Source organism: Euprymna scolopes, chromosome 36 (genome assembly GCF_053919585.1).
Source record: "Euprymna scolopes isolate OS-2025 chromosome 36, ASM5391958v1, whole genome shotgun sequence".
In the NCBI taxonomy this organism is placed as follows: Eukaryota; Metazoa; Mollusca; class Cephalopoda; order Sepiida; family Sepiolidae; genus Euprymna; species Euprymna scolopes.
The window spans coordinates 61,804,550-61,948,728 of record NC_136517.1 but is presented as its reverse complement, the minus strand read 5'-3'; the positions used below and the strand labels follow the sequence as shown (position 1 = coordinate 61,948,728).

The window sequence follows — 144,179 nt, the reverse complement described above, 5'->3', positions numbered from 1 at the left end:
CATATCTATGTATTTAAATTCTACAACTCAACAAAATATATAAATTTGTGTTTTTTTATGTGACACAAAGCTCCAAAAATCACTTGATACTAACGGTTTCATGCATGAAGTGGATTTTAGCAATTGTCAGACAATTTAATTTCTAATTTGATGCAATAAAAAGATAAATGCTGGCAGTTTGTGTGATAAGAAAAAAAATCCTTTATATAGTTCAGATCAATGATCATTTTGTCTTGACTTTTGGAGAGATTATTAAGTGGGCCAATATGCTTTGAATTATCCCAGAAACGTGTGCTTTGTGATTTTGCTCTGAAATTGACATTAAATCATGATGTTATACAACTCTATTTGCCATTTTTTTTTTTTATATTTGTATATGGGTTTAAAATGGCATTTAAATTAAGTTTCAAAAGTAAGAAGCCTTACACTCTGGATCATACATGTTTCAAAGAATACTTTATTTAGACTGGCACAAGGCAAAAAAAGTATTTCGTCAATCTATTTTTAACCAGTTGAATCTCTTAAAAAATTTTTTAAAAAGCCTCCAAAATCAAGCCAGTAAACACTAAAAATATATATAGATAGTTGCAAGAGTTTTTTTTAGACAGCTTTTAGATAAATCATTTATAGAATTTAAACATATTTTTGTCTATCAAGTTTGTCATGATTTGTTCTGTTGATTTTACTGGATAATATTTTAAAGTGAATTCATGTCTCTTCCAAAATTATGGATGTTCAAAAAATGATCTATAATCATTCATTCTTAAAAGAATTGGAATATAGATACTGTTTAATAAAGACATGTCTGCCAAAGTAAAAAGAAAATAAAGATTAACAAGTGAAAGTTAAAAACAAATATCCTCTGTACCATATATATATATATATATCAGTAGATCCAGGTTGGGGTGAATAAATATTGGATGATCTTTAAGTCCTTAGCAGGGTATATTCAAGTAGAGAGCTTAATGTAAAGTATGAAGAGTGCTATTGATATGCAGAAACTAAAAACAAAAAGTGTTTAAATAATGGTCTATTTCAAATGCATTAACTGGCTTCTTCAGATATATTTGATAGAAAAAATTAATTGTGAAAAAGATAAACTGTCTTTCCTAAGCAGATATTTAATTCTTTTTTCTTTAACTTCTGAGAGGAGAGTAAGTCTTTTTTTTTTCTTTTTTTTTTTTACCAACTTCATTAATTTTCTGATTATCTGCTGAGCCGACTCTATGAATGTCTTTTGAACCTGGTCTGATTCAGTTGCTTGATGATTGTAAAAGTCAACTTTTAGCATGAACCTTTTCTTAGCAAATTACTGCTGTTGCAATCTAAATTGTTGGACCACTGGAGACTGCGGTGTAATTTTTATATACACATACTCACTCATACACACACACACACACACTAATAATCCAGTTTGCTTTTGAGGCTTCTTGTTGAAATGTGTGTGTGTTGGTAATAGTTTTTCATCATTTCTATGTGTGTGTGTGTGGGTGTATATATATATATATATATATATATATATATATATATAATTTTCTTTTTTCTTCACCAAAAAGAATGTACACATAATTTCACACTTTCTTATCTCACGAATTCCTGCTTTTGCATGCTTCTTTATAATTGGAGAGAAGAATTGGCTGGTTTTGCAGATGACTCACCTCTAACTTTGATTCTCTTAAAAATAACTCTTTTTCCTAAATTAGTTTTTTATTTTTATTATCTCTTTTTCCGGAGTTGAATAGAAAACAAAACTCTATACCAAGATCAAACAATTTTTTCTTGAGTAAAAATTTCATCCAACGGTTTTGTATTAGAATATTCCTATAATCTTGTGTCTTCGCTTGCACCAAACATCCATAAACACTAGTGGCAAAATTTTACTATATCTTGTCATTTGCCCCAAAGTACTGTTAGGGGAAAGTATGAATTCTCATTTTCTCTGCAGCCTTTCATAAAATGGCAATTTGTCTTAGGTTGTACACAACAGATGTTATGTTTTTCCATTATATAATACAAATAGTGTTGATATGCCATAATACAATCTAACCTAGCCTCCAATGTTGTTGCTTTTAAGTTTGTTTGTTTATAAACCATTAAAATAATTAAAAAGCAATACATGAAATTGCATTAACAAAAAAAAAAGAATTATTCAAGGAACATTATCACTATGACTTATAATCATCCAACAAGAACATTGTATAAAACAAGTAAAAAGACCACAAAACTTAGGCTAACAATACCGCAAACTATAATAAAGCAATTGTACCTACAATTATTCTTGGACAAAAATATTTTTCCATCTTAATAAAAAAATCAAATCTCAAATAATACTTTCAGACTCGGAACCCAAACACAAAAACATGCATGAATGAAAAGAATAAACAAAATTCAAATAAAAAAATTGAAACATTTTTTTTTACCAATCTCATCTAATTGTAACTTTTTTATGCATCCATTGATTTTATTCAAACACAGAAATCTTTTTAAAGCAACAAATAGCCAATATATAACCAATCAATATAATCAAGTTGCTCTGGATATCATATACTGTTCAACATCAGAAAGGATCCATCTAAAATTTAGCTTGTGTAAATGTTTACTGTATAATTATTGATCATTCTTAATATTTTCCCTAATACGTTTTTCTGCATGTGCTTAAGTAGTTATATCATTGCCTTTTTTTAACTTACTTTTAAATTAAGACTTTTAAAAAGCATTTTTTTTTTTTAAGTTAAATGATTACAAATAAATTACCTTTTTCTAAGATTCCTCTTGATTTTTATTTAATGATTTTTTAAAAACATATTTCTATTTTTTAATAAGGAATTGTCTTTCATGAAATTCCATTTAAAAAGAAAAACATCTTTTAATTAGTATTTCCTTAACCTTGTGTAGCTTGTACCTGTCAAATTAATAAGTTTAACACAGGCAAGTAATTATAACCTAAGACATTTAAATACTCCGAATAAACTTATTAAAAGTTATATAAGATGAAATATATGACAGTTAATCAATATTATTAAAAACTAGCTCTACCACCTGGAATAAATGGAAAAAAAATAAAAATAAAAAAACTGATTTTATGAAGGAATAAAAATTAATTTTTGGTGACTTTGTTTTTTGAAGAACTCAAAGGATAGGATTAAGTTTAAATGCACACAATAATTTCCTTTTTTAATCTGTTTTTGGTGAGTAAGGAAAATAAATAGAATAAAAGATACTCTACTCTAAGTTTTCTTAGCTGGAATAAACATTTTCAGAAAAAGACGAAAGCAAAATATTTGCTTCAATAACATAGTGAAAGAAAAAGCAAAAAATTCGGATTGAGTATCCATATACAAGACCTATTTGGGTGTCACTTGAACATCTAACAAGATAACTTTATTATTATACATTGGATATAAAAACAATATTTTAATTACCACATAATCTTTAACAGCTAATATAGCAAACTTTCAGCCAATGAAACCTTCTTTAGGTCATCAGGTGTTAAGTGATATAAACCAAATTTCTGAATAATAATAAAATAAGAGATCACATAATGTTACAGATTGGATAGCATGAAATCATATTATGGTCGAACGGTTAGATTCCCTCCACAGAACTGTCCTGTTGGGGCAGAGGTACATGGCTGTTTGAATAAAGTTGTATGATCTTTTACAGTAACAAGAGGTAAAATATTTTAAAGAACTGGACCAAAGTGTAGTAACTGTGCTCATATTTGGTTGTTTCTTTGCTGTCTCTCAAAACCGTGTGTATGCTGAAGAGATGAAGACTATTTTAAATGAACCTAACCTTTTGAAAGGTGCTTAACCCCTTGCATTAATTTGACCTTCCTTGTGTCACAGCTTACCTGAGATAGGAATAGATACTGAATGGCTTCAGCACATACACACACAAAACACACACACACACACACGAAAGACAGGTTACTGTGATCTAACATTTGTTATGAAACCAAAATGAGGACACTAATTTGCATATCCATAATCATTTAAACCGATTTGAAACTTGTCTGATAAGCAAAACATTGATTTTATTTATGCAGATGGTTAATATGTATAATTCTTATTTTCATTTGTTAGAAATCCAACAGTGCTCAATTATTTAATACTAAGAGTGTAATATTTATTTATAGTATTACAGAAGTTCAAATCAACATGATATCTTAGGTTTCAAACTGGGAATAGTTTTTCATCTAAATCCACTCTTCCAGCTTGAAGCCTATATATTCATCTGCACTTCCATAACATATAATGGCTGAAAAAAAGAACTCCCAGATCCATACTTTAATAATTACCACTTGGAAACTAGCTTGCTGAGTCAAGACAACAATTAAGCAAATAACGAAAAGAGAAAATTTTATCAGACATGTACCTGTCATATACATATATGTCTGTTCGTAACCAATAACCTAAAAAAACTACTGAACCGATTGCAATAGCATTTTTATCTAATCAAAGTGTTTTTATATATTTAAGATTAAACAATATTACAATATTAAAAGAAAATTGTTTTTTCAAAATCGTTTCTATTTGTCAAAAGGTGATCATTTTGAACGCGACAAAAATTGTTTTTGTTTTTTTTGTCATTAGTTTCTCAGTGATTGTTTTACTATTTCGTTTTATACTAATATGGTTTATTCTTATAACTATCATATAATAATAAAAAAATTTGTTACAAAAATAAAGCAGAAATTGTTACGGTAGGTCGTTTTTATTTTTTTTTAATTTTGCTATATTTTTTTTTTCTGGTGATTTTTATTATATTTACATGTTTTCTTCAGTATTTTCCTTAAGTAGCATTGTTACGCTTTGATAATCAGTGACGCTCCGCAAAAGCTGGCGGTTAATGTCATGTTTCAAGCTAAGCTGAACAGCCAGTTAGTTACGTCTAGTTCAAATTCTACACAAATACCGGTCGGGTTTTAATGTGCGGAAAATCCAGCTCCTAAACAAGAGATACTCTGGATAGTAACAAAAAATTAATATTGCCTCAGTCTGCAAGGATTTCTCCTCCACTGATCGAGGACAAAAACAGTGAAGTGTAATTCACCTGTTTCTTTTCCTCTCTCTTTCTCTCTATCCATCTCTTTCTCTCTCTTTTCCTCTCTCTCTATTACCCTCTTCATATCTCTTTGAGCCCCTTTCTCTCTCTTACTCCCCTATATCTCGCTCCCCCTCTCTCTATATATATCTTGCTACTCCTCTCTCTTTTCTCTCCTTTCCTGTCTCTCTCTGTCTCTATCTCTCAATCCCTCTATCTCTCAATCCCTCTATCTCTCAATCCCTCTATCTCTCAATCCCTCTATCTCTCAATCCCTCTATCTCTCAATCCCTCTATCTCTCAATCCCTCTATCTCTCAATCCCTCTATCTCTCAATCCCTCTATCTATCTGTCTTTCTCTCTTACTCTATTTTCCTCTCTTGCTCTATTTACCTTTTTATCTTTTTTCTATCTTCCTCTCTATCTATTCCTCTCTAATCCCTTATCCTATTTTAGTCACCTAATTTACTTACTGCGAATAAGGCATTGTCACAACATAGCTAAATCTGTTTTAGTCACCTAAATTACTTTATTTGAAAATTACTGCTAATTAGAACAGCACCAGGAGGAACTGGTAAAACCTTTCTAATTAAACTGATTTTGGCACATCACATCACAAAATAACATAGCCTTAGCTCTTGCTTCATGCAGAATAGCTGTGATCTTACTACCAGGTGGAAAAACTGCTCATTCTGCTTTGAAATTACTATTAAAGATTCAATTTTTCCAAACATCCAGCATGGAGAAAGTATTGCAGAAATGCAAACTTATTGTTTGGGATGAATGCACAATGGCACACAAAAAATCACTTGAGGCTCTTGATCAATCCTTGCAAGATTTGCGTGGCAATGTCGGACCATTTGGGAATGCAGTAATATTGCTTGCAAGAGATTTCAGACAAACATTACCTGTAATTCCTCAATCAACACTAGCAGATGAAATAAATGTTTGCCTCAAATATTCTACTTTTTGGCGCCATGTGAAGATATTATACTTAACTCAAAGTATGCATGTCCAGTTGCAGAACGCTCGATCCACAGAAATTTTCACATCAATTGTGGAAAATTTGGAACAGAAAAGTGTCGGCTGATCTAAGTTAAGGGCGAATATCATTGCCTTATAACTTATGCAATTTAGTTGCATCAAAAAGAGTTGGTAAAAAAAGTTTTTTTCAGATATTCAAATAAGAATTCCAGTTGACTGAGTGAACGAGCTATTCTTGCAGCTCAAAACAAAGATGTCCATGAACTTAATGATTTTATTCAGATTAAAATTCCAAGTGAGGTAGTCACATACAAGTCCGTCAACACTATATTGGAAGCAGATGAAGTGGTTAATTATCCAACAGAATGTTTGAATTCACTAGACTTGCCAGGGATACCACTATGTACTGTAATTGAAAATTGCCGTACCAATTATGTTGCAAAATATAAACCACATAGACAACATCATAGAAGCAACAATCTTGACAGGACCTTTCAAAGATGAAGATGTCTTCATTCTATGTATTTCTATAATTCCACCGAATACATCATTTCATTTTAGGAAATTGCAATTCTTAATTCGATTGCTGCTTGCAATAACAATCAACAAAGCTCAAGGACAATCTTTACAATTGTGTGGCTTACATCTACACACTGATTGTTTCTCACATGACAATTTATGTTGCATGTTCAAGAGTCAGCAAACCAGAAAATCGTATACTGGGAAAGTAAGCATATAAGAAACATGCATTTTCTCATTTTGGGATATTTTCCATTTCACCAAAATGGGGCACAGCAACACTTGGCAGAGTAGTGTGTACGGCTAGTGTGTGTGTGTGTGTGTGTGTGTGTGTGTGTATATATATATATACACACACACAAACTGTGTGTGCAAAATCAAACTTCAATACAAGGTGTTGATGGCAACAAAAAGTGTATTTCATTTTATGTTAAAATTGTTTCAATGTCCAGTTTGACAATTTCAAGCATTATATCGTTTGAAAATTTTCAAAAACCAGCATTTCTTCAGACTTTATGAATAAACACACTTTTGGCAATGTAGCATTTTTTTGAATAGAAAGAAAAAAGAGGGGGGGGGTCCCTAATGGGAAAAAACATGCGAGAAACATTTACCTTGGTTTTGGTTACGGAAAAGCCCATTTAATATAAGTATGCAGTATATTAATGCTCAATTATGAAATGTAATAATTTTGTAGCTTAATCCTTAGTCAGCTTTTTTTGGCTTAAAGCCTATTGGTATATGAAAATTTACTGAATTACACAAACTCAGTATATTACATATATATATATATATAAAGATGTGCAAAAGTGACACTTTCATGGGTATGTTTTGATTATTTGGTATCAAAATTACCATCTCCTATATGTATATACACATGTACTAACTAACCTGATCTGGTACTGCCCAGGAATATCAGCATAAATTTGTCCATGAAGCTGTGAAAAAATTATTAGTTATTCAAATTAGTTATAAGTTATTATACAGTAATAAAGTAATAATATATTTGATTGAATAGTGCAAGTATTAAAATTTTTATTCAAAGAGAAAATATACTTATAAATAATTTCGCTTACACTGATTCTATCAAAGTCAAGTCTTGGTTGTGAGGAAACCAACAGTTTATATGTTGGCATTATCTGTAGAGATGCCTAGAAATCATTAATGCTAATTTAGTTTGAATTTTTACATTAAAAGCTCAAAACGTAATGTTTATGTCTCTTAGATTTTCAGGGGTTTTTTTTTTTGTCATTATTTAAAATTAACTCCATTGTAATCTTCATTGCCAGAATAATTATTGTGAGGGAAGAAACTGAAGCGAACATTATTTATGACTAAAGTGCTCAATACAAACTAGAGTTTTATAAACATAGAATTTTAAATGGCAATATGAATTCCACAATAACACATGACTCAGTAACTCCTGGGCCTGATATCTAGACGGCACCATAAATAAATATCCATGGTAGATTCAAATTTTCACACTAGAACTTGCCCCCATACTTACAAAACTGTTTAAGCGTTGCCTTAAGGAGAAGTACTTTCCAACACCCTGGAAAAACTCATCAGTATTCCCTGTATTTAAGAATTCAGGTGAAAAGTCATCTCCCTCTCAGTATAGACCAATAAGTCTCCTGTGTGTCATGAGTAAGTTGTTGGAATCCATATTAAATAAAGAAGTAGTCAACCACCTCAACAGAAACAACCTTCTTAGTGACATGCAATATGGTTTCCACTCTGCAAGATCTACAGCAGATGTGCTAACCGTTATATCACACAGGATTAGTGAATCTCTTGACATATCGAAGAAGGCCTTCGATAAGGTATGGCATAAGGGCCTACTTCACAATATTTCCAGCTACGGTATTACTGGAAATGTTTTCTCAATCATTAAATCATTTCTCTCCGATAGGTTCATAAGAGTAGTGGTTGATGGGCAGAAATCAGAGGCCCACAGTATTAATGCTGGAGTCCCCCAGGGTCCATCCTGGGCCCAATTCTCTTCCTGATTTACATCAATGATCTCGCAAAACACATACTTAAATCATTCGTTGACATCTATGCTGATGGCACAACCATCTATGGCAACACATCAAAGGCTGTAAATGACAAAGTTCTCTCTAATTCTCTCTCCTCTGATCTCGAGCATGTGGTACAATGGGGGAAGAGGTGGCTGGTCACTTTAAATGCATCCAAAACCAAGCTTCTATCTTTACATCATCAACGCTCTGATCCCCATCTGGCATCAATTGAAATGGATGGCTCTCATCTTGGACAAGCTTCTGGGTTTGACCTTTACTCCTGATCTGAAATTGAACACGTACATCAAATCTGTTGCCAGGGACGCTGGGAAAATGGTGGGATCCTTCTACCGCTCCAGAAGATATGTCACTAATGATGCAATTCTCTATCTGTATAAAAGCCAAGTACGTCCAAGGATGGAGTACTGCTGCCACATCTGGGCAGGAGCTGCTAAAAACAGCCTATCCTGCCTTGACAAAGTACAAAATAGACTTTGTGGTTTAGTGGGGGATGCCCTTTTCTCTTCCTTGCAACCTCTCTCCCACAGAAGAGACGTTGCAAGCCTGTCTTTGTTTTATCGCTATTTCCATGGCAGGTGCTCGTCTGAGCTCCAATCCCTTGTCCCCCCTCGCCAATCTTTCACGAGAAACACCCATCTGGCTGAAACTACTGTCAATAATTTTCCCCATTCTTTATCTGTGCCTAAATCTAAACGTAGATTCCATGAGCAAAGCTTCTTTCTTAGAACTGCACGCCAGTGGAACTCTCTGCCGCTTGCCTGTTTCCCACCTGACTACAACTTGGACGTCTTCAAGTCCAACATAAACAAACTCCTGACAACCCCCCCCCCTTAAGTAAGACACTCTATCAAAACCCCCAATACTAATGATTACTACAACACTATCTCATTGATTACTGTACATGCAATAACCCTTATCCCTGAGTGGCCTTCGGGCCTTGATAAGTGGTGACCCCCATGTAAAAAAAAAAAAAAAACTTGCCATATGAATGGTTGGTACTTAATATTACTATGCTTCAATTGGCAAGTGTCAAAATTTGAATTCAATTGGATTCATAAGTTTACAAATTATGTGAAGCTACTGTTAAAATTTTTGAAAATGACGGAAAAATCTGAGTTTTGTGTATTGATAAAGCATTGTTTTCTGAATACTGTTTACACAAAAAACAAACTTGACAAGTGTTATTCAAGCTCTGCGCTATCGGAAATAATGGTTAAGAAGGGTCATACTGACTTTAAATGTGGTCCTAAAGATACAAATGATGCTGAATACCCAAGTTGGCCAAATTTGGCAGTTGTCCAATCATTGTGTATTAAAAACAATGTTAATTCAGTGTTTACTGCAACAAAAAATAAATTTATGTATCGGTGGATATGACACAATGAATGAAACGTTGATCCACCACTTCCTCCCAGAGTTAAATCAACAGCTGTGTCGACAGCAACAGGTGTCAAAAGTGACCAAAAATGCAAATATTTGCAGGCAAGGTTTTGGCCTTTTGTGTTTTGGAATGCACAAGCTATTTTGTTCATCTGTTGTTTTAAAAAAGAACTATCAATATTATTCAGCATTGTTGGTGCATTTAAACGAAGACATTGTCAAAAAACAAATACAACTGAAGAAGCAAAATGCGTTTTTTTTACTAAAGACAATGCATCTTATTGTTAGCAGATCCCAACAATAATAAAACTACATGAATTGTTTCCACACGATTCTTTAGATCTGACCCTTAGAATGTTCCAAAGAAAGAAATTTGTCTCCAAGAAATAATATTGGAACCCGAGGTGTACTTTAATGTCAAACACAAATCATTCTACAAAAAAAGGCATTAAATTGTTAAAGGAACATTGGAATCGGTGTATCAGCTTAGGAGACTATATCAAGGAATAAAGTCGAATTTTTCAAAAAAAAAAGTTTTTTTATTGATTAGGCCCGGGATTTATTAAGTGGTGTGTTATTTCCATCTGCAATTTCCTTAGACCACTGAATTAATTCTCCTGTTGTCACATTTTATTTTTAAAACTAACCATTTCTCCTTCATCTTTTTATTCTTATTTCTAGTTTATTTTTTTAAACGAGAATATACAACAGTTTTTGGGGTCTTTCTTTTTTTTTTTTTTTTTTTTTTTTTCAATATAAAGTAAGGGTTGGGTCTTTTTTATATATACTAAGTAATCATCAAGGCCAAAAGCCATTTGAGGATATGAGTTAATGATAAGGAAAAAAATCAGTTGTCTGAGGCAATCAGATCGAAATATGTTATGTGGACATTTAAAATTCGGCATTTTCTTTAAACAGGTTTTGTTTAATAAGTCTAACAAGGATGTCTTCAGTCTTTTTTTTTTTCTTTCTTTGTGTTATATTCTCCAAAAATGTTTTTTTATCTTTCCAATGCCATTCCAAATTGTTTTTTACTCATTTAATTTTGATTCATGTAATCACTTTTGGCTGTTCTTGGCCATTTTTAAGGAATAATTTATATACTATTTAAAAGTTATGATGCTTTGGGAATTTTTCTCTAAAATGTGATTGGTTGACAAAAGGAGGAATAGGTAGAGTATACATTACTAAGGCAGTTTTTAAGATGGTAATGTGCGAGTCTAAATCTTGCGTAATTCTAAAAGATTTATTTTTAACTGAATTCGTGTTCGATAAATTTAAAAAAATTAGCATAACAAAAAACGCATAATATAAATACATTTTTAAACTAAGTGACCTTTTTTCTAGATATAAAAGATATTTGCATTAGTTCATAGCAAATCATAATTTCTAACGTTTTGTGAATAAAAGCAATACACAAAATACATTCATAGTTGCATACTCTCTTATGCAAATACTAAGTAACATATTTTTTCTACAAAATTTCCCAAATAATTTTTTTGCATTAGCTCTAAAGTTGTAGAAGCTAGATAAAGATGGAAATCGACATACTCGGGTACTGTACCAACACCGTTCAAGAAGCAAGTATAAACTCTTAGTAATGATATCACTATTTGTAATATGATATCACTATATTGTTCAGCAATATTGATTGTAATATCCTTGTGACTTTAGTTCTTAAATACATGGTCATTTTTTAATGCTGTATTGTTATTGGCAATTCTAATTTTATTCAGAGCTTTAACAGTTGCAAATTTTCTTTGATCAATTGGAAAGGGAAAGTCAATACTCATGAGAGCATTAGATCAATAGAATTCTTTGTCAATCTTATTCCATAAAAAAAATATATATAATGATAATTATAGAAATAAGTCTAACAATGAAAAAACAAAAAAAGAACAATTACCCCCCCCCCAAGGTTTTCTCAAAATAACTGATTTGAAAAATTCAAATTGATTTCTATATATTTAGTTAATTTGGTTATCTCGAGAACATCTTCAAATAAAGACAAAATGTGATTAAAATATAAACAATTTTCGTTTGTTTTCCTTTTTTATTTTATATATATATATATATTTATATAAATTTAAAAACCAAGACCTAATTACTCAATGTTTTGTCCAACTGTTTCGTGGGCTTTTTCAAGAGCAAAGAAAATAGGTAAAAATGGTCATGCACCATTTTTACCTATTTTTTTGCTCTTGAAAAAGCCCACAGAACAAGTGAAATGTTGAGTCATTGGATCTTGCTTTTTTTTTTTTTTTTTTAAATTTATATCGTTGGATCTGTTTTATCCATTTATTATCATATATATATATATATATATATATATATATATATATATATATATATAAGTAATACAAACTTTTTGTGAGTTGTACATTATAGCTTGGTTACTACAACCTCAATATTTAATTCTGTGTTGCCATAATCAATTGAAGCAGATCAGACTATGTTCTTGAAAAAAGTATTTCAAATCAATTTTATTAAAAACTATGAAGTTAAAATGTGCAAATATAAATTAAAAACCATTGGATATGAAATTGCTAGTTACCATGGAAATGTCATCCAAAATACAAACTGTAAACTGATCAAATTAAAAATAATTTTTTCAAATTTTTACTTTTTTTAAATATTTTTTTCATTTTTCTATTCATTTTTCATATTTTTATTTTTTCTATTAAAATCTTTTCTTTTTTTTTTCTAATTCTGCATTGTAATAATTTGTTTGATCTTTATTTCTCTATTTTACTCTGAAAATTTGAACAAAGTATTTTATAATTACTTTTCAGCTGGTCTCAAATTCAGCAAAGTGTGATGTTCAGTCAAGTTCCTGTCTTCGTACTGATCGTCCTAGCTACAGTAGCGTAAGACTTAACTGCCCTCTTTCCTTCATCTCAGCCCCTCCTCCTCTCTTTTTCTCTTGTTCATGTTTGATTGAACAAAATTATTTAGAGATGTTTTGTTTTCTGTCACACACACACACACACTCTCTCTCTCTCTCTCTCTCTCTATTTGTACATTTGTCCTTTCATATTTTTTACAAAAAGCATGCTTTTTTTATTTTTTTTGTCTTAAGAAAATTTTAAGAAAAAAATTTAAAATGAAATAACTCTGTACAGACTATTGTTAACTTTCGACCTTGAAGAAAACTGTTTGACTCTGCAGATGAGATGTCTTCTATAATGTGAAGAGTTTCAATACAAAACATAATAAATGGTGTTTAAAAATAAAATGACCCAAAAGATTTTCAGTTCATCATTCTCCCACCCTCAAAACCTTTTTAATTTTTTTATATATGATATATGCCTACTTTTTTACATTCTAAATTAAAATGCTTTTGTTTAGTCTAATTTCTCAACTTGAATAAACTGAATTTATCTCGTCTTGCATTCAAACTCTTCATATTTATAGAATATCCAGGTTTTTTAAAGAAAAATTGACCAGAGTGCTCAATTAGCGGTTCATCCAATTTACTCAAAAAGGTACAGTAAGGCGTTAGAAATAAACCTGCAAAAGTTTCTGAATTTCAAGAAAGTGAAGAAAAACAGGATGCTATTTTTCAGTGCTGAACTTGGAAGCCTTCCAAATTCTGTTGTTCGACACTGAGTAAACAAGGTTCATTTCTAACCTTTTTACTGTACATTTTTAAATAAACACACTCGCATGCATATTTTTATATATACATATATATATATATATGCGTATATATATATATATGATAAATCAACATAAATAAATGTTATTGGTTGTTTTCTTTATGTATGTTTCGTGCTTCATGCAATCTTCTGATCAGAATAAATCTTTATTTTCCAACAACCTTCGTTATTGATTGTTGATGTAATTCTATCAAAATTCTGTTTATAGACTGTTGTGATGTGATTAAAAACAAATAATTTGATGAAAACGATCACAATCTAGATCAACAATATTAAATGATTTGTTAATAATTTACAAGAAGAAGAATTACTATAAAATGAGGTTCCATCTGATGCTGAGTCAACGTCATAAGTGTCATCTATTGAATTTTCTTGTTTTGCTGTCATCTGATCAGTTGCAGGGGCAGATAATCTTAGCTGATCAATAAAATTTGGCAAGAGAATTTTCTCCCTTTTTAAATATTAAAAAATTTAAAGTATTATTAGTATATACATCCACTTTTCATGAACAGTGACTAAATCGCATGAAGGTGAGAAATTATTTAAATATTATTTAACCGGAAAGAAAAAGTTTAAACAAAATTATTTTGAACATATTTTTGTCAGAAGCTGAAGCATACATAAGTTACTTGTATCTGTGACCAAACTTACCTGCTGTAAATTTCCATTTGTCTTTTATTTTTGAAATTAACATTTTCTAAATATTGAACCGATTTTATGAATCGTCAGTGGGAAAAAAAATTCTATTTGTGATTTGCAATTTCTTGTGTTCAAATCAACTTGAACATTCGTTGGGTTTGTCGGATGAAATTAAATGTAGTTATAAGTTGTCAACTGTTTGCAGTAATATTAATCCTGGAATTAATAGTTGACTTCAGTTGACAATTAAATTTTTTTTTAAATCTATCAAGACACATAGTGATTATGTTTGCTTGAATTATTAAAAAACTAAATTCACAGAAAAAAGAAAGAAGATAAATATCTTTAAAAAAAAAAAAAAAGTTATATTGCAGATGTTAAAAGTATGAGAGAATTTGTCAATGTTTAGATGTTTTTATTTTTCATAAAAGTGACCACCCCTCTATGTTTGAAAAAAAAAACAAAAAACAACTAAACATCTTTCACATATTGATTTAAACCTTCCACTCTGATAAAGACCATCTGTGTGTATACATTTATAATACACACACACACACACACAGATGGTTTTGACAAGAAATAGATTTATTTTTATATAACATATATAAAAACAAATCTATTTCTTTCTTATCAAAGTTGTGTGTGTGTGTGTGTGTGTGTGTGTGTGTGTGTAATATATATATATATATATATATATATATATATATATATATATATATATGATTCTGTTGTACAAGTAAAAGACATGCCAAATGGAACCATTTTAAGTGTTTAAGGAAAGGGAGAAAACAGCAAATAAGACAACTCTTGCTAGAAAGGAATCGTTCACGCTCAATAGAAAATCAACATATTTGTGTTTTTTGTTTTCTTTATATAATCAGAAATGATTATATATGAACAATCAAATTACTCACATAATTCTATGATTTTTATCTGAATATTAGTGCAAACTCTGTCATAGCGTACATATAATTTTTTCTTCTTTTCAGCATTTTTCATATAATACACCAAAAGACGTCTTCTTGTTACAATGAAGATATGTTCCTAATGATATTGTAACTTAACTTTCAATGTATGTCGGAACACCTCTAAATGAACACTTATGCCACCATAAAGTTTGGGAGAAAGGGAAAACAGAAACAACACAACACAGTGTCTAAAGAACCTAAATGGCATGATATAACATAATGTCCAAGGAACTTGTAGAACCCACAAGCGAAATATAAACAGTGTATGAGCCCTGGTGCAATTCTGTGACAACAAAGTCTCTTCACAAAGCAAACTAATTCTCGTGTAGCATCGTAGATCAAAATTGTCTCCTCCTTTCATATGACTAGGATACCAGTTGAGGTTGAGGAAATGTCCTCGACAGTCACTTTCACAGATTGCACCATATTGATATTAATAGCTTTTTTTTTTGTCTATCACTGTGGTATTCTGTTCAGCTAGAAGGTTCACCCTCCCAGGCCTTATCTTCCACTTTGAGAAAGAGTTGGCTTTTAACTGTCTGAAGTGCCCTCACCATGGAATGCTGACAGGGCTACTCAGATAATTTCAAAAGGGGTCAGAGTGCATTTCCTCTCATGTGCTGGCTTAATTTTACCATATTCCAGTCTTGTGACACCTCTTGCTGCAAGGGAAGGACGAAAAATACCAAGATTGTCATAACATGAGTTGCCCATGTAAGCAGATGGTATACATACGTCTGTATATACAAGGTGTTTTTTAAAAGCAATTATCTTGAAGACTTACTAAGCCTAGCTCAATGAAATTGAAACTATAGGTCCAACCAATTTCATAAATGTTCGGTATTTGACATGTCGCACATTAAGTCTGTAGTTAAACTCTTTCCAAGCATGCTATAGCAAATCCCCAGTAATATTATCCAGTGCAGAAGTGATTCTCTGCTAGAGTTCATCAATGTTAGAATATAGAGGCGGACAGAGTCGAGTTCATTCTGAAACTGAACAAAACATTAAAGTTAAATTCTTTTTTTCTATGAAAATTCTGTGAAAATTCAAGTTTTTCTGTAACATTTTTTAATAACAAAATAAGTCTTTGTACACACACACACACATATATATATATACACACACACACACACACACACACACACACACACATATATATACACACACATATATATACACACACATATATATACACACACATATATATACACACACACACACATATATATACACACACACACACACATATATATACACACACACACACATACATATATATATACACACACACATATATATATATATATATACACACACACACATTGTATATGTGATTTCTTATTGTCACTTCTTTTCATCATTACTGTTCCATCTGCGGTTGCTATACAATTAGCTTCCTTTTCATGCAGAAAGTAATACAAAGAGATGCTCGCTTAGAGTTCTCCCCAAGGTGGAGAGAACCCAACCAATTATTTACTTATTTATTTAACCTTCGAAATTATCTGAAATGAGTGACATAGAGACAGTGACATCAAAGTAACATCTCACACTTAGCAATTATCAAAGTTTGCACGGCTTCCACAGAGAGACTGATTTCGAAACCTTTGTTTCTCTCAGCTCTAAAAACGTGATGTAATTCATCATATAACTCTGTTTTGTCCTGTTGTTCCCTATCTCAACTTTAGGTCACTTATTTCTGGGAATGATTCTCTTTTGCAGATATGTGTTATGTACTCAGTATGATCCTTGTCAAAATTCACACTAGCTAACTTAATCGCAATTGACATAGGGTCCTTACTATGTAACATTTCAATAAGAATTGACAAAATTATTGATCTGTGAAATGATGCTAAATTTTGCGGATACATTCAAAATTATGAAGTTAGTGTCTATCTGATCAAATTCTACTTAATATTAAAATTGGTCACCCACTCTGGCGATGAAATCATGCAGCCATGTTTAAAGCATATCAAATCTGTGAGCTTGATTTAGGCACCAACGTTGTGGACAAAGGTATGAACCTCACATTCGCCCCTTTTCACTTCCCAGATTTAGTGAAAAATAAGAGTTTGTTATTAACGTATCATTTCTGATCATTATTATTTTCGGTATTGTGTGACATATGTAAAGTATTATGTAACAAATGTTAATGTCATGAAACTGACAAATGTAGATTTTACTTTCCATTTTTAATTTCTTGAATTAAAAGAAAATGGTTGTTTTAAGTGTTACAATGTAAATACTGTCTGAAAAATTTCTTCATCTCAGAAATACAGGGTGTCCTAAAATTGTAAACACTCTTTGAATCATGTTTCGGAATTTTTGAGATGAGGATTGATTTTTTTGGATTATTCTGGTTATTATTCTCATCTTGATTATAAGTCTTGCAATGTTTTTGCTGATGTAACCTTTGACTTTCTTCAGATGCAGCTTGACAAACTTTGGAACCTTTACAGGATTTAGAACTGAACCTTTTATTTAATTTACAGGAGTAGATTGTTGTGAGAATAACATCCAAGATGAAAATAGTCATCTGGATAATCTTTATTTATATATATATATATATATATATATATAAATATATATATATATCGTTCAATTTATTGATTTTTGACATGTGAAAGAGATTGATCCAAGGAAAAGAATACACTATCAAAGATTTTAACAGTAAAGTTCACAAAAAAAATAATACATAGAACTTTTGATGAAGGTAGAGGTTACTTGGGGTAATTTCAGAATTTTAATAGAATGAACCTTAACTTATTTTGCTCGGAACTTTTTATAGCATGAAGAAATGGATCTACAGATGTCCTACAACATATTCTCCAATACTCATTCAGATTCTTCTTCAATTGCTACTCTTATTTCAGCAATTGTTTCAGGTTTTCAACTGTGAAGATCAGAAACCGTAGCCACAAGCAAACTTCTAAGAGTGTCAAATATGGTAATCTAGGTTGGAATTCAGTTCTCTAATCCATCTGCTGCGACTGGCTTCATCCAGATAAGCTATCACATCACAGTGAAGATGGCGCATCATGCATACACATTGTTTTGGGGATGGCCTGTATTGTTGTTAAAGTTTTTCACCTGGACGATTCTTGAAACAAAATTTTACGATTAATTTAAGTTTTGATTTTTTTGTTTGCAGCATCCAAATATATTTGTATCTTAAAAATTTATTTTTTATTAAAGATTTTTTTTTTGCTTTGTTTTGTTTTTAAATAACAAAAATAAATATTGACTGTATTCATTTTTTTATGTTTATTTTGAAAGAAAAAAGAAACTGGAACATTTATTTCTCCTGGATCCAATTTTCACTTGTGGATTGTCTGCTTGAAAAAGATTTTTTTTAAAACTGCATGATATTCCAATTTTAATTGCAAATTCTTTGAAATGCCTTTTTTGAGATATTTCATTCTAAATATATTTGTATGTATATTTATATATAAATGAACAAAGCTGTATATAAAAATGAAAAGACTAAAAAAAACAATGTTTATACAAACTGTGTTCATTTTCTTATTCAATTATTTTTTTTTTTTTTACTTCTGCTTTGTTGATTGAAGTATCTTCAAGATGTCTTTTTAATATGAATCATCGGTGAGGGTTTGCTTGTTTTAGATTTTTCAGTATCATGCTTACTCAACCAATGAAACTGCCCTACACGTACACACCTTGAAAGCAACACACTACATAAAGAAATGACACATGAAGAATTGCATTATTTGCACTACTATTCTTGTTGTTATTCTTGCTACGTGTTGGGCAGTGTAACCTCTGACCTATAAGTGTGTTTTGTTGAACTTGATAATTCCAAAAATCCTTACACGTTCCAAAATTTGACAAGACCCTCTTGGAGAAGATCAGATGTTATATCAACTGAAACATGAAAACGACTTCCAAAGTGAAAACAGTTACAAATTATCCTCATCTCAAAAACTCTGAAACACTGAGAAGATTGTTAAACTATTCCGTGTTAAATTAACGCTTATTATATTTAACTTACATTCTAATGAGAACCAAAATTCCTCCAAGTTTGGATCATTATTCCACTTCCACGTCATTTATTGAATCATTAACGCTTGATAAAGACCTTGATTTTTAAGAAAAACTTAGAAATAATAGTTTTAGAAATAAAAATTAAAAACTAAAATAACATAGATTTGTTGCAGCTGGTCAGTCGGGAGGCAGCGAACAGGGGCGCCAATCAACTGTGCAAGTACAAGATAGACACAGAGGCAAAAAGATAATGGCAATTGCAAAAGAAGAATGAGAGATGCTGATATTCGTTTAAGTACGATGGATGCCGTGTTTTATTAACCAAGTAAAACCAAAGTGGTAAATTTGTAGGGACGAGAATGTTATCAGTCTGAGTGAGACAGGATCCATCACCGGAAACTGGCAGCTGGATGTCAGCTGACTCTGGAACAGGCAGCTGGACATTAAAAGACACTGGATGTTCGTGTGCACTGGTAGCTGGACGACAGTGGGTACTGAGACGGGCAGCTGGTTGTCAGTTGTGCTGGTACAGACACTGGATGTCAGTGGGCATTGGAACAGACAACCAGATGACTGTGTGTACTGGAACAGAGCAACTGGACAGCAACAGGCACTAGAATGGATAACCGGACGTTGGTGGGTCCTGGAACCAGGTAATTGGATGTCAGTAGGCACTGGAATAGGTCAGCTGGACGTTAACACTGGAACAGGTAGCTGGATGGGCTCTGGAACGAGTAGCCGGACATCAACAGCAGACACAGGAACGGGGAGCTGCAGGAATAAGTCGGTGTTATCTGGTTGTAGAGGGTAATCCCAGAAGGCAGGCAGTATTGATTGTGTTCATGTTAAGTTCAGCTTGAAGTACAAAGTCTGCTATTAGTGTTTATTTGGGAAAAGTTTTATGGGTTTTTTTCCTCTCATTTGCAGTTAAGATGAAAAAAAGTCGTCATCATGCTCATGATGTGCTGGTCACATGGTTGTCTCTGTCATTGTTTGTTTTTTAAGTGGAAGCAGTGATCTGATACACACTGCCACAGAAAACTGTGATAATGCAAAGATAGGAGCACCAGATGAACTGAAAATCTGTGAAAAATAAAGTAATAAACAGACAGTAAACAATTTTTTTTCTTGATGGTTCATTTTCAGTCAATAGTGTTACACGGTGTTGTAGTTCTGATATTTCAAGGAATTTACTAACTTTTCAAAGTGTGCTTGTTTGAGAGCATCATGGATATCGTGTATAATGTGTAACACAAAGGTCATTCCAAAAGTAAAACTTTTTTTTTTTTTTACTCGGAAAGTTGAAAAGCTACAAAGACCATAAAAATGAGCAATCTTTTCTGCTCTAGAATTTATTTTGTGACATAATTACCACCATTCTCAGTGCACTTTTGCCAGGAATTCAATGACACATCTCTGCTTCTGATGCACATCCATAACAGGGGATGCTTTCTTAGTCTCAAACCGTCAATATCTGCAACAGAGAGATTAAACTTTCAGGTCATGAATGCATAAGTTCGGTCATCATAACAATGTAATTTGCAATCCTCTCTGATCTATTTGGGCAGAAAAAAAAAAATCAGAGATAATACTTTTGGAATGCCACTCTATATATATATATATATATATATATATATACATATATATATTGAGCTGAAAAATAAATTTTAAATGGTAAGGCAAACCTATCTGAATAAAAGCTCTACCCGATTAAAAGGAACAAACAATAGAATAGATTAAGAAGATAAAGAGTTAAATTACATAAGAAATTTATTACATTATTAGATCAATAAAGGTTACAGTAAAAGGAATACGGACGAACCTCTAGGCTATGACATTTCAAAGCTAAATGCTTCTCGTCAGAAGAGGAGAAAAACAGCCTTATACAAATGTAAAGGTAAAAAGACAACACCAGCTTTGTAAACATTCAGATTAGAAATAGAAAATGTTTTACATTAGAATTGGAAATTTTTGTTTTATAGAGGTGGTGGAATAATATGATGGGGATAAAAATAGAATAGACAAAAAAAAAACAAAGGTAAAAAAATATTTTTTAAATATGTATAAGAAAGTAAAGTGATAAGAAAAAGGTTTTTAAGTGTATAAAAATATTTTTTAAAATTCAAAAAAATAAAAATATTTTTTAAAATTCCAAAAAAATAAAAATATTTTTTAATTACAATAAAGTCCTAATAAAAAAATTTAATTATAAAATATAAAGCAAAACAAAAAAGTGTGGAAAAAGAAAAAATAAGTTCAAATGTACATCAGGAAATTAGATATACGCCAGGATAAAATGAAACAAAAGTTAATAATTCACATGCAAAATAATCCAGAAGAAAGATTTCAATGTTTATAATGAATGTGTAAAGGCACTGACGAAGTAGTTCAAATCTGGGTTCTTGAATAAGGAAATCCTTACGGAAGAAATGTGTATCTGTGCTTGTTATGCATAAAATGTATATTCATGCATATCAAAATGATTTCAAAGCAATGCAGTATTAGTCCAAAAAGGTTTACACACAATGCAGATATTAGGGTGTCAAGTTCAATAGAGAAGTGTAGTAAAAATCAAGTTAAAATCAAGTTAAAGCCCTTCTATAATTAAAAAAAAAATAAATCTGTTCAATTTAAAATTATAGAAAAACTCACAGTATGTGTTAATAAGATAGGGTAAAATTCAAGAAATAGGTCTGGTGTGAACCAGAAAACTGAATGAGCAACGGGCAGTCGTGTATAATAAAGGTGAAATGAAATGAGAGAAAACTTATAAAAATTTAAAGTTAAAAATTTAGAGATCAATATATATATATATATATATATATATATATTATAAGGAAAAATTAAAAGCCAAGAACAATGCGAGATTTTTTTTTTTTTTATATAGAGTAAAATTAAATGCAAACAAAAGAAATAAAGTTCTTTTTTTTTTTTTTTTTTTTCACACAAATTTTAACTCTAAACAACAGTAATTTTTTTTTTCTGTTGTATTCAATGGTGATATATTTATATCACCATTGAATACAACAGAAAAAAAAATTACTGTTGTTTAGAGTTAAAATTTGTGTGAAAAAAAAAAAAAAAAAAGAACTTTATTTCTTTTGTTTGCATTTAATTTTACTCTATATAAAAAAAAAAAAAATCTCGCATTGTTCTTGGCTTTTAATTTTTCCTTATAATTTTCTTCAACAATGCTTCAAGCAAACTACAACCTACTTATATATATATATATATGAATTCTAGAGATAAACATAAAAAATCAAAGGAAAGGAAGATCTTAGAAAAGACATGGTTTGCTAAGAGTTTGTGGAAGAGGGGGAAGATATATAAATGCAAAGCAGAGAAGAGAGAGTAAACATAGTGAGAAGCAAACCGGAAATAGAAAATCAAAAGAGAGACATATCAGACTAATATGCAGATAGGTATTTCGTGCACATGCATATAAACGTTGCTCAATATGCACTGGTTATTTGCCCTTGCTGTGACTTCTGATTGGTCCAACAGGTGACGTCTTTACTTCCTGTTGCACATTCACTCTACCCACTTCTGTTATCTACCCATTTCTGTTATCTACCTATTTCTCCCTCTTTTTGTCTGATAAATGTAGATAGATGCAACTTTCCATACGCCTCTACAGGCGTACTTTCGTTTTAAGGTAAGACGATACGATGTATATACTAACAAACTTTTGTGTACACTAGACACACATACGCAATGAACATACATACAAAATGATCATACCACAAACATATACAAATATACACCCATGCACATACGCATGTACACAAAAACATGCTCTTATTGTTCCTTCTTATCTTATTCGTTAATAAATATTCCTTTTACGTATTCTAACTCGGCTTTAACGTTCTCTTTTTTGATGTCATTCCTTTTAAATGTACCTTAGTCTTTTGGTTGTATCATTTCGATGTCAGAGCCGATGTAACAGTCTCTACAAATTGTTGAACACGTCCACTACAAAATGGTGTCATCGTTATCTACAAATGGTGACCCTTGACTGCGACTTTGTTTATATTTTCTTACAGATAGCATGGGGCATTTTAACAAGCAAAATGGCAAACACATCAACAATAATAATTTTCTTTACTTGCTAACTTCAACTTATGTCTGAAATGTCAGGATTTATTTATAATTTCGCTCTGATGATGAAGTGCAAATATTCTATCACATGCATTTTAGCTACGTGTCATAAACTTTAAGCTTTTTCTTCATGGTTTAAATATTTGTTTTCTGGCATGTGTGCATTAGTAAAAAAAAAATTTTTTTTAAATAAATAAAAATATTCCAGCTTTCTATATTGTCATGGAGAACGATTAGCAACAAGCCCATCGAAAACTTCTAATAGTGACTCTCACCATTAATATGGAATAGAACAAGACAACCTATGTATACTGATAAAGACACCCACACAACTCAAAAGAATAGAGTAAAACGGCACATTATTTTTTTTTTTCAATCTCTGGGTATGCACGTGAAAAGAAATGATAATCTGCCATGTGCATCGGCATACGCAACTCGTGTTATTTCGTGCACAACACGTCATCTCAACAACACCGAGTTTTTGACTTCATATCGATGTTAAAAAGAAAGTCAAGCTCAGCAACAACTTACAACATATCAACCCTTTCCAGCAACAAACATAAGAAAACTCACAAGGGCATTCGCCAAACACAGTAAATTCCTGGAATTCACAATTACCTCAACGACAGAAGTTACCCCAGACAACATGAATTAAGCTGAAAAATGGACAAAACTCAATCCTAGGCGTTCAATGATCCAACCGACCCACTAAGTACACCAATCATTTGAACTTCGGTGCTTTCAATAGAACGGAATTATTTACTGGGACTCGCAACCATACATGCCTAATCTCAACAACGTATTTTCTCAGAATGAAATAATTTCTTCGCAGACTCACTTGTGACAGTATGTAAACTAACTTTGATCAACTGTGCAGACCACTTGCACATGCTTCCTAGACTCGGCAACACAATGCGTCTACAACCACAAATCTCTCACACAATTCACAACAGCTGTTCTGTGACCTTTCCACACAGTTACACAGACTTCGAACTCTCTTTGTTGATATATTTTCCTGTCGCAACCTCTTTTCTCTGGCTATCTGGCAGGGAGTATTATGGACAGATGCTTCTCAGACTGATATGCAGATAGGTATCTTGTGCACATACACACACATAAACGCTACTCAATATGCACCGGTTATTTGCCCTCATCGTGATTTCTGATTTGTCCAACCTGTGGCATCTCTACTTCCTATCATGCATTCACTATCCACTTCCGGTATCTATTTCTCCCTCTTTTCGTCTAAACTGTTGATGTAGATAGATGCAACTTTCCGTATGCCTAGACGGGCACATTTTCATTTTAAGGAAAGATGATAGGATGTATACACTAGCGAAATTTTGGGTTCACTAGACACGCATATACAAGACATACCGCAAACATTACAAATATTAAGGCATGCTGACACATGTATACCAAAACACGTTCTTATTTTTCCTTCTTAGTTCATTAATAAATATTTCTTGTACATATTGTAACTCAGCTTTAACAGCTCTCCTTTAAATGTGCTTCTCTTAATGTTGTCATTCCCTTTTATTTGGCGTCTTACGAACACAAGATCTAATATTATGATCTAATATGGATCGGTGATGAACATCTCTTCTCAACATGCTTACCACCCTTTCACAAATCGACCAACAGTCTATGCTACAATGTTAATACCAATCTCTACATGCTACAGACGGAAAAATGTAGGTGAGGTGAAAAAGAACAGTTAGCAAGGGTGAGGTTTAAAGTGAGAAAGACCATGATATTGTCTGGAACAATACAACATATGAATAAATAACAAGAAAAAAATAAAAAAGATATATATATATATATGCAAAAGACATTTACCAGAAGAAGGAACCTTCGTATATATGAACCCTCCATTTTTTTATATATTGATGATACATATTCTTAAGATTATTAGAAAGTATATACTCTTGAGGTATATATTTCAATAATATTTCGAATTGCAATGAATATGAAAGTGAATTTCTGCCTTCAAAGCATGTAGACCATTAGTTATCATTCCAAAAGGCAAAAGATGAAATTAATTTGCACTCATAAGATTTTATTAGATATTTTTTTAAGCAGACACTTTCATTTTCATTATCTTACTTTTTAGCATTCAATGAAACATGTGTAAGATGTAATATAAAAGTTCGGATGTTTGTCTAAAAAAAAATAATATATGTGTGTGAATTCATTCCATCTTTTGACTTTTGTAATTGGCCCAGTAGAAAAAGTGGAACTGAAATACTAATTCCTATTAATTTTTTAATTTTTTTTTTATTACATTTTCACCCCAAACAAGGCACATTGCCACTTTGGTGTAGGGGAGCTACTATCAGGGGAAGTGTAGTATCTGTTCTTCAGATGCTGCACTTCCATTTCTTGTTCTCTTTCGGTGAAGGAGAAATCCTTCACGGCTGAGACAATTTTTATTTTTGTACCTTTTCTCCACGTTAAAAAACGACCCTGGTGTCTAACTCTGTCCCGTGGGGAGGCATTGTAAATAGGTACTATGTAGGGATTTGGGCAGCAAGATGTTGGTTCACGTTGCACTTGAACTTATGCATGTCAGTACAGTTGGGGAAGCAGTGACCTGGAATGGAATTCCAAAGTCTAGCAGTACTGGGGAAGAAACTACTGGAGTAGAAATATCTTTTACATCTAGGGATCTCTACAGTGTGGGGGTGGGATTTTGCAGCTTGTCGGGTCTGTCGAGGGTGTTCACGTCGTGGGGGCACAAGTGCTTGCAGTTCATCAGAGCATTCACCATTAAAATACTTGTAGAACAGGCAGAGGGATGCAACGTTTCGTCGATGGGACAGAGGCTGAAGCTTAGATGCCAGTTTAGGGCCTATCAGATTTGCGACTCTCTTTTGAACCCTGTAAAGGAGCGAGAGACTAGTAGCCGATGCACCAGCCCAAATATGACAGCAATACTCCATACATGGGCGAATGGTGGCCTTGTAGAGGTACACGATACTTTCTTACTTAATCTTTAACTCTGCTTTAAACAGATACCATTATTACTTCGTTCATTGCATCTTTTTATAACAAAGATCCAAAATTTCAGCTAGATCAGCTCAGTAGTTTCCGATAAAAAAAATGGATGGACAGACAAACAAAAAGAAATATTTATGTCATCCACAGACACTGCTTCGCTATATCACAGATCTTCAGTGTGACTAGACAGGTAAATTCTTGAAACCATGATTAAACCATGTAGCTGACAGTTGATGCTTCCATCCATTTGGTCATGAGTTATGGGTAAGTGAAATCTTGATGTTTATATAAGCACTGTCTTTACTGAAGTGTGTTCCATTCGTTTTTAAAAAGAGCTTTGCATTATAATGGTAGTTGGTTATTTAAATCTATAAAAAACATAGTTCTCTGTTCCGTCTGCCTGCTTCCCACTGGACTACAACTTGGATGTCTTCAAGTCCAACGTTAACAAATTCCTAATGAACCGCCCCCTTAAGTAAACACTTCATCAAATCTCCACACTAACGTAATGTACTTGCAATAACCCTTATCCCTGAGTGGCTTCTGGGCCTTGATAAGTGGTGATCACTGTGTAAAAAAAAAAAAGAAAAAAAAAGTGATATCTGTATGTATGTCTGTCCTCACATCGGCTGTCAATGATACACATCGAAACAATGTTGTATTTGGAATTAGCTACTAAAGATGTCAAACCTCGTTTTAAATGATTAAAAAAATTTTTTGTTTTTTTCTTATAACTAACAAATCTGTTAGTTCAAAGATTAGTTTGGTAATCAATTTCTAAAAGCCATCCAATGCATGCTAGCATGTAAAACGGATGTTGAACCAATCATGATCATGATCATCATTGGTTTCATCATCATTGGTTTAAAACCCAATTGAATACTCCATCAAACTCGTTGCATAGATTCTGAAACAAACACTTGAACATAAAGAAACATGTTTTATTATATCATGAAACTGCAGCCAAATGTTAAAGCTAAATATATTTTATTATCTCTTGTTATGAAAGTAGGATTTAGTGTTGCAGGACACATAATTAGTGAATAATTTTATATTTAATGTAGCAACAATATTAAAAAACATAAAAAAGGCAGATGAATTGTACTTTAGCCATATGTAACCCCTAAAGGGCCGGGACAGATGCACAGGCTTGAAAGAAAGGTGTAACTGGCTCCAATCCCTGTGGCATCACCTTTTGTCTCCATCCAGTGGTGGGATTTGTCCCTGTCGCCGTGGTTCGCTTACTTGTCTCCAATCTTGGTCCAGCTTCCAAAACGTCAACAGAGCCGATCTGAAAACAGACTGCACTTTCACGCAACGGTGTTTCCCAAACAAAACAAAAGAAGTCAAGGATTAACTTTTTTTTCATAACATAAAATAATTGCATTAAATGTGACAAATAGTATGTACACAAGGCGTTAGTCACTTGCACAAATTTCAGGAGCTGGCATTCGTTCGCTAACAGAGTTCTTCGTTTGTTACCGTCGGTTTACACTTGAGAAAAAGATCAACTTAGAAAAAAAAAAACAGAGGCATATCTCAACCAGGTTGCAATGGGAGGGGGATCTCTGAAGACATGTGGCAGTGTGTGTCTTCTGCTTCAGATGTCTCCATTATATTGGAATTGGTTGGTTGTAACTCTGCCTTCTCGATACAGGTCCCAAATAGTCACCAGCCAACCCTTTCGCTGGGTCCAGTAGTGTTCCGCTTCCTAAGGGTGGGGAAAGGTCCAAGTATTTCCCACCGAACTCTGAACGCCCTGATGCAGAAGAAAAATAAGAAATAAAAAACAACCTTTCAAATTATCAAAGAGAAAAAAGAAGGGGTTTTGGTTTTAAGGAGCTCCCTTCCTCTTCTCCTTATTTGAATATGTCAGCAGCCACAAAACTGAATTACTATTTCAATAAAAGCAATAAATATCCATGCCCCGTGGGTGGTGACTCTTATGACTTACTAACAGCTGTCATATTCCTTAAAGTCAAATTTTATGAGACCCAGTCTATCTTGCAATAAACATTTTCTCTTTTGTCATTCATTTATCATCCATCCTGGAATGCTTTTCCCAAAGGGCTTCACAGTCGACAACTTGCCTTGATTCTCTGGAGGTCTCTCAATTAAAACAGAGGTGCCAAAGTTTCACTGCTTGGGAAATATATATTTATGGTTTCTACTTAAACCCTTCAACTATTCATCTTTTGAGGGGGGGGGGGGAGAATCATTTTGATTATCTGTTAAGAACCCAGATTCCTTTTCTTCCCTCATCATCATCATCATCATCATCCTGTTAGATTCAATAATACAAAATCTCCTGAATTTGTGTTAAAAGGACCACCCAAAAGAGGAGCTGCCTCTCAAACCACCAACAAGATTCTCCATCATTGCTTGGTGCCCCGTCAGGTCATAAATAGAAGGCATTCACTTAGAGATAGAGTCTCAATAAAAGTACTGGAGCCCATCACTTCACTACTGGTTTGGCATCAAGATGGAGCATCCGGCCTCCAATGATTTTTGCCTCAATTAATGAAGTTTCTTTGAAAGTAAATTTGTCAATCTTTAAATTTTGGAAGCTTATGCGGAAGATGTGGTGAGATTGTAAGAATCAGTCAGAATGATTGTGGAAATGAATGCAAGACATAAGTTGCATTGGATTGAAGATGAAAAGAGTGTGGGTGGTGTTGGTATTTTATTTCAAACAAATGATAAAGATAAAGTGATTGCAATGATTAGTTGCAATCAGGAATTGGAAAGATTGCAACTTTTAGAGTATGGGAATCAAAAAAGTTTAAGCCTAATTTCTGATTTAAAAAGCTGTTCTGTTTAATTTTTTTTTTTTTTCAAACTTGATTTTCCATTGCTCATATTAATGATAAAATGATAAATATTTATAGAAAGAAATACTAGAAGACTATTCAGATAAATGTTTGTCGTCTTTAAACAAAAATTTATGTACCAAACAACTTTAGATAAAAATGGCACAGTAAAAATATCATTGATAAAAATGGCACAGGTAAAATGGCAAGAATGGATTAAAAATGGCACAAATGAATTATTATATTATAGAAGCAAATTTCACAATAAGTTTATCACATCACTCTTTCCAATCAATTATGAAAAAATGGTTTGAAAAAAATGATTTGAAAAAATGGTTCAAAAAAATGGTTTGAAAAAATCATTCGAAAAAATGATTTGAAAAAATGGTTTGAAAAAATGATTTTAAAAAATGGTAAAAAAAGATCAATTCGTGTCATGCATGGTCTCAGCTCCAAGTGTATACCTTTCTTTTATGGAAATATTACATTGGTTTTTATAGTAATCCAAAATTAAAAAAAAACAAAACAAGAACTCCATAAGTAAATATTTACAAATCTGAAAGAATTGGAATTGGTAATTGTATTGGAACCGGGAAAAATATTGGAATCTTCCAATTACTAAAAGTTAATCCTGTAAGTGATCAAATCATACTGTTGATGTTTGGTGAGGAAGTTTTCACAGTAACATGTTTATGCACTACAATGTTGTTTGAGTGAAGATGAGAAAGATGAGTTTCATTACATTTTTTATTGAAGTAACTAGTAAGGTTGAAGAGGAGGACGACATTGCTGTGGAGATTTGAAAGGTTATGTTGGAAAGACAATAGTTTTGACAGTGTTCATGATCAAAATGAATATCGTAATACGAATCCAAAAAGAGAAAGAATTTTAGAATTTGGCCTTGCCATGGACATGTTGTTCATATTTACTTCACCATGAGGGCAGCTTGAGGAAAAAATTTAGTAAAATTTTCAGTTGAAGGATGGTACAAGATTATGAAAGGATTGAGGACTTATATGATTAATTCACGGAACGACTCGATAGATATTTATTGACTTGAAACAACTTGAACGACTCAGTAGATATTTATTGACTTGAAACACATATGCTGTACTGTGTAGAAAAACAAGGGAATACTGCTGAGTCTGTTCATGTCTATTTTTGTACCCAGACAGTGTACTTGTACAGAGTAAAGGAGGAGCTGACTTTCCCCACTTACTTGTGTCCAACCTTGCTGGAGTGGGAAACAAGCAAATAACCAGCTGATACATGGAGGGCACAAGAGATAACAAAAACCGTGATAATCTATGTATATACTTTATGGTAAGATATTCAAATTTAAGATAATCTATGTATATACTTTATGATAAGATATTTAAATTTAAGATAATCTATGTATATACTTTATGGTAAGATATTCAAATTTAAGATAATCTATGTATATACGTTATGATAAGATATTCAAATTTAAGATAATCTATGTATATACTTTATGATAAGATATTTAAATTTAAGATAATCTATGTATATACTTTATGGTAAGATATTCAAATTTAAGATAATCTATGTATATACTTTATGATAAGATATTCAAATTTAAGATAATCTATGTATATACTTTATGATAAGATATTTAAATTTAAGATAATCTATGTATATACTTTATGGTAAGATATTCAAATTTAAGATAATCTATGTATATACTTTATGGTAAGATATTCAAATTTAAGATAATCTATGTATATACTTTATGATAAGATATTTAAATTTAAGATAATCTATGTATATACTTTATGATAAGATATTCAAATTTAAGATAATCTATGTATATACTTTATGATAAGATATTCAAATTTAAGATAATCTATGTATATACTTTATGGTAAGATATTCAAATTTAAGATAATCTATGTATATACTTTATGGTAAGATATTCAAATTTAAGATAATCTATGTATATACTTTATGATAAGATATTCAAATTTAAGATAATCTATGTATATACTTTATGATAAGATATTCAAATTTAAGATAATCTATGTATATACTTTATGATAAGATATTCAAATTTAAGATAATCTATGTATATACTTTATGATAAGATATTCAAATTTAAGATAATCTATGTATATACTTTAAGATAAGATATTCAAATTTAAGATAATCTATGTATATACTTTATGGTAAGATATTCAAATTTAAGATAATCTATGTATATACTTTATGGTAAGATATTCAAATTTAAGATAATCTATGTATATACTTTATGATAAGATATTCAAATTTAAGATAATCTATGTATATACTTTATGATAAGATATTCAAATTTAAGATAATCTATGTATATACTTTATGATAAGATATTTAAATTTAAGATAATCTATGTATATACTTTATGGTAAGATATTCAAATTTAAGATAATCTATGTATATACTTTATGATAAGATATTCAAATTTAAGATAATCTATGTATATACTTTATGGTAAGATATTCAAATTTAAGATAATCTATGTATATACTTTATGGTAAGATATTTAAATTTAAGATAATCTATGTATATACTTTATGGTAAGATATTCAAATTTAAGATAATCTATGTATATACTTTATGGTAAGATATTCAAATTTAAGAAAATCTATGTATATACTTTCTGATAAGATATTTAAATTTAAGATAATCTATGTATATACTTTATGATAAGATATTTAAATTTAAGATAATCTATGTATATACTTTAAGATATGATATTCAAATTTAAGATAATCTATGTATATACTTTATGGTAAGATATTCAAATTTAAGATAATCTATGTATATACTTTATGGTAAGATATTCAAATTTAAGATAATCTATGTATATACTTTATGATAAGGTATTCAAATTTAAGATAATCTATGTATATACTTTAAGATAAGATATTCAAATTTAAGATAATCTATGTATATACTTTATGGTAAGATATTCAAATTTAAGATAATCTATGTATATACTTTATGGTAAGATATTCAAATTTAAGATCATCTATGTATATACTTTATGATAAGATATTCAAATTTAAGATAATCTATGTATATACTTTATGATAAGATATTCAAATTTAAGATAATCTATGTATATACTTTATGATAAGATATTCAAATTTAAGATAATCTATGTATATACTTTATGGTAACATATTCAAATTTAAGATAATCTATGTATATACTTTATGGTAAGATATTCAAATTTAAGATAATCTATGTATATACTTTATGATAAGATATTCAAATTTAAGATAATCTATGTATATACTTTATGGTAAGATATTCAAATTTAAGATAATCTATGTATATACTTTATGGTAAGATATTTAAATTTAAGATAATCTATGTATATACTTTATGGTAAGATATTCAAATTTAAGATAATCTATGTATATACTTTATGGTAAGATATTCAAATTTAAGAAAATCTATGTATATACTTTCTGATAAGATATTTAAATTTAAGATAATCTATGTATATACTTTATGATAAGATATTTAAATTTAAGATAATCTATGTATATACTTTAAGATATGATATTCAAATTTAAGATAATCTATGTATATACTTTATGGTAAGATATTCAAATTTAAGATAATCTATGTATATACTTTATGGTAAGATATTCAAATTTAAGATAATCTATGTATATACTTTATGATAAGGTATTCAAATTTAAGATAATCTATGTATATACTTTAAGATAAGATATTCAAATTTAAGATAATCTATGTATATACTTTATGGTAAGATATTCAAATTTAAGATAATCTATGTATATACTTTATGGTAAGATATTCAAATTTAAGATCATCTATGTATATACTTTATGATAAGATATTCAAATTTAAGATAATCTATGTATATACTTTATGATAAGATATTCAAATTTAAGATAATCTATGTATATACTTTATGATAAGATATTCAAATTTAAGATAATCTATGTATATACTTTATGGTAACATATTCAAATTTAAGATAATCTATGTATATACTTTATGGTAAGATATTCAAATTTAAGATAATCTATGTATATACTTTATGATAAGATATTCAAATTTAAGATAATCTATGTATATACTTTATGGTAAGTTATTCAAATTTAAGATAATCTATGTATATACTTTATGGTAAGATATTCAAATTTAAGATAATCTATGTATATACTTTATGATAAGATATTCAAATTTAAGATAATCTATGTATGTACTTTATAATAAGATATTTAAATTTAAGATAATCTATGTATATACTTTATGATAAGATATTCAAATTTAAGATAATCTATGTATATACTTTATGATAAGATATTCAAATTTAAGATAATCTATGTATATACTTTATGGTAAGATATTCAAATTTAAGATAATCTATGTATATACTTTATGGTAAGATATTTAAATTTAAGATAATCTATGTATATACTTTATGGTAACATATTCAAATTTAAGATAATCTATGTATATACTTTATGGTAAGATATTCAAATTTAAGATAATCTATGTATATACTTTATGATAAGATATTCAAATTTAAGATAATCTATGTATATACTTTATGGTAAGTTATTCAAATTTAAGATAATCTATGTATATACTTTATGGTAAGATATTCAAATTTAAGATAATCTATGTATATACTTTATGATAAGATATTCAAATTTAAGATAATCTATGTATGTACTTTATAATAAGATATTTAAATTTAAGATAATCTATGTATATACTTTATGATAAGATATTCAAATTTAAGATAATCTATGTATATACTTTATGATAAGATATTCAAATTTAAGATAATCTATGTATATACTTTATGGTAAGATATTCAAATTTAAGATAATCTATGTATATACTTTATGATAAGATATTCAAATTTAAGATAATCTATGTATATACTTTATGGTAAGATATTCAAATTTAAGATAATCTATGTATATACTTTATGGTAAGATATTCAAATTTAAGATAATCTATGTATATACTTTATGATAAGATATTCAAATTTAAGATAATCTATGTATATACTTTATGATAAGATATTCAAATTTAAGATAATCTATGTATATACTTTATGATAAGATATTCAAATTTAAGATAATCTATGTATATACTTTATGATAAGATATTTAAATTTAAGATAATCTATGTATATACTTTATGGTAAGATATTCAAATTTAAGATAATCTATGTATATACTTTATGATAAGATATTCAAATTTAAGATAATCTATGTATATACTTTATGGTAAGATATTCAAATTTAAGATAATCTATGTATATACTTTATGGTAAGATATTTAAATTTAAGATAATCTATGTATATACTTTATGGTAAGATATTCAAATTTAAGATAATCTATGTATATACTTTATGGTAAGATATTCAAATTTAAGAAAATCTATGTATATACTTTCTGATAAGATATTTAAATTTAAGATAATCTATGTATATACTTTATGATAAGATATTTAAATTTAAGATAATCTATGTATATACTTTAAGATATGATATTCAAATTTAAGATAATCTATGTATATACTTTATGGTAAGATATTCAAATTTAAGATAATCTATGTATATACTTTATGGTAAGATATTCAAATTTAAGATAATCTATGTATATACTTTATGATAAGGTATTCAAATTTAAGATAATCTATGTATATACTTTAAGATAAGATATTCAAATTTAAGATAATCTATGTATATACTTTATGGTAAGATATTCAAATTTAAGATAATCTATGTATATACTTTATGGTAAGATATTCAAATTTAAGATCATCTATGTATATACTTTATGATAAGATATTCAAATTTAAGATAATCTATGTATATACTTTATGATAAGATATTCAAATTTAAGATAATCTATGTATATACTTTATGATAAGATATTCAAATTTAAGATAATCTATGTATATACTTTATGGTAACATATTCAAATTTAAGATAATCTATGTATATACTTTATGGTAAGATATTCAAATTTAAGATAATCTATGTATATACTTTATGATAAGATATTCAAATTTAAGATAATCTATGTATATACTTTATGGTAAGATATTCAAATTTAAGATAATCTATGTATATACTTTATGGTAAGATATTTAAATTTAAGATAATCTATGTATATACTTTATGGTAAGATATTCAAATTTAAGATAATCTATGTATATACTTTATGGTAAGATATTCAAATTTAAGAAAATCTATGTATATACTTTCTGATAAGATATTTAAATTTAAGATAATCTATGTATATACTTTATGATAAGATATTTAAATTTAAGATAATCTATGTATATACTTTAAGATATGATATTCAAATTTAAGATAATCTATGTATATACTTTATGGTAAGATATTCAAATTTAAGATAATCTATGTATATACTTTATGGTAAGATATTCAAATTTAAGATAATCTATGTATATACTTTATGATAAGGTATTCAAATTTAAGATAATCTATGTATATACTTTAAGATAAGATATTCAAATTTAAGATAATCTATGTATATACTTTATGGTAAGATATTCAAATTTAAGATAATCTATGTATATACTTTATGGTAAGATATTCAAATTTAAGATCATCTATGTATATACTTTATGATAAGATATTCAAATTTAAGATAATCTATGTATATACTTTATGATAAGATATTCAAATTTAAGATAATCTATGTATATACTTTATGATAAGATATTCAAATTTAAGATAATCTATGTATATACTTTATGGTAACATATTCAAATTTAAGATAATCTATGTATATACTTTATGGTAAGATATTCAAATTTAAGATAATCTATGTATATACTTTATGATAAGATATTCAAATTTAAGATAATCTATGTATATACTTTATGGTAAGTTATTCAAATTTAAGATAATCTATGTATATACTTTATGGTAAGATATTCAAATTTAAGATAATCTATGTATATACTTTATGATAAGATATTCAAATTTAAGATAATCTATGTATGTACTTTATAATAAGATATTTAAATTTAAGATAATCTATGTATATACTTTATGATAAGATATTCAAATTTAAGATAATCTATGTATATACTTTATGATAAGATATTCAAATTTAAGATAATCTATGTATATACTTTATGGTAAGATATTCAAATTTAAGATAATCTATGTATATACTTTATGGTAAGATATTTAAATTTAAGATAATCTATGTATATACTTTATGGTAACATATTCAAATTTAAGATAATCTATGTATATACTTTATGGTAAGATATTCAAATTTAAGATAATCTATGTATATACTTTATGATAAGATATTCAAATTTAAGATAATCTATGTATATACTTTATGGTAAGTTATTCAAATTTAAGATAATCTATGTATATACTTTATGGTAAGATATTCAAATTTAAGATAATCTATGTATATACTTTATGATAAGATATTCAAATTTAAGATAATCTATGTATGTACTTTATAATAAGATATTTAAATTTAAGATAATCTATGTATATACTTTATGATAAGATATTCAAATTTAAGATAATCTATGTATATACTTTATGATAAGATATTCAAATTTAAGATAATCTATGTATATACTTTATGGTAAGATATTCAAATTTAAGATAATCTATGTATATACTTTATGGTAAGATATTTAAATTTAAGATAATCTATGTATATACTTTATGGTAAGATATTCAAATTTAAGATAATCTATGTATATACTTTATGGTAAGATATTCAAATTTAAGATAATCTATGTATATACTTTATGATAAGATATTTAAATTTAAGATAATCTATGTATATACTTTATGATAAGATATTTAAATTTAAGATAATCTATGTATATACTTTAAGATAAGTTATTCAAATTTAAGATAATCTATGTATATACTTTATGGTAAGATATTCAAATTTAAGATAATCTATGTATATACTTTATGGTAAGATATTCAAATTTAAGATAATCTATGTATATACTTTATGATAAGATATTCAAATTTAAGATAATCTATGTATATACTTTATGATAAGATATTCAAATTTAAGATAATCTATGTATATACTTTATGATAAGATATTCAAATTTAAGATAATCTATGTATATACTTTATGATAAGATATTCAAATTTAAGATAATCTATGTATATACTTTATGATAAGATATTCAAATTTAAGATAATCTATGTATATACTTTATGATAAGATATTCAAATTTAAGATAATCTATGTATATACTTTATGATAAGATATTCAAATTTAAGATAATCTATGTATATACTTTATGATAAGATATTCAAATTTAAGATAATCTATGTATATACTTTATGATAAGATATTCAAATTTAAGATAATCTATGTATATACTTTATGATAAGATATTTAAATTTAAGATAATCTATGTATATACTTTATGATAAGATATTCAAATTTAAGATAATCTATGTATATACTCTATGATAAGATATTTAAATTTAAGATAATCTATGTATATACTTTATGATAAGATATTTAAATTTAAGATAATCTATGTATATACTTTATGATAAGATATTTAAATGTAAGATAATCTATGTATATACAGCAAAGTTGTATGTGTTGTGACATTACAGTTAAATGGTTGATATGGAGCCAAACTAACCACAAATTTGGAATCAGCGACCTTTGATCCGATGGTCTTATTGATGTCAGCAGCTCTTAGACCTTTTATCAAAATTAAAAAAGTATGTAAAAATCACATTAAAAAGAAAGGCTCCCAATTTTTTCCCAGTTTAATATTTTCTTTTATTAGTTGACTGAAAATTTAAAATAATCAGAATTTTTTTGCTACCATTTATCCATTTTTTTTTTAATTAAAAGTTGAATCAAAATATTTGACAGATGTTTACCAATACGTTTTTCTTTTAACAAAATTTTCTTTGTCTAAAATAATTATAAATTTAAAATAATGTCTTTGCAAAGAATTGAAACATGTTTAATTTTGTATCCGTGTGCCGAACTGGGAACCTGCTAAAGCTTACAGTGGTATAATGCAGAATGAAAAGTATTATGCTCGGCATCTACATGACAGTAAAAGAAACATCTGGATCAGACAGCAAACTAGAATAAACAACATACTCACTTCCATACGAATGGCTTAACATAGACAACAGGTGAAAATCTTGAGTGACAGAATCGATTCCCAGGTAATGGAAAAGACCAAGAGGAAGGCTAGAAATTCAATGGCAATATGACCTTGACAACCAACTAGGTCCCACTTGCTTATGCTTAGCCAGGGATAAAACAAGATGAAAAGAAACTAGGGAGTGATATCTCCTCTAAGAGTGATAAATAAAGATAATGAGCACATATACACAGTTTAAGTAGTTTAAAGATATAAACTATTCTTGTTAGCTTGGTGGCTCTATAAAGTGTTTGTCTTCAATTCAATTATTTTACATTCGAATCTCAAACTATACAATTTTTTTTTTTTTTTTTTTTTGGGAGGGGGATGCTGTAGTCTTCCAGTTATTTCCTAGCTGATATTGATCATCATCTGATTTATTTTTTATTAGCGGGGTTACCCGGTATTGCCCGGTTGTGGAGAGGTAGTGTAGTAAGGAACCCCGGTAGGCAGTCAGGGTGGAGAGAATGGTTAAAAAAGAAGTGTTAATAGCAGGGGTGTGGAGAGGGAAATCAAAACAACGGTAGGCAGCCCGGGTGGAGAGAGGTGTTAAAAAAAAAAGTGGTTGTAGGCAGGCTTGAACCGGTAACACGAAGGAGGAAAAGAAAGTGAAAAAAAAAAAAAAACTAATGTCTTAGCTGATGCGTCTATCATGAAACCAGAAGTCGCGAGTGTTGGAATTAAGGGCAGTCAATCCAACGGATTGATGACTTGAGAAAATGTTGAGGAGAAAACCGACCTCTCCTTGTAGAAAACTGTTGAGGGTGAACGAATTAATGTTTTTTTCCAATTTTTCTATATTTGGCGACCAAGAGACTGAGCTTTAAAATGATACCAATTTTGTCACGTTCTGATGCTTCTGTCAAAAGTTTTTGCGAGATATAAACACACACACATTTTGCCTTTTATATATTAGACTAGCAGGGGTGGCCAGCATTGCCCATGTGCTTGGAGGTGTTGATAAAAAAAAGTGGTAGTAGGCAGGCAGGCTCGAACCCATGAAGCGAAGGCAGAAAAGAAAGTGAAAGAAAACCTGACATTTTACAGCTACGCCATGACGTGACAGAAAGTGTAAAGCATTCAAATTTAACAATGTCAATCGAAAATGTTGACTTGCAGAAATGGATAGTTAAGTGATTGAGTTCATGCAGGCACAGAAGCTGATTGCCTTTCTGGATGTCCGTGACAGGAAAGCCAGGCGCTGCTGCCTTTGCTTCGATTAGTTTTGCTTTTATACGAAAAAGACAAACAAACATTCGAAAGGACGGGAACTCAGATGTTATCATCTTGGAAGTATAAGGAAAGTTCTCCATGATAGTAAACTTGTCGAGAACCTCAGCGAAAGAAGCCTTTCTTGGACATTACAAAAACGCTTGCGGCTATTTTGCCTTTTATATGTGTAGATTATTTATTATTTATTATTATTATTTATTATCATTATTATTATTTATTATTAAAAATCGATGAAAAATATTTAATAGATATTTTTAATGTCTAATCTTACCTATAAAATAAAATAAAACTTGATAAAAATAAAACCCTGCATAGACAAGTACTTCAGCCTGTAATAATAATAAGCTGAAATATAATGAAAAATCATTGAGTGCAGAAACCAACTCACATAACTAGTTAAAACCACATAATCACAGCTAAGCTGAAAGAGACTAACAATGCATAAACATAACAGGAAAGGCGGAAAGTACATTACACGAAACCAATAGAACTGAAACAACTAGAGAAAATAAGAAATATCGCACAATCTGACACACCCTCTTTGTAAATAAAAATATGATTGTACCAGTATCAGTTGGTGTCACAGATAATGATCATGAAAAGTCAAGGAGGATGAAAAAACCAAGGAGGAAAAGCACCATCCAGACTTCAACTGAAAAGACATGGCGTGTATGAGAATTTTGAAGAAGTCAATTTCAAGATAAAGTCAATGGTTGTTATTGCAAAGAATTCAACGGTAAACGATGTTGCAATAAAGAAAAATGATCTGCAATGGTGATAAAAAGCAGTGAAAAGTATTGAAAATCTGGAGAGACTTATCTCTCAGGTTCCAGAGGATGCCAGCTGTTGTTGCCAGTGAGCGATCACTGGGAATAACGCACATGCAAAGTGCAACAAACCATTTAAAAAGAATGAAAGTATTGCATCTGTTGAAGCATCTTATATGTAGGGGAGAATGTATGAAGCAAAGGATTATTGTGTGGATATCCACCTTTCTGCATTTTTTGCAGCATATGAAGACAAAAATGACATTTATTTACCATGTTTTTCTTAGACTTTGAAATAAAATGTTTGTAAAATGTTGTTCTAACAGTCAATTTTAGCAATTACATTACTCGGTTTATTCTTAAATTTTATTACTCATTCGAAAAATAAGTTAAAACAATTCTTTATTAATGACTAGCAAGGGGTACCCGGCGTTGCCCGGGTGTTTGGAGGTGTGTGGGGGTGTTAAAAAAAAAAAGTAAATATGAGGATCTAACCCGAACCGTTGAGGCAAAGTTGTAAATTAAAGTGTGAAAAAAAATGTGCGCCGTTAACCATTGCCCCACCGCAAGATGCTAACGGAAACACGTTTGAATTTATTTAATTACTTTGATTTGGCAAGTGCCCGTTTTAATGAGTTAATGAGGTCAAGTTTGACTGCGGGATTTTTATTTTCCCAAGATGTTATGGGAAAAAGACTAACCCACACGCGGCGAGCGACAAATGTTGAATATTTATCTTCCCGAAATCGAGCAAATTAAATAGACAGGCGAGCTTCGTTGTTAACTGTGAGATATTACGATTTATATGTGATATAAAAAGTTTTAAAAAGTTGTGAAGCGAGCAACCGCTTCTCTGAAAAAAGCCTTTTGTAGACACACAGAAAAAGCGAACACACATACATACATACATACATTTTCGCTTTTATATTTATAGAAGACTAGCGGGGGTACCCGGCGTTGCCCGGGTGTTTGTAGGTGTGTGTGGTGTTAAATAAAAAAGAACCCGGGGGGGGGGGGTAGGATCGAACCTGAAGCCCTGAGGCGAAGTTTGAAAATAAAATCGGCCAGCCAGAATGAGTTAGTGAAAGATGTTTGAATTTATTTAAGTAAGAATCAAATTAACAGGTGCGCGGCCAGAAGTCGTCGAGCGTTACGACGACAATGATGACGACGACGACGATGACGTAGGTTTGTTTGTTATAAGCAAAGTAAAAAAAGAAAACAACGTTAACACTTAAGCGGGAAAAAAAAAACACAAAAAAACTAACGTAAGGCAAACGAACGATGAAAACAGAAAACGAACATGTGAAAAATGGCTTAAATAAGCCTGTTTCGATATTAAAATTTAAAAATCGGTGGCTACCTGGGTGTTTTTGAGTGTCACTAAGAATAAGCAGAGTAAAAAAAACAGAAAAACAAACGTTACGTGAAAAATGGCTTAAATAACACTGATTCAATATTTAAATTTAAAAATCGAAAAAAAAAACATCTCACACCACGATTCGAACCTAAAACATTTAGATAATGAACCAATGCCTTAACCAACTGAGCTAAAGCGACGTACATGAAATTTGTTCGGTTTTTCAACTATTTAAAGTAAATCAGGTCACGACGTCATCTGATGCATGCGTAGAATTGGTCATTGTCACGAGAGGACCGTTTTTGTTGACCCCCCCCCCCACTGTCAAAATTTGTCGATTTCGGGGGTGAAAAAGTTAACGTTTTTGGCCAATTTTTTAATATTTTTCGAGCAAAGGATGGAGCTTCGATGTGATACTGAGTTTGTGAATTTTCATCGCGTCTGTCAAAAGTCTTTAGCAGACATCTAAACATACACACAAACATACATACATACATACATAGATTTTCACTTTTATATATATATAGACTAGCAAAGGGTACCTTTTGTAGACATACAGAAAAAGCGAACACACATACATACATTTTCGCTTTTATATTTATAGATTAAATCGAATTCAAATTTGAAAGAAAATGATTATTTACTAATGAAAGTTATGAACTTTTTTATTATTTCAACATTTTGTCCACCATTACTTTTTCAAAGTAATTGTTAGTAGAAATAATACCATTTTCGAAGTTATTTTCTCTTAGTGATCCGGGATCTCAATATTTTTTTCAATTCATTTTTATTTTCAAGATTAAAAAAAAAATTCTTACACTGATGTTTACGTATTCATGTGTATAAGGTAAATATTATAAATTTACATTAAAAATTTTCCTGCAAATTGTTATTGAAATCACATGAAATATTCTTTGCAATTATATTCTTATTTATTTTTTTTTGTGAAAATACTGAATAAACAATACTTAATTCAATGATAATATTGTTAGTTTGATAAATTATTATTTTTTTTTTTTCAAGTTAAATTGATTTCATTAACAGAGACTTAAGGAGCTTTTTTGCGGGGAGGGGAATTGTTAATATCTATGATGCTTTATTTTTTTGTACTTAACACTATAATTTTAGTAAATGTATTTTTTGTTTACATAAAATAATAAATTTTCACTAAGATTTAAAAAAAGAATAATGAATTCATTATAATCTGTGATCATTAATCAATAACGAAAGTTTAATTAATTGATTTCCTGAATTTTGATGAATTTTTAAGGGAAAAGTCAAAATGTTTATATATTTTAGGAGTGGCCATTGATTTTGCATACCTACTCAATTTTGGGGTAAAAGTAATCCGTAGTATTATCATGATGATTATGGGGTTGTTGGTTCGGGTTTAGGTTCTTCCAAGTCCCAAAACTACCGACCAGCTTTAATAATTACTAAACGTACAACAAGTATAAACGACAAGAATTTATTCACAAACATGAAAACATGACAACACTGCAATTCAGAACATTAAGGTAAAAAGATTACTCACTTCAATAGTGGGGTTTACAGGAGGAGTGAGGACTGTATTCTAGAGTTGTACTCTGCCTCTCCAACATTGTCTTTTAGGAGAACTTTTTGCGTCCGTGCCTCATGTGTACGGACTCTCCTCTTCTTTTTTTAAGGGACCTAACTCCCTACCCTACAACGGTAATCCGGTGCTCTTATTTATTCCCTACAGTACTCCCCCCCAAAACATTGAGTATCTGAAATAAATGGGCAACATTTTTAATTTTATTTAAACCGTCACAAAATTTTAAAAATGTGCTGGCCATCTGACATGTCTACCTGACCGTGTCTTTTTCTTTTCTACTTTCTGAAGCGTCATATCAACCGGCATGGCATTTGGGGGTGATACTTTCAGATATGTCTCTTCCAGTGCTGCGGGTTTTAACCTGTCTACCGAAATGTTTTGTTCCTCATTCTTGATAAGCACCTTGAAAAACTTATTTTGTCTCTCCACAACCTTAAAGGGGCCACGATACGGCGGTTGCAGGGAATGCCTCCTTTCCGTATCACGGATAAAGACGTGCGTGCAAGTCTCTAAACTCTTAGGTACATATGGGACCATGTTCCTATTCGAGCCTGAGGGAGAATATGCCATCTTGGCCATTTTTGTTGTTAGCCGGTCGACAAATGCTGTCATGTCCATAACTTTTTTTGGTGCTTCAAAAAAATATTGTGCTGGCAACCGCAATGTGGTTCCATATAGAGCCTCCGCTGCTGAAACTCCATATCTCTTTTCACCGTTGTCCGCAGTCCCAACAATATTAGTGGCAGATGTTCTAACCACCTTGTATTGTCCGTAAGCTGTGCCCGTAAGGAGGCTTTCAGACTGCGATGTAGTCGCTCGACCATGCCGTTTGCCTGGGGGTGATAAGCCGTGGTGTGTATACTCTTGGTGCCCAAAAGTTTTGCAAGTTTATGAAAAAGGTCTGACTCAAACTGTCGACCTCTGTCTGATGTAACATTTTGTGGTACACCGAATCTGGCCGGTATTTGGTGATATGCTCGAATTAAATCCGGTTGTTTTGAGCCACTGCTGTCACGTCCTGGACATGTGGTACTGGGTATCTCTCTGGTTTAGTGACTGCATTCAGTGCTCTGTAGTCCCCACATGCCCGCCATGTGTTAACACCTTTGTTGACAAGATGAAGAGGTGAAGCCCATTCGCTTTTTGAAGGGCGAACTATGCCTAACTTCATCATTTGCTGAAATTCAGCCTTGGCCGCTGTTACCTTTTCTGGTGCTAAGCGCCTAGCTTTGCTATGAACGGGCAGACCATTTGTTTCGATATAGTGTGTGGTGGAGTGTGGCAAAACGTCCCTATGGAAAGAAGGCACTGAAATTGAAGGGTATTCCTTCAAGAGACTCAGAAAATCGTTATCCTGGTTTGCATGTGCCACTGCTGGACACAATGGAGTACCAGTCCTAACTACCCCACATGCTGTGAGATGCGTTTCTGGATCTTTCAGACACTGGCCTGTTATATCCACCACCAAACGGAACGCCTGTAAAAAATCGGTACCTAAAATAGCACTGTCTACATCCGCCACTATAAAAATGTGGGTAAATGTTCTATGCAGGCCTAAATTAAGGTCCATACACTTCTCCCCATATGTGTGTATTAACAAGCCATTCACAGCTCGTAATGTGAATTTACAGGGAGGGGATTTCTTGTCGACTGCAGTCGCAGGAATGAGAGACACCTGTGCCCCGCTGTCCACCAAAAAGGACGTACCTGAGTTTTTGTCCACCACATACAATAGGCGGCCTGAACGAGATGCACCGACAGTTGATGCCGCATTCTTCTGTTGGTTTAAGCTTTTCCCGAACTCTTGTAACTACACAGTGGGATACAGGAATTTGCCTTCTCCCCAAATCTCTTGTGCTTCCAGCAAATGGTCCTATCCTGCCTCCATTTTCTGGAGTGGCTGCGCCCCCCCCCCCCCGCCTTTGCTTATTCTCGAGGGTAAGTTTCGCGATGTCCTCCGCCATTTTGTTCATGCGAGCTTCCAATCTGGCCTGTCCCTCCATTAGTTTGGAGAGTAGTTTGTCTTTCTCCGATGTCTGAACGCCAGCCACCGTTGACGACCGTGTGGACATTATATCGGCAATATGGTCGGCTATCTCAGCCACTCGTTCCACTGGCATAGATTCATCTTGTGCAGCTATTACCACCTTATACTCGGTTGGTATGCGCTGTAGGAAGATGTGTTTGACAATATTATTGTCCATTGTCCCTTCAGCCAACTTCTGCAGGCGCTTTAGAAACTGTGACGGCGTGCTATCCCCCATCGTTTCCTGTTCTAATAATTGTGAGATTCGCCTGTGTGCTGAAACTGACACAGCAGTTGTCACTCTTTCTCGTAAGGTGTCATATGGTTTCTCCGTGGGAGGAGATATAATTAGGTCTCTCACCTCGACGATAACATCCTGAGGTAATATAGTCGCCACATGGCAAAACTTTTCAGTCTGTCCTGATATCGTTTTCTGCCGAAAATATAAATCTAGCTGTGCGAAAAACAAAGCAGGGTCATTCCGTACATCCGTTGGAATCAGACTGAATGTGGGCGACGCCATTTAACATTTATTTATGATTTTTATTATTATTATTATTTATTTTTATCTTATTTATTTATTTATTTATAGCGACAGTTAGCTAGATGATACTGTATAGTAGTAATAGTAGGGACAGAGCAAGAGGAAGACGAAGTGTGACGTAGTGTTCACATCAGCCAATCACGAGACTGGCGCCGCATGCAAATTGAAGAAGACGCGGTCGACCATATTTGTTGTGCGAGAAAAATGTGAATATCCCGATGAAAGGGTAATGATACTTGTATAAAATAAATCTCGGCACAAAAACGTAACTAGTCATTATTTTTTATTTTTTTATTTTTAACTTACGTATCTAAATGTTTTGTTTATTTATTTTTAACTACTCTGACGCCGGGATTCATGTTATGGATTATTTTTATTTAAAAATAAACTTTAATTTCACACATTTTCCTTTTGTTATTAAAACATAAAAAAAAACGTTGCTTTGCGTATTCTATGTTGCTAGTTGGGATCACCACTGTTGGTTCAGGTTTAGGTTCTTCCAAGTCCCAAAACTACCGACCAGCTTTAATAATTACTAAACGTACAACAAGTATAAACGACAAGAATTTATTAACAAACATGAAAACATGACAACACTGCAATTCAGAACATTAAGGTAAAAAGATTACTCACTTCAATAGTGGGGTTTACGAGAGGAGTGAGGACCGTATTCTAGAGTTGTACTCTGCCTGTCCAACATTTTCTTTTAGGAGAAGAACTTTTTGCGTCCGTGCCTCATGTGAACGGACTCTCCTCTTCTTTTTTCAAGGGATCTCACTCCTTTCTCTACACCGGTAATCCAGTGCTCTTATTTATTCCCCTACAGGGTGTTGCCGGCTGGGGAGGGGGGGGGATATTATAAAAGCTATTATTTAATCTAAAAAAGAAATAAAAAACAAAAAGTATTCAACATTTGCCCCTTTGGCAATAGAAAACACCATTCATCTGGATGTATGCTCCCACCCTTCCTTGAAAAAATTTACTACAGATTTAACTGAACTGGGGTGGCATATATCTCACCTTATCACCCCTCCCCTTCCCAAATATTTCTTGCTTCCCATTGATAGTTGGGAAGAACAAGTTTTAGGGTTTAGAATGCTTTTAGGGCACAACCGAATAAAATAAATAATTCCATACAAGCTTCTAGAATGACAAACGCAACAACTTCATAAAAGGTAACACAGAACAAGTTTATTAAGGAGAATGTGATATGATCCTGGTCAAAAGCTGAACTTCGGCCACCTGGTGCTATCACGGTAGTTATTCCAGTGGAATCGTTGATACCTTTAGAAATAACACTGAGGTGGAGAGAGAGAGAGAGAGAGAGAGAGAGAGAGAGAGAGAGAGAGAGTGAAGAAAAGAGAGTCCGTTCTGTTTCGTGTCTATCTCAGTAAGGATGAGTTATTATTCCTCAAACCAGATGCTGGCCGAATTCCTTAGGGGATAGGAAGGATCAATGCGCCGTACCCCTGATTGGTCAGTATATGGCCAAATAGCACAGGGGAGGAGAGGCATTGATTCGTTAAAAGAAAAAAAATTCCATTTGTTTCTGCTACAAAGTCTTTTTGTATAATACTATTCACTTTATTTTTATTTTTTATTTATTTATTTTTTTAATTCTTTTGTATAATACTATTCACTTTATTTTTTATTTTTTATTTATTTATTTTTTTAATTCTTTTGTATAATACTATTCACTTTATTTTTTATTTATTTATTTTTTAAATTCTTTTGTATAATACTATTCACTTTATTTTTTATTTTTTATTTATTTATTTTTTAATTCTTTTGTATAATACTATTCACTTTATTTTTTATTTTTTATTTATTTATTTTTTTAATTCTTTTCTCTAACTAAACATTACTTGACACTCTAAATTCTAATAACTAATTCTACTGTATTCTGTAAGATTAATTCTCCGGAAAACTAACAATCTGCTCTACTCCCTAAGCTGCCACTAACACTCATACATTACACACGCCTTTGGAGGGAGGTCTTTAACTCTCAGCCCTTAACCTTCGCATGCTGACCGATTGGAAGTCCTTATTACTAAACATCTATACCTTTCTATTTCTAAGGCATGCATTAGTTTATTCTTAATCAGGTAGATACCTACTAGCTATAGTCTGTACTTAGATTTACAGATATCTACATTACATAGCAATAGCTGTCTCTTCCTTAGTTTTGCAATGATAAATACAAAAACTGAACCGATACTCTCTAATGCAAAACAAGGATTTCTATGCATACAGATTTATGATTTGGGACCAAAAGGATAACAATGACCAGAATAATAATAATAATAATAATAATAATAATAATAATAATAATGATAATAATAATAATAATAATAATAATAATAATGATGGTGATAATAATAATAATAATAATAATAATAATAACAATAACAACAACAATAGAAATATTCACTACAATCATTTACATCGGTTTCAAGACCTTTTCAATCAGTATGCTACTGACATGTGTGCTACAATGGAATCAAAACGCCTATGCTACATCAGAAATAATCAGGCAAAATCGCGTTGCGACAGCTACATACATTTGGGGGATGGTTTTAACAGAGATGCAGATCCAAACAATCTAGGCAAGCTTTGTATTCTGCCCTCCACATTTACTGGTGGACCCCACTATATGCACGAAAGGACTCAGGATGTAATGACAATTGTGAGGCACTAGGCCTGCTTTGTTTTAACTTTTACTTGTAACCCAACTTGGAAGGAAACCCAGGTTGAACTTTTCAAGGGGCAAGCAACAACAAACCGTCATGATATCTTAGCAAGAGTATTTCTCTTGAAACTTAATAAATTGATGGATTTGATAAAACTAGGTGAGATTTTTGAACCAGTCCGAGGAAACATGTATACAATCGAATGGCAGAAAAGAGGTCTTCCTCATGCTCATATTCTAATTTGAGTTGTGAATAATATAAGTTCGAATGACATTGATAAAATCATCTCTGCAGAACTACCAGATCCGTTTGTTGACAGGGATTTATAGAACAGTAATGGCGCATATGATTCATGGACCATGCAGCCCTGGCTTTAAAAGAGACTTATTGTGTATTAAAGACAACAGGATATGCACAAAAAGGTATCCTCGCCAGTTTATTAGTGAGACACAGACTGATAGTAATTGTACAGACGACGAAGACCCAAAGATGGTGGCTTCACTGCAACAGTAAGAGATTACTGTCCATTTCTTATGAGCACCTTATGAGCCCACATAAATGTCGAATTTTGTGCTTCTGTTCAATGTATCAAATATGTTTGTAAATACGGCGATAAGGGTTCTGATGCTGCCTCCTTTAGTCTCCAGAACGACAATACAAGTGACAAAGTCATACAATATCAGGTAGGGCATTACATTAGCAGTAGTGAGGCATTTTGGCGAATATTTGGATTCCCTATCCATTATAGGCATCCAATAATTCAACATCTGGACATTCATCTTGAAAATGGACAGCGAGTGTACAACACTGTGACAATCACACAAAATATAGTACAAGCACCTAGACAGACAACTTTGACTGCTTTCTTCAGACTGTGTGAAAGCAATGACTTCGCCAAAACTTTAATCTATTCTGAAATTCCTTCATACTACACATGGAATAAGAAACATTGGATTCGCAGAACTATCGGTAGACAAGTTGAAGGTGCTGAAGGTATTAAATGGAATGATTGCCTGAGACGTGTCTATACTGTACCTCCAAATCAACATGAATGTTTCTACCTCGGAATTCTGCTTCATGAAGTTCAAGTGTTGCATAGGAGGCATTCATATTGATGAGGGGAAGACATAGAAGAGAGAAGGAGAAAGACATTTATACATTTTATTGTCTGTGGACTCTTATTACATATATTGTAGAGAGGAGAGAGGAGAGAGGAGGTGATCAGTTCTTATACACAGGGAAGAGGGAAAAGTCATTGCTTATGATAGAGAAGGGGACACATGTCTTAGATGAGTTATACACAAAGTTCATTATAAAGATGCTTGGGAACAAGTTCATATAAATATGCTGATTTCACATTACCTTTAATTTGGTAGAAAGATGACACAAAATGGCAGTTACAAAATATGATGTGTTCTTTTATTACATTCGACCAGTCGCAATGATGGTGACATCCAGGAATTCAAAGTTGACTATATGATTAAAACTTCCTCCCTCGCTTCCAAAGGGAGACCCTCCTCTGATTCGATCCGGACTCAACTCTGGACTCCATCTCTCTTAGTCTAACTCTGTCTTTGACTCTAGCTCCTATATTGAGAATTCATTTCTGCCATGACGTCATATGCATGTCTAAAAACGTGATCGACCCACGTGGCCTGAACATGCGTGGTTTGCGCATGTCTGCAGACAAGAATTCTTACTAATCTATTTTTCGACCTAACTTATTTTTCAACATATTTAAATTTGCTATTGTTCGTTCTTCTAACTGACCTTATTTTAATTCAGTTTTCATAAAAAAAGAATTGAACAATCAAAATTCCTTTTACTCAAACATATCTACTATTTTATATTAAATTGAACAATGCGAAATTCTACATTCCATTTCTGACCCTATTTCTGAACCTTGCTTACAAAGTTCGAATCTCAGTCTATCTAATCTCATTTTTACTTATTTAATGTTTTTCTTAATTACAAGAAAAGGGGACCTTTTCTTGTAACACAAGCTTTGAAGATCTTTGTAAATTCGGTAATCGAGTTTGGCCTACCTACAGGGAAGCCTGTATGGCTCAAGGTTTACTTGAGGATGACACTCGCTGGGAAGCCACATTAGCTGAAACTGCTGCCTCATATTCAGCTCGGAGACTTTGCAAACTATTTGTTAAGTTATTACATTTCTGCAGTGTTGGAAACGCATTTAACTTGTGGTTGAAATTCAGAAATAGCCTTTCCGAAGACTTTTTGCATCAAGCTCAAGTACGCCTTCCAGAGATTCAACTTGATTATTGTGATGAGTTTTACAATAGGGCGTTAATAGATATAGAGAACAGACTTATTCTTACAGGCGGAAAAAATTTGCAATCATATCAGGTACGTGTGTGCCTAAAATCGTCCTATTTATGGAGACAAATAAAAGCCCTTCAGTTAACAACTAACATGCGTGTTAAACTTAATGAAGATGGAGTAATGGAAAAGTTTTCCCAGAACCTTCTGACACTTGGCCACAGAAAAGTTCCCGCAGATTCCACTGGCCACATCAAAATTAACAATATATGTAGCCTTGTCAATACTCTCGACGATCTTATAACATCTGTTTTCCCAAATCTGATTGACAATTTTTGCAATCACGATTGGCTCTGTGAAAGAGCTATATTGGCACCCATAAATTCAATTGTCAGAGCAATTAATCGAGATATGCTAGACAGTTTTCCTGGGATGATTAAAATGTTTAAATCAATCAACGCAAATATGGATCCACTTGACAATGTTAAATTCCCTCTTGAATTTCTTAATAGTCTTGATATTTCTAATCTTCCCGCTCCTGTTTTGGCCCTCAAGGTGGAATGTCCTGTAATTCTCCTAAGAAATATAACACCACCGAAATTGTTTAATGGTACTAGACTTGTTGTCAATAGAATGTCCAAAAATATCATTGACGCTACAATAATTACTGGATGTGGAGAAGGAGAGGATGTCTTGATACCTAAGGTGACATTGACTACATCAGGAAGAGAAGCGCCCTACGTGTTCAGAAGAATACAGTTTCCTCTTCGGATTGCATTTGCAATGTCAATGAATAAATCTCAAGGGCAGACATTGTCTGTGGCTGAAATGCACTTGAAAGAATCTCTTGAAGCTAAATAAACATTAAAATTTCTCTTGAAGCTAAATAAACATTAAAATAAAGATGCCGATAACAAAAATCGAACTGGAAAAAAAAAGAAAGAAAATTGAACAGCTTAAATTACAAAATTAAGATTGCAAAATATACCAAACTATATTCATATATTGGGCTACATATCTAAATAGATTTTGAGCGGAAATTTGGCAACCAACGGGTCAAAGTTTAACGATTTGACGTTTTAGAACTCTACCACACTCCTCCATCAATTTTGACTCTAACAACTTGACATTTCATGTGTAGGTTACTTGGACTTGAATTGAAGTTTTTAATTTCCGTCGTGCCCCAAAAAAACTAATGTTAAAGTGTCACAATTAGGGTCAAAATTTACCATATTTGACCTTTGCTTTCTCTACCAAACTACAGGGTCTAATCACTTGAAATTTGACAATTTTAGGCCTAAATACTTGAAGTTTTAGATATAAATTACTATGATCTGGGTCAAACTTTTTCATTTGTTTTGATCCCAAAAAAGATAATGGCTAAAGGGTCAAAACTGCGGTCAAATTTCCGAAGATTTGATACTTTTGCGATCTCTACTAAACAAATATTGTGTCCAAACAAATGAAATCTCAAATAAGATTAATTGGACCAGGACCAAACTTTATATTTTGGTTTGAGCTCGAAAAAATAAATGTTAAGAGGTCAAAATTAGGGTCAAAGTTCAAAAATATTTTACATTTGTAGTCTCTACCAAACTACTCGGTATAAACACTTTGACATAAAGCATAGTCTTAATGAGGTCAATCTTTTTAGTTTTGGGACCGAACATTTGGCTGCCAAGGGGTCAAAGTTTGTAGATTTGACCTTTATGGTCTCTACTAAACTATTCTGCCAATTTTGTGCCTAAAATATTATTTTAACTTGCAGTGTATTCAGACATTGTGCTCACTATCTAATTAGATTTGGGGTGGAAATTTCGCAGCCAAGGGGTCAAAGTTCAAAGATTTGACCTTTTAGAACTATACCACACTCCTTCACCAATTTTGGGTCTAAACAGTTGAAATTTTAGATGTGGGGTTTTTTGAACCTGGGTCAAACCTTTTCATTTGCTTTGAGCACAAAAAAATAACTGCTAAGAGAAAAAATGGTGTCAAAGTTTAAAATATTTCATTTTTACGTTTTCTACCAAATTACTATGCCAATTTGGAGTGTAAAGCCTCAAAATTTGAGATACAGGGTAATCAGATGTGAGGAAAAATTTTTTTATTGGCTTTGACCCAGAAAATTAACTCCTAAAGGGTCCAGACCATCACCTGGGCAACGTCGGGTCGATATGCTAGTATTAAATATTTACAAAACTTTTAAGGATTAAAAAAAAAACTTTTTCTATTTACACAAAACTTTTTATGTAAGTAACAGAACGAACGTAAATTTAACAAAATATATTTGAATAAATGGGTGTCTTTCCGAGTGCGTTTTTAAAATATATTTACAGAACTTTTTAATAAAACTAATAATAATTATAATAAAAATTTAAAAAAATAAAAAGAATAAACTATATTAATTACAAAACATTAGAAACAGAGAATTTCGGACGCTAAACTTGTATTTAATTTGCCCTTGTGGAAAAGTAAGCAAATAGAAAGTTCTTTGTTTTTTTCTAAATAAAAATGAAAATTATGAAAAGATTTGTATCTTGTGATACTACACTTCATCTTTATAAAAATAAAAGTTCTAAAAGATATGTGAATAAAATATATTTTTTAAATCTTGATTGTTTATCGTGTGAGAAATTCCACATGCGGCAGCCATCTTTTCTTATTCTCTGCCCACGCATTAGTGGTCAGCTGTTATTGGTTTAAATTTGAATGTGTCAGGTGATTTGATTTGGCGCGCTTTTTGTAGCTTGCTTTCCTTTTCAGAAACTGGGCAACAGGATAGACTTATCCCAGCAGTTCTCTCTCGAGGGAGCCAATCCAATTCCTTCATAGACACCAAACAGTTGGTGAACAAAGGTTACAACTCTACAAGCAGAGACAACTTATATTGCTGTATTTATCCTAATTGAGGATGACATTCAAGAACTGTTCTGCCTGTTTATTTACCAATTATTGAATCTTATCTCAATTCATCTTAAGTTCCATGGGGCTCACATATATGCCTGATTATAGGCGCCATCATTCCCGCCGAGTTTACCATGAAGTATTCATGGATCCTTCCAAAGAAACAACGAACTAAATTCCAACAATAGGAATTCAAACTAAAGGCTCCATACGTATGGGAGCAAATCGGGCCACCGTTTTGCAAAAGGACTATACCAGAACCGAAGAACTTTCATTGCTGTTTTTTGTGAATAATTTTTGTGTTTGAAAAGGTATGGCTTTTGTTTGTGGAATTCATTTGCTTCTGCAGGAAATTGAGATGTGTGAGAAAGAAATTTCTTAGAATACTTGTTGCTGATACTTGTGATTTTATGATGCTTAAAAATTACCTCAGTCTAGAAGGATTTCTCGTTCACTGACCGCATACATACATCACACTTTAAATAAATATTGAATTGTATTAAAAACTCACAAAGAAAGATAAAAATAAAAAACACACACACTGTACATAAAAATTAATCTTGGTCACAAAAATCCGAACAAGTCAGTTATTTTATATTTACTTCTACCATTGTTCATATATAATAATTTTATTTAAATATTTTTAAAATTATGTATTTTTTAATTGACATCATCCGAAATTCTCAGTTATAACGTCGGTTTATTTATTTAGTATTATTTTACAACCTGACCCAGTGTAGTATAAACACCCCCGACAACCCCATGTTAAGAACGACTTTCGGAATAAATACTCCCCCCCCCCACCAACGTACCCATATTAAGAACGACTTTTGAGGTTGGAGGTTTTATTCTGAAAGCTGTTCTTAACATAGGGAGGTTGGAGTGTTTACGCTGGGGCACGTCGTAAAAATTTACCATTTATTTATTTATTTCAGTATTTTTATTAAAAAGTTTTATAAATATATTTAAAAAAAACGCACTCAGAAAGACACCCATTTATTTAAATATATTTTGTTAAATTACATTCGCTTTGTTTCCTTACATTAAAAAGTTTTGTGTAAATAGAAAAAAATTTTGTTTTTTTTAATCCTTAAAAGTTTTGTAAATATTTAATATTAAAAAACATGTTTTGTAAATATATGTTTTTTCTTTTATATCTTAAAAAGTTTTGTAAATATATTTTTAAAAAATCTTGCTTGCGGACATTCGACCATTTGACGTGTTTACAAGCAATCAACAGCAATGTCAAAGTCGAACAACCGGTGTCACTTGAAATGTGTGCTAGTATTAGTCTTCTGCTACGGGGTATCTAATCTTTACTTGATCACATTTTTATTAAAATAAATCTAAAGAAAAATTGAGATAAATTATCTCCCTTACTTTGCCATCCTAAAGTAAAAAAAAAAAAAACACAAACAAAAAACTTTGCAGTTTTTAGGTTTTTTTTGTTTTTTTTTTACATAGGCATTACCACTTATCAACGCCAAGAGGCCACTCAAGGATAAGGGTTAAAGAGTGTACAGTAGACAGCGGACAATATAGTAATCATTAGTAATGAAAATTTGGTCAATTTGATAACTCATATAGAGCGGCTCATCAAGAACTTATTTACGTTAGACTTGAACACAACCATATTGTAGTCAGCCGGAAAGCAGGAAAACGGAAGACAATTCCACAGGCGTGCAGTTCTAAGAAAGAAGCTTTGTTCATGGAATCTACGTTTAGGTTTAGGCACAGATAAAGAGTGGGGGAAATTATTGATAGTGTTTACAGCTAGGCGAGTGTTTCTTGTGAAAGTTTGGCGAGGGGGGACCATAGATTGAAGCTCAGTCGAACACCTTCCATGAAAATAATGATACATCAGAGACAAACTCGCAACATCTCTTCTGTGAGATAGAGGTTGCAAGGAAGAGGCTACAAAGTCTATTTTGAACTCTATCAAGGCAGGACAAGTCCTTTCTAGCAGCTCCTGCCCAGATGTGGCAACAATATTCCATCCTTGGACGTACCTGGCTCTTATATAGATAGAGAATAGCATCAGCAGTGAGATATTTACCGGATCGATAGAAAGATCCCACCATTTTTCCAGCGGCCTTGGCAACAGATTTGATGTATGTGTTCCATTTAAGATCAGGAGTAATGGTCAAGCCCAGAAGTTTGTCAAAACTTGAGGCCTCCTGAAGACGAGAGCCATTCATTTCAATTGATGCCAGATGTGGATCAGAATGTTGATGATGTAAAGAGAGAAGCTTGGTTTTAGATGCATTAAAAGTAACCAGCCACTCCTTTCCCCATTGTACTACGTGCTCAAGATCAGAGGAGAGAGAATTGGAGAGAACTTGGTCATTTACTGTCTTAGATGTGCTACCATAAATGGTAGTGTCGTCAGCATAAATGTCTACAAATGATGTAAGAATGTGATTTGGAAGATCATTAATGTAGATCAGGAAAAGAATTGGGCCCAGGATGGACCCCTGAGGGACACCGGCATTAATACTGTGAGCTTCTGATTTTTGCCCCTCAACTACTACTCTTATGAACCTATCAGAAAGAAATGATTTAATAATTGAGAAGATATTTCCAGCTATACCATAGCTAGAGATCTTATGAAGTAAACCTTTATGCCATACCCTATCAAAGGCCTTAGATATGTCAAGAGCAATTGCCCTAGAAAGGTGGCCTCCGTCGAGAGATTTGCTAATCCTATGAGATATAACTGTAAGCACATCTGCTGTAGATCTAGCAGAACGGAAACCATATTGAGTGTCACTAAGAAGGTTATTTTTGTTGAGATGGTTGATTACTTCTGTATTTAACACAGATTCCAACAACTTACTCATGACACACAGGAGACTTATTGGCCTGTACTGAGAGGGGGATGAGCGATCACCTGAATTCTTAAATACAGGGCATACTGATGAAATTTTCCAGGGAGATGGGAAACTATTCTCCTTAAGACATCGTTTAAACAGTTTTGTAAGTATGGGCGCTAGTTCAGGTTGAAGTTTTTTGAGTACTATAATTGGAATACCGTCAGGGCCAGTTGCTTTACTGGAATCAAAGTTTTTGATTAGCTTGGCAACATCACGTACAGATATACGTAAGGAGCACTGAAATAAGTAGTTTTCAAATAATTTATTTATAATAAATAATTGTATTTCACACGAAAATAGGTTGTATTGAATTTTCAGCTGTAAGATGGCTGCCACTGAAGCAACATTATATTAACCAAATTAGTTCGAGTGTTGTTACAATTTGGTTTAATTAATGAATTTAATGACTAAACAATTTTTTGGTAATTAAATTTATTAATTGAATCAAATTGTTATAAAACTAGAAGTAATTTGATTAAGATAATGTTGTTTTGATGGCAGCCACTTTAAAGCTGAAAAGTTCAAGATGACCATCTAATTTATTAAACAGAAATTGGGATATATTACAAATCAAAAAATGTCCAACGTCAATAATATTTCAGGAATGTAAAAAAAAAAAAAAAAAAAAAAAAAAAAAAAAAAAACTGTAGATGTGTGTATGTGTCTCTATGTGTAAATATTAAAGCAGTAAACTCTTAAACTTCTGATAAGATAACATTGAAAGAAATAGTAATCGTACAGCAAAGATGGTTTTAGTAAGTTGAAATGCATTAACGCATTTGTATGCATATTATCTGTGCATGCGCTATTCTGAATAAAAACAATTATATTTTGGACTAATCAGAAAACTTTCTGAATTATTTGAAATGGTCTTTCTGGGAACTACTTAGATTTTTCTTCAATAAATCAGTAGAAACCCAGTTGAACCTAGTCTATGGATTGGTGTCGCTGGGTGCCCCACTCTGGGCGCTCATCTCTGTAATCTTTCTCTCTCTCTCTCTCTCTCTCTCTCTCTCTCTCTCACTCATTCACACACACACACACACACACACACACACACACACACACACAACTCATTGACAATGTTGTCTGTCAATCTATAAAACATTATTCATTGAAATCACTGAAATATTTTACTAACATAAAAACAAAAGAACATTGACTCTTAAAAACAATTTTCAATGAGTTATGATTTATAAAAATGAGCAGATAAGTTTTGAATACAATTTTCCTGATCCTTAAAACTCATGGCTCTTAATTAATCGATCCAGACTTCTTCTAATTTCTCAGCTAATGAGCCCTTGTTTTACAAGAACTCTAAAAATATTCACGAACATTCTATTTTTTTATTGCTTCCATTTTAACCATATATAAATTATCTCTTTTGTGAATATATGCGATGCCTTCTTAACTCATTATTTTGTTTTGTTTACCGTATAACATATTTCTCGTTTTTCTCACATTTGATTATAAAACCTGCAAATCTTTTTCTCTGAAAATATTTCTTTTGATTTGGCTCATCCTAAAAATGCTTCTCCCATTACAAAACACCCTAAAGTAATTTTTTATTTTCTTCTGATTTCTGCCCTAAAGTAATACCTCAAAACTAGCATGAACAAATCCCTAAAAATCAATGGTTTATAACAAGTAAATTTTTTAGATAGATGAATAACGCGTACAGAAATATGTTGGCAAGTTGAAATGCAAAAATATTAATTTTAACTTGTTGACATCCAATTTTGTACGCACTGCTGTGGTGCTGTGCTGCTCACAATGCGCCGCAGCCGCCGCACTCCGCAGCAGCTAACAGGATCCACAAATTCAAAGGTAGCTTGAAATGGTTTAATTTCAAATCTTTTTTGTTATTTGTCGATAGCTGAAACGGTAGATATCGTGGTTGGAGCACAAAATGTTTTGATTTCGATTCTAGCTGATGGCATCCAAGTCATTTTTTTTACAACTTTGAAATCTGTACAATATATTAGGTACAATAGAGAAGTGACAATGCTTTGCTTTTGCAATAGTCGTCATCGTTTAATGGGAGATAACTTTATTTTACTAAGCGATTACTTCAAGTTTTCATATAAGTGGAACATCCCTGTCCCGTCTGCAATTAGCGTCCCAAATTATCGGATGAACATTTGAAAGGATCGTTTAGTAAAATTGAGTTATCTCCCATGAACTAATGAAGACGATTGCAAGCTTCCGACAGTTAACTAATAAAGTTTTTTCATGTTTTTGTATTTTTTAAAAAGTTTCATAAAGGGAAGATAACTCTATATTTAATTTTGATTGTTGTCGCCAGTGGGCGTTGCTCGTCTGTTAAACGGTGTTCCGGATAAGAAAAACAAAACAAAAAACCCAAAAAAACTCGCAAGTCAAAATCGAAGACACCATCGAAAAACAACTTTGCGTTTACTTATGCGTTTATGGAGATTTTGTAATATTCGGAAGTGATAGCATATCATGTACATCTCGGAGATCTTCATTACGACGACGCAAGGGGATGTCCTCATCGACAAACAATGTATCCTTTTATTTTGTTTGTCTTATATTTTAAAGCCTAAAATTACTTTTGTGTCAGCTGAGATTCCTTTAAATTTAAATCATGTGTCTGTGTTTTTCGCTGCTACGTGACTTACACGTTATTATTTTATTTACTATTAATCGATTAGTGATTGAAATATATTTTTAAAAAAATGCAAGGAACGTTTGTAGATTACCCCTATCCTTGAGATTCTATTTTTCAGGCGATTACATGTGAACACTAAAAAAACTTGGTGAAATGGAAAAAATAAATAAATAAAATAAAAAAACAGTAAATTTTTAGGACGTGCCCCTGCCCCACCCAGCGTATTATAAACACCCCAACCACCCATGTTAAGAACGGCTTTCGGAATAACATTCCTCAACCTCGAAAGCCGTTCTAAACATGGGGAGGTTGGGGGTGTTTATTCCGAAAGCCGTTCTTAACATGGGGTGGTTGGAGTGTTTATACTACGCTGGGGGGCATGTTTTAAAAAATACCAAGAAAACAATTATTTTAAGATTTAAAGTCGGATATCAGTTTCGTATATAAATATGATTCTCCCACTTCCTGTCCATTTTATTTTATTTATTTTAAGCATTTAACTAGATTTTTTTATGGAGGCACTTTTGGTGCTTATAGCGCGGGGATCTTAAATTCGAGCTTCGTTTGGGAAAAGTTCACATGTGGTACTCAGACTCAGCTGACGGTTAGCAGTGTCAGAAATCGCCATTAAAAATTCGTGGTAAACACTGGAATATTTAGACTTACTGTCTTTCGAAGCTTATAACTACTTGAAAAATGTAATTCAAACCTTAATTATTTTTTTTTTTGGTATTATTATACAAACACCGTGACAGCGTTAGGGTTAGGATTAGGGTTAGGGGTAGGGTTTAGGGTTAGGTTTAGGGTTAGGGTTAGGGGTAGGGTTAATTCGCTGTCACGGTGTTTGTATAGTTTTACCTTTTTTTTTAATTAAAGGAGCAAAGACCAGAAAAAAGAAATAAATAATAAAAAAATAACAGGTTTAATAGCAAATTATGCCATTTTTTTTTTTAAATCGGTTTTCTTTAAAAAAGATTTAAAGAAAATCAACGAAATTTTACTTACTTCGATTATAAAAAATATATATAAATTCCAAAAAATCACTTACCTATAAAATACTATTCAATGAGTACTTCCATTGTTCATTGTTAAGAATTTATCCATATTTTATACTTATATTCCATGTCCTTTTTAAATAAAATACTTTTTTAAACAAGGATTACAAAAAAACGCGAACTCAAATGTTTTTCACTGTTCAAATAAAGGGAGACAAATTTCTGATTTACTTCGCGTTTATCTTCCAGTGGCTTCAAAGGGCCACAATTAATGTCTCTTTCTATTGCGGGCTGTAAACCAAAATTAGTATTTTGAGGCCTTCTTAGGTGAAAAATGAACACATTCACTTATAAGTTTTTGCAGTTAAACAAAAAAACCCACTATACCGATTTTTATTTGTTTTTATTCTCTTAATGAAATACATGAGTTTTTGATTAATATATTTTTTTTTTAATATCTAAAAAAAGAAAACATTGAATGAAATAGAAAAAATAGTCGTAAGAGTCTAATATTTGCTTGACAATCTAAGCATAACATAAGATTCCACATGGTTTTTAAAAAAAAAAGGTTTTACACGTTGGACTTTACAGGTAAATTTCCAAAAAACATTTCTTTTTTTTTGTTTTTAATTAGAATATTTTATTTATTGATCTTCAGTTTGTGATAGATAAAACTTTGGTGAGTAAATTAATTATTTAAATTTTAATAGGCATTTCAAAATGGGAGGGTGAATTTAAATAAAAACGTTTGTCTAAAATATTATATTTGGTTCATTGGAAAGAGCATAACATTTTACATTGATCCTGAAAATATCGTAAAAATTGAACCAATAGAAAAATTTTGATAAATTTTTAAATTTTAAAAATTGAAAAATATTTAACTCATAAAATTCAATTGATTTCATTACGTAAAAAAATTGCTGCATGAAGGCGCGCCGGTACTTTGTAAACAATGTTTTTTTAAAAAATAAAAAATAATATTTCTATTATTTTTTAAACAACTTTAATAATTTATTTTGGAAGTATATTCCATAAAGAAAATAAACAACCCACTTAAAAAAGAGAAATTACGAGTTTTTTTATATTTTATTCGCAGTTTCATGTTAGGGGTGTCAAAAATTCCCCCCAAATTCTGATACACCTAGCCGGCAGAAAATTAATCTTTGTATGTAATTTGATTTTCTTGAGTAACAAAAAAAAACTACTTGATTAAATTACGTGATTTTTTTTGTGCTATTTTTAAATAGGTACTTTTACAGATAAGTCAAGATATCAAAAAATAAAAATATCGAAAAAAAAGTTATATTGTACGTATCCGTTATGGAATGAAGTCCTCCAAAAAAAAAATTTCACTTAATTTGATCGAGTAGTTTTTTTTTTTTTTTTTTACAGTGGAAAAACAATTTGCTATAATATCGATCAAAACGTAAGCATGTTTGGATTTTTAGGAGGAAAAGCTAGTATTTAAGATGGGGAGGGGGCTGTCACCGCTTTAGACTGAGTTATCTCCCCATGGCGTGTTAATCCAAACATGGCTGTTTCGAGCGCGCTGTCAAAAAATCAAAAAACTTGTTTTTCCGCTGTAAAAAAAACAAAAAAAAAATACTTGATCAAATTAAGTGAATTTTTTTTTTTTTTTCAGAGAACTTCAGTCCGAAATGGATACATACAATATAACCTTTTTTTTTTTTTTCTCGATATTTTCATTTTTTAATGTCTTGATTAAACTGTACAAGTACCATTTTAAATAGTATTTTCAAGTTAAATTCAAGTTTTACAATATCTTTTCTTTATGAAATTGTTAGGTGGAAGTGTCAAAAATTCTCCAACACCAAAGATAGTGGATAAATCAGGGTTTGATCTGGTATAACGGTTGCAAAATTTTCCACGATCGCAGCTGCAGCTCTGTTAGGAGTCAAGAAACACATGACTATAAATCAAAGCCCGTGCGTCTGAACTCTAATATTGGTAACAAAATAATGTTCACTTGAAGTATCCATCATTAGAACACTGCTGCCTCAATGGAAGCAATCCTTTAAATAACCAGTAACTGTCGTACATATGCAATTATTTCCAGCAGATATAAGTTAGAATTAAAACGTCAATAGGTTTGCACAGTCCAAAGTGAACCCAACCCTCCTCTGATCTTCAACCTCCTCAAGTCAAGTGAGTTGTTTAACTAATTTTTCTCATAAACGTACAGAATAATTACAAAACACCTTTCCCTCCCCGTGTTAAGAATGGCTTTCAGTCAATGTTTGTTTTAACTGTAACACAACGATAACCATTTTAGTTTGTGTTGTGTTTTTAGGTGTTATCGAGGCAGCTGAAAATAAATCTGGTATTTAAACCCGTCGCAAATTTACCGTTTTCATGGTATTCATTCCCGAACCTTAGGACTATTTAGCAATATTTCACCGCCTTTCTTACTGAAATGTATGTTCGCACATGCATGTAGTCACATGACATTTCACAAGGCGCATGAATACATCTTAAATTACAAGAAATACTTTTCATAAAATAAAAAAAATTTGATAGTAAAAGTAATGCTGTCAGAATAGAAAATAGTTCTTAAAAGAATTCTTTTTTAAAGTAAAAATACATTTTTTTTTAGTATTTTCAAATTAAATTCAACACCAGTAGATAAAGGTATATCACACGAAACCGTTTGAAGGGACGAAGAGACTTTATTCTCAAGTGTACAAAACATAACTCAAAACAAAACTGAAAACGTAAACACAAAATGGAAGAGGCAGACGACAACTGAAATAACACCGTCATGCTGAGTTATCTCCTTTGACTGATATGTGATCATAATTCAATACTGGCATGACACCTTTTTTTTTCTTCTTTTCTCTTATCTTGAGATAATGACTCATAGAGCCGGTCACAAAGGGTTAGTAACATAGTCTTTCAGGTCGGATTGTTTCGTCCTACGTGTGTGTGTGGGGGGGGGGCGAGCATGTCTTTGTCTATCGAGCGTCAATGAGATGGGGTGTATTGTGTCTGTTCCATGGGAGGAGTTGACTGGAATCTTCCCCTCAGTCACAATAGAGGGCTGGCTGGTTGGTTGACTGCTTAGCAGTAATCCATTGTCGTTGGTTACACTGCTAATCGTCTTAGGGATGGTGGGATTGGTAAGCAAGGCCAGGTTGCTATCATCCTTGTCACTGTCATCTGGATGTTCAAGACTAATCCTCGGGTTTTTACCTGGATGAGAAGGGACCCAGAAGCAATCATCTTTGTGGACCTTGTATGTACTAGGCCTTAACTGGGAGTCAGCAAATTTTTTAATGTACATCCACTCATCTTGCTTGGATAAAACTATGCATCGTTCACGTCCTTTATTTTTTGACAGGTCATTGTGAAGGTACACAATGTCTCTGACATTCACCTCCATACAAGGCCTATGTGAGCGCTTGGGAGTTTTAGACCGCTCACTGTAAACACGGTTGGCCTTGCGCCTACAATGCTGCTTGTTTATAAGATCCATATCATTGAAGTGGATGCGTAAACTGGTCCCTGTGATACAAGATTTCTCTGGGGGATAATCTGAGTGATCCAAACGTCCAACGTGCAACATGCTACAGAGAGCAAGAGTGTAAAGATCTGCAAACCAGCTGGGTCCAACTTGAGGAGTTCTCGCTGGACATCTTGGATGGCCTTTTTAGCTACAGGATTACGATTGACGTTTTTAGGGTTACCTATCTCTATTGAGATATGGTGAGTGAGCAGAAACTCATAATTTTTAAGGGATTTGAAGCTGTGGACAGAGTCTTTCCTTACGACAGCAGGTGGATTAATGATGGATCTGATGGGAAAACAGGTCTTTAGAGTAGCCTCCCGCAATGTGCCCTTTTGCTCATTTGGAATAAGGAGTACCACGGTATAAGTGCTGACGTACTCCCGTAAGACAAAAATCAGTTGTCTATTTCTCTTGATGATATTAGCAGCAAACCTAAGCCGAGTGCATTCGGGTGTCTTCACAGAACTGAGAAAAAACTACGAGTGGGGAACTACTCAATGAAGCACACTGGTGACATGAGGATATGCACGGCTTCGGCTAGGTCCAAGGAAATACCGGCTCACTATCTGTGACATCTGGTATTTGGTTGGGTGTCCCAGCTTCATATGCAGCATCGTCAGTAAAGCATGTAGGGCATGTTGCGGGACAATAATTGCATCCGTTGTGGGAGAAGAGGATCCTTTCGACAAACAACTACAAGGCCATCCTGGGCTAATGTGGTGGTCTGAAGATATCTTTTCACATCCTTAATGCTATTAAGTCACTTTGATGGGAAAGTTCCCTGCATCAGGTGTGCCTGTGTTCGTCTAAGGTCTGTGCACTCATTTTGAATTTCTTTCCATGTGGGACAGCTGGTATATGGGAGGTTTGATGATCCCTTAATTATCTCCACAAGGGAAGTGCTAAACACGGCGACCTTCTCCTGCACCCGTAAGAAGGAACAGACCTGACATGTTACCTGCACTTAGGAGTATTACGGCTGGCAAATCAGAAGGCAAGTTCACTCTGTCTGCCAGATGTTGGACGAAAGCCTGGAAATGGCAGACAGTTGACAGGAATGATGTTAATCTGGGGCTGGTTGAGAACTGGCCTCAGAAGAGCGTCTCATACGTCTGAACACAGGGTTTGCTATCGGTGAAGACAGCGTCGGGTTATGTCTTGACTGAATCAGATATGGGCCAAAATGTTTGATCGCTGCAGCAATAGCCAATGCCTTAACTTCACATGGTAACCAGGTGGGTTGATGGCTGTGTAATCTCACATACAAATGACCACAGAGCAGTAGTCTCCCTCCTCTGTCTGCATACATCAGGGCACCAATATTGTGTTTTCTGACAGAAGTGTCAGTCACGATCCACAACTGGTCAGCAGGATGGGGTACATGAATAGTTTTTGCTGAAGTCAGGTATTGCCTCACATAAGTTGTCAGACCAGTTTACAGCATCCTGTGACTCTTTTCCTACAGTGGCTTCATCTAAAGAGCTAAGAAAGTGGGAACAGTTAGGAATAACATGGTTTAGAACCTTGTAGGCTCCTATGAATGATCATAGACCCTTCACAGTCTTGGGAGGTTAACAGGAGCTAAGTGTAGCGATACGGTGGGACCCAGCTGACAAGGATCCCTATGACTATATCCATCCAAGGATGGTTGTTTACTAAGGACATATTATGGTTTTGCTGGCAGATAGTCTTAAATTAGTCAAAGATAGAGTTGCGAGGACTCTACACCAAACTGATAATAGATCTTTGATGCTGTTCTCTCCACCGTAAAGATCATCAGCAAGCTTTGCCACATATCCTTCCATCAGTAAGTCGCCTAGTACTCTTCACATTAGTTCCTCCAGAGTTGTTTCTGATCCTGGCATACCCATTGCACATCTTGTATAGACACGCATGCCTCTGAAAGGGGTCATGACATCACAATATTTCATGGATTCTTTTGCCAAGGGATCTGATAGAAGGCACTAGTGAGGTTGGTTTTGATAATCCATGGCCACAGACCTATCTTCCTTAGAGTTGAGTCAATGTTTGGCATGGTAGATGACTGAGGCTTCGCATATCTTCCAATACTGGAAAATGCAGTAACCAGGCAATGTCCTTGATAAGGCTTTTTAACAAGGAAAGACTCACATACTCCACTGCTACTCTGATATCTTCTGAATGGGAAAATACACCAATGTATATTGAACTTAAGCTGCAGTTTTCAGAGTCTGTTTTTATTGTATAGGGGAAGTCGGCCTTGAAGCTGGGGCGGCTGAGTAGGACCCATGTTAATGGAAGCCTTGAAGTGACCAAAAGAGCCGCTATATTCAGGTAGGTCCTCTCTGAAAACGTCATAAAACTTGGAATTAAGCTGTTGAAATTTCAGCTTCTCTGCAGAGGATAACATGTCATCTGGGTTGATGATCACACGGAAAGCGATATTGTCATGCTGTTTGCTTGAGATTGGGTAGATACTCGGCATGCCAGAAGATGTTGGAATGAATGTGGATATAGCGCGAAAAATGTGTTGTGACCTCCGTATTTGTTGTGGTTCATTTGTTGACAAGACACACTTTTTCTCCTACACTCCTTATGATTATGGGTAGTGGCCAAGGTTTAACTGATACTATGCGGCTTGAATCCCAACGAGGCTCAATAGCAAATATGTCACCCTTATCATCGGTCATGGAGAGTTCCAAGTACTCGCCAGGCCACACTGTGGTTTGTTGGGGTGGGGCACATAAAACCTGAGCACGTTTGACCAGTCTTGTGTCGGGAGGGGATGTAGTAGAGCCATACCTGAATTGTGTGTCGCCAATCCATATCTCAAACCTAGTGGGTCTCAGTGACAGGTCATTACTGTGCATGAATAGGACACCGACAAGTATCTCAGCATCAAGATCCTTAATAACCAGGCCTTCAAAGAAGCACATTGTGTCCCCTCTCTCCAGACTAAGCTTGGTTTCTCCTACCACATTGAGGGGGGAGGATCAGTCTGCTTGTTTGGCAGACTGGGAAGATTTTGTGATTTTAGCGCCGAGGCGCTTGGCTGTTGAGTGTCGAATCATATTCCCAGTGGCATCATTGTCCACAACAATCCGTACCAGATGATGATTTAAGAACATGTTGATGTAGGGGGAGTGTTCAATTTCCACTTGCCGTGAGGTGGTCATATTTTCGTTGTCTATATGTAAATTACTTAAGGTCTCTGGACAATCAGGTTCCTCATTGTCAAAGATGTGAAGGATCTGGCGAGCCTTGGTCATATATCTACGGTCTGATTCAGGAAGGTAGATGCATTCACTCAAAAATGGTTTGTGTTGGGTCTCTTAGCTTGATTACACAGTGGACAAGTCTTCTTTGGTTGCAGCTTCCTAGTATATCGAAGTGGAATAGAAAATGTCCGGCTCACAGACGCCTCATTTCCTAACTCCTCAGGTAGAGAATCCAATGTCAGGGAGATCTCAGGCTTGATTGATGGCAATGTGCGCGATTTCAACTCCGTCCCATAATGTTGCTTGACTAATTTAGGGAGGGCTGGATGAAGTAGGTGCAACCAAGTGAGGACTATTAGATTCTTTAATGCAGGGGTGATTTCTTCGTCTTCTGTGGGAAATCTGTCATGATGGCGTATATTGGTGTCAGTGTTTAGTAAGGAGTCGTCAATGAACTATATGCGAAACTCTTCTGTGTATTCTTGGAGATTATTTTGATTGGTTTTTGTTCTTTCCATTACCATAAGCATTTTTTGAAAATGTGAATAACTGTTTTTAGACTTTAACGCATATCGAAGATCGGTTTGACTTGCCTGTCGATGCGAAAGCGGTTTTCTTGAACAAATTGAGAAATGTGGGAAGTGATCATCTCCTGCCATACTTTGTAAGTATCTACATTTTCACATTTCAATTAAATCACTGGTGCATGAGTGCAGTTGCATCGGGAGTGGGAAGGGGGTTTATTAGTTAATGTGTAGTGATACTATGTTCGATTCTTCGATCCCAGCAGATTATTAAGATGACAGCTTCACATGTAGCCAGTTGGAATTTCATCATCTGGATGGCACGTGGAAACAATTCATTTTCTATCTTTTTCTCTCTCACTGTTGTCTTTTTCTTTTGTTTTCATGGAAATTGCTCCAGACCAGTTATAAAGCCACTTGATCTAAGGAGCTGACAAGAAAGATGATTATCGCAAATAAACTATTCTTCTTTGATAACAGTGATTTTAAATGTTATTCTTCATTTTACGATAAAAATCAATCTGTATTTATTTGTGTGTACGCATATATATATATATATATATATATATATATATATACTAGCAGTACATCCTAGCTTTGCTCAGGCACTATGTACTATTCATAACTTTATGTGCATATATATATATATATATATATATATATATATATACATATATATGTGTATTAAAAAGTTTGACTCATGTCCAGGTAACTTACATCTAAAATTTCAAGTGTTTAGACCCAAAATTGGCAGAGGAGTTTGGTAGAGTCTGTAAAGGTCAACTCTATCAACTTTGACCTCTTGGCAGTCAAATTTTTGCCCACAGAGACATTTCCTATTTTTTCCTTTCTATCTATACAGATTGATACATTATTTATTTTTTCTTTCTAGTTTGTTTTCTGTTTTCATCAATTCAAATGTTATTTTATATGAATATGAGCATGAAGTTAATTTTTCTTTTTTACATAATTTTTGACATATGATATACACTTGTCTATACTAATTTATACATTCTTTTCTTAAAATTTTCCAGTTTCTTTCTCTATTTCTCCTTTTTTTTAACTTCATTAATTTGATGCTATCTATTATATAAACCTGAATATTAGTGTAAACATTGGCAGAGAATAATTTATTTTCTCTCATTTTTGACTGAAAGTATACACTCATTAATAAAAAAAACAGCATAAAATAACTTTCAGGGATTTTATTGTATACATCGTCCTCCAACCATCCCCCATAAGAAAAGTATTATCACAAAACTGAACAATCTCCCATATTCCAGAAAGAAAGAAAACAGATTTGATCAATTTATACATCACGGCTCACTCCAAACTTCCTGTGTGGTGCAACTTTGGACTTAATAACTAATTTTCTAATGGAATTTTCCATTCTCTGCTAAACTTTCGAGTTTGGAGAAAATGTGAAAGCATGGTGTGGGATCAGTGATAAATGTTTGGTGAGGAGGTGGGTGGGGGTAGTTACTTATTAGACTGAAAGTTTTTGGTAGTGTGAAACTCCGGGCCATGCAAAGAAAGGGAGAGATAAGAATGGGACAGGAAAAGGAAAGAGAAAAGGAAGAAAAAGCAGGACACTGGCATTGGGTTATCCAGTGGTCAGTTCTTCATATTATTTGGATTCTTCAGGCAATTGTCCTCATTTTGAGTGTTATTTTCATGTTTCGGTTGATGTATAATCTCTGACAGTTTTCAAGTGTATTTTGTCGAACTCCAGAATTTTTCTGTAAAATTCTGCATGGAATTTCAAACAGATTCCTTTATTCAATCTACAAGTGTTGCATATCCCCGTCCATGACAGGGTAGACGTCCTAAGTAATTCGCAATTGTATTTATGCCATTGCACTGAGGATTGAACTTCTAGAAGAGTGTAACTTACAACTGAATTCTACCAAGTACTCTACCAACTACATCACAGATTCTTGCGGAAATGTTGTGAGAATGATATTCAAGATGAGAACAATAGTCCAAAGAATCCAAATAATATGAATAATCAATCGTTATCTCCAAAATTCAGAAACATAGTAGTCAGTTCTTATTTGTTTAGGATTCTGTTGACAATGATTGGAGCTATAGCATTCCTTAATTGGAATTCATTTTTAAGATGAGCATTATATATATTAATTTATTTTTATTTCGAACTATTATTCTCATCTTTATTAGTTGTTGTTTTTCATCTTTATTAAATAAAAATAAATTAATATATATAATGCTCATCTCAAAAATGAATTCCAATTAAGGAATAATATATATACCAATTGGTATGGATCCGACTATGGAAGATCATATAATAAAATAAACGTGGATTTATAAGATCAAAGAATCCAATCTTGATCGCCCTTCGGGGCGCAGTTGATAGAGACTTTGAATCTCTACGGTTCCAGATGGACATTGTCTGAAGATAGCGGTTTCAATCCTACCCAAAGACGGCGAGAGGTTTACTTGGCCAAAACGTGGTAAGACGACAACAACTACAGATGGCAGTGATTACTGAGAATGCAGTTAGGAGATTCGAAGTTCCTATCCGTCACGGTTACCACCTGACGAAGGCCAGAGGAATAGTTGGCCGAAACGTCGTGAAAAACAAAAACCAATAAAGATGAAAAGCAACAACTAATAAAGATGAGAATAATAGTCCAAAATAAAAATAAATTAATATGATTGGAGATATTTGAAAGAAATTGGATCTTTGTACAATGCTTTGTTTTTTAGTTGTGAGATGAGGCTGCATTCAGTAAGACGTCTAAATCTTGCATCGTGTCTGTGTGTTTGATGATTGCAGATTTCAATATACTCTGCCTCCTCTCTAAAAAGTTTAATATGCCATAAAACATAGACTAAGCTATGTGATTGTTTGATCCAGATTTCTATGCTGCTTTCGTGGTATTTTATTCAAGAATAATGAATATATTAATGTATTAATGTGTTTTATTGATTTGTTCGTTCACACATTGTGCTTAAGTTAGTTTAAATAGCAATGCACAGCCGACAGTATTAAATGGCAACTAACAACAAATATATTAGGAAAGAGAAGGGTTAACAGATTAATTTATACATTGATATATGGGAATGGGAGCATGTTATATCAGTAGGGCTATGACAACGGAATATTATTATCATTGTTTTGAGTCTTGAGTAGACACAGTTAATTAACCAAGAACCACATCACTCTATTATAAAAGCATATAAGATATCAACTTGAGAATCAAAACAATGAAAAGCATATGCTGTTGTCCTAGCCCTATATATCAGTTCAGAGAGAGAGAGAGAGAGAGAGAGGGGGGGGGAACATGATCCTTCTCTCTATTCTCTCTGGTATGAAATATTTAATGAAATTGAAAATTGTATTTTAAGATCAAAGAGAAATGGGATAGGCAAGATAGTGCAATATTAATGATCGGTTGAGGATTAAAAAATAGTTTATTTTGAGAAAAAAAAATGTTATTTTCCAAATTGAAGTGCAACCCTGGGATACACAGGGTGTTTACTACATATTTTTACATGTGTGCATCAAGGATGCAGGAAACGTACTTAGCAGTATCTCTGTGCATTGTTTATCTTTAAAATTAGATTCAATATTATTTTTATGAATTTTTTTTTAGAAGAGGATTAATAATTAATGAAGATAATCTATATTATTTTGATTACTATTCTCATCCTGGTTCTTTGTTTTTTCATTTATTGACCATCACTTTTCCTTTGTTTAGGGAGTCGAATCTTTTCTGATAGTTTGTAAGCTCACTCTCCCGTTCTTATGATTCAACACTTTCCAAATTTCCCTCTTTGCAGTTTCATTACTTGCTTCAAAATTTTCCTTGGCGAGACAACCTTTCTATTTTTTTAAAAAATATCCAGGAGGTCAAACACTCTCAACATTTCAACCGCTGTAACCAGGGTTGCGGAATCAGATGTTAAAAGTTTGACTCCAACTTCTAGAATTCCTAGGACTGTCGACTCAGAGTCCGACTCCGATTCCTTGACCCTATGTGAAAATCTATTCTGCAGATCCATATACCAGCCTCCCACACCTATTCAGCATTTTATAATTACTTTTCATGTATATCATTTATTATGTTTAACATTCACTTGTATGATAAATATACTCACATATAAACTCAACCAGATTTATAGAATAAGTTAAGATAACAAAGGGATAAATTTTATAATTAAATTTTATTATGCTATCAGTTCAAAATAGAATACAATATTTAGGGATAGGGAAACCTCTTTAGGCCATGGCATTTTGAAGCCAAACGCTTCTCATCAGAAGAGGGGGATAAAGACATACAGAGAATAATATTTGAAAAGATAATATTGCCTTTATGGAATGAGGATCAAAGAAAAAACAGAAAAAGCTATAAAGGGCTATAGTAGCATGGATTGCTTATTATTGATTTAGGCCCATTTTTTTTTTTTGGAAAAGATTGTACTTCCAGATTGATCTTGAACTAATTCAATTGCCAAATTCCATTTGATTTAGAGATTGCCAAATTCCATTTGATTTAGAGATTGCCAAATTCGATTTGATTCAGGGATTGGATAACTTTTGGATTACAATCCAATTGTTATCAATGTAATCCACAGTGATCTCACTCAAAGACAGAATTTTCATTGATCCTGTGTGACATCACAACCAAAACAAAAACAGTTGTCCAGACAAGATCTGCAGTGATCCAATGGACCAAAATATGTTGATGAAGTAGAAGCATTGCAGTACAGTACAAAATATAATATATCTCCAAAAATAAAAGCAAAACTATACAAAAACTGCTAAATTGTGCAACTGGTAAAACCAAACAGGAAAACCATGTAAAAAAAAAAAAAAAAATTTATTGGACTTAAAGAGTCAGAGTCAGATAAAAATTTCCGACTCCAACTCCTCTTAGAAATCCGACTCCAACTCTGACTCCAGCTAAAATCTCTGACTCCAACTCCGCAACCCTGGATGTAACCTTTCACCTTAATAAACACTTTATTTAATCAATGGGTTGATTGTTCTCATTTTGTCAACCTCTATGATAAAATAATCATTTGATAACAAGTCTACCTGAACTAATTCAAATTTTTAGTATTATTCAGACTACTATTCTCGTCTTGGTTATTGTATACACAATGTTTCAACAATCTAACCTTTGATTTTTCGACCTTGGTAACCTTCTAGTTGACCTTGGGAACTTAAATAAAATTTCTAACTAAACCTTTTATTTAATTTGTATGGGGTTGATGAAATGAGTACACTCTATTCTTGTAAAGTGTTCACTTGAAAATTCCATAAAATTTCTCAAGTTCAGCAAGAAAGTCCCAAATTTTAAAAAGATGCACCTAAAGAAGGTTTGAGTTTACATCAGTGAAACTTTGTGCAAATAACAACCAAGATAGTAGTCCGAATAATCCAAATTGATATTAAATGTTTCTTTTTCTTTCAGGTTGAGGATGATTTAACTTATTGTCATATAAAACGCAATGGACTCTATGTCATGGTGGTGACTTCTTGTGAAATATCTCCAATCTTTCTGGTGGAATTTCTAACAAGGTTGGAAAAATATTTTTATTTTGATTCTAATTATTTAATTTATTTTCGACTTTAAATGTTAATTCCAGATTAGATGTGTTTGATACACAGGTCACATGATAGTTCAGACATGTCATCTCCTGAGAGCCATGTGGGTCGATTTGTGTTGTTAAAAATGTCACACATGACTAATTGAATTCCCTATTCACTTACTTCTCTAAAAGGACAGATTTAGACACTTTGATCGATTTTTTTTTCTCTTAATGTGGGGTGAAAATCCAACTACCTCAAAAGGAGGACTCTAGATTGAGATAAAAATTAAAATTGTCTCTGCTTAAAAGGATTGTTCCTTCACTGATTGTGGACAAAAAAGATGAAGTGTAGTATCAGAACAGATATCAGAACACTTTGCTCCTAGCTAAAAGGCCAGAAGCAAATGAGTGTGTCAATAAAAATTTCAATTTATTTTTTACAAAAATATTCCTTGAAAAAAATAAAAAGTTTTTGTTGAATGTTACCAATTAATATTTTTTGGATAATTTAAATTCTTTAGAAATGAATCAGAATTTGAGAAGCATTTGTTTAAAGAGTTTGAAAGCATAAAAATGCATTGGTTCTTGTCCAGAATTACCTCTATATTAAAAAAAAAAAATAAATAAAAAAATCCGTACCTATGATGGGACAAAAATATCATATTTCAAAAATCACAAATTGATCTAGTAGTTTTATTTTTAACTGAAAAAAAAAAAAATCAAAATTAATTATTTTCAATCCCCATCATGAAGAAAGAAGAGCAGATAACTCCACAATAATTTAAGCTTGCAAGATCAGCCTTATGGTTTTATAAATCCAATTTTGTGTTCTTATTTGGTCTTCCATTGTCAGATCCGTACCGAATAGTATTTTTTTCTTTTTAGAATCTTTTGAGATAAGGCTTCATAGTTGTTGTTCCACACACTACTATGAAAATAAACAACTATAAAAATAAGGACTTGAATGCCTACTAGACAATATTTTTGAGTGTATAAGGTCTCTCTGTAAAGGAGTTTGTCAGGACAACCTGGCATGAGGATACTTTTCTTTACAAGTAAACTCTAACCAAATATTCAAAATCATATTTTGTATTCAAAGCCTAAATAAGATTTCCTAGGCATGGTTAACCCAGACAGACTTCTATGAGGAATGGTGCACCTTCTCCAAGATGTTACCTCAAGTAGCAACACAAATCTGGATACTTCACCAGATTAGAAGAATTCTTGTCATGGAATCCAATGAAACTACAAAGAAAGATATATTATAACATATTAAAATGTTCAATTGGGGAAAATTGTTCTCTACTAAGTCGGTGTTTAAGAGGTAAAGAACTTCAATGATATATTCGAATATCTATCTCCGATAAAGATCAAGTGATAGCCCCTAGGAAAGGGCTCGTTGATTTTTAAGTGAAACTGGCATTAGACAGGCTATTTCCCTAGAAGAGTTCGTAATTAAAGGATACTCTAACTTCTAAATCTGACCCCCAAGATCGCCATGGGCATGGAATATGTGCCTATATTAGGGATAACTTTCCATGTGGTAGGGACATCTCCAGGGAAGATCCTAACTTACCCTATATGTGCTTCCGGGTTGCTTTAGCTCACACTACGGCATTTATATTTACTCTCTATCGCCCCCATAACAGCGGAGTTACTATCTTTCAAAGCATATCTGAGAAAATTGACCAAGTCCTATCTGCTTATCCTTCAGCTAACATTCACGTATGTGGTGACTTCAATGTTCACAACGTCGAATGGTTGACCCACTCTAACAAAACCGATGATGAGGGGAGGTTCTGTCATGATTTCTCCATTGCCTATGACCTCACTCAGATTGTTCAGGAACCCACCTGTGTGCCCGACAATGACGGCCAGTATGTGAGCCTACTAGACCTTTTTCTCACAACTTGCCCTGAACTATGTTCAGTTTCTGTTCTGTCGCCTCTTGAATCTTCCGACCACTCTGTTGTATCAATTGAGGTAAAAATGAAATGTAATAAGTCCCCAGACGTACCTCTCCATCGTACAGTATATTGATACACTAAGGCTGACTGGGATAGCTTCCGTACATTTATATCTGATCTACCTCTGCATTCCATGTTTAAGAAGGAGGTTTCCTCTATAATATTAGACCTGACGGAATGGTTAATTGTAGGTATTGACCGTTTCATACCCTCAAAAAAGTTTCAGCAAAAACCTAACAGCCAGCCATGGTTCTCTCCAGAATGTGCTGCTGCCATTGCGCACAGAAATCACTTTTTCCACTGTTTCCAATGTAATAGATGTATGAAAACTAAAGCCGCTTTCAGGACTGCCAGCAGCCATTGTAAGAAAGTAATAAAGAATGCAAGAGAGTTGTATGCTCAATCTGTTAAGTCCAAAGTAGCTGAGCAGCGGCTTGGTTCCCACCAGTTTTAGCAAATAGCAAACAGAATCCTGAACAGAAGCGTGTGCTCCATCCCAACTATTATCAATGGACCTGAGGTAATCTCGTCAGCATCAGACAAAGCCAAACTCTTTGTCAAGAACTTTGCAGCTAATTCTACCCTTTGCGATCAAGGCCGCCAACCCCCAATATTTCTTCCTGTATCAGAAAACACGCTATGTGATATACGTATATCTGTACGTGATGTTGCCAAGCTAATCAAAAACCTTGATTCCAGTAAAGCAACTGGCCCTGACGGTATTCCAATTATAGTACTCAAAAAACTTCCACCTGAACTAGCGCCCATACTTACAAAACTGTTTAAACGTTGTCTTAAGGAGAATAGTTTCCCATCTCCCTGGAAAATTTCATCAGTATGCCCTGTATTTAAGAATTCAGGTGATCGCTCATCCCCCTCTCAGTACAGGCCAATAAGTCTCCTGTGTGTCATGAGTAAGTTGCTGGAAGCTGTGTTAAATACAGAAGTAATCAACCATCTCAACAAAAATAACCTTAGTGACACTCAATATGGTTTCCGTTTTGCTAGATCTACAGCAGATGTGCTTACAGTTATATCTCATAGGATTAGCAAATCTCTCGACGGAGGCAACCTTTCTAGGGCAATTGCTCTTGACATATCTAAGGCCTTTGATAGGGTATGGCATAAAAGTTTACTTCATAAGATCTCTAGCTATGGTATTGCTGGAAATGTCTTCTCAATTATTAAATCATTTCTTTCTGATAGGTTCATAAGAGTAGTAGTTGAGGGGCAAAAATCAGAAGCTCACAGTATTAATGCCGGTGTCCCTCAGGGGTCCATTCTGGGCCCAACTCTTTTCCTGATCTACATTAATGATCTTCCAAATCACATCCTTACATCATTTGTAGACATCTATGCTGACGACACTACCATTTATGGTAGCACATCTAAGACAGTAAACGACCAAGTTCTCTCCAATTCTCTCTCCTCTGATCTTGAGCACGTAGTACAATGGGGTAAGGAGTGGCTGGTTACTTTTAATGCATCTAAAACCAAGCTTCTCTCTTTACATCATCAACATTCTGATCCACATCTGGTATCAATTGAAATGAATGGCTCTCGTCTTCAGGAGGCCTCAAGTTTTGACAAGCTTCTTGGCTTGACCATTACTCCTGATCTTAAATGGAACACGTACATCAAATCTGTTGCCAAGGCCGCTGGAAAAATGGTGGGATCTTTCTATCGATCCGATAGATATCTCACTGCTGATGCTATTCTCTATCTATATAAGAGCCAGGTACGTCCAAGGATGGAATACTGTTGCCACATCTGGGCAGGAGCTGCTAGAAAGGACTTGTCCTGCCTTGATAGAGTTCAAAATAGACTTCGTAGCCTCGTAGGAGATGTCCTTTTCTCTTCCTTGCAACCTCTATCTCACAGAAGAGATGTTGCGAGTTTGTCTCTGATGTATCGTTATTTTCATGGAAAGTGTTTGACTGAGCTTCAATCTATGGTCCCCCCTCGCCAAACTTTCACAAGAAAAACTCGTCTAGCTGTAAACACTATCAATAATTTCCCCCACTCTTTATCTGTGCCTAAACCTAAACGTAGATTCCATGAACAAAGCTTCTTTCTTAGAACTGCACGCCTGTGGAATTGTCTTCCGTTTTCCTGCTTTCCGGCTGACTATAATATGGTTGTGTTCAAGTCTAACGTAAATAAGTTTTTGATGAGCCGTTCCATATAAGTTATCAAATTTACCAAATTTTCATTACTAATGATTACTATATTGTCCAATTTCTACTGTACACTCTTTAACCCTTATCCTTGAGTGGCCTCTTGGCCTTGATAATGTGGTAATACCTATGTAAAAAAAAAAAAAAGAAAAAAAACAAGAACTTTGACTGAAAAAGAAATAATTATCATTAGAACATTCATCCTATAATTAGTTTTTATTTATTCGCCAATTAACATTGTTTTTTTTGGGGTTTTTTTTACCTATTTTTTTTATTTACCTATTTTTTTATGTACCTATTTTTACCTATTTTTTTATTTACCTATTTTTTTTTTATTTACCTATTTATTATCTGATGATTTTAAAAATATTTTCCGTATCTTTTGTTTTTTTTTCTAGATTTTTTCATATTTGCAAAGATTTTTGTGGTGTAGTGACCGAAGATGCCATCCGAGCAAATATCCTGCTGATTTATGAAATTCTGAATGAAATTGTTGTAAGTAAATGAGCAAACCTTTGACAAAAATTGTTTTAAAATTATTTAAAACTAGTTGTGCCTAATCGGCGTTGCCCAGGTGTAAAAGAAATGACTAAATTATTTACAAAGAAACAAACATTAACAATGATATTAAATTATTTTTTGAAATAGGAATTTTTAAAAAGCTTGTTTTAGTACTTGACGCTAATCAATTAATTGTAAGCAACAGATAATAATGTAGATGCAAGAAACATACACGCTTGAAGTTCCATAATGTAATTTATTTATGCTAGCAAGAAGATCCGATGTTGCCCGGGATTGAATGAGGATCAGTGATTGTTCCACGTTTTCAATACTTTTATTGCCATTGAAGTCACTGAAATGGACCATTTTTAATCAAAGTGATTGTTTGCTCTAGTTGTGGACACACCATGGTGGACTGAGAGGAAGCATCATATGCCTCTCTGCAGTGACTTAGTCCACAATACACTGTAATCTACATTGCATTGTGGAGAATCTACTGTTGATTTTATAAAATTATTTTTATATAATAGCTTTAATTAAAGTTTAAAATGCAAAAGTCAATTATTATGCTTCAATTGTGTTCTAAACCTACTTTATATGCCAGACCCTTTTGCTTATGCGGTGATAAAACTTCTCAAATTCACTTGATGTTAGGCTGTGTAAGAGTGTTAACTTTGGTCAAAATCGGGCTGTCCCTTCTTTCATCAGATTTTTTTGAGTTTCAATACTTATCGGAGGCATTCCAATACAAAACCTATCTAAGAATACGCCCAGACACATAAAATACATTTGTGTGAAATTTTTAAAAATCAGCCCAGCCATTTTGGAGTCGATAGGAACGAACTCACATTCAAAATGCCTTTATATATAAGCAGAGATAAAGATACATTGATTTAAAAAAAAAAAAGAAGCTTTTTAAGAGGGACAACTTGGTATAATTATCATCACTCCCCTTTAATCTGTTTTGGTGAGTAATAGAAACTGTCCCCATTCTGTTTTCTGATCTGGAATAAGTATTTTCAGAAAACACTAAATAAAATATATTCATGCCAATAACATGATGACAGGAAAAAAATGTAGAGGACGAATAATTATTGTTTGGATTTTTGTTTGAAAAATTAAGCTTCTTTAGTTTTCTTAGCCAGAATAAGTATTTTTCAGAAAAACTTATCGCAAAATAAATATATTTGTATCAATAATATAGTGGAAAGTAAAACAGTTGGATTTGTAAACAGTTGTTATATTCATTGCTTTCCGAAACCCTAAACTAAAGACTTCACTGGAACTTGTATCATTTTATTTTTATTTTATTTTATACTAGCAGGGGTGCCTGGCGTTGCTCAGGTGTTTGGAGGTGTATGCTGTGCAAAAAAAGCAAAAAAACAAAAAAATGGTTAATTTTTTTAAACTTTGACCCCTATTATGACCCCTTAAAATTTATAGTTTCGGGCTCAAATCACTTTATTAAGTTAGATCCAGGTTCAAGGGACCTATATCTAAAATTTCAAGTGTCTAGACCCAAAATTGTCGGAGGAGTTTGGTAGAGTTCTTAAAGGTCAAATCGTTGAAATTTGACCCCTTAACAGCCAAATTTCTGGCTGACACCCGTCACATCGATTTTCCCAAATCTCAGTATCCGGTATTTCAAATTTCGAGTCTATAGACTAAAAATTGACAGAGTTATTGCATAGGGAAATGTACACAGACACACAGACAGACAGACACGTTCACTTTTATAGATATATAGATTATTTTTTTTTTTTACTTTTGAACACTTTATTTTAACATTTTTCAAATCTCACTTTCTTCACTGTCAGATCGTTTTATTTTATATTTTTATTGTTTTATCTATTTATATATGTATTTCTGTATCTCCTATTTACTGTTTTTATCTCCTTTCCTTTTTTTTTTGATTTTCTCTTCTATCTTCCCTATTTTTTCTTTCTTCTTTTATTATTGTCTCTTCTCTAATGATCCCAATTATTTCATAGTGGCCTATATATATATATAATATATATAAAAATAAGAATTACAGTTAAGTTTACCAAAATGATCCAAGATGGCAAAACTAAAGTAAATTATAAATATTAAAGAATTAATATTTATAAAGTAATCTCACCCAGATGTAAAAGCTTGATAAAACCAAATAGGAGATAAAGCTTATAATAAGAACAAGTAGTTAATAAAACATGTTAAAAAACACTTTGAAAAAGAGTTCAAAACATATTTAATTTTTAAAAAGAAGCACAAAATAAGTGGATAGTCCTTAAGCCGCGGACTTTCGAAGAAATATTTTCCTTCTCATCAGAGGGTAGGATTTAGCAAAATGTGGGATCGGACTTTGCTTGCAAAAGTATTAAATGAAACTACAAGTAAGTAATAGATCTTACTTGATAACAAAAAGTGAAGCAGAGGGAATAGGGTTAATAAAAAAGTGATTTCATCCTTTTGTTTTATTTTACTTCAGTCGAAGTTCTCAGAAATCAATGGATAGTCTTGTGAAGGGTAAAATCCAAAGATGTAGAAGCCAAGAAAGTTAGTTAAATTTCCATTCGCACAAGTAAAATCCAAGGGAACCGTGTAATTGGAAGATGATCCAAAGTAATCCAAAAGGCAGAAATCCATGGAATAATTCACAAATAGGTACAAGCTTCTAACGGGCATTTGAACTTTTAGATGACGTTGATTCGTTCTAGTGGTTTGAGGATAGGGGAGGCAGTGTTTTTTACAACTAGGTTTTGGGTTTTAAATTTTTTTATAATACATAATAAATCTAAGGTTATTTTTGTCAGTGGGGGAAACGTATCTATGAATAATATTTTTATGGCCTTTACTAACAATTTAAATCCTGGTTGCAGTAAAACGTTAATTGTATTGGAATTTTGATGTTTATGGGTGTTATTATTTGTGGTTGTGTTTTTTTAAGTTCCAGAGCATTGATTTTATTTGCTGGTTGACTATGTAGTTTGGAAATCCGTTATTGATGAGGACTTGTTTGATATTTTTTAGTTTGAGTAGTAATATATTTTTGTCCGAGGAGATTAGGTTGGCACGATAAGGGTTTCTGATTATGGCTATCTTATATTGGCGAAAGCATTCGCTCTTAAAATTTAGGAGGCAGGAGTTAAAACTCGTAAATTTTTTGTAGTTGGAGGTGATGATGGTGTTGCTAGATGTCAATTAGGATGTCAATGAAAGGAATTTTATTATTAACATTCATTTCTATTGTGAATTTAAGTATAGAGTTATCTTGAAAAAGGTCCTTCAGTCTTACTGTTTGTTTGTTGTTATCGGCTAGGATGAGAATATCATCAACATACCGTATATACATAGAGGGTTTGCTGGTGTAATTAAATTTCTCGTTTTCAAGGTCACTCATGTAGAACTCACTAAATAGCAGACTGAGGATGGAACCCATTGAGACTCCCTCTATATTCCATTTATAGTCATAAAAGGGTACCTCAGTAGTACAAACTAATAATTTTTTAAGTATTCTTTTGTCGATTTTAAGGGGAGGGAGAGACAGGTTGTTGTATATTTTGTTAAGGATTATGTCAGTGCTTCTTTTACAGAATATTTGTGAACAGACTTTTTATGTCGAGGGAGGCGATGACTATATATATATATTTTTACCTACATATAATCTACCCTTCCGATTTACCCTTACATGTCATACCTACTTTTAATTACTATTTACCATATTATTCCATTCCTTCATTCTCATTTCATTTCTCAATGTCATTAAACCAGTTTTTTTCTATTTTTCTATATTTGCATTTATAATTCTGGCCTTTCTCTTTTAATCAGAAGCATCTAGTCTAGCTTCCGAAATGCCATGGTCTAAAGAGGTTTTTTACTTAATTTTCCCCTTAACTTTTCTTTAATGTTCTGATAATATAAAAAAGTTATCTTCTCTTCTCTATATAAATAAAATGAACTCATTTTTTCCCGTGTGAGTTTGACCTTAATAGGATTAAAAATCACGACATTACATTCAAATGTAATGTCCCCACACTTCAGCACAGGATCTAAGGTGTGCTATAGGCCTACTACCCTTACAGTTCCTTGATATTCGTACATTTCTATATTTTTTCCGGCGAGAGTTCACTGCTTCAATCAGTTAGAATCAATGGAAGTTGTAAAATCTTTTTTCTCTATTTGATTCATACTCCACCCGCGACCACTTAACACCACTGCAGATATGTCCACAGGGGAATATACGAGGTTTGAGTTCTTAGTTGCTTAAATATATGCATCGGCATTTTTCCGTCGGGTGAAACGCGACTTTACATTCCAGTTATTCTGTGGGTTACTTGTGCCATTTTATTAATTTCTTCTTTTTTCCCCTTTTTTTCCTCCTTTTATATTTTTTATTTTTTTTGTAGGAGGGGGGGGGGTTGCGATCCGAAGGATTACTTAAACAAAATTAACTAACATTGGATTCCAGTTTTTACATGAAACTTTAACGGTCAGCCGCCAGCGTTCTTCAAATCTTGCACCGATTAGGCGTTTTAATATTTTATTTACTGTCTTTATACTTCTATTATGTTTGCACTGATTTCATATGTGATACTAGGGGGGGGAGCTGACTTCCTATTTTCGGATTAGTTACTTATTTATTTCTATACATTGCATTTCTGAGAGTTTCATTATCACAATTACTACTATGCTATCAATATTGGAATCAGACGACATTCAAATTGATTAACAGTAACAACAAAGAAAACAATACAAAAAATAAACCAAAACAAACCAACATTAAAAAAAATAAAAAACACAGTCAGTTTTCTGGTTTTATTTATTCATTTTTTTTTTCTTTTTTCATTGAAACAAAGAAAAATAAATAAATAAAATCTAATAAACATATTTTCATTATACACGGTAAGTTTTATTTTTTTAAATTTTGTTTTTCTATTAAAAAAAAACCCCAAAATTAGATTTAAATAAACATATTTGCATTTTACGCAGTAACTTTTTGGGGATTTTTCTTTATTTTTCCTTTGGTATTCTTTCACGTTCATTTTGTTTTTTGTTCCTTTCAATTTTACGTGTCATATATTAGCTAAACCAGGGCTGAGAGCATCTATAAATATAAAAGCTAAAATGTGTGTGTGTGGATGTGTGTGTGGGTGTTCCTTCACCCTAAACTCGGCCTCCTCCTGCTACTACGACAATGACGTCATGTTTGACCTAGAAAACGTTGACGTTAGTTTGAACCACCTGCAAGTGTTTTTAAAGGTTTAATTTTATCCGTTCTCAATTGTATGTCTCTTTGGCGTAGGGGTAACGTGTCAGGCATTTTTTTTCCGCCTTAGCCTCAATGTTTTGGGTTCGAGCCTGTCTTTCTACCTAAACTTTTTTTCTCTTTTACACCTTTTATTTTTTTTATTTATTTTTTTTTTTTTTACATTTGTTCGCGGTTTTGCTTTGTTTTGGTTTTTCTAATTCTTTATAACATCATGTTTTTTTTTATAATATCAAAACAGGGTCCCACCCTACATACACACCTCCATACACCCAGGCAATGCTGGGTACCCCCCCCCCGCTACTATATAATATACTAGTAATATACTAACTATATATGTACTATAATATTTATTATATACAATTGTTTTTTCAAATACAGTATCTTATTGATTAAGGATACAATGATCTTTAATTAAAATGTTTTAATTTTTATCCATTTTAGTCTAACTTTTTATCCATTTTAGTCTAACTAGAAAATTTTCTTTACAAATTTGCACAAAGTTATGTTCCTCTCGTCTTTATATGTTGTTTACTTTACACTGTCCATTTCTGTCATTCCAAGCATGGATTGTACTAATTAGATCCGACTTTTTGTAATTTCTCTCCGAAAATTTATTTCAGGAATTTGGATACATCCAACTGGCAACTACAGACAAAATCAAACCGTACATCCAGTCTGATCCGATTTTGGTTCTGGGTAATCGTTCTCCAGCAGAGGAGATAGCATCAAGATTGGTAAGATGGACCATTTTAGAAGAATCACATTTATTAATTATTTGTAGAAAAAAGGTTCTTATCCAGAATTCCCCCATATTAAAAAGAAAACAAAAATAAAGAAACATCTTTATGATGTAAGTACTTGTGATAAAGCAAAAATAGCATATTCCAAAACTTACATAAATTGACCAATTTAAAATATTATTTTGATAAAGAAAATTATTTTTAAGTGATTACTGGGAATTCATAGACATTTCAACAAAAATCTTGCAAGTTTAAATTATTATTCAGTTATCTCCTATGTTTTCTTGAGACTTTTCAAACTGATGAGCGAAATGGTTGCTCCTTGGATACTTATAAAATTTGATTTAAAAATAAACCTACTTGATCATTTTATGTGATTTTTGGAATATGATACTTTCATTTTGTCTTGGCACAACTCATAAATATGGTCCCATATGTCACATTCTGATTGAAATTGAAACTAAAAACAATCAACAGATTGACTGCTTCTATCCATCCAGCGTGGCCGCAGCCGAGATTAATCTCACTACACGAGTTTGTAGTGCAATTTAAACCTTGTCGGTAGCTGAATACTTGATGCTTTGCCAGGGCTATCACGGGTATTTTTTATTGTGACGCCATCACTAGATCGGGTGCCTACCACGGCTTAAAAGAGTCCCATCTACCCTTGAGAAAAGGATAGACCACACCAGTTTCTCAACGTGGTATTTTACCTCGTGTTACATACAGCGTCTCGCCTTCGCAAATGGTCACTCATCTGGTACTGGCCAGGCTCAACATGTTTTTTTTTAATGTAAATAAATAATGTCTAAATTTCAAGATAGTTCATCAGAACGTATTTTAATTTCTAAACATGTTTTCAACACTAAAATGCATGTTTACACTTTTGTTTTAAAAATTTTAAAAATAAATAATTAACAATTAAGAGTGATATTGCTTGAATGATTTTCAATTGTGTAAGCGATGTTTTTGAAATGCCACATTCTATAGTTTTGCTTATGCATTAATTGCATTTATTGAATTTTAAAGTGTATTTTTTATACTTTTTTATATCACAAAAAAATAATTAGCAAATGTGTGGCATTTGGTTGTTCTAGTGAATATAATATGAACAGTAAAAAAATCTTATTTTATTTCCTTTTTGGAAAATCCAATTTTATTGAAAAATGAAAAAAATCTGTTAATCAAAATAATTGGTTCCCTAGAAAAAAAATCAGTTTTTTTCCATCAAACATTTCGAGGATAAACATCTTTAGAAAGGAAAAAGAAACAAATTGAAATTTATAATGAATACCAATAATACATTAAGAACAAATAATAAAATCATTTCTTTTGCCAACTCAAACAGATTTTAGAAAACTCCCAAAGCAACAGCTGAGATTGAAAAAGATGAATTACAAGATTTTCTTCCAATTGTCACTATAACGGATTTACCCTATTGACTGTGAAATGTTGTCCCTCTGATTTTGAATTAAAAAAACATGGAGATTATATTCTAATTTCTAGGATAGGCCTTAAATAACTTTTGGTAAATGTTACCTTACACTACAACAGAATACTGATCACTAATTTGATTTTTAGGGGTATTCGAGGTCACTGACAATGAATGAGAAAAAGCTATGCCTCGAGATGAATTTTGCCAACCACCTTCCCCACCACATAAAATTCTTTAAAAACAAAAAATCATAAAAATGACCAAAGAAAAAAAAATTTAAATCAAACAATTTTTCATATTTCCTGAAAAAAAATCATAAAAATTGTCCCCTAAAAAATTAACAAATCTACCACAAAAAAAAGGAAATCTTTCATATTTTTTTTTATAATCCCCCCTCCCCCCGTTTAAAATAAATGGAAAATTAGCAGAGATTTACATTTGCTGTTTTTTTATTTTGGTACTTATGCAGGGAAGTTACTGTATTGAAATAATAACACTATTATTTAGAAACCCTTCTTAACATAAAGAGGGGAGGGTGTTTTGTAACTATTCTGTACTTTCACCTAACAATTTAATAAACAAATATATAACAATTAAATTTAGCTTGAAAATACTATTAAAAAATTAGCACGGTAACTTCTCTGCATAAGCACTATTTTTGTTTGTATTAGTGTTAAAAAAAATTAATCCGAAAAACAAGTAAATAAAACATTGAAATAAATATTCATAATTGGAAATTTTATATGTAATATAATTCAGTGGATTTATTTTTTACAAAATTACAAAAAATAATTTAGTAGATTTATTTTTTACAAAATTACAAAAAATAATTCAGTAGATTTATTTTTTACAAAATTACAAAAATATAATTCAGTAGATTTATTTTTTACAAAATTACAAAAAATAATTCCGTAGATTTATATTTTACAAAATTACAAAAAATAATTCCGTAGATTTATTTTTTACAAAATTACAAAAAATAATTCAGTAGATTTATTTTTTACGAAATAACAAAAAATAATTCCGTAGATTTATTTTTTACAAAATTACAAAAAATAATTCAGTAGATTTATTTTTTACAAAATTACAAAAAATAATTCAGTAGATTTATTTTTTACAAAATTACAAAAATATAATTCAGTAGATTTATTTTTTACAAAATTACAAAAAATAATTCAGTAGATTTATTTTTTACAAAATTACAAAAAGATAATTCAGTAGATTTATTTTTTACAAAATTACAAAAAATAATTCAGTAGATTTATTTTTTACAAAATTACAAAAATATAATTCAGTAGATTTATTTTTTACAAAATTACAAAAAATAATTTAGTAGATTTATTTTTTACAAAATTACAAAAAATAATTCCGTAGATTTATTTTTTACAAAATTACAAAAAATAATTCAGTAGATTTATTTTTTACAAAATTACAAAAAGATAATTCAGTAGATTTATTTTTTACAAAATTACAAAAAATAATTCAGTAGATTTATTTTTTACAAAATTACAAAAAATAATTTAGTAGATTTATTTTTTACAAAATTACAAAAAGATAATTCAGTAGATTTATTTTTTACAAAATTACAAAAAATAATTCCGTAGATTTATTTTTTACAAAATTACAAAAATATAATTCAGTAGATTTATTTTTTACAAAATTACAAAAAATAATTTAGTAGATTTATTTTTTACAAAATTACAAAAAATAATTCCGTAGATTTATTTTTTACAAAATTACAAAAAGATAATTCAGTAGATTTATTTTTTACAAAATTACAAAAAATAATTCAGTAGATTTATTTTTTACAAAATTACAAAAAATAATTCAGTAGATTTATTTTTTACAAAATTACAAAAAATAATTCCGTAGATTTATTTTTTACAAAATTACAAAAAACAATTCCGTAGATTTATTTTTTACAAAATTACAAAAAATAATTCAGTAGATTTATTTTTTACAAAATTACAAAAAATAATTCCGTAGATTTATTTTTTACAAAATTACAAAAAATAATTCCGTAGATTTATTTTTTACAAAATTACAAAAAATAATTCAGTAGATTTATTTTTTACAAAATTACAAAAAATAATTCAGTAGATTTATTTTTTATAAAATATCATAGATGCTATTGGTCTAACATTCTCTATTTTGGATTTTAATTGAAAGCAAGATAGATAAGTCAGTTTGTCATTCTGAATTAGTTACAAGAACTGTTCCACATTAAAACATGCAATAAAACTTTATAATTCAATACAGGACTTTACGTTGTGAGTGAAACGGTCGCATTTGCGAGTGATTTTTTTCCAAGTGATGACACTAGAAATAATAAAACGCTTAAACGCTTATCTTTTGGCGATTGTGTTTTTTTTTTTTTTTTTCACCAACAAAATTCCAAAGCTCATTACTGAGGGAAAAATGTCTTTTCAACCTTTATTTGTTTTTTAATAAAACGAGCGAAGTCAAATTATTTAAACAAAAGTTTGAACAGAATAATATAAGCTTTTTTTTTTAACTGAAGCTGATTATAAAACATCTGAAGTAATTTGGATGTTTGTACTTTCAAATCTTAACATTATATTCAGTGCATATTTAGAATTACACTTATTTTTTTAAATCTTTATGATGTATGTACTTGTCATGGAATGAAGATGTCATATTCTTAAAATCATATGAATTTTCAATTTGGCTAGTAAATGAAAATATTTAGTTGTCAAAGGTCAACTGAAGATAAATTTGCAATAAATTCTTTTACTCGTCATTATTTTTCTATTGGATCATTTCATTCCGTAATTTTTGGAATTTATATTAATTTTGCCATGATACGTATGTAACAGTGTTTTCATCTGAAATGCATTTGATTGAAGTCTCATTACACTGCAGAAACACCAATTTTAGTCCTTGTTAAATTTTTTTGTCTATATTTTGTGTGCTTTTACTTGTACAATGTTTAATGGATTTTATTTGCCAGTTTGGAATTGAAACAAGAGTGGCTCCAAGTTCTGCGTCAAGTAAACCTGTTGTTCGAACTGCTGCTGAACAGGTAAGAGACTTACATTCACATCATCCATTATAGATATTAAGATTTTGGTTCTTGTCCAGAATTCCATCTATAAAAAAAAAAAGAAAGAAAATCATCTGCTAGATTTTGAAGACCATTTATAACTCTGTCATGGCAAGATAGGGAGCTCTGATCAGCTCCTGGCCAGATATGGCATAGTACTCCATTTTAGTGTTTTTTGTATCTGACTCTTATACAGGTAGAGAATTGCAGGAGTGAAATACCTTCTGGAGTGATAAAATGACACAACATTTTTCCATCGACCTTGGCAACAAATTTGATGTAAAGTTTTCCATTTTCAGTCAGGGGTGAAGGTCAGTCCTAGAAGCTTGTCAAAGCATGTTGCTTCTTTGAGACGAGAACCATTCATATCAATTGTGACAACGTGGTGATCAGAGCGTTTATGGTGAAAAGATAGAAGCTTGGTTTTGGAAATATTAAAATTAATCAACCATCTTTTGCCACATTGCACTGTATGCGCAAGGTCGGAGTAGAGAGATTCATAGATATCTTGATCGTTGGTCGTGTCATCTTCATATATGTTGAAGAATCAGATATCGTCGTGTCATCTTCATACATGTTGAGGAATGAGATGTCGTGTCATCTTCATATATGTTGAGGAATGAACATGGATTTGAAAGATATAAAAACTTAAAGCATAAAACCTTTTTCTAAAGTCATTGAATTTTGTAGTAAATAACTCCAAAAGTCTTGATAAAGTAAATAACTAAACCAATTCTTATATAATTTTTCTCCATGCAACGCATGTCCTCAACACTTACAGGTCAAGTTTCACAGTAATACATGATCACACTGTGTACACGTGCTTGATAGACTGTACGTTTGATTTACAGTGGTAATATTCTGTTGATTACTAATGGCAGAAATTTCCTGAAATTTTTCCATCCACTCCTAATTCTTGCTATGGCACCAGCACCTTGCTATGCTCCAATAGTATCAGAAAATTTAGAAATATTTATATTTTATAAAAAATAAAAATTGTTTTGGATTGTTTAATGGTAAGAATATTATTCTGTATCAATTTGAGTTTACATGTTTACGATCTGTTTGCATTTGGAAAGATGGGACATGTTTACGATCTGTTTGCATTTGGAAAGATGGGACATATTTACAATATGTTTGCATTTGGAAAGATGGGACATATTTACAATATGTTTGCATTTGGAAAGATGGGACATATTTACAATATGTTTGCATTTGGAAAGATGGGACATGTTAGTGGTAGCAGATTCAGTGTTGTGCTAAATTAGTTCCTTTAAGAGGTTAGCATAAGTAGAATTGTTGAATTTCTATTTGGTCCCATTTATTTAAAAAATTATTTTTTTTTGATGAAAATTCAATTAAAATGGTTTGTGCATTTTTTAAATATTTTTGAAGGTTTTATCTTTTCATTTTTTTGTCTTACAGGAAAACCGTAAGAATGAAATCTTTGTGGATGTCATCGAAAAAATGGTTGCTGTTGTTAACTCTGAAGTGAGTTGTTTCATTTTGTTTTTTGTTCGGAAATGTTGTGTATCCTCTTCATTTACAAAAACTATTTGTGGTTACTTTAATTTCATAAACTGTAACGTATCTTTAATTTCATAAACTGTAACGTATCTTTAATTTCATAAACTGTAACGTATCTTTAATTTCATAAACTGTAACGTATCTTTAATTTCATAAACTGTAACGTATCTTTAATTTCATAAACTGTAACGTATCTTTAATTTCATAAACTGTAACGTATCTTTAATTTCATAAACTGTAACGTATTTTTAATTTCATAAACTGTAACGTATCTTTAATTTCATAAACTGTAACATATCTTTAATTTCATAAACTGTAACATATCTTTAATTTCATAAACTGTAACGTATCTTTAATTTCATAAACTGTAACGTATCTTTAATTTCATAAACTGTAACGTATCTTTAATTTCATAAACTGTAACGTATCTTTAATTTCATAAACTGTAACGTATCTTTAATTTCATAAACTGTAACGTATCTGTATGTTTTTAATCATTTAGACGACTGTTCTCACCTTGAGTATTATTTTTACAGCACTTCAGACGATGTAACCTCCGACCATTCTTCAAGTGTATCTTGTTGAATGCAGTAATCTTTTTGCCGAACTTAGGAATCTGCACGGAATCTTGAACAGAACCCTGGCAGTTGAAGGTTTAATACTAACTGCAGATGATAGTAAGATTATAATTGCTAATTACTTTGAACTGACGGTATAAAAGCATGCTACTCTCATGAATTAAATAAAGGGTTCTGTTCAAACTTTTGTACACATTCCCAAGTTTGACAGAAAGACTCCTGAGTTTGACAAGATACATCTGAAGAAAGTTGGATATTACATCGACTGAAATGTTGTGAGAACAACACTTAAGATGAGAACAGTAATTTAAATAATTAAAATCATGTATCATTAATTCTCATGTGACGGACGTTTCTGTTAAGAAAACTTTCTTGCATAACTAAAATTAAAACTCTTTACTTCTATATTATTCTTAGAGATATATTGAAGTAAAATGACCTATTATTTTTCTTTATAATTTACATATGTTTTTATGGTGTGTATTAATGAAAACACTACATGAATTAACTACAAAAACGAGCCACTCTGTGCTCACAGAGATATTAAAAACTATTAGAGAGTGGGTGAATTAACGTAGAAGGGGGCAAGAGAAATACACAGATAGCTAAGAGAGAGAGAAAAATGGATGACTTATTTAGTTAGTTATAAATTACAGCTAAGTAGAGCAATTAAAACAGATTATTTTTCAAACATTCTCAATCCAAAAAGCGAGATGTATTTTAGAATGTATTCTGTTTTATTAGTTTATAAAGGAAATAAAGCCTTAGAAGTTAAGTTTGTGTATATGTTTATATATTTGTATGTATAGCATCCATTCCTAAACTAATTATAACTTTTATAACTAATTATAAATTAAAAAAAAAACAGCTGCTAAGTGTAAAGGGGTTATAATGTAGGCTATATTTAGTTTAATTATGTTCTATGCAAAAGGAGTAAAAAAAACGAGGTGGAAGCTCTTTGAGAAAATTCAGATGCTTTCAATTTTTATGAAATTTTAACAATAGTTATTACATATCAATAAATAAATATTCTCCAAATTTCAGTTTCTTTGGATTATTTTAAAGGGCTTTTCAGGAAGCATAATATGGACACAACCTCCCGTTTGAAAAATTCAAATAGATTTGCATTGAATTTGATCCATAGTTATTAGACATCAATTAAGCAAGATTCCCTGAATTTTAATTTCTTCTTAAAATGGTTTAAGCCTTAAATTGTAGAAATTTTCTAGAATCAAAATAATTTAGTGAATATTGATCAAAATTGGAATGAGGTTTAGTATATCTTGATTTTAAGAGAAACTGTGAACACACACACACCAGAAGATGAGGAGTCTACTGTGTAGAGAGTAATGGGTTAATTTTTGGGAATTTTTTTTTAATGGGTTGATTTTAATGGGGAGGAGACAATTTTTGGCCCTTTGAGGCTCAGACTTTGTTAATGGGGCTTGTGTCTTAGTTTATTCAAACAAAAATTCAGCACTGTAAGCCTGCCATTCATCTACATAGACGAGTACCATTTATAAACTAAAAAATATTGGTCTTGCTTGATTCTTCATTGTAATGTTAACTGGATCAACAGACGGCCTTTGACTGGAATCATCTTCAGACACCGTTTCAACATTTAAGGTAGAACAAAACAATGTGCAACACAATTGTAAAATATATGAGAAATCTTAACTATTTTATTTCTATACATAAATATGTTACAATATTTTACAATGTTTTAAAAAACAATCAAAAACAACTAATACTTAAACTTTTTTAATTATTAGACTGAGCTAGCTACCTAGATGGTCCTAACTAGTGCTGAAGGAGAGGCCCTCCCCCCTTCTCTCATTTACAAAGAGCCAAAACATATGTCTCCTTATGCCACAGTTGCCAGGAACGAAAGTGGGTCCCTTTTTTTTCTGTATCGCTCTGCACACGACCAATCACCCCCTCCCCCCAGCTATGACGGAGGGTGGTGGGAAACGACGATGACCATTGGTACGAGCAAATAGTACCACATGCAACATCTTTAACCTTGTAAATCTCACACTGTCTGCTAAACTCTAGTATGGTTTATATTATTGCAGGGTTGCATCTCTATGCTTGTTTTCAAGTGTTTCCATGGAATCTGTTCTGATCAACTTACCGCACAATGAAAATACCGCTGATTGACGAAAGCTAGAAGTAAAATCCCACCCTTTCATTGTAAAAACACGTAGATGCTGGAAAACTTTCTATTCTTATAGCTTCATTTTTTTTTTTTTTTTTTAACAGTTTACCTTTGCACTTCATCGTACAGTATATCGATACACTAAGGCTGACTGGGATAGCTTCCGTACATTTATATCTGATCTACCTCTGCATTCCATGTTTAAAAAGGATGTGTCCTCTATAGTATTAGACCTAACTGAATGGTTAATTGTAGGTATTGACCATTTCATACCCTCTAAAAAGTTTCAGCAAAAACCTAACAGCCAGCCATGGTTCTCTCCAGAATGTGCTGCTGCCATTGCGCACAGAAATCACTTTTTCCACTGCTTCAAACGTAATAGATGTATGGAAACTAAAGCCGTTTTCAGGACTGCCAGCAACCATTGTAAGAAAGTAATAAGGAACGCAAGAGAGTTGTATGCTCAATCTGTTAAGTCCAAAGTAGCTGAGCAGCGGCTTGGTTCCCACCAGTTTTGGCAAATAGCAAACAGAATCCTGAACAGAAGCGTGTGCTCCATCCCAACTATTATCAATGGACCTGAGGTAATCTCGTCAGCATCAGACAAAGCCAAACTCTTTGTCAAGAACTTTGCAGCTAATTCTACCCTTTGCGACCAAGACCGCCAACCCCCAATATTTCCTCCTGTATCAGAAAACACGCTATGTGATATACGTATATCTGTACGTGATGTTGCCAAGCTAATCAAAAACCTTGATTCCAGTAAAGCAACTGGCCCTGATGGTATTCCAATTATAGTACTCAAAAAACTTCAACCTGAACTAGCGCCCATACTTACAAAACTGTTTAAACGTTGTCTTAAGGAGAATAGTTTCCCATCTCCCTGGAAAATCTCATCAGTATGCCCTGTATTTAAGAATTCAGGTGATCGCTCATCCCCCTCTCAGTACAGGCCAATAAGTCTCCTGTGCGTCATGAGTAAGTTGCTAGAATCTGTGTTAAATACAGAAGTAATCAAACATCTCAACAAAAATAACCTTCTTAGTGACACTCAATATGGTTTCCGTTCTGCTAGATCTACAGCAGATGTCCTTACAGTTATATCGCATAGGATTAGCAAATCTCTCGACGGTGGCAATCTTTCTAGGGCAATTGCTCTTGACATATCTAAAGCCTTTGATAGGGTATGGCATAAAGGTTTACTTCATAAGATCGCTAGCTATGGTATAGCTGGAAAAGTCTTCTCAATTATTAAATCATTTCTTTCTGATAGGTTCATAAGAGTAGTAGTTGAGGGGCAAAAATCAGAAGCTCACAGTATTAATGCCGGTGTCCCTCAGGGATCCATCCTGGGCCCAACTCTTTTCCTGATCTACATTAATGATCTTCCAAATCATATCCTTACATCATTTGTAGACATTTATGCTGACGACACTACCATTTATGGTACCACATCTAAGACAGTAAACGAGCAAGTACTCTCCAATTCTCTCTCCTCTGATCTTGAGCATGTAGTACAATGGGGAAAGGAGTGGCTGGTTACTTTTAATGCATCTAAAACCAAGCTTCTCTCTTTACATCATCAACATTTTAATCCACATTTGTCATCAATTGAAATGAATGGCTCTCGTCTTCAGGAGGCCTCAAGTTTTGACAAGCTTCTGGGCTTGACCATTACTCCTGATCTTAAATGGAACACGTATATCAAATCTGTTGCCAAGGCCGCTGGAAAAATGGTGGGATCTTTCTATCGATCCAGTAGATATCTCACTGCTGATGCTATTCTCTATCTATATAAGAGCCAGGTACGTCCAAGGATGGAATACTGTTGCCACATCTGGGCAGGAGCTGCTAGAAAGGACTTGTCCTGCCTTGATAGAGTTCAAAATAGACTTCGTAGCCTCGTAGGAGATGTCCTTTTCTCCTCCTTACAACCTCTATCTCACAGAAGAGATGTTGCGAGTTTGTCTCTGATGTATCGTTATTTTCATGGAAAGTGTTCAACTGAGCTTCAATCTATGGTCCCCCCTCGCCAAACTTTCACAAGAAACACTCGTCTAGCTGTAAACACTATCAATAATTTCCCCCACTCTTTATCTGTGCCTAAACCTAAACATAGATTCCATGAACAAAGCTTCTTTCTTAGAACTGCACGCCTGTGGAATTGTCTTCCGTTTTCCTGCTTTCCGGCTGACTACAATATGGTTGTGTTCAAGTCTAAGGTAAATAAGTTCTTGATGAGCCGTTCCATATAAGTTATTAAATTTACCAAATTTTCATTACTAATGATTACTATATTGACCAACTTCTACTGTACACTCTTTAACCCTTATCCTTGAGTGGCCTCTGGGCCTTGATAATGTGGTGATGCCTTTGTAAAAAAAAAAAAAAAAAAAAAAAAAAAATTTCTTCTCTGCTACCTATTTCCCTAACTGCACCAGCATGCAAAAATTTAAATGTAAACAAACGTTTTGCTGCATAACTTGATACTTAGGTTTCCTTCCTATAAATCTGGCTTTTATCACAGTACCCCCTTACAATATGCTTTGTTTGAAGTGAATAAAAATAGAAAAAAATGTATAACTAAGTATAATAAAAGATAAAGAATGGAGACTAACAGGTTTGTTGAGCTAAGTAATGTGCTCGCGTGTGTGAAATAGTTTCAGTTATACATAGCGCATTGTTCTCATATCTGGGCTGGTGTACCAACCATTAGTCTCCCTCTCTTGGACAGGGTTCAAAAAATATTCTCTGGTTTAATAGGTCCCACACTGTTTACCAAGATCCAGCTACTGTCGCATCATCACTGCATTGTTACAGCTCTTGGCTTGTTTTACAAGTACTTCAATGGAATGTGCTGTGAAAAACTTGCTGCTCAGCAGCATTCTCGACATAAATACACCAAACCAACAATCAGCTCAATCTAATCCCTTCACTGCAGAGGTTTACAGATGCCGCAAAAATTTCAACTCTAATAATTTCTTTCTTTCAACTATTATCCTTTGGAATTCTCTCCCTGTTCCTTGTTTATGTGACTGCACTAATATGCAGAAATTTAAATGTAATGTGAACAATCATATCTGTATAACTCCTCTCTTAGGATGCCCCTCTATGGGTATGGCTCCTAATTCATGCCAGCCCTTACATCTGCCTTGTTTGGAGTGATTGAAAGTCCAAATTAAAAAAAATGTAGCTTTTAATATTTAGATTTTTTTAGTAAAACTTAAATAATTGGATATTTTTTGTTTTAAAATGTGTTCTTGCAGGGAGTAGTTTCTCGTATGAATGTCACAGGAAACATCAATGTCAAGAGTTTTCTTAATGGAAACCCTGTGATCAAATTGGCTCTCAACGAAGACCTTACCCTCAGAGAAAATAGCCAAGCAAAAGGTGAGCGGAAAATTCAAAAATGAGATTTCAAATCTCATTTATCGATTTGTGGATTTTCATTTTCCCAGCCGCATTATTATAACTATCTTATCTATAAAATTAAATTGGTTAATTTTTAAAGTCAAACCCAAATAGCATTTAAGCTGACAAATCAAACTTTGCTTCTGATTAGCTAATTTTCATTTGTTGTTATTGTTGTATTGTGTTATATAAGTTAAGTTTTTTTTCTCGCTCTGACAAATTAAAAATTATTAAAACGGACATCTTAATATACTCAGTCATGGATGTGCGAGTGACTTGATGAATGTTAACTAATTTGCACATTCCTTTGAAAAACGCGCGTTAATTAATTGCTTATTCATTTTTTATGTTTTCTTATTAGATGATTCGTTTAATTTAAGTATTACACTTAAATTTATTTGTCCATAGTTCCTACATAGTGCATAATTGCCTAGTATTCAGGATGAAAACGTTCTAGAACACTAACATGTTTTTATATATAATAATAGTTTCATGAGAATAGCTTGAAAAAAAAATAAATGGTGGCGAAATTACCGAATTTCTTGAAATGTTGAGATCCGTAATTTAGCCCACTTTTTCCAAAGAAAAAATGTCCATGAAAAGGCCTAAATTTTGGCACTTAAAATTCTCATAACTTTTGAACTACTGATGGTATTTGCATAATTCAAACGGTTTTAAGCATCTTTTACATAGCTTTTTTCATGCAAGTTGATAAAATAACAATTATGTAAAAAAAAAAATCAACTTGTAATGCTGATATATATAAAACCAAAACAACAAGGAGAAAGATAACAATCATATTTTTATTTTTTCAAATATTACAGTTGTTTAGACATCAACGAGATAATTTTAGCTTTATTTATTTTATTCCTTGCTTTTTTATTTGTTTCATTTGTTTCTCGTTTTTAAATTATTTATTTACTTGCTTATTTATAAAATATATGTCCATATAGTCAAATTTAAATAAATGTGGTATAGTGAGAATTATATTTTCCATTCTACCAGTGTCTGAAATTTCGATGGTTGTCACTCTTTCATTTCAGTTGTTTATCTTTTACTCATTACTAGAATATAAATATATTTTATAAGTTTATATTCTTCATTATAGAGATAAGTTTTCCAGAATATGTACATGCAAACAGATACATAATAGCATATATAGAAGGCTTTGGGAATGAAATGTTCCCTCAATATAGACAAATGTATTCTGGAAAAGCTATAATTTATGTTACACCAGTGAAAGTTACACCGGTGTAACGTAAAATATTCCTCTGTAAAAATTCTTTTTCATCTATAAGAGAAGAAAGACTATTTTTACGATTTTTTCGATTTTCAATACTTATTAGATGAATTTCTGTATAAAACATCTAAAAACACTGTCAGAAATATAAATTATCTTTGTGTGAAATTCAGAAAAGATAAGTTTTAAAGTGGCTGAGCCTATGAGGAAGGAACTCTTACACACCCACAAAGTGACTTTTATATAATAGTAGATATATATATATATAGTTTTAATTAGTTTAATGCAAGAGTGCTCAATACCGAAGTAGGACAAAATATACTTTTTATTTGTTTTACATAAGCATTAATATGTTTCTACACATTTATGAGCATGTTTCGGTCAGTCAGTTACAAGTAACTACAGACCTCTTCAGCCGATATTGCTTACACAAAAGTTTAGTCCATAATGAAAATTTTACGGGTGTTTACAAGCACAAAATTTATCAGAAGGTCGCATCATATGGCATTCAAAAAAAAATATATATATATATTTAATAAATAATATTCGTGAAAAAGAAAGAAGACAAAGAAAAAAAGAGGGAAAGAGGGAGAATAAGAAGTGTATATCAAAATAGAGAAATGAAACAGCAAGAAAAAAGGAAGAAATAAAAAAAGGAAAGAGTACAAATAATAATAATATTAATAAAAATATACATAATATATAAGATAATAAAATCATTTATAATAAAAAATAAAATAATACTCATAATAATAGAAAAATATTAAACTATAAGATTTAAAATTACCTCAATAAAAACCTTTAAATTTGTATATAGAAAAAAAAACAAAACAAAAAGCAAAACAAAAATATAAACATACCTCAAAATGGCATAGGTTGTCATGTAGACCAGAAGTAAAACAGACAGTTTTAAATATAAGCATTTAGTTAAACAAAATTTTCATATACACTTTTTATTCTCCCCTCCTTTCTTTTCTTCATCTTCTTTCTTTTTTTTTTCACAAATATTAAATGCCATTATCTTTTTTATTTTGAATGCCATGTGATGTGACCTCCTGATAAATTTAGTGCTTGTAAATTGATGTAAAATTTTCATTACTGACTTAACTTTTGTGTGAGCAATATCACCTGAAAAGCTCTCTAGTTACTTGTAACTGGCTGACCGAAACATCTTCAGTATGGTGTGTTTAAAAATTTTGCTGGGCACATGAAATAAATTATTAATTGTAATTGATATCGTGATTTGAGTTTTTTCTATATTACTTTTTCAAAATTGCTCTGTAATTATATTGAGCTCTTTAATCGAGGTTCCCTGAAAAGTACCGTACATCCAACCAAGATCTATCAAGCTATGATCATTTTCTTTTGTGTTACTCTACAGATTTTGATAACCATGTCACGATGGAGCAGTGCAGCTTCCATCAATGTGTACGCAAAGAAGATTTTAATGATTCACGATGTTTAGTTCTACATCCGCCAGTCGGAGAGGTAAGGCACTTTCATTCCTTTATTTTTATCTCTAGTTTTCATTTTTTTTCGGTTTAAGTAGAAGAAATTTGTCTATGTTTTTACATAATTTCACCTTTTTGTTAATACTAGCAGGGGTACCCAGCGTTGCCCGGGTGTTTAGAGGTGTGCATGTTGGGGGGGGGGGACATATATATATAAAAAAAATGTTAAAACTTTTTTGCAAAAAAACGTTGCCCGGGTGTTTGTGTTGAGTGGGGGTGGGGTAGGGGTGGGGGCTTAAAAAAAACAAACAGTTTTGGTAAGTAGTTAGGATCGAACCCAAAGCCTTGAGGCGAAGGTGAAAAATAAAGTGTGCAAAAACCCTGACACGTTACCCGCTTGGCCAACAAAGAGCAACTGAAACACGTTTGAATTTATTTATTCAAGTATTAAAAACAGAATTGACATGTGCCCGCAATAAAAGTTAAGTCTGCTGCTTCCATTTGACCTCATTAATGAGGTCAAATAGAAGGAGTGGACTTAACTTTTGCTGCGGAGCAGCTTTTGGGTTTGTTTACCCAACTTTGGCTGGTTGTTTCCTCAAGATGTTGGGGGGGGGGACCAGCTTCCCATGGTACAGATTGAATAGCAACTGTCTGATATAAGGAGTTTGGCCCCACATTGATCAAAGCTGATTGCTTCTGGACGTTCCCTGGTGCGATTGCTGGGAAGAGCGCCTTAGCTTTGAATTAGTTTCGGTTTTATACAAAAAAGCTGAACAAACACAAGATGGGCTGAAATAGCAATAATTTTGTAAAAATCGACGTAAATAAATCTAGACGCAACGCGCGTTCGCAAATCGTACATATTATGATCTAGGGGCTATATAAACAGTTCTAAGCGATAATAACCCCCGCCCGGGACCATCGGCGAAAAAATCCATTTCAAGACATACAAAAATGCGCGTATGCATTTGCCTTTTCTATATATAGATTATAGATGGGATTCAAGATTGAAGAAACATGCAGAATTTCTATCCACTGCAGTTGATGTAGTTGATTTTAGTTTACAATATATATATATATAACATGAATAGGTTAGATAAAGTAATTAAGAATAGGAAACTAGATCTAATATTTGTAACATTTTATTTCTCCTAAGATTAAGGGAGGTGGTGTTTGATCAACACTGCTGGGGAGCCATGATGTAATATGCTGCTTTGTTTTTAAACCCCCAAAATAGTGTTTCATGGTAAACAACTGATGATCCCTTAAAAAATAAATTATTACTGGTACTATAGTGAATTCGAGAGAGCAAGTTTATGGAGTGATTGTAGGTGATTGAATGACTTACTAACTAAATGGTTTTCTAACAAATGATAATTAAATTTTTTTTTTTTTTTTTGTGTGTATAGTTTTAAAGGTTAAAAACTTCCAAGATTATATATATATATATATATATATATATATATATATGATGAAAATAATGGAAATAGTATTCCGACAAAATAGAGAAATAAAAAGGAACAAACCGTATTATGTGTTCATCAACGTTTCGTCTTTATTTGGAAGTCTTGAAATAAAGACGGAGCGTTCATGAACACATAATACGGTTTGTTCCTTTTTATTTCTCTCTCTCTGTCTCTCTCTCTCTCTCTCTCTCTATATATATATATATATATATATATAATAACATAAAACTCAACTATATTTTCATTGAATAGCGCAAATATAAAACTTTGAATGCTTCATTTGCATAACTATTTTTAAACAGTTCATAATAAAATTGTTTGGTGTTATTCATTTATAATGCTGTTGCTTTATTTCTTCCGTATATATATATATATATATATATATATATATATATATATATATATATATATATATATATATACAATAGTTTTATCAATATTGATGATACTTAAAGTGAGTAACAAGGGATAAATTATTAAACTTTTCTTAAAATATTTGCTGATTACTGTTCAGGGTAGATAATTTAAATGAAACGAAGTACAAAAAAGATATATACGAGGCATAAGTAAATGTTCAGAAAAAGAAGTTGACTAAACCCCTATCTGTTTTCTCTCTCTTTCTCTAGTTATCAACATCACATAGAGAAGGGGGAGAGAAAGTAACATTGCTCCTTTCAATTAGTGACCAATAAAACATTATCTTATTGTTCTAAATTGTTTTAAAACCCAATAAAAAATTGTAAGTTAAAAAAAAAAATAGAGAACACAGACATCACTGCTTACATGAATTGATTTCCTTTCTTTTCATTTCTTGACAGTGTCTTATTAAAGATAAATAAATTTGTATCAAAATTACCAAAATGCTAAATGTTAGTTCATATGGATAATATATATATTATTACTATAACTAATGCGAAACAACTAATTATACTTAAGAAACTTCACAAAAAAATTACCAATTAATATTCCCTTAGGATTTCTTCTAATCAACTATCTAAACTTAACCATAATATCAAATTTTTTGCTTTTAACATAGATTCCTATTACCAGTATATAAAAAACTACATTATTGAATAAGACCCTAATTATTACTAGAAATAACTCTGACTTAACTTCAAGTGAAATTGATTTAATTCTGTTGGCCAAGAAATTCATAATACATTTTGATTGTAAATGCTGGAATAGAAAGGATATCCCTTAAAGGATAAAGAAAGGATAGAAAGGATATCCCTTAAAGGATAAAGAAAGGATAGAAAGGATATCCCTTACTATGTTAATGTTTTGATGGGTTTGACTGACTCTGCACAGATTACTGAGCTTGTGTGTTAGTTTTTTACCAAATAAGATCTATCTATATTTCAAGGATGACATTGAATTGGAAGGTGGCATTTATAGGGATAAATAACACTCTCTTAATCATCAAATCTATTAATAGTGTATAAAAAAAAAAAAAAAAAGATTGCATGATCTTCTTGAAAACTTTGGATTACATTTGACATAATTAGAAAAGTAGTAAATTTCATAGATCTAATTAATAGAGATAAGACATGGGAAGGGGAGAAAACTTGTAGTCTGGCCTGACCAATGAGAAAATTTTGTACTTGGTAAACTGTGGGTCAACAATTTTAAGTAAAACATCTGAGCAAATTGTTATGTTTGAAATCTTGGAATAATGTGTCTCAACTGACTTTACATATCTAAAAGTAAGAATGTGTGTATGTGTATAAGGACACTTCTCAACCTATATACTCAAGAAATTTTTGATATACAGACCTGAAATTTTGTATACAAGGTATTCAGACATGTGAAAAACTTTTGAATCAGTATTCATTCAGAAAAAAGGGCTGTTAGGAGGTCAAAATTGAAAACTTAGTACTTGGAGGTCATCGAATTTTTATCTGTTTATCAACTGTCTCATGAGGTTTGAAAACATTTTTTGAAGATCTTGGCAAGCGGGTCTAATGGTTGACTCACTGTCTTTACATTTTGGTTCAATCTCAGCTGGAGTATTTTCTTTTTTACTTACAACAATTGAACATTTTTAAAAGAAAAACATAAAACATGTCTCAGTTTCTGTTTTTTTTACTTCATTTTTTTTTTAAAGAAATTTAACGCTACATCCAATACTGGGCAAAGCCAGGTACATCTTCTAGTGTATATATATATATATATATATATATATATATATATATATATATATATATATATATATATATAAACTCAAATGACCTTGTAACGAGTAATGTAACCCACTTTCCGGTTTACGACATCCAGTTGTGCATGCACGCATAAATATTAACCCATAACAACGTAAACAAATAAACACAAATCGCTTCTTTTGCAAATTTTGACCTGCGCACTGAAATATTAACGTTATTATTTCAAAATTATTATTTAACATGGGAAGAGTGGGGGTGTTTTGCAACTATTCTTTATTACAACTATACTGTCGTTATTTTCTTACAACTAAACAACTTTAACCCATTGACAAACATGAGAACAATTGTAGTAAAACCAAGACTACTACTACTACTACTACTACTCTCTATCCGTCCCTTTTCCTTCCTTCCTTTTTTTTAATTTTTTTGTTTACATTTCTAGATACAAAATAGCTGTGTGAGAACGGTGAATTTGTTGACACGTTTACTAATCTGTTTCAATATTAGTTTTATTTTATTTTATTTATTTAGGTTTTATTTTTTTGCTTCAGGTTTTATTAATTATTTTTTTTTAGATTTTAAGTTTCTATAACTTGGTTGAAGGATTCCAGTATGGGTTTTTCATTCTTATATTTCTCATCGGTAGGTTCATGTGCGTTTTTGCTGCTAAATGACTTTTGTCAGCGTTTGATTCGTAGGAAAATCATGTTTAATTTTCGATTTTTGAGTGATTATTTGGAAAAATAGGTAACTTTACACGAAAAGGGAGGATTTCTTTTTCATGTTTGAGTGATCCGTCCATGATTTTTCATTTTAATGTACTTTCATAGAAATGTTTTTGTTATGTCAAAAAAAAAACTATTTTCTTTACGTCACAAGTGTCACACTCATGCATGAATTCCATAGCTAATATAACATACTGACCCAACGGGTCATGGGTAGTCTAGTATATATATATATATATATATATATATATATATTAGTAGTTTTGAGAGAAATTCTTGGCCCAAAGACGTAACAATAACAGAAACATGTATGCACATATGAAGCCATCAATATTTGTATAATGGAAATTCTTTTAACTTTCTTGAAGTTTTACATTTGGATTTTACCGTCACTGGATTTTTTATCTTCCACCAGACTATCCATTCGTGTGTAATCACCTTTTTCTTTACCATATTTCCTCTGCTTAACTTTTTTTGTTTTCAAGTAAGATCTTTGACTTACTTGTTGTTTCATCAAATACTTTTGCATGCAAAATCCAATCCCGCATTTTGCTAATTCCTACCCTCTGATGAGAAGGAAAGTATTTCTTCGAAACTCTGCAGATTAAGGACTATCCATTTATCTAGTGTTTCCTTTTCAGATTAAATATGTTTTTAACTCATTTCAAAGTGTTTTTTAACATATTTTATTAACTGTTTGCTCTTTATATATATATATATATATATATATATATATAAACTTTTAGGTTATTAAACATACAAACCTCAAATTTGGTAAAAAGGATTCTCCTGGAGAAGTTTTATATTTATTTGTTTTTCTCAAGTCCTGAAAGTATCATTTAAACACTGTAACGCATATCAAAGAAAATTTAAAATTGGTAATTATGCAGAATTAAACAGATTTTCATCATTTTAAATTGTGGGTTCATGTCTTCTTTTAAAAGCATTATTGCATTAATGACCACAACAAATCTAATACAAAAGTTGTTTTTTTTTTTAATAGACAAATTGTAGAAATGATTAACGGTACAGAAATATACTGTGTAAAAAGGTGTTCAATGAAAGTCAAAGTTGTTTAAAACAATCACAAAAATAAATACACATTAAAATCATTTGTTCGATGCGACTTTCCTTTTTTATTATTTTCAGTTTTCCGCTATGACATACAGACTTGCATCTGACCCGCCTCTGAAACCTCCTTTCCGACTCCAGGTCTACGAAAGAGAACTAGAAACAGCGTATGTAATTTTGTTCTTTTATTATTATTTAACATTCTTTTCTAGTTAATAAATTTTTATAAACCATTGAATATTTCATCCGACTGTTAACTCAAGGTAAAAATAGAAGAAATCCATATCGACTATCGGGTTGGCAACTATGTTCCCAACGCTTTTTAATTTTTTTTTTCCTTCAGGAATCAATTGTGTTTTCAAACTCTGGAATCTATTTTTCTCAGAATTCTATTTTGGAATTGTTTTGTAATCTTTTTTCTTGAGTTATGTTAAATTCTATTTATTTCGGATCATTAAAATATAGTGACAAGAAAAATGAAGATTTACAACATTTTATTTTTTTGCTTTTATTTGTTTTATTTTTACTTTATTTCATTCTGGATTGCCATTTCCATTTATTTAACTTTTGTCTATGTTGTTAAGGACAATAAAAATTAATTTGATTAAATTCCTTTCAGAAAATACTTTGACCAGATCAAAATTATTTTCATATGAAGATCATTTTCAACTCTGTATATCTCAATACAATGTTACTTAACTTTATCCAATCTGACAGCAAACTTAAATTAAAACTCCATGTTTTTTTATCAGCAGCAAATTAAATTAATTCTAATAATAATAATAAATTCGTTCATTTATTACATAAAAGTTAAATATTGGGTTAGCAACTAAGCTCTCAATATTCTTTATTTGATTTTTTTTTATTTTTTTTAAATTTTGAAATCTACTTTTTTACAAATTTTATCTTGGAATCATTTTATTTTTCGAGTTAAATTTAATTTCTATTTATTTTCAAATCATTAAAATGGAATGTTAAGAAAAAAATTGTTTGTTTTGCTTTTTTTTTGTTAGTTAATTCATACCAACAAGGTATTGAAAATTTTGTTAAATGTAACCAAGAAGAGAGAATACATTGATTAATTAGTTATTTTTTTAATTTGAAAAAACATGAAAACCCAATATTTGCTATTTAAAAAAATTAAAAAATCAACTTTTCTTCACCCCAAATGAAGCATATTTGGTGATGACTAAGATCATGCCAAATAATATTGGATTCTTCAAACTTAGTTTTCAATTTCCTGTAGTTTGAGTTGATGTTTTAATTTTTTGTGAAATGAGGACTATTTTGATTTAAAAAAAATCTTCAAATTTGATTAGAAATAGCAAGGAACATAATATTAACATATGTAAAGATTTCATGAATATTAATATATTATTATATATTAATATTCATGAAATCTTTAAATCAGTAAAAAAAAACCCAAAGAAATATAGAAATATATTAAAAATAAAACATTACTTTGAATTATTTTTTAATTTAAATTAAGAGGATAAAATCAACATAAAAATATTGCAACATATTAATATTTTACTAAATGTAACTGTCTTTGATATTTTACTAAATGTAACTGTTTTCGATATTTTACTAAATGTAACTGTTTTCGATAACTTAAAAAGTGAGTTAAAATTATTTAAACTTTAATCAATCATAAAAAATAAAAAAACATTTTGCTAAATTATAAGCATAACTTCATGAGCATAAAAAATTAATTTACATTTAACTAAAAACTAATATATGAGTTTAAACTGGTTTTGCCTGCGGAAATATGTATGTGGAGATGCAGTATTTAATCAGTGTAAGAAGAAATCATATTCGATTGAATGCCTGTTTTATACATGTTGGCATATGTGTAACGTAGCGCAAACACGCATATGCGAAATGATGTCACTAGTATGGAAAAATAAAGACTTTAAAAGGGAGATCATATTAGAGATGTGAAGAACGTTCAAGATCACGTTAGAAGCATGAATGACGTTTGAGAAGACGATTATGTGAGGGACATCACAGCGGTAACAAGAGAATGAGGAAATAAATGTCGTACAACAAAAAAAGTGAGTTCTTTTCCATTCTTTGTCCACTTTGCAACTGTGTTGGTTCACAGACACTGTTACATGTATTGGACGACTTTTAGAAATAGAGTTCCAAATTAGCCTATTTCTGATTAGATCTTTATTTTTCCATGATTTTAACATCCATTTTCTTCAAATTTGATCAAACTTTCTTGTTCTACACACATATGTTCTCCCTATACTTTTCAGATTTAATCTTCTACTTAGGTCATCAGATCTAAGCCTGCCTTTAAGATTGTCTTAAAATCTAAGATCAAAAACTTAAATTTTTTCTTATATTTAATCTGATTAACATTTTCATTTTAATAAGTAATGTCATATATTTGGAGGAGATCCTTCTTCTCAGTCTTGTTTTCAGTTTATCTACTGTAAAGCAAAGACAAAATAGAAAATTTAAAAAAAAAAAAGAAGGAAATTGTGACATATCCTTACAGAAATTGTGAATTTTAGCCAATTTTTAATCTCTATATATTTGATGTTTTCTGTGAAGTAAAACATTTTAAAAGTACTCTACAATTATTTTTACTTGTTTTCGAGCTATCTAATGTAAAATAAAGAAAAAATATTAAATTTTTAAAAAATTGGAAATTGCGACATATTGGGACCTTTTTAATCTCTATTTGATGCTTTCTTTAAAGTGAAACATTGTAAAAGTATATACAACTATTTTGACGTTTAAAAAAAATGATTCTATTATTATGAAGATAATTGGAAAATGAAAACAATATTCTTTTCGTTGTTACAAAGAATTGGAATATTTTTATGAAACTTTAAGGAAATCAAAATACAATAAACCCCGATCATAAGTTAAGTTTCATGAATAAATATTTATTTTTTGAATAACAAACAACTGATAGCAAACACATTTTTTTCTTTCTATAATTTTTTGGTTCAAATCAAGGTAAATAATTTTTTTTTTCCATACAATAAACTATCGATAACAAATGTTTTCGTTGGTTGCTGCAATTTCATTGGCTCAGTGCTTTCTTACCTTTCAGCATTTTATGTAAACTGCTCAGAAAATTCCGACGATAGCACAATCCTAATTTTGCATAAATGCGAAAATTTCTTATGTAAGAAAGATCTTGATTTGCAATTTTCTTTTTCAGTTCCAGTGACACAAGCCTCTCCCTCCAAGTACACAGCAACATTCCCGAAAACACTGAAGCAGTAAATGTCATTCTAAGAATACCAGTTCCTGGAACCGTCACTGGGTAAGTGTTGCTTGGAATTCCAAGATTCTTGTTTTTGCCAGTGCTACCTTGAAAGTGTTATTTCAAAGCTTTCTTTCTTCTGAACTAGTTTCTCTACCAAGGCTTTAGAGTCTAGTCTATTATTTCGCTCATAGCTAGTGATGGTGTAGTCGGGTTAATATATTTTGATTCCTGTCTAGAATTTTCCCTATAGTATAAAATATAAATAAAAATAAATCTGTATGATGTATGTATCCATGATGAAACAAAAATATCTTATTCCAAAAATCACGTAAATTGATCAAGTAGTTTTATTTTTAACCAAGAAAATCAAATTTTCTGAGTAACAGAAGAGTGATATATTATTTTATTATTGGAGATGAGTAATTTGTGTATTTATTTGTGACGAAGGCCAGAGGAATAGTAGGCTGAAACATTGTAAAACAACAATTACGAAGATGCGGATAATAGTCTGCAAATAAATAAATATAGAAGAGTGGTTGTCTTATCTGCCATTTTGAAAACAATTTAAAACAAATAGTAAAGTAATTTCTTTATAAAAATGTAACTACTTGATCAATTTACATAATTTTTGGAATATGATATTTTCATTTTGTCATAGATATGTACATTATACAGATTTTTCTTGTTTTTTAATATAGAGACAGTTCTAGAAAAGAACTAATTTGTTTTGTTTTTTAATTTGACTGAATTATCTTCTTTTATTTTGGCAGACATTTATGATTTTGAGTTCAATATAATAATCCCAAAAAGTAAATAAAAAATTAAATTTTCTTTGCGTATTTTCCTTTTTTGTGCCTTCATTTAAAATCACTTTTTCCTTGTTCAGGTGTTAAACGTTTTCAAAAATTTTGCATGGTTAAGCGGGTCAGCTGTTTCGAAATTCCACTGTGTGATCTTGTCTAATTACTTGCTTCCACATTTTGCTTGGCCATCTAACCTTCCTGCAATTTAAGATTTTCATGCTTCTGCAACAGGATGAACATGTTACACAGTCATACGTGCATAATTCGTCTTTATAATAACCTCGGCAGATGTAGTACTTTCAGCAAACCTAATGCATTGTTTTTTGCTTGTTTTTTTTTTTCCAACAGTGTTTTATGGCTTTTTTGTTTTCTTTGATATTCAGAATCAGTCAACAATTACATGGACCGGACCAGCTTGTAGAATTTAAGACTTCCAACAAACAAATTGTGTGGAAAATCAAGAAATTTCCAGGATCCTCTTTCTTGACAGCAAATATTCGAGTGAGTAAATTTTTTTCCAATAAATTTACAAACATACATACATTAATCTCTCTCTCGCTCTCTCTCTCTCTCTCTATATATATATATATATGTATATATATATATATATATATGTATATATATATATATATATATATATATATATATGTATATATATATAACTTTGGACCTTGCTTGCTTTCTTGCTTGCATCTTGTCTTCGATGATCAGGCAATTCCATCTTTTAAAAAAGGGATGGCAGGTGAATATATATGTATGTATATATATATATATATATATATATATATATATATATATATATATATATATATGTATGTATATGTATGGTCATCCACATACAGTACTGTTTCGTTGTATTCGTTGTGTCACAGCCGAGGATTGAACCTACAACCATCGCGTTGATAGTCGGCAGTTCTAACCACTGGACCATGGATCGGTGTTCGTAAACATCTCATAAAATGTCCATTAAATAAATCAATCGTCAATCACTTTTACAGTGCTTGAGCTGCTAGTTTGTTTACAAACAAACAGTGAGCCTTGCTTAATAGCCATTTAAGCAGCGGATGAGATACATTTACGACAGTGCTCAACCTAAAGAGGGGGGGGCTTAATATATAGTCATCCATATACAGTAGTTTCATTGTATGTGTGTGTGTATATATATATATATATATATATATATATATATATATATATATATGTGTGTAAAAATTCACCTGTCGTTCCATCAATTCTCACAAACGGCTGTAATCGTAACTCCCTGCAATGATGATTCTCGAAAGGATAAAACACTAGTGTTTGTAGGTATAAAAAAAATAATTATATATATATATATATATATATATGAAAATTCTGAGTTAATTTATGTAGAATTATAACAAAATTTATTGTTTATTGAAAGAGTACAAATAATTATTAAAGTTTAAGTTAGAGAAAAATCTTTAAATATCATTTGCCAAACAGTAAATGTTATTGTAATTCTACATAATTTAACTCAGAATTTTCATTTATATTATTGCTCTAGCTTGCATATTGAGCTTTTTTATCAGCTTGCGATCGTCTTATAAATATTGATACTAATATTTATTTGAACTTTGTTTACAGTATTATACAATCTGTAATCCCACCGCATTATATATGTATATATATATATATATATATATATATATATATATGTATAGAATTACAAGTGTATGCTGTATTTTCTTGGACATCGGTAATGTTACATACTTAATGTGCTTCAACAAGTCATATCTATTTTATTTGTTGGTCAATGTTTAAAAGAATTACATTACTGGAAAGAGAATAGAATAAGCATTCCAATGATGTTAATTTATCTTTCTTTTATGCGTTTAATGTTTTTATGCTTCAAGTTAAAAATGAAAAAACGGTAGAAACTGTTTTTTCAATGTTTATATTTTATATGTTACGTTTAGATACACATGCAGGAGGTCAAATTTAAATGAATATGGCTGAAATTTCATAGGCTATATAAACAAAGAAGCCCATCTCTACTAGACTTTGATTTATATTTTTATGACCACAAAAAGCAAAGTTACGACCAAGCAAAGTTGATGAAGAGCATTTCAAAATTGATAAGATAAATCGGTATATATCATCCATTTTCATATAGATAATAGTTTCAGAATTATTTTCATATATAATATATAAATATTTGATAAATATTAATTGTGCGGAAATTTCTTTAAAATGTTATCTTTTATAGAAATTCAAATCCGATTAACGGGAAACAGCTCACTATGCAATAATGTGCTGACCACCGCTGAGCTGACTAAAGTATTCTCTTAAAAATAAAAAATTGTTTTTTTGCTTTCGTTTTACTAGACTAGTCATTTTTCATTCTGAGTTTGTCAATTTAAAAAAATTATTTTCAAATTTTATTTCCAAACAATACAGAGATAAAATTATTGTGTTTTTAATATGTACTAAAAGCGTTAAAAGACATGTATTAAGTACATGCGTTTCTGGTATCTATAGCTTGTACTTAAGGTAAAATTGTGTTTTTAGTGGTAAAAAAAAATAAATAAATAAATAAATATATAACAAATAAAAAGGTACTTTGCACTTATGCTACCATGCTGAAATAATAACATTATTAAGAAACCCATTCTTAAGATGGGGAGGAAATGGTATTTTGTTAACTATTCTTTTCTTTCCACCTTAACATTTTTCTTTAAAATGTCTACCTTTCAATGTTTTCGGGTATGCTGAAAACGAATATCACATTTAAATTTTCCGATAATAAGTAGCTTTCCGGATATTAAGCAATGTCGTTTCTTATGTTATTGCTGATGACCATCTTGGTATACACGTTTGCGCATAGTTTCTTGGGGTTGCGTTTGCCAAGGTGGCCACCAGTGAAAACATGAGAAATGACATTGCTTAATATCTGGAAAACTACTTATTTGCAGAAAATTTAAATGCGATATTCGTTTTCAGCATACCCTAAAACCTATAATCATTTTAAATGTTAAGGTGGAAACAAGGTAAAAAATTAGTTTAATTCTTTGTTTACATAATTGAATTTTCAGTAAAACAACAGAATAGAAATAACAAAAATTACCATCATCTGGTGAATATATAGTTGTTGCTTGTCAGGATTCCTGGTATCCTGGTACTGGGAAATCTTCATTGAGGATTCATGTAGAGTACAATTTATGGTTGCATCTTAGAAAATAGGGGTATATTTTGGGCCAGATAGAGAGGATTTGCAAAATTGAAAATCGGACTGGTCCCAAAATGCATAAGTTCTAGTCAACTATGGAAATTTCCATCTTTTACAGAAATCCAAAATCTATATGAAAACTTTTCTTTGATTTATTTCTGAGATTTATTAATATCTACTCAATTTTTTCTTTTCTTTGAGGGGAGTAGTAAATACCGACCATGAATGCTCTTAAGGCATTCAATGGCTACACCCCAGATTAAGCTCTCCTTTGGTGGGGAAGCAGGTAAATACCTACTCTCAGTAAAGCTATGTTTAAATACCAGTATAATACTTAGTTTTGTTCATGAATACACACCCACTGTATGATACCATGCGCCAGTTTACAAAACATTGAAATTTGTACATCTGGATTTATAATTCATGGCTTAGAGTAAAGAGATACATCAGATTTGACTACATAATCATAAAGAGCACACAAGTTTACATAAGAGTGCCAAGTTTTATGAGAATAGCTTGAAAAATAAATAAATGGTTGTGAAATTACTGAATTTCTTGAAATTTTGAGGTTCGTAATTTAGCCCACTTTTTCTAAAGAAAAATGTCCATGGAAAAGCTTAAATTTTGGCACTTAAAATTATCATAACTTTTGAACTACTAATGGTATTTGCATAATTCAAACGGTTTTAAGCATCTTTTACATAGCTTTTTTCATGCAAGTTGATAAAATAACAATTATCTAAAAAGAAAAAATCAACATGCTGAAAATATATAAATATGCGTATGGACATGACTAAGGAATGAGGGTGGAGAGTAGTATGTTTGTTGATTCTGGCTGATGACACGCAAGTCGTATATATATATATTTTTTGTTTTGATCTCACTACTCTATATTAGGTTCAATATAATAATCGATAGAGAATTGTCTCAATAATAATAAATACAAAATCTGCATGAATTAAAATATCATATTGAAGCATATCGTATGAACGGGCAACGTCAGGCAGCCTGCTAGTATATACATAGAAATAGAAATATTGATGAAGAATAAAATTGAATAAATTACAATATTTATTGATCCATCAAAAATTCAAACAAGAAATTATAATAATTTTGATGAGTTTATAAATATAGTTTATTCAATTTTATTTTTCATCCTTAACTTTTCCTATTTATTATATCATTCCTATTTAAGTTAAAACATACTTATCAAAGTATTATTATGTACATCTATATCAAAAACACTTGTAAACGTTTTTTTTTTTAATTTTTATTTCCATACTTTGTGGACCAGGCGTGTACGCAGACCCCACAATTTTAATGAATCATTATTATGACAGATCAAACATACCTATTCGTTTGTCTCAACACATCTTCTATCATTATATGTGATCAGTTTTCTATAATAGTCAACCATCTAGGAGCCTATTCGTGATCAGACACACACACAGACATTCAGCTTTATATATATATATATATATATATATATATATAATAATTCATTCATATATATATATAATAATTAATTAATTCATTCATTCATTTATATATATATATATCAATAATAATTCGTTCATTTATATATATATATATATATATATATATATATAAATAATAATTAATTCATTCATTCATTTATATATATATATATATATATATATATATATATATATAAATAATTAATTAATTCATTCATTCATTTATATATATATATATATATCAATAGTAATTCATTCATATATATATATATAAATAATAATTAATTCATTCATATATATATATATAAATAATAATTAATTCATTCATATATATATATAAATAATAATTAATTCATATATATATATATATATATATATATATATATATAAATAATAATTAATTCATATATATATATATATATATATATATATAATAATTAATTCATATATATATATATATATATATATATAATAATTAATTCATATATATATATATCAATAATAATTCATTTATTTATATATATATATATATATATATATATATATATATATACTAGGAGGGTAACCCAACATTGCTTGGGATTGAATGATGTTCAATAATGTTTCACACTCTCATATTTTTGTCATTGAAATTGATGAAATAACCCACTTTTCAATCAACTCAATTGATTGCCTGTTCTAATTGGGGACCCATCATGATGCACCTGGTGAAAACTTCACATGCTGCTTCTTACAGTGACTCAGTTCATAATATATTGTAGTGTACATTGCACTCTAGAGAACCTGTATAAAGTTCAAAAGTCAAATATCATGCTTCAATTGTGCTCTGATAGAAACATTCATTTTGAACCTTTGTCATATCAAAGTACTGTTGATTTTATATATCTAGCAATATTGGTTGTGCGGTGATAATGGTTTGAATAAAGTTTAAAATGAAAAAGTCAAGTGTCATTGTGAAATGGTGCTTTAAACAGAAACATTCATTTCGAACGTGCCCCAGTCATATCAAAGAACCTTGATTTTATATCTTGAGCCTCTTGGCTTATGTGATAATAAAACTTCTCCGATGCACTTTTGATGTTAGGCTGTGTAAGGTCTTAACTTTGGTCAAATCACCTGTTTCCTCTTTCATCGGATTATTTCGATTATTGATACTTATCAAAGACATTCTTAACAGAAAACCTATTTTACCCCATTCAACACTGTTAGGCGCATAAAGTACCTGTGTGTGAAATTTCATAAAAATCGACTCAGACGTTTTTGAGTCCATAGAGAATAAACTCACAGGCACACGAAGTCCCTTTATATAATAGTAGATATATATGCAACCATGTGCTCCCTCTCATTTGACAAAAATCACCGATCTCAACGCTGTTTCCATGGTCTTGTTTATCTTCTTCCAATTCTGGTCATCATTGTCTCTCACATTGGTGACTGCCGAGGATGTAAGCATTAATTCATGTATAAAAAATAAAAATAAAACCACTTAAAACACAAATTTGAGGGAAACAAAAGACACATTCTGTACATATCAGTTGGGCTCTGGATGCGTGTATGACATCACAGGAAATGACTCTCCAAAGCATCTACGTCTTGTCGAGGCCATGCTCCTCAGTTGATGTCAATTCATCTTGATCTGCCCTGAGCCACAATCCCAAACTGAAAACTGTCTTCAACTGTTATAAACTCAAAACTGTCTATAAACTATCTCTGTTGTAAAATTTGTTGCTATTCCTAAGACTGCAAACTAACTCTAAATAAATAAATATCTCTATCTTGAAAAAACAAAAAAAAAAAACTAAGGGTAAGGATAATGAGTAAACGTTGGATAAAATGATGGTTAAAATTATTACAAACTTGCCAGGATTCGAACCTAGAATTTTCTAATCTGTGTTCAGACACGTTATCCATTGCGTCACAAGTCCTGTCTGTATGCCAAAAGATGTTACCGCGACTGTATACAGACAGTGCTAAATTCCGTTGACATGGGCAGATAACTTTTTTGACAATTACACGAAACAGCCCAAAAACCTTTATTTCAGGCTTTTTGTGTGATTTGGCATTGTCTGTAATGAACCATATATAGGTAAGAACAATCTAGGGACTCACACCTTTCAGGGAAAAAAAGAATTTTTCAATTCGATTCATCCGTTCGAAAGTTTTATTGGTATTTATATACACACACATAAATAAATAAACATTTAGAATTTTATTAATAGTATAGATGAGATTTTTTGTCTCTGCAAGGACTCATGGCATAGTGGATAATGTACTTTGTAAAATCCAGTTGTAATGTACACTCTTCTGAAGATTGAAGGTTTAATCCTTAGTGTGGGTGACACTCAAAATACAGTTGTAAATTACTTAGGGCTTCTACCCAGTCAGGGATGATGGAATGAGAGCATGCTATCTTTGTAGATTAAATAAAGATTCCGTTCGAAATTTCATGCAGATTCTTGAGTTCAGCAGAAAGATTCCTGATTTTGCCAAGATATACCAGAAGAAATTTGAAGGTTACATCAACCAAAACATTTTGAAAATAACAATCAAGATGAAAGCACTAGTCCGAAGAATCCAAATAATACGACTAAGTAATCGCCATCTAAAATATATAGAAATATAAGATTTTTAAAATTATTATAGTAGTGGGGAGGGGGGAGATAACCAAGTTATGTTTTGTTTATATGATTTTTAAAAAGTTAATGATTTGAGTGACATTCACTGACTTGTTGCTTGGCTGCTTTGTTTTTAATTTACTATTTAAAATTGGATCTCAACTTTTTGAAAATTAAGTTCACCCAAAAGTAAATTTGATTGAAAATGGTCATTTTCAGCAAAAAAATGTCCAGCATTTATCCACATTATCTTGTTAAATGGAGAAATCAATCAAACTAAGCTTGTGTTTTCCTCATTTATTTCTCTCACCATACTGGCATGACAATGAGTAAAAACTTGATTCAACAGCACAAGTTGTCACAATCATTCGTGTGTGTCGATTTATTAAAATGAACAGAAACTGGAAAAATTTCTTTTCAACCAACAAGAAGACACCTTCATTTTTTTTTTCTTTTTATTATTTTTTATTCACACCAACCAACACGTGCTTCCATCTATCTATTTGGTCGGGCTAACTTTTCGCTGACCAATGTGACTCTCTTTCTCCAGATCTTCTTGTCTTCTGTCAGCTGCCTCAGATCTTCAGGATCACAGTTGTTGTCATGTGCAGTTTGCTGGATGTACATGGATCGAGGTTGTGCTAGGCTTGTGCGTGTTTCCATTGAGGCATAAGGGATTACTATGATTAGCAGCTAGATTTATAGTAGTGGGAAGTTGGGCAGCAAGATATTAACATTACGTTTAAATCTATGCATATTAGTACAGTTGGGGGAACAGGGAACAAGGAGGGAATTCTGAAGGCAAGTGGTCCAAGAAAATTAGAGTAAAAAGTTTACTGGCATTTGAGGTCCTTCACAGCGAACGAGTTTGGTTGCTCATGGGTATTTATGTTGAGGAGTCACAAGTAGAGTAAGTTTGTCATAATATATTCCGTTGAAGTACTTATAAATCAAGCATAGCAGGACACAACAATATGGTGATGGGACAGAAGTTTGAGCTTGACAGTTAGTACAGAACTTCTGAAGCTAGAAACTTTTTTTTTTCTGTCCAAGAGGGAAAGAGTAGTGGTTGGTGCACCAGATCAGATATGAGAACAATACTGTGTGTATGGGTGAATGGTGGCTTTGTAGAGATACATAATAAAATAGCTAAAATAGCAGAAACAAGTTCCAGGAAGAAAGATGTGTCATCGTTCAATGAACAGTTCTGAGAAATGGAATCTGAAGCGGAGACACGAGATGATCACTCTGATATATGACATAACGATTTGTTTTTTGTTTTCACGATTCATCAGTCACATGAAGTGAATCAAAAGTTGACATTACTAAAGACAAATATTGGAATCGTAATTTTTGTTGTTGCTGAATCTGTGTTTTTTTTTTTGTTTGTTGTTGTTGGCTTTCAGTTATCAGACTCTCCATTTTATATATTTGTGAAAGATTTGAGCTGTTCATGGAGAACATTTGTAAGTGATTGTCAGTCAGAAAGTGAACAGAGAGAGCAGAAGTTTGAATCGCATAAATAATGATAGCATGGACGAAACTAGAGAAGAGTTGTAGAGTGGAAAATTGACTGGGAGGAGTCTAACCCAACATAAAAAATGGGGTTGTACAGTGAACATAAAAGCAAACAAAGGTGGTCTCTCTTTTTCCCCTACCCTGACAGCGATTCTGAAAACAAATCATTCATCCGTGTTGATTAATTAAAAGCAAAAAGTTTCCAGTAAACATTTCATAAACTCCTCATTTCTTATGCATCTTTCAACATCAATAAGGCAAAGTAGACATGATGATCATCATCATTATCGTTGTCAAAAACATCCTTGCCCAGCAAATAAATAGAGTCCAAAGATGACATAACGATTTGATTGTTGTTCTTTTTTTTCTTCCAGTTAATCAGTCACAGTGGTGTGAAGACGCGTCTCAAAGATATCGATCATGTCGTCATGGAATTTGAAGCTTCTGGTTATACATGCTCTGGAATACAAATCCGATACTTGCGAGTGTTCGACCGAGACCAGGCATATGTACCCTATCGCTGGATTCGTTACATCACTGTTAGTGATTCTTTTATATTTAAACTGTAAAAAGAAAAGAGAACAAAATGATAAAAAATAAAACATTAAAAAATAATGTGTTCCGAATTTGTTCCAAGCTATTTTTTATTGAACACCAGCTAAAATCATAAAAAGATGTTATCCCAAATAGCTTAGAGAATTAGTACAATTGTGAATTGTTACAAAGGGAAACACTAGAAAGAAAAACTTTAAGTTGATGGATCAGACCTTGAAGTTGAGAGAATAGTTTGCATAGTAAATAAGAAGTCGGATGAGATGAAATGCAGTTTGGTTTTATGTGTTACGTTTATCCTGAGACAAATGCAAGAGAAGTACCTTTGTAAAATAAAAGAACCTGTATGTGGATTTAAGTACGGCTTGTGTTCCATTCAAAGTTTGTATGTCACACCAGAAATACACTAAATAATTTCATAACATGTCACTCATGGGCTATTTGTTTAGATTGAATGTGAAGAGAGGGAGTTCTTCCACAATAAATTTTCAATCATAAACAAACTTGCATTGTTTCCTCATAAAGGTAAATTAAGACACAAGGTAAGTTTTTAAAGTAGAGAAAATCCAGCTCCACAAAAATAGTTGCACTAGATTGGAACGGAAATAAAATTTGCCTTACTATGAAAAGATTTCTTCTTTACTGACTGAGAAGAGAACAGATGAAATGTAGAACAGATACTACAATTTGCTCCTATCCAAAAGTTGTTTTGTGAATGACTTTCAACTTCTACCTATTGCCATTTTGTTTGTGCCACCCACTAGGAGCAAATAGTCATCAACTGATTCTTTTTATGTCTTAGGTGGCCTTAGGCCGTCAATATCGATTTGAGATATATATTAGTGTATTTCTGATGCCTGACGAAGAGTGACCAGTCAAAAAAATTATGGGACTATAACTTCAGTGATCAACTATCGATTCTAATGGCTAATAGCACTTTTTCCAGGAGTCCAAAATTTAAACTTCTTGGCAAAATTAATGGAAATACATAATAGATGGTGTCAAGTCTGCTGCAAAGAAAGTGGTTTATTCTCTGCCGAGTTAGTAAACTTCTCACACCTACCAGTATTCTACATCTCTATAAAGTCATTATTTGCTTGTGCATCTGCACCAACTACTAGCCTCACCCTCTTGGGCATGAAAGAATCTCTAATCGAATAGATCCTGTCTTATCGTCGCAATGTTGTATCCCTGCGTTTATTTGACAAGTACTTGATGAACTTACTGCACTTGTATTCAACATAAGTACACTCAACAAACCTAATTGGTAGCAAAATCCCATCCCTTCATTGTAGAGGTTCTGTAGAGGCTGGAAAACTTTCTACTCTAAAAACTCTTTTCCTTGCAATGTTTGCCTTTAAAATTCATTCCATTTCTGCTGTTTGTTCTATGGTTTTATCTTCATCTTAATGTTCTTGTTATGGCCGTGTCATCTCTCATCCTCATTGATTGCTAAAGGTTTACACTGGTTTACAAGGTGTACATGAGAACAAAAGCAACAAACTTGTAAGAAACACACACACACACACATATATATATATATATATATATATATATACACACACACACACACACACATTATGCTTGATTATTGGCAATGCATATGTGTATATGTTGTTGGGTACCTACTGCCAGAGTCCATCTTTGAGTTAATTTCCAATGTATCAGCCAAGGTATAACTGAGATAATTTGTTGAGGTCATTTCTCAGGATCATCTACATATCAACATCTCTCATCATCTGCTCGATTTGATCTGGACCTATACCAAACTCTCAGTCCTCAGGTTTACCCTAATCTAATCTGTCCAATCTACTCATCTCGTAAATATATCTACTTTCGACCAGAAATCTTAAATATCTGTTCTTTCTCCCGTCACCCTAATTGATCAGCAAAACCAACTACCACCCTCACTCCATCACCCTTTAGCTACCCAATACTTAACACCTAATGGCCAACGCACCATCCAGTCTAAGCCATTCTGTTGCTGTTGGTCAATTTTACTTCTTGATCACTTTTCCCTTCTGTGTGAGTCATTTTTTAAAGCAACATTCTTGCCTGTAAGGTGGGGGGGGGGGATAGTGCGTAGTATTACCTTGCACTAATATTTAAAACAATTCTAAGAAATAAAAACGATAGTAACATTTTTTGGTGGATTTTTTAGAAACTAAATAAAAACTGTCTTCTCACTATAAAAAGTGAAAATGAAATTCAATTCCATTCGAAATACTCTGCTGACCTTAAAAAGAGCATCTATTGTGTAAACAGGTTTAACAAGTGAGTATAAACACAGTTGACGTAGTTTGACAGGTTAGCATTTCTGATAATGACAATAAAATATAACAAGACATTGTGTTGACTGAACTATATATTACCAACATGATTTTTATTATGTATAATTGTATATATATTTTTTGTGTTGCTTTTGTGTGTGTGTATATATATATATATATATATATATATATATTGAGAGAGAGAGAGACAGAGAGAGAGACTTTTGTCATTTATTCATTATATGCTCTGTAATTACATTGAGCTTCTTAAATAAGGATTAGTATATATAAAAAGGAAATATAAATGAATAAAAAATATTTCCACAGAAATATATATATATATATATATATATATATATATATATATATATATATATATATATATATATATATATATACTAGCTGTACACGGCCACGCATTGCTGTGGCTCAGTTTGTTAAAATGGAACACATTCCTCAAGAAAAATTGCATTTTGTTTGTTTATTTACTTTTATTATTTTTTGCAATTTTTTTAATCAATAAAAGTTATTCCCCCCCCCCCCCAAAAAAAAGATGAATTTTTTACCATAAATTGTTAGGTGAAAGTTTTTTTTTTCAGGAAAAATGGCACTTTTTTTTTTTTTAAAAGAAATTTGGCAGTAAACGTTTCTCTTTGAAAACGGAATTTTTATTATAAAAAGAACAGATGAATGCTTTACATGAACAATGTAAATAGGTATGTGAAAGTAGAGAAAAGTTTGATTCTTTTTTTCAAGAGAATGTACAAATTATTTTTTTTTTAACAAATGTTCAGAAAATAAACAGAAAAATACTTCCATCATTAATTATAAAATAAAATGTTGATTTAGTGTTTCAACATTATGCTTATAAATTACGATAAAACTTGCTGAGTATGCGCTGTTTTACGGTTGTTGTAAAAATGGATCAGAAACTTAAATTTCACTTTGTTTTAATCTTTCTTGATTTTTTAATTGTGCCCCCCCCCCCCAACGAATATAATCAAAACAGTAACATTCAACAATTGTACTTTATGTATATAAAACACAAAATATTTATAAAAAAACAAAAAAAAACGTTAATAACGTAAGGGAAATAATTCCATTTTTAAACGAAAAAGTCAGTTTGGTATATCTTTTTGTTATTTTTTTACATAAGTCCAGCTTACCATTCACATTGGAAATGTCGACATTTATAGGTTGTCGGGTACGTTTACAATGAATAAACACTCCAATCTAGTAGATGTATCAGAATTTTTGTAGGAATTTTTGACACCCCTATCACGAAACTGCAAATATAATATAAAAAACTCGTAATTTCTCTTTTAAAAGTGTGTTGTTTATTTTCTTTATGGATTATACTTCCAAAATAAACTATTAAAGTTGTTTTAAAAGTAATAGAAATATTTTTTTTTTTAAAACTAATGAATTTTACGAACTCAATATTTTTCAATTTTTAAACTTTAAAAATCTATCAAAGTTTTTCTATTGATTCTATTTTTACGATATTTTCTTGTGAAATTTTATGCTCTTTCCAATAAACCGAATATAATATTTTAGACAAACGTTTTTTTTTTTTAATTCACCCCCCCCATTTTCAAGTGTCTATTAAAAAGTAAATAATTAATTTACTCACCAAAGTTTTATATATCACAAATTGAAGAGGAAAGGTCAATAAGTAATATATTCAAATTTAAAACAAAAAAGTAGTGTTTTTTAGAAATTTACCTGTAAAGTTCGAAATTTAAAACCTTTTTTTTAAAATCACATTGTTTGTTTTTTCTTATGTTTTTTTTATGAAACTGTGGTCTTTGCTCCTTTAATTGAAAAAAAAAATTAGGGCTTGAATTACATTTTTACAGAATTACAGTTATAAGCTTGGAAAGACAGGGGGTCGAATAATTCACGCCTCCCATTTTGAAATGTCTATTAAAAAGTAAATAATTTACTCACCAAAGTGTTATATATCACAAATTGAAGGGAAAAGGTCAATAAATAATATATTCAAATTTAAAACAAAAAAGTAGTGTTTTTTAGAAATTTACCTGTAAAGTTCGAAGTTTAAACCCTTTAAAAAAAACAAAAACACGTTGTTTGTTTATTTGTTTTTTTTTTTTTTAATGAAACCTTGGTCCTTGCTCCTTTAATTGAAAAAAAAAATTAGGGCTTGAATTACATTTTTCGAGGAGTTATAAGCTTGGAAAGACGGGGTGGAATTATTCACTATTTTTCACGAAATTTCTGACACACCTACCAATCTACCCATGTTAAGAACAGCTTTCGGAATAGACACCCCTAACCTTGCCAGCATACCCGAAAAGCTATAAAAGTTGACGTGTCGAATGTGAACGATGAGTTGGACGTAATGTAAAAATGTACCAAATTTAAAAGGGAACGAAATTCAAATTTCCGTTCCATTTTTACAACAACCGTAAAGCAGAGCATTCTATGCAAATTTTACCTAACTTACTGTATTAATGCTATTTTTTTTAAGCAAAAAAAAAAAATATTTAGGTTTGGCTATAAATTCCTAAACTCATTTCATCCTAAATAATTTAGGTGGCTGAAATAGGAATCTAATTGAATCTTTAATTTCCTGAATAGTATGCGAGAATTCATTTTTCTTCGAGTTATATCGAATTCATTAATATGGACTTTAGGGGCTTTTTTCGTAATGTTACTGTAAAAATTATTTTTTATTGTTACAAATTACGATGCTTTATTTATATAAAAAAAGCAAAAATAAATTCTTGCGTTTTTTATTTACTACTGAAAACCATAACTTTAGTAAAGGTATTTTTTGTTTAAACAAAATAAAACATTTTCACTAAGAGTTAAGTAAAAATAATTAGTTCATTATATTCTGCGATCATTATTTGATAAATACTGCAATTTTCATTAAAATTAGTTAATTTCCTGATTTTTGGTGAATTTTTAAGTAAAGGGAGGGGTCAAAATGTTTATACACTTTGAGCGTCGGCATTCAGTTTATCTGTACCTACCATTTTTCGATGAATATTTGATATGAAAGCAACTATATGTGGTTAATTTAAATTAAATTTCAATCATGTGGTTACATTATCAATAATCATGTGATTAAACCCATTGAAAAATTACCAATATTGTAAACACATTCTGTTTACATTAAGCCTGTAGTGTTTTTTTTAGTGATGCAGTTTTGGCAACTGAGATTTAAAAAAACCGCGAGATCAGGAGAAAGAAATGTCCAGAAAATCGCTAGATTTTTAACTTTTATCATCTGAAATTTTCAAAAATCGCTAATTCCCCACCCCCAAGCTCCATATTTTAACTTCCTAGCATAAAAAAATTATAAATATAGTATATTCAATATATAAAATGTTCCGTGTTTTCTCACTATATGTTTCTGGAATTATATTGAAGCGGTTAGCTCCCCAGAAAGTTTTACCTGTTTTTTCAGAGAGGATATTATTCTTTTTTTTTTTGCAGGAAACAAATCATGATTTATAATAAAAGTTAAATTGAAATATACTGCAAATTGAACATCACAATAATGGTGCAACATATTTTGAAATTAGAAAAATAAAAAACAAAAACCTTTGTTTTAGCATGTTAAAAGTATTTAGGTTGGTAGATAATTAAATTCTACTGTATAAGTTTTTTTTTTTTTGCTGTTGTTTCTATCGTATTTTAAACTAAACTTCGGAGGTTGGGATGCCCCCCCCCACCTAAAATGTACTTGGAAAAATCGATTTTATAGCGAGATTTAAGAATGGTTAGCCGAGAAAAAGGTGAAAAACAAAACATATAATGAATAAATAATTGTTACCAAAGGTAATAAATGCTACTTTTTTTTACTTGCATGAATGAGTTTATTTTATGTTTTAAAGTATTTTCAAGCGCTTTTCTTTATTTTTTAATCTAAAATTGCGGGTGTGTGGGTGCGAAATACCTCCAGATTTTCTAGAATTCCCCGCTAGATTGCAAACGAAATCTCCAGATCTAGCAGGAAAACCGCTAAATTGGAACCACTGGTCACGTGACAGGAAGCGGTAATAAATAATTGTCCCTAAATAAAAAAAAAATGGCCTATTGGTACAAAGAAACCCACCTATTTATCATAGAAAAATTAAGTATAATGTTATAATTAAAAAGAAATATATAAAAACACACATGGATATAGTAAACATATTATACCAAAAGGTGGAAGTCATACGTCCAGTGGTTTTTTAGACTATTAATTGCGAACGAACCAAGAGTTACATTTATATATATATATAATTTCCTCCGAATCTCTGGCTTTGATGGAGGGGAGACTAAATTCCAAATATTTCTCATATGTCATATCTCCCCTCTTTTGAAAATAGGGTACGATTATGAATATCTTCAGTATCAAAAAATCCTGATACATTGTGAAATTTACTTTATGTATGACAAACCAAAGAGGAGAGATATAAACTATTTGGAATCAAGTCTCCTCTTGCTGTTATTTCAGATACTTTGAAACCATAGCAGCATGTTTTAGTCTCCTCTCCACTAAGGCCAGGGGTTTTGTGGAAATTATATATATATATATATATATATATATATATATATATATATATATATATATATATATATATATACTAGTAGCCAAATTAAATATTGATATGCTCATATCTTTGGTTTTATCGGACAAAACTACATAAAAATTTGCAGGCTTTTAGAAGATTATAATACTATTCTATGGTTAAAATGTTATGACAACTGGTAAAAAAGAACCTATAGGTTCAAACCAATAAAATTTGCCTACATTTGTATATATAGTGTCCTAGAAGGCCAGCTTCAGTTTTGCTACTTCGGTTGTCTCCCCTGTGGCCTTGTCAATATATATATATATATATATATATATATATATATATATATATATATATATATATATATATATATATATATGAGCAAACAGTTAATGAAATATGTTAAAAAACACTTTGAAATGAGTTAAAAACATATTTAATTTGAAAAGGAAACACTAGATAAATGGACTATCCATTTATCTAGTGTTTCCTTTTCAAATTAAATATGTTTTTAACTCATTTCAAAGTGTTTTTTAACATATTTCATTAACTGTTTGCTCATATTATAAGCTCTATTTCCTATTTGGTATTATCGAGCTTTTATATCTGGCTGAGATAAGTTTATAAATATTAATTCTTTAATATTTATAATTTACTTTAATTTTACCATCTTGGATCATTTTGGTAAATTCAATTGTAATTTTCATTTTATATATATATATATATATATATATATATATATATATATATATATATATATATATATATATATATATATATGTTTATAAAATCTTAAAAAGTTTTTTCATGGTAAGCAATTAATGATCCCTATAATGATAGTGAATTCCTTGAAGTAAACTAAGGCAGTGATTGAAAGTGATTAATTGATTCAAACAAAGGAATTTATCAATGAAGACTTGGAATTAGGATGAAAGACTTCGGATTAAAAAAGCAATTGAGCATAACATGGAAGCTCAACTTTCTAATACATTACTAGGGAGCACCCACATCTCTCAATTGAGGGATAGAAGCACAAAATGGAAACAATACCTCCACTTTTCTCCAAAACTGCCTACTTACATATTTGGAAGATATTTTGTGTTAATATATTTATGTTTTAAAATATATTTATTAACAGAAACATGATAAAACTATGAATGTGTTGTGAAATATTGTTTTGAATTTGTAAACATTTTTTATCAATTTTTATTTTATTTTTCGCAAACAATTTAGATATTTTAAAAATATATTTATTTTGAGAAACATGCAAAAAAAAACAATGAATGTATTGCTAAATATTGTTTTGAATTCTTAAACGTTTTTATCAATTTTTATTTATTTATTTTTAGCAAACTAATTAGATATTTTAAAAATATATTTATTTACAGAAACATGAAAACGATGAACGTAAAAACAAAAATGTAAAGAAAACGCAATTATATTTGAAAAAAAATATGCAAATATGTTTGAAAAAAAAGTAAAAATTTATTGATAAAAATTTAGGAATAATCTTATTAGAATTCAAGACAATATTCCGCGCTTCTGTAAATAAATATATTTTCAAAATATCTAGATACATGAAACAAACACTTTTTTAAAAAGTTTTTCAAAGCTGGAACACAACGCAACACATTCATTGTTGTTTTTTTATATTTCTGTCAATAAATATATATTTTTAAAATATCTAAACAGTTTACCAAAATATATAGCATATTAACTTAAATAAACATAATTATTTGAAAAAAACATGTGATAAAAAAATGAGTAATAATAAACAAACGGAAGTATTGTTTCAGTTTTGTGCTTCCATACCTTTATTAAGAAATGTGGTCCCTGTCTAACAACGAGTTTGAAAGTTAAGCTACTGTGTTATGCTCAATTACCAATGATTTTTGTTTTTATTTCGAATGGAAGCAGTTTCAAGTAGCATAAAACGTCTGTGTTTCATCGAGTACATCCAGTCAGACCCGGAGGTATTCAGTGACAGGCAGCAGCTGTTGAATAGGTAACAACATTCAAATGGAGAAAAGGTGTTGAAATGGGAGCGAAAAGAGAGGCAGGCACAGGTGTTGATATATGGCAAAGTGTGAGAAAAATCAGTTTGAAGAGAAAGACAAAATCAGAAACACTAAGAGGGGGAGGGGTAATAACATGAACTTTTTGTGCGTTTCAAAAATGTATTTGCCTTCATTGATTAAATTCAGATTTAATTACCTTTTATCAAATCAGTGCTAATTTTAACAAATGCATCAAACATTGTCGTCGCTGTCATCATCATCATCATCATCATCATCTGTTTAATATGTTTTATTTGTTGGTAAATGGTCTGATTTTTAGAAATTGACTTCAAAACTAACCTATCTCTGTCCTGGTCTTTATTCATCCCTCTTCTCTCAAACCCATTTTTATCATTTCTTATATGTTCCTTGGCTTTCCCCTGCCAACTGACCTTGATATTTCAACTGTTCTACATATACTAACCTAATAACTCTCTTACCCATCCTTTCAATGTGACCAAACCATCAAAGTTTCCCGTCCTTCACACATCTCTTTATGCTGTCAAGATTTTATCTTCCTTTGACGTTGCAGAACTAAACTCAACTTACACATCGATTGCATCATTCTCATTTCATTTCTCTTTTGCATTAGTTGCATTTTTTTAACTACTCTTCTCATCTCAAATGTTATTTCCAAAACATTTGGTCGATGTAACCTCCGACCTTTTTCAAGTGTATCTTGTCAAACTCGTAAATCTTTCTGTCAAACTCAGAACATCAGCATAGAATTTCGAACGGAACCATTTATTTACTTCACAGGAGTAGCATGCTCTCATTCCATCAGCCATGACTGGATAAAGGTCCTAAGTAATTTGCAATCATATTTTTGGGTTGCCTACACTGAGGATTGAACCTTCAATCTCTAGAAGAGTGTAACTTTTACAACTGAATTTTATAAAGTACTCTATCCACTGCGCCATGGATCCACAAGGGCCTGTGAATTAAATAAAGACAGATTCCCATATTCAACAAGATACACCTGAGGAAGGTCACAAGTTACATCGACTGAAACATTGTGCAAATAACAATCCAGATGGGAACAGTAGTCCAAAGAATGAAAATAATATGAATAATTAAACGGTCATTTTTCTTTGTTGTTCATTACTAACAACAATGTGTATGAGCATTGCATTGTGTGAAAACAGAAGGTATTTGTGTAGTATCTGGTCGAAGCTCATTATGAAAATATTGGAAAAATGTATTTATAAATAATTTTAATTAAAAAGCTTATTAACCTGTAATTATTTATTACTTCTGCCTTTAACGATTTGGGTCTGCGGTTCGAATCATGCAACCAGCAGAACAGTCAATTCCTACACCACCGATTTTTAGAAAAAAGATAAAACACATGCGTATACAAATTAGAATTAAAACATTTATCATAAGATTGTGTGTGTGTATGTGTGTGTGTGTGTGTGTGTGTGTGTAACAACTTAAAAAGATATAAAATTATGACATATTCATCATTAAATATACAAGTTCGTAACAAATTCAAATTTTTGGTTGGCTATTAAGTAAAACACATGTACTTTTACATGTGTAGTGACCGTGTTTTCCAGGAACCGTGTAATTGGTTGTAGCATTAATAAAGTATTAGTATTAAAAACATTTTTCACTGGTATCAAAATTAATTTTGTTGCCGTGTTTTAATTTTTATATCTATAGCTTCTAATAATATCTGTAGTCTTAGTTTGTTATTTTGATATTCTAATACAGTTGCATTGTTTACAAGAAATGTTTGAAGTTAATAACGGCAACAATTATTAGTTTTTAGATGCTGAGCTATTGCACTGATGTCAGATAACTGCATAGTAAGGCATATTTAAAGAGTTGTGGTAGTCAAGCATATGTATATGCCGTTTATTTTTTCCAACTTCTTTAAAAAAAAAATTCTCTGTACTTAAATTTACATACAAACGAAACAAAAACAACTGATCAACAACTGATAAACAACTGATCAACAACTGATGTGCTTACTGTAATATTGCATTGGATCAATGATTCTCTTGATGGAGACTTTGTGGCATGATGCCTGGTTTTGATAAAGTCAGTTTGGACAACAATATCGTCCTTGAGTACAGTCACGAATCAGACTGACATTTCATATAAAGTTGGATATAAATGTTACACTATAGCGAAGGAAGAACATGAACATATATGTGTGTGTATGTGTGTGTGTGTGTGTGTGTGTGTGTGTGTGTGCATGCATATAAAAATGGAAATAAATGGAACATTAAAAGAATAGAAGGGTCATCAGCCAGCAAATGCTACCTAAAATATAAACAGTTTTGTAAATGAAAAATTGGGAAAACGAAATTTCATAACAAAACAAGCATGGTGCCTGGCGTCGCCCAGGTGTTTGTTGGTGTAAAAGAAAAAAAAAAGTTTTTGCGGACAGGTAGGCTTGAACATGAAGCCTTAAGGTGAAGGTGGAAAAAAAAGTGTGAAAAACCTGACATCTTAGTACTCGGCCTCGACAGGACAGGAAATTAAAAGCATTCTAATCTAGTGATTAAATAGTTAAGTGACAGATACGTAAATTTAATGAGGTCAAACTTCACGCGACTTAATTTTGACTGCGAGTCAGTTTTCCCAAGATGTTAGGGAAAACCAGCTCCTCATAAAAAGGGGAGTGTCCAAATGAATAGCAATTGTTTGATATGACTGGTATTGGCCCCAGTGATCAAAGCTTATTGCTTTTCTGGACCTCATTCAAATAAAAGATAGATGCGACCTACCTTCATAAATCGTAGATATTATAATCTAGGGAGCATATAAAAAGTTTTAAGAATGAGCCCCCCCCCCCGAAAAAGCTTTTGCCGGACATACAAAAAAATGCACACACACACTAACACACATTATATTACAATTTTATAAAAATTAAAAAGTATTTTCAATTAGTAAATGTTCATTTATGCAAATGATTGTTTTGTAAAGAAAGTTGAGTAAATAGTCATAATGTTCATAATGTGAATGTAAGTAATGTATGTGAGTATTTGGCAGCGTGGCATTGTGTATTTGTGTTGGTATAACTTGTTTCTGTTAGTCCATGTATAGCTGTGAGTAGTGATTTGTTTCTATTTGCTTGATTCTTGCTAGTGTGTAAGAATGTGAGCATGAGATGAGCAATACTTCTATGTGAGTCATTGAGTTATTTTCGTCTTGCCTTTCTTGGGCAAAGGCATGGGGAGAGTAGATTATACCTTATTGGGTTCTGGTTGATGTGGCCAGCTGGTAAAATCTGGAGAAAATTGACATTGTTGATCCGGTCTTATAAGGGTTTCTAAGTTTTCACTGACATTCACATAGTGTTACTTTTGGGATTTAAAAAGATTTTCATTGCTTGAAAATACTTTGATTTAAAACGTTCCTGTGAAAACCTACTTGCTTTAGGAAGTGAGTAGAAAAGCGAATTCTAATGAAGTGGTATGATACTATAGGTGCTAGGAAGTAAGAGAAATGGGGGGGGGAGAACAAAAGAAATTAAAGTTATCGGGTAACAAGTAGGAAGATAAACAAAACAAACTTGACATTAGATTGTTGGTTAAGGTGTAACAAATGATGGGACTGAACAATAAATAGTGATAGATTTAGTTTTATGACATTTGGAAGTGGCTATGAGTAAGAAAACTGGACTTAACAGTCAGTGAGTTTTTATGACAGTTGTGAATTGGGATTTTAAGACAGTCAGAGTTGAGAGGTGAGTTAGAACTTCAGTTGAACTTTGACAACAGTTGGAGTTTAGACGCCATTGAAGACTAATTGTGGCTTGGGCCAGGTCAAAAAAGCTTTGGGAGATTGAGATTAACTGTCAGCAACAGACAAACCATGTCTCAACAGGACGTAGATGTGGATTTTAGCATACAGACGCACACACCCAGAGTCCAATCGATGTATATGTGAAGCATCAGCGTCTGTTTTTCTTGTGTTTTATTTTATTTTTCTATTTGTCAACCCATGCATTCCCTTGACGGCCACCAGTGTGAAAAATTAACGATACAGCCATAAGGAAAACATAAGATGGAGAGCAAATCCACAGCACACAATGTTTGGCGGGTTGTTGAGTGGGAGTAGTACGTGGTGTCACATGGAAAAGTGTGTAGCAATTAGAGCCATTTGCATTTTAGCATTCATAGGAATCACTTTCTGATTCAGTCACCAATAGTGCTTGAAATATCAAAAGTTTTGATAGAGTCTGGCACGTGTTGCTTCACAAACTTGCTAGAAATATCTGGTAATGGCTTTGCAATCATGAAATCCTTGCTTTTTGCTCAACCTATCAATAAATATAGCTGTTGATGGGCAGCAGTCAAAAAAGCATAGTATCAATTTAAGTATGCCTCAAGGACTCAATTCTCTTACTGATCTTCATTAATGATTTTCTAAATCATCAGTTAATTGCAACGTAGACAGAAACATCCATTGCACTTTATCACTTTTAAATACTTCAAGATGAAAGAATATAAAAAATTATTAGAAAGTGGTTAAAGCAACATAGAGCTAGAGACATACATAGCTGGCTAAGAGAAAAATGGATGACTTGTTTAGTTCCTTAAAAATTATGGCTAATTAGAACAGTCACATTGTTTTATAAAACATAACTCAATCCCAGAACTAAAATATATTTTTATGGTATATTTTTGTCATTAAAATATATAAGAAAAAGCTTTAGGGAACGAAACGTTGGACGCAGCTTTGGTATAATAACAGATATTTAGTGAAAAAAAGCGTAAAAGGAAATATGTCATGTTGGTGACAATTAAATGGTTGGGGTCTGCTAGGAAGCCAAGGTGGCAGGTGGAGGAGCTTGATGTTGAAATACATAATGATTGACACGGGGTTGGGGGGGGATATCACGGAAGAGAGACTGAGAACCTTGGCAGCCATTTTATTTTGTTTTTCTTTTATTTAACTAGCGGTATCTACTCTGCGTTTCCCAGGAGTCTTTTAATTTCATTTTGCTTCACTCACAGATCCCCCCCCCCTACAGAAAATATGGTGCTTATGCATTATAATGAGAAACTGCATTTTAAATAAAAATTTATTTACATGTCATGTTAAAATTAGTAAAAAATCCTAAAATTATGAAACATGATTGTAAGATCTGCTGCTAGAACTACTTTTTACAAAAAATATCCTTACTAGCGATCATCCACTATTTTCTAATTTGAAATAATGAAAGGGAAAACAAGAGAGATAGGTCAGTTTGTCACATGGAATTGATCGCAATAGACTAAATTGTTAAATTTGTATTATTTGATAAGTAGCAATCTTAACTAACGTCGTATGCAAGATGGCGGCCGCGAACGGATGTAAAAAAAAAAAAAAAAAAATGGAACGGAACACAAATTTTAGCAAAACGAAACTAGCGAGTCCAGTCGGTTGTACAGCCTAACAAGAATATAAAAAAATATATTTATTGAATAAATAAAACAGTTTCTTTAAATAATTACAAAATACTTCCACGTTTATTTTTTGGTAAACTTTCAGAATAACAGACAATAGCAAAAAAAAAAAAAAAAAAAAAAATGGGTGAAACAATGAACAAACAACAACAACAAAAACTTGCAGAGAATACTGTTTTTTACGGTTGGTGTAAAAATGGAACGGAAATTGTAATTTCGTTCCGTTTTAATTTTTTTTAAGATTAAAACGGAACGAAATTTAAATTTCCGCTCCATTTTTACAACAACCATAAACAACATTCTCCGTAAGTTTTACCATTGTTTTTATTTTTATTTTAAATAATTCAATAATATTCAGGTAAATTTGACTAGAAGCTAACATTGTAATTTATTACAATTGAGAAAAAAATCAGTAGAAACCACTGTTATTTTTTTTTTTTTTTTAAAATCTGAAAACTCCATTTATCGATTACAAAATTTCATTTTGACAGTGTAGAAGCGCCTATATATTGTAAGAAATTATTTCTCACATCCCAATTTATTCCCTGCACAGGCAAAAGAATCTACAAATACAAAAGTCATACCTTTCAAACTCAAAATTTATTCAAAAGTAACAGCAATGAAAGTTCTGGTATAGCCCAATTGCAAAACGTTGGCCAGTTTTGCCTCCATAGCATGGAACCGGTAGTATGAACTCCTATTGTCGGAGTGTTAGTTCTTTGTTCCTCAAAAGGATCCATGTACGAAGGAATGTTCATGGATGTCATCCTGTAATTAGGATAATTTCAGCAATATAAAAGTGTCTCTGTTTGTAGAGATGTGATCCTTTGTTCACCAACAGTTTGGTGATACAACATGAAGAAATTGACGTAGCTCCCTTCACGTGTGGGAGCTGCTGAATTGGAGTCCATTCCTTGCCGAATCCCTGCTTGGACTTGCGCGAGCCTTTTCAATCCTCACACAAAAACACGTGTTCACATTTCAAGCTATATAACTTGTCATATACATACGCATACACAAACATACGTGCCCACGTCCACACACGTACATATATTCACGTTCGCGTACATACACTCACATTCACGTATATATACACATATGCTAACATACACACATGTACTCACACACGCGCCCACGAACGCACACATGGATGACGTCACTTCCTCTTTCAAAGGAAATCCACACATGCGCAAAAGACCAGCGGAAACACCTATAAAAGAAAGAGCAACAACCGTCTTCTTCCTTTTAGAGACAAGACTCCTAGGTGGTTGGTCGGCGCGCTAGCTGCCGCCGTTTCGGCAGGCGCGCGCACACGCGTACCTCACACCACTTTCTACTACGTGGGACAAAAAGCTAACAGACCGTATGTACACATTCTCACTCTTTCTCTCTCTATCTACTACTGGTCCCTGAGAACACCTCCGCGTAGCTGACTGCTAACATGGCGTACAGCTTAATCTATCCTCTTCTTTGTCTACACGCTGGACTATCATTCCAATTTCCACTACATCACTCACTTCTCTTCCCACGCGTGAACAAACGATAGTGACCTGAACGTGAGACTCTACTCTATTTCTTTTTCTTGCCACGAGCAACATGGATGGTGACCCCGTTATTTTTAAAATGGAATGGATGATTTTGAACGAAACACTCATACACACACAGACTCTCTCTCTCCACGCCAAAGTAAACCTTCCTCTTCACCAGTTAACAGCGAGAGATGCACGCAAAACTAAACACGTGTGGTACCCTTTTCTTTCATTTGTTTCTTTCACGAAAGAAATTCCTGTTCATTTAATTCAATTTAACACATCGTTTGTTTCTTCCTCGAGACAATTCATTTTCCCTATTTTGCACCACCACCACAAAATGGTGACAACCAAACGCGAGACGAACAAGCATTGCCTCCTATGCCACAAGTCCACAACAAACTGGTGCCCGACTGACGCGAAACGAACAAGCATGGCGACCCTACCTTTTTTTAAATTAATTGTTTTGAGCGAGATGCGCGTTTTATTTGATAAAGGAGAAAAACGAACTTTTCAACAAGAAAAATAAGTGAACTGCTACCGACACAGACCTCAATGAACAACAGTGACGAAACCCCTCGTCAGACTCAGCAGAAAACGAACACGGAGCTGTCGACTTCATAGCGAATTTAAAAAAAAAATTCGAGCTCGACAAACATTTTTCACGGTTTCCTGACATTACCCTGCAACAAACGCGAGGAGCAAAATCACATAGGCCTATACATATTCTCTCCCGCACAGCAGACGCAACAACAAAGAAACAATTACAGGATATCCCTATCAACACATAGGAAGAAGTTGAATCAACAATACGAGTTGAGATGCACCATGCACGCTGATAAACTCATAAGTTGGAAGTTTCGTTGACAGCCGGCAACCGGACACTAGCGTTCAACCACAATGAATGCACACGAAACACCTGTACAGACAATGTACACACACTACCGCAGACGTACATGCGAAGACAATGGCAACTGGAAACTCGTTCGACACAAACGAATGCGCAACTAGCGCTCGTCCAAACAATGCACACACTACCGCAGACTCACATGTGAATATAAATATATATACACTGCATATATATTTTTTTTTCCTAGGAAGGGGAGTATTGCGCGAGCCTTTTCAAGTCTCATCACACAAAAACACGCATTCACATTTCAAGCTATATTACTTGTCATATACATATGCACGCACAAACATACGCGCTAACGTCCACACATGTACATATATTCATGTTCGCGTACATACACTCACATTCACGTGTATATACACACACGCTAACGTACACACATGTACTCACACACGCGCACACGAACGCACACATGGACGACGTCACTTCCTCTTTCAAAGGAATTCCACACATGCGCAAAAGACCAGCGGAAACACCTATAAAAGAAAGAGCAACAACCGGCTTCTTCCTTTTAGAGACTAGACTCCTAGGTGGTTGGTCGGCGCGCACACACGCGTACCTCACACCACTTTCTACTATGTGGGACAAAAATCTAACAGACCATATGTACACATTCTCACTCTTTCTCTCTCTATCTACTACTTGTCCCTGAGAACACCTCTGCGTAGCTGATTGCTAACATGGCGTACAGCTTAATCTCTATCCTCTTCTTTGTCTACACGCTGGACTATCATTCCATTTTCCACTACATCACTCACTTCTCTTCCCACGCACGAACAAACGATAGTGACCTGAACTTGAGATGAACACACATTTCCTTTTCCTTCTACGATACCAGTCCTCTACAAACGATGGTTACACCCGCGCGGACATGAACACATGTTATATCTAAAACATTCATTCTTTCAACAGTAAATAAAGACACGTTTATCTTATCCATCAATTGAGTCTTTGTTTCCTTCAATTCCATTCGTTTCATTATTTTCTTGTAGCGAGTTAGGGTATTATTATATCCTGGTCCGTTACAGACTCAAAAATAAAAGCATGATACAAAAAAAGGCGCCAAGCACATGACTCATTCAAAATTAACCAATCACAGCCGACCACCAAACTGCGTGGGTGGCCTAAACAAAAAAGATGGCGAATGTAAATGGAATTTCTCACAATATATGGTACTCATGCACTTCCTATTTACAATGCCTCCCCACAGGATAGAGTGAGACACCAGGGTCGGTTTTTAACGTGGAGAACTTGTCACGAAGTCCAACTTATTGATTCGTGCTGAAATAATAACGTTATTATTTAAAAAGACATTCTTAATATGGGAAGGGAGCGTGTTTTGTACCTATTCTTTTTTTTTTTTTTTTTACACAGAGATCACCACTTATCAAGGCCCAGAAGCCACTCAGGGATAAGGGTCATTGCAAGTACATTACATTAGTGAGGAGATTTGATGAAGTGTTTACTTAAGGGGGCGGTTCATTAGGAATTTGTTTACATTAGACTTGAAGACATCCAAGTTGTAGTCCGGAGGGAAGCAGGCAGACGGAACAGAGTTCCACAGGCATGCAGTTCTAAGAAAGAAGCTTTGTTCATGAAATCCGCGTTTTGATTTAGGCACAGATATAGAGTGGGGGAAATTTTTCACAGTGGATTCAGCTAGACAGGTGTTTTTCATGAAAGATTGGCGAGGAGGGACCAGAGATTGGAGTTCAGACGAGCACCTGTCATGGAAATAACGATAAAACAAGGACAGGCTCGCAACGTCTCTTCTGTGGGAGAGGGGTTGCAGGGTAGAGAAAAGGGCATCCCCCACTAAACCACAAAGTCTATTTTGTACTCTGTCAAGACATGATAGGCTGTTTTTGGCAGCTCCTGCCCAGATATGGCAACAGTATTCCATCCTTGGCCGTACTTGGCTTTTATATAGATAGAGAATTGCATCAGCAGTGAGATATCTTCTGGAGCGGTAGAAGGATCCCACCATCTTTCCAGCGACCTTGGCAACAGACTTGATGTACGTGTTCCATTTCAGATCAGGAGTAAAGGTCAAACCCAGAAGCTTGTCAAAACACGGGGCCTCACCCAGACGAGAGCCATCCATCCCAATTGATGCCAGCTGGGGATCAGAGCGTTGATGATGTAAGGATAGGAGTTTGGTTTTGGATGCATTAAAGGTAACTAGCCACATCTTCCCCCACTGAACCACGCGCTCGAGATCAGAGGAGAGAGAATCAGAGAGAACTTCGTCATTTACAGCCTTTGATGTGTTGCCGTAGATGGTCGTGTCATCAGCATAAATGTCAACGAATGATTTAAGTATGTGTTTAGGGAGGTCATTGATGTGGATCAGGAAGAGAGTTGGGCCCAGGATTGGCCCCTGAGGGACTCCAGTATTTATATTGCAGGCCTCCGATTTTTGACCATCTACCACTACTCTTATGAGCCTATCGGAGAGAAATGATTTAATGATTGAGAAAACATTTCCAGTTATACCGTAGCTGGAAATCTTGTGAAGTAGACCCTTATGCCATACTTTGTCGAAGGCCTTTGATATGTCAAGAGCAATTGCCCTAGAAAGGAAGCCTTTGTCCAGAGATTCACTAATCCTGTGGGATATAACCGTCAGCACATCTGCGGTAGATCTTGCAGAGCGGAAACCATATTGATATTCTGTACTTTAACCTTACAATTGAAGAAAAAACATATCATAAAACTTTAATTAAATTTGGAAATACGATTTAAAAAATAGCGCGGATCAGTAAGTGCATTAGCATCCAATATATACTTACTAAATATCCAATTATAACACACCGAATATAAAGACACTTCAACGAAAGAATACATATTCAAAAGTTTGAATATGCACGCACTTTGCCCTACATTCGAACATCGTCTGAAATAATGCTTGGACTAGTTTGCCTATTTAACTGAAAATTAGGAACGTATCTCGTAATAAACTCTAAGGTAGTGCCTCGTCTTTTTAAAGAAAAAAAAAAGTACCCCCCCAAAAAAAAAAGAAACTAAAAGTTTTAAAAAAGCCAATATTTTTTTTATTACCAACGTAAAAAAAGTGAGTTAAAAACACACAAAACGTTTGCCTGCCCGTTGAACCTAAATGAACTTTTCCAAGTGATTACCGTAGGCTTCCTGCCAAAAAAAAGTTAACCAATAAAAAAATCTTTTTTCCACGCGTTTAAACTAGACCGGCTCGATAGAAAATTTGGATTTGTATTACTGTACACATAGATTCGAAAAAGTTGTCACAAACAAATATATAAAAAATAAATGTTATCAAAAGCAAGATAAGTTACTTTTCTACCTAACTGGATATGCTTTTAGTGTTTTTATTTAATGTAACATGTGTATTCAGCTCGAAAAACATACAGTGTTTACCGATGTATTGGAAAGTTTAAAATGGCGCCCGACCCTCTCTTTGACAGGGTAAGTTTGGGAAAAGGAGTTAAAAATAAAAAATATGCAAAATAGTGTTAAAAACCCACCGAATATATGTCAGCATATGTTTACGTTAACATATATTGAGCAAGTTTCTAACAGTATTTTTTTTTTTTTTAATTTAATTTTAATGCATTTTTTATAAATTATGTGTGATTTTTAAAACTAGTTTTCGGGTGTTAACTATTCAGAGTCATTTTGCGGTATAGACAACAAAACGAAAACGTGGTCAAAAAACAAATAAATATTATCAAGCGCAAGATAAGTTATTTTTGTACTTACCTCAATAATGTCATTGTGACATTTATTGGGTGGGTTTCTACCAGCATTTTATTTATTGACCTGTAAATTCACCCTTGTCCGTTCGTCCGTCTGCACTTTTCTCAATAACTACGCCTTGGAATTTTTTGAAATTTTGCACAAACATTAAACATAATATGAGTAAAAAAATAACAGAACAGATTTTCTCGGAAAACTCCGATTGCCCCCCTAGGGGTGCCTTTCAGGTTAAAATGGCTAAAATTGACTCTTTTCAGCTTATTAAAAAAAAAAATTGATGCCTTGGATTTTTATAAAACTTTTTGGAAAGTTGTAACTAACTCATTTCTATATAATTTTGTTTGTCTATACTTCGCGATAACTCATTGGTGTGTCCCAGGGGCTCTTTTAGGGCTAATAAAAACACTCCATTTTGGGGACTATTTTACCATATTTGTCCAAACTTTTCTGTGTATGTCTATTTAGCAGTTTTGCATGGTGCTGAACTCAAATTTAAATATGTTAAGGCCTTAGGGTCTTTTGGGGCTAAATGGGGGGGGGGCGAGGGGGGGGCAAATGATGGAATAAGTCATTTCTTTTTTTGCATGGTGCAGAACTCAAATTTACACATGTTAAGGCCTAAAACTGCACCTTTTGTTCATTTTCACCAGGATTTGACATCCCCTGGGGACTTTTGGGGCTAAATGTGTTCGAGATAAGTGTATTTTAATTTTTTTGTTTAATTTCTAATATTAATAACTACATTCTATTTCAGTACTTAATTTATATTTTTATCTCCTGATTGTTTTATTTAATGATAGCGTTTTCCCGTCATAAATGTTTATTATATCTACCAAGTTGATCTTAAGGATAGCATACTCAACCATTTTATATTTCTTTCAGACCCCTCCCCCCTCAATTTCTGTTTTTTTTTTTCATTTTATGTTGAATTTACTTATAACGGCACTAGTTGAATTTCAGAAGCCCCCCACCTCGCTGTTTTCTTATATCGCAATTTCTTAAACGCCACTCGCAAAAATTCAGAAAGTGATCACGTTTTGTTTTAACGGTTAATTAAAAAAAAAAAAAAAAGTCTTTTGGGGACGCTGATATTAAAACTAAGTCTTTTCAAATCAGTTTGCACTCTGAAGACGAATGCGTGTTCGAGATAAGTGTATTTTAATTTTTTTGTTTAATTTCTAATATTAATAACTACATTCTATTTCAGTACTTAATTTATATTTTTATCTCCTGATTGTTTTATTTAATGATAGCGTTTTCTCGTCATAAATGTTTATTATATCTACCATGTTGATTGCATGAACGGATTAGGAAATTGTATTCATTGTTAATTCGTGAGAGGTGAATCTATCACCATACGTTCCCTTTAAAAAACACGCCAGTTGGACTTTTATTAAGTACAATATTTAATAGATTTTTTTTTTTTTTTTAAAGGAGAGTAGAGAACGTTTTGTGGAAGCGTTGGCGGCAGCTGTAGTTACTCTCGCTTCTCTTTATTTGTCACTCAGTCCTCATTTTTTTAATGAGTGATTTTTCTGACAAAGGGAGAAGAAAAAGCTGTATTCTAGGTTGGCAGTATTTTGCGTGAACAGTCAGCAAAGATGGCGGAAATTTTCTGTTCTATGTCTATCCTTGTAGTCATGTCACTAGTAAGGGTGCTGGAGGTAAACGTTTTATCTGGGCTGATGTTATCCGCCTGATAGTCAGGGACCCAAACCTTGGATTAACCACTAAGGAGGCTGTCCTAACAGCAGGTGCAAAGTACTGGGGCTGCTGTATTGCCATTTGGTGAATGGATTCTGGACCATGCAGTAGTCTCTGGTGGGGCCTCTCGATGCCATACTAGTGGGTAATTGTTACGGCTTTATCTTATGTGCTACAAAAAAAAAAAAAAAAAAAATCTTCGTTACTTTTCTCTCTTAGTTTCCCCTCTCTGTCTTGCTCTAAGCAAATCTGACGACCTAGTCCACAAACTCCAAAATTCCATCATGACAAGTTTCAATAAAAAATACACGATTAAACCCGGATCTGAAACTTCCAACGTAGATCCCCACTACCATGTCTCCTTCTCCAACATCAGGGGTCTACGTTCTAACCTTCCAGAGGTTGAAGCCCAATTACAGGAGACTAAACCAGACCTTTTCTTTTTAAGTGAAACTGGAATTGGACAGACTATTTCCCTAAATGAGTTCGTAATTAAAGGATACTCCAACCTAACTTCCAAAACTGACCCCCAAGATCGCCATGGGCATGGAATATGTGCCTATATAAAAGATGGCTTTCCATGTGGTAGGGACATCTCCAGAGAAGATCCTAACTTACCCTATATGTGCTTCCGAGTAGCACTAGCTCCCACTACGTCATTTATATTTACTCTCTATCGCTCCCATAACAGCGGGGTTACTATCTTTAAAAGCATATCTGAGAAAATTGACCAAGTTCTATTAGCATATCCTTCAGCTAACATTCACGTATGTGGAGACTTCAATGTTCACAATGTGGAATGGTTGACCCACTCAAACAAGACCGATGATGAAGGGAGATTCTGTCATGATTTCTCCATTGCTTATGACCTCACTCAGAGTGTTCACGAACCCACCAATGACGGCCAGTATGCAAGTCTCCTAGACCTTTTTCTCACAACTTGCCCTGAACTATGTTCAGTTTCCGTTCTGTCTCCTCTTGGATCTTCCGACCACTCAGTTGTATCAATTAAGATAAAAATGAAATGTAATAAGTCCTCAGACGTACCTCTCCATCGTACAGTATATCGATACACTATGGCTGATTGGGATAGTTTCCGTACATTTATATCGGATCTTCCTCTGCATTCCATGTTTAAAAAAGATGTGTCGTCTATAGTATCAGACCTGACAGAATGGTTAATTGTAGGTATAGACAATTTCATACCCTCGAAAAAGTTCCAGCAAAAACCTAACAGCCAGCCATGGTTTTCTCCAGAATGTGCTGCTGCTATTGCGCACAGAAATCACTTTTTCCACTGCTTCCAACGTAATAAATGTATGGAAACTAAAGCCGCTTTCAGGGCTGCCAGCAACCATTGTAAGAAAGTAATAAAGAACGCAAGAGAGTTATATGCTCAGTCCGTCAAGTCCAAAGTAGCTGAGCAGCGGCTTGGTTCCCACCAGTTTTGGCAAATAGCAAACAGAATCTTGAACAGAAGCGTGTGCTCCATCCCAACTATCATCAATGGACCTGAGTTAATCTCATCAGCATCAGACAAAGCCAAACTCTTTGCCAAGAACTTTGCAGCCAATTCTACCCTTTGCGACCAAGGCCGCCAACTCCCAATATTTCCTCCTGTATCAGAAAACACACTATGTGATATACAAATATCTGTATGTGATGTTGCCAAGCTAATCAAAAACCTTGATTCCAGTAAAGCAACCGGCCCTGACGATATTCCAATTATAGTACTCAAAAAACTTCAACCAGAACTAGCACCCATACTTATAAAACTGTTTAAACGTTGTCTTAAGGAGAATTGCTTCCCATCACCCTGGAAAATCTCATCAGTATGCCCTGTATTTAAGGATTCAGGTGATCGTTCATCCCCCTCTCAGTACAGGCCAATAAGTCTCCTGTGCATCATGAGTAAGTTGCTGGAATCTGTGTTAAATAGAGAAGTAATCAACCATCTCAGCAAAAATAACCTTCTTAGTGACACACAATATGGTTTCCGTTCTGCTAGATCTACAGCAGATGTGCTTACAGTTATATCTCATAGGATAAGCGAATCTCTCGACAGAGGCAACCTTTCTAGGGCAATTGCTCTTGACATATCAAAGGCCTTTGATAGGGTATGGCATATAGGTTTACTTCACAATATATCAATCAAAAACTCATGTATTTCATTAAGAGAATAAAAAAAAAAATTAAAAATCGGTAGAGTGTTTTTTTTGTTTAACGGCAAAAACTTATAAGTGAAGGTGTTCGTTTTTTAACTAAGGAGGCCCCAAAATACTAATTTTGGTTTACAGCACGCAATAGAAAGAGACATTAATTATTGCCCTTAGAAGCCACCGGAAGATAAACGTGAAGAACATCAGATATTTGTCTTCCTTTATTTGAACAGAAAAAAAAAAATCTGAGTTTGCGTTTTTTTGTAATCCTTGTTTAAAAACATATTTTATTTAAAAAGGACATGGAATATAAGGATAAATATGGATAAATTCTTAACAATGAGCAATGGAAGTATTCATTGAATAATATTTTTTATAGGTAAGTGATTTTTTGGAATTTATATTGTAGAATCAAGAATCAAGAATGCGCTTACCTTCCCTCTCCGCCATCATGGACCATTTAACTAATTTCAACATATTCATTCAGTAGCAATTAGTCGTATGCCATTGGACCAGCCTACAATTGGTTAGGGATGGTGGATTGTTCTATTTTGAGGCACCTGATTGGCTAAACATGCGAGGAGGGGCAGGTGCCACTCTACAAATGCCAGCTGCTCTGGCATGCAGGGGTTTTACTGTTCTAGACTTCTGCCAGGAACTACACTCTGTCAATTATCGCATCCATTCAGCGCAACATCTTCATTGGATTAGCTGGCTCACCCTAGCAATATTCCACATGGCGCTACGAACAGGATGGAACCTGAGGATTGGGAAGACTTCTTTCTCAAAGCTGGGATTACAGCTGAGTCTGCCAAAATCTATGCCACCACATTTGCCAGAGAAAGACTCACCACAGATCACCTACACATGATGGACAGATCCCTGTTAAAGGAATTAGGCATCACTACTATGGGTGAAGCAATGCGAATCCTCGAAAAAGCCAAGGACCCCCCCGCCTCACAGACTGCCTATGCTAAGGCACCAACCGCCAATATCCCTCAGCTCCATTCCAACATGACACCCCAACAGTTTAGGAAATTCCGAATCGATTGGAAGGTATTTACTAAAATTACTGACATGCCAAAACACCAGGCCAATATTCAATTGTGCAGATGAATCGGTCCAAAATGCAATCATAAACACTTACCCGAAATTTTTTACCACTGATCCAGACAGATTATTGAACACGATCGAGGCCCTGGTAACCCAGAAAGCAAACCCAATGGTACACCGTATCACATTTGCATCAATGTCCCAGACTGAGAGTGAATCAATCCAGCAGTACCTGGTTCGTCTCAGAGCGACAGCACTCGATTGTGACTTCTCTTGCCCCTGCTGCAGCTATGACCTATCCGAGGTTTACATAAAAGACCAGCTAATAAGGGGAATAGCAAATGACGCACTCCAGACGGACCTACTGGCTAAAGCCGGCTCACTGAAATCACTTGAGCAGAATATCTGCCATGCCGAGGCATTTGAGTCCGCACTACGGGACCAGACTACAATGAGCAACACGTTGGACATATCTGCCTTCCGGATGTCTACATATCGAAAACAGAAGTGTCGTGTCCCCACTAAAAGGAACCCAGACTCGTGTTAGCCCCCCCCCCCCTCAAATTGCAACTACAACAACGACATGAGGTCAACACCCCATTGCAGCGGTTGTGGAAACAGTCAACATGGCACCCCGGGAATGAAACCTCACCACCTATCTTGCCCAGCATGGAGCCAAACATGCAGCACTTGTGGAAGATCAAACCACTTTGCCCGAGTGTGCTGGTTGATCAAGAAGGAATGCCGCAGAGCTGCTGTCAAAAGCGCCGAACTTGACGAGGCAGCAATGGCCAGCCTGACCGCCCACATTACATTTGATCAGGCAACAAAGAAGTACTCGTCCACACCAATAGAGCAAGTTACCGAAATAAAGGCAACGGTAACCCCATTTTCACCCAATTCGGACCCAAGGAAGAGAAACAACATCCCTGAAAATAATAGCACCAACATGATGATATTCCCTGACAGCAGTGCCACTATATGTCTGGGTGGCACAATACACTTGAGACACATGGGCCTCACCATAGACAACCTGATCCCATCGAGGAAAGTTGTTTGAGCAGTTGGGGATTCCACTCTTGAATGTCAGGGTTGGTTGCCGGTGACGTTCAGTGTGAGAGGACACACAACCAAACAAGCCCTCTACATTTGTGAAAGGATAAAACGGCTTTATTTCAGCAAGGCGGCCTGCATTGATGTTGGGATATTACATAAGGAATTCCCAAACCCATCGACGGCTATGCAGTCGTTAGAAGTCGAAAATAAAGTGCAGGATACAGAAAACAGGGTCAAACCCCTACCGACGCGTCCAGGCAGCCTTCCTTTCCCTGCCACCAAAGCCAACATTGGCAAATTAAAAGACTGGATGTTTTGTGGACACTGCATTCAAGAACGACGGGGTATTTCCCTCCATGACTGGACCTCCAGCACACATACACCTGAAGGAAGGGGCTATTCCAAAAGCCAGACATAACCCAATC

At 32.3% G+C, this 144,179-nt stretch overlaps 3 protein-coding genes across 7 annotated transcripts in view; all 3 read left to right on the top strand.

Annotated features, from left to right (window-relative positions):
- The window catches only part of LOC145260535 (uncharacterized), a 452,053-nt gene extending 439,215 nt beyond the window's left edge, over positions 1–12,838 (top strand). For 4 of the 5 annotated variants that reach the window (XM_080118741.1, XM_080118746.1, XM_080118745.1 and 1 more), the window contains one exon: positions 1–36. This exon is cut by the window's left edge and continues 408 nt beyond it. Coding sequence is in view for 1 of the 5 variants with exons in the window: in XM_080118742.1 (XP_079974868.1) it covers positions 12,764–12,789 (26 nt within the window). In the remaining 4 variants the exon portion in view is untranslated. Of the gene's footprint in view, positions 37–12,763 lie in introns of those variants that run through there. The other variant, XM_080118742.1, reaches the window with a different exon arrangement.
- A 37,774-nt stretch (positions 12,839–50,612) lies between these two features.
- On the top strand, positions 50,613–51,692 carry LOC145260249 (uncharacterized). Its single transcript, XM_080118075.1, has one exon. It carries the CDS (start codon positions 50,613–50,615, stop codon positions 51,690–51,692), a length of 1,080 nt encoding a protein of 359 aa, XP_079974201.1.
- Positions 51,693–58,975: 7,283 nt separating this feature from the next.
- On the top strand, positions 58,976–117,414 carry LOC145260534 (uncharacterized). The gene is made up of 13 exons (XM_080118740.1): positions 58,976–59,135; positions 67,518–67,622; positions 72,924–73,030; positions 77,584–77,680; positions 83,555–83,668; positions 88,081–88,152; positions 89,599–89,664; positions 95,703–95,826; positions 98,469–98,575; positions 104,041–104,129; positions 107,144–107,248; positions 108,378–108,495; positions 117,167–117,414. Exons 1-13 carry the CDS (start codon positions 59,115–59,117, stop codon positions 117,359–117,361), a joined length of 1,320 nt encoding a protein of 439 aa, XP_079974866.1. The 5' UTR covers positions 58,976–59,114; the 3' UTR covers positions 117,362–117,414.
- Positions 117,415–144,179: the final 26,765 nt, after the last annotated feature.

Bases quoted from the DNA above. Each gene is read 5' to 3' on its own strand.
- LOC145260534 (XM_080118740.1), top strand. From the start codon at position 59,115: ATGTCCTCATCGACAAACAAT. The intron at 88,153-89,598 runs GTAAGAGACTTA...TTTGTCTTACAG, and splicing joins TTCGAACTGCTGCTGAACAG to GAAAACCGTAAGAATGAAAT. The intron at 107,249-108,377 runs GTAAGTGTTGCT...TTTGATATTCAG, and splicing joins GTTCCTGGAACCGTCACTGG to AATCAGTCAACAATTACATG.
- LOC145260249 (XM_080118075.1), top strand. From the start codon at position 50,613: ATGGCTCAAGGTTTACTTGAGGATGACACTCGCTGGGAAGCCACATTA.